Below are 114,769 nucleotides of genomic sequence, written 5' to 3'. Positions count from 1 at the left end.
CTGCCCTCTCGTTCAAAAAAAGATGTCTGTCCACTTCTAACATACAGTCTATGTTTCATATGCATGCTAATGTTGCTCTGTGTCCGCTGGTTGCGTAAATATTTGCTAACCAGTAGCCAGTACAACTTTGAGTTATGTGTGTAATATGTCAATTTTGTGTTTACAGCTCGTTCTGCTGCTGCAAAATCACTTAATACTGTTATAACATTACTAGCAGCAGATTTTAAAGACATTTGGGGGAAATAAATAGTAATCAAACAAGTTAGTTTTCATGCTGTTTGATAGCCTCTATTGCTAGTAAAACCCCTAATAACATGAAAGACCTCACTGGAGGCCACACAGTTGTATTATAAAGGAGAGCAAAGAGCCCTGATATTAAGGGAAAACATCACAGATGATCACTCTAGATAAGATGTTCATAATCCACTGGAGGTATACAATACAGTGAGATTATATCATCATGTGCATTTAAATTACAGTCTTGTAAATATGTGAGTATATAATACCCATTTTGCCGATTAGCACACCTTTAATGTTTAATTTGTTTAATTTGGATGTTCTAAATAGAGCACAGTGCATGCAGTTCTATTATTTACTTATTTATTTTGTTTATTTCTATATTTTCAGGAAGCACAAGAAATGATTATGTAGTTTGTTTGCAGATAGACTGTGTGAAATAAATGACTTGGATTGCTGGCTCTGCAAGAAATATTGTGTGAACAAAGCAGAATTGTATCTTTGCAGCGACCTTGCATGTTCACATTCCTCTCTGTTGACTTGTGATTATGTGTCTAAATGCACAATAAGCATTATGCTGATATCGTGTCTTTGCTTATTGTGTCGTGTTATACAGTACAATGGGTGGCTGGAGTCAAACAGTCTCAGTGTCCAAAAACAAATTGTTACTTGGGTCTACTCTTGGAAAATATGAGTCTTGTGTGGTCATCTTTTTATATAGAGATTCCTTTGAAAATATTCACTGTTTTTTGATTGCTGCTCCGTCAAAAAACTAATGATTTACTGAATTTTCCATCTCTACAAATTTTGGATTGAATCTGCTTTTATTTTCTTTCTTTTTTTTTTTAAAGGAAAAGTGTATGAATATCTAAAATGTAAAACAAGACTAGGCTTGCACAGCAGCTCTAGCGTCTCTGTAATAATTGATTTGATGTTTAGCATCTTAGTTTAGCGTGTTTGCGTGCTTATATTTGCTAGCACTAAACACAAATTCCAGCTGAGGCAGATGTGAACGGCATTAGTTTGCAGGTAAGGTCATAAACTAAACTACTGAAAAATGTACGAGATCACCAACATTCCACTCACTCCTCTCACATTTCCCTGACAATTGCTCTGCACTCATTCGTATCTGAGACTTCAATATCCAGACAAAAGTTTATACAAGCACTAAGCTCTAACTCTCTTTTAGCCTTTGAGTTTTTTAAGGTCATCTAGTTCTTGTTCCTTTTGAGTTTGAATGCACTTAATGTAAGACACTTTAGACAAAAATAATGTAATGAATGTCTGCATCAGGGGCTGCACGGTGGTGTAGTGGTTAGCACTGTCGCCTCACAGCAAGAGGGGCCTGGGTTCAATTCCCGGGCCAGACAACCTTCTGTGTGGTTCTCCGGCTTCCTCCCACAGTCCAAAGACATGCAGCTTAGGTTAATTGATGACTCTGAAATTGCCCATAGGTGTGAATGTGAGTGTGAATGGTTGTTTGTCTCTATATGTCAGCCCTGTGATAGGCTGGCGACCTGTCCAGGGTGAACCCTGCCTTCGCCCATTGACAGCTGGGATCGGCTCCAGCACCCCCGCGACCCTTAACTGGATAAGCGGTTACAGAAGATGGATGGATGGATGTCTGCATCACATTTCATGGCAATCCATCCGATATCTGCAGAGATATGTCACTCAAAAGCACAAATGTGAACCTCAGTGTGCTTAAGGAAAAGTCAGGGCATCACCAGAATGATTAGGAATCCATTTCACGCTAATCAACTGGGTAGATGTAACACTGATGTGGTGGGGGAGATGGCTGCCATGATTTTCTGTACATTATTACATTATTACATGGCAATCCATCCAGTAGACACTGCCATCTCCAAAGCCACACGGCTAACGTGGCTTAAAATAAAGATATTTGGAAAAAGCTGCAGTCTTTGTGAACCAAGCTCTATATAAACTGTAAACTAACAGTACAATACAAAATGTAAAACCGCAGTCTGTTTGCGCTCCTCTGTCAACAGCGTTAATAGCCTGGGGATGATTGATATCATGGGTGTAGTGCTTCATGTACCAACGGCATTGGATACATTTGGATATGTTTTTTCTTGGAACAAAAAACTCTTCCCATGACGTGAGAATAAAGAATAAAAAAAACACCATTTAAAGTAATAGTAGCCATTATAGAGCAGAGTGCTAGAGAGCCCTGAGTGCAGCTACAGGCAGACACCCGGGCCGAACGCTGACAGCCTAATGCAGCGTGGCTCCATGGAAATTATACCAGAAAGGTTGAAGTCTTTTGTTGGAAATCTGTTCCTGTTCACCCCTGTTGCTTAACTCACGTATATTTCTCATTGAAAAGAAAAAGAAACATATACTACTGAATGCATGCACACTGCCTAAGCGTCTATACAGCTGACAGATTCTATTAAAAAGCCTATGAATAATACAAGAAAATGCAGTGATACAAATTCAAGCACTAAAATTCTGATGTATCTTTTAATCCTTTCATCATAATTATGTAAACAAACACTGGCATATGTTTGAGATTTTAGCACAGAACACACTTTGAGATTTTAGCACGGAATAAAAATCTACTTGAACCTTGTCAAAAAACACTTTTTCATTCAGGCATATTCTTAGGAATAATTTACTAATTTACTGGCCCTGGTTGCCATTGGGACTCAGGTGATAAATTTCCCTGTTGGGACAATAAAGTATGTCGTTTCGCACCATAATGTACCGTACTGTACCGTATCGTACTGTACCTCAGTGTACCAAATTCCTACAGTACCATATCGTACCGTATGTTCCATAACTATAATGTTAACATCCATCAAAGCATTGCAGACTCAGCAGATATACTTATATTAATACACATATAGTGTATGGTGTTAAACAGAAATTTGCACACTCAGGGTCAAAATTATGAATGTATAATGACTATTTAACTGTTGGATTATTCAACAGAGCCAGGCATGACAAACATAAATAAATAAACATTGCAGTTAAAGCACCAGATTAAGCCAAATGGCCATTTTTTTTAACCTGTAACTCTGGAGATATGTTGCATACAGTACTCCCCCTAAAAGATTATATCAAATAAAAAAAATATTGAAATAGGATATAGGCATATGAAGCAATTACAAAATGGGGATACTTAGATAGCATGTACCAAACATGACATCATTATGCTTTAATATCAGGTACTAATAGAACACAATAGTGCAACACAGACTCAAATGAGACGCAATCACATGACCACAACGTAAGATATGTTTACACCATTTCATTCATTTTGAAATGACTCACTTTCCGGCTCAAACACTGGGGGGCACTGTCACATCTCTAGTCATGGAGGAATAGTGGATACAGCTGAGGTCCAATGATTAAAAAAATATATGAAACCTTTCATATAAAAGACAATGATCTGTGTGCAGAACAACAAGCTTCAATTAGGGATGCATTTTGTTCCATTTACACTTCGTCCAATCAGCTGTCTGTCTGTCTGAGTCCTCTGCCGCTCATGTAAGACCAATGGGTCCACAAACACTATGCTTGGCTGTCCATCTTTACAACTCCTCTCCTATTATTCGTCCCGTCCCAGTTGTCCCACAGTGGGACATTCAGCAGCCTGCGCTTTTGTGTCTGTTTGCACCAGTCACAGAACATTAAACACACCTAATTTGGACCTAAACAATGAAACCGTTGAAGTGAAAGATTGGACGATGACATCATGTAAATGTCAACGTACTATGTGTGCATGATTTTAACTTTTTGGCATGCTTTATTTTAGCTACTGTCTGAAGCTACAGCATGTTGGCAATTACACTGTGGGTGATCATTAGCGTCATTCAAGCCTCAGCCCCAGGACGGCTTCAGCAATTTTTCGGCATCTGTTTAATTTTGCTCTGTTTAAAAGGGCTTGAAAACCAGTCAAGCATCTCCGCCCAACAATAAAAACGTCACTTTCTTTTGTTCTTTCCAACCTCAGGTCCCCCCACGGTTGTTTAAATTATATGATTTGCTGGAACGACCTTTTTCCCTTCCAGCACTGAACCTTTTTTCATGTGAAGGTGGTATAATGCAGAAAAATATGCCCTTCCAAAATCGGACGCACGTTGCCCAGATCTGGATGCACGTTGGCAGTTTCTGCTCAGGAAGGGTGATTAAAGTCTAATGGGGCTCCTGATGTGACAGCAAACAGAGTCTGTAAAAATCTCTTAAAGAGACGTATCATTAATTTGCAGCCCAGAGATTCTCATGGCAACATCTGAGCAACACAATGAAGGGCTCTTCTTGAAAAGGCAGCTACAAACCCTGGCAAATGAGCAAGAGAAACACGCCACAAGGCTAGAAATGACTTTGAGAAGAGCCCAATGTCATGAGCACACTGTGTAAGACCAGTAAGTCTAATCACTGAACGCGGAGCTCTTCATCAGTAATTATGGAAACTCATCAAAAAGCAAGCCCGCCTTTGTCTCTCCTGTTATTCAGCTGTGGTCTCTTCTCGGCTTGTAAATTAGATGTTTTTTGACAAGCATCAGTGTTCAAATTCTGATTTTTTTTTTTTACCACATTCATGTTTGTTAGATTGTTTGCAGGTTATATTAAAAAACAATTATTTACAGAATTTCATAAAATTGTGGTATAAGGCTTTTTTATTGTCATTATAAATGAAAGAACATATGTATCCCATCATTTCTATGTCTATATGTTATGATGTAGAGGATGCAGATTAACAAGACAAGAGACCACAGCCATGCTAGCAGCCTTGTCAGGTTGTTCTTACTGTGTGCATAGCTGTGATGTGAGCTTCATGCTAACGTGCTAACAGTGAAAGTGTATATGCATGCTTGTGTTTAGCAGGTATAATTATTAGCATGTGCTCAATCCTCAGCAGAAGTTCTACTTTCTAGGCTCTGTGCAGATTGGGAATCTTTAGTTAAGCATGTTGGCAAGCTAACATATGCTAATTACCAGTAAACACAGCTGAGGCTGATGGGAATGTGATTAGTTTTAGAAGTATTTGGTCATAAAACAAAATATTGGACAAATGAAAAGTTTGCTTTAAATAATGGAATTAGATGAATATTTGCGGCTTACTAAACCTATTGGGGTTTGCTTGGGATCACAAATGTCTGTACAACAGTTCATGGCAGTCCATTCATTACTTGGACCAAAGTTATGGTCTGGCAGACAGATGCTGTTTGCATGGCTGAAAAATCTGTTATATTTTATGTAAAACATCTGTCTAAACAGAATTGTTTCTCCATGTCTGCCAAGGCCTGATAAAGAAGTCATCATTGTAAAAGATGCTCATTCAGCAACTATTATGAATTACCTAGAACCTTGTGCTGCAATGGAACCAAATTAACTTATCAAAACACGAAAAAACATTGGACGTTTAGACCGCTGTTCGTCTGTGAAACCAGTTGATTTATTTGTCACGCAACTTTAGAGCTGAAAAGGACTGATTTGTTCTCACTATTAGCGAGTCCTTTCTCATACACATCGTCACATGATGCATTTAAAAAAAATTGAGTACATCTGCTTTAAATTACCTTAAAAACAGGAAGAATGAGACATACTGCACAATCAAATCATCAAATTCTGTACAACACAGTCAGCACACCATCCAGGGGTCAAACCGTCTAGTCATTTACCGTATCCCATCAATGGATTTTAAGCATTTGCAGAGAGTTAATGGTACAGACAGACAGTGACGGAAACTTGATGTCAGCAGAGATGCAGATTGCCTCGGGCTAAGGATACTCTGTTGTTGTTCCAGCAGTAGCGGCAGTAGTTGTTGTTGTGGTGGAAATCACAGTTTATGCAACAGAAGTCTGGTGTTTCTCCAGAGCGGTGGTCCTTTATACAAGCTGGCTTAAATAATGAATACAGGGCTATAAGGGGTCCTGACCAGGACGTATTAAATATGCATAGAGGAAGTGAAGTACCCGGGATCACACTCACACCACCCCAAAACCCTATCCAACAAAACCACCATCGTATCCATACCCCTTACCCTTATTTTTTAGTCAAACTTATCATCATCTCCCCAAAACACTTCCCAGAGCGTGCACGTGTGACTGTATGTGCATGTGCATCGACCATGTGGCACAGTGCCCTACCGCTTTCCTTCCACTTCTCTCCATCTCCCTCTCAAACAAACTATCGATTTCGATTTTTGTCCGCCCATCTTTCTTTAGTCCTTCACTCCCTAAACAACACCCCCCACTCCCCCCTCTCTCTCTAACTCTGGTATTTCCCAGCGAAGCCCCCCTCCTCACCTCCCTCTTCCTCTCTCTCCCTCTCCCTCTCCCCTCTCCTCTCCTCTCCTCTCTGCCCCCTCCTCTTCTCCTCAGATGGATTCTTCAGTCAGCCGAGTGGAACCGGTGCGGCTGCTGGAGAGACGGGCAGAGCGGCAGTGAAGGCTGAGCTGAACAGACGCTGGGTCAGAGCGCTCAGTTGCTTCAGACAATCAGGGGGGGGGAGCGAGAGAGAGACACAGGAAAAGAGAGACAGAGAGAGAGACAGAGAGAGAGAGACCACATAGAAAGATAGATTGAAAAGGGAGGGAGAGACAGGGGAGGGAGGTAAATATGTGACAGGATGTGGTTTCCCTGAGCTTGCAGAACATCGGCATACAGGCATACTTTGAGCATGACCTAGACACACTGAGCTTACAAGTGTGTTTGAGCTCCGTTAGGTGGCGAGGGGGGAAGACGAAGCAAACCGCTGGATCTGCCTCTGCTGCTGCTGCTGCTGAGCCTGCAGACGCTCTCTGTTTCTCTTTTACCCGCCTGAGGATTGTGTTTTCCTCTAAGCCAACCGGCCACCCTCAGTGAGCTCGTCAGGACAGGATCTGAACCAGTTCCTCCATCCCCTCTTTCCCAGTAGAATGCTTTTCTCTGCTGGACGCTCTGCCTTCGCCTCCAAGCAGTGAACTTTTCAACGAGATTTCCGCGAAAAAAAACAAAACAGGTACGTTTTGCTTCCTGCTTGTGTGAGAGCTCCTCAACATGTGTGTGCATTTGAACTTCAGGGAACAGATGTGCGAGGAGAGTACACTCGCGCCTGATCTCCTGGATAACAGCCTCTGTGAACTTGGATTGCATGGTGGCGATTGTTTCCCCACAGAGAGTTGATTCATTAGAGGACAGTGCCGCAAGCCACAAGTTTGGCTTCTGAGTGGTGTGTTCAACCACAAGCTCTTAATCCACTGCTACCACACACACATGGGCGCACATTCATAAATGCTCGCAAGCACGCACGCACTCACTCACACTCTGGCCATTCATCATGCACATCAATAGGTCTGCTTGTTTTGAAGTCACATGCGTGATGGATGGTACAGAGCGGCGCTGGGAATGTCAAAAATGTCTACCTGGATCCAATCATGGACCCTGACCGTGATTCAAGATGTGTCCGGCGTACAGTATCACGCTGCTCCCACGAGTGAGGAGAGAGAGAGAGAGAGAGGGGAGTGTGTGATTTGTGAGCTACTGTACTGTACGGATAAAGGTTAAAAGTATGGGTTTCCCTTTATGTGTGGGTATGGGTGTGTGTGTGTGTGTGTGTGTGTGTGTGTGTGCAGCATGCGTGCTTATATATCCGTGTCTGTCTGTACAAGTGGATGTTTACATGCGTAGACTATGTGCTCCGGTATACGAGTTCATCCATGCGTGTGCGTGCGGGAGGAGGTTTAAAGGGAAAAACAAGTTGAGCGATGGCAGGAGGTGAAGGAAGGGCGGAGGGGGTGGGGGGGGGGGGGGGGGGAGATGTCAGGGAGGAGGAAGACGAGGGCATGAGAGAGAGGAAAAGCCGGGGGAAGAGAGGCAAAGTGTGTGTGTGTGTGTGTGTGTGTGTGTGTGTGTGTGTGTAAGAGAGAGAGAAAGTGAGTGAGAGAGCTCCGTCTGACTGAGCTGCTGTTAATTAGTTCCAGCTGGTGAGCTGTGGAGCGTCGGGCTGCGTTAACTCTACAGTGTTGGTGGGTCAGGAGTTGCCTCTGTCTCAGTCTGTCTGTTTCTGACACACACACACACACACACACACACACACACACACACACACACACACACACACACACACACACATCCATGTACTTCTATCTTTGTGAGGACACTCGTTGACATCATGCATTCCCATTACCCTAACCTTAACCATCACAGTTAAATGCCTAACCTCAACCTAACCTTTACTATCCCTGAACCTTAAAACCAATCCCCAACCCTCTGACAGGCCTTTGAAGAAGTGAGGTCCTCACTTTGCAAAAATGTCCTCATTCTAAAGTTCTTAAACTGAAACTGGACCTCACAAAGATACATGTACAAGTCAGAGCAGACACACACATGCATGGATAACATACAGACATCCAGAAGCATCACAAAAAAAATCCCTTGAAAGGCAAACAGCATATGGGCAGCCCCGCAAATACACTGAAACATGATATAGGCTACACAGATTCACACAAACACTCTTGTGCACACAAACAGACACACACACACACACACACACACACACACACACAGACACATTCATGCGCACATGCAGCCACACAAACATACAAAACAAAAATGACATGCAAAATTCCCAAATACAAAAGAAAAACACATTTTTGATTCACCTACAGAAGCACACAGTAAATGCACACATTACACACAGGTGCACACGAAAAAAAAGCCTTTTGCTGAACTCAATGTCGAGTGTGTATATCAAAGGGTAAGTGTGGTGAATATGTTTAACGTGCAATGAACACATGCAGTACCACACGTGAGCGTGCATAAAGGCTGAAAATACACATGACATGATCACATAGGCACACACAGACACACACACTTAAAACACACACACAGAGGAGAGCACTCTAGAAACCCCCATATGGCTGCATCATACGTTGGCCGCTCTTCAGCTCCACTGTTGGAAATGTGGAAGTGATTGTGGTTTGGGGCTTCGCTGCGCTACAATGTCACGTTGAAATGGGAATGATTACATCTGGCAAAAGGTGAACAGAACAATAACTTACAGAAAATGATCTCACTTATCCCTAGTTATACGTCGCCCTACAGACAGTTTTGATTATTTTTGCTCATGTTTGAGATATTTGTGTCAGAGGTTTCTGCTGCCAACCAACACACTGGGAGTGAATAGAATTTGACTTGTGGTACTTGTACTTATTAGATAAGGCAGCCTTTATAATGAATTCTACCCTCATGTATTACTGCTTTTATATAGAGCTAAAGGTCATGAATAAAAAACACCACATTTCCTTTCTTTGTCATTTTAGCTAGCTCCTTAGCTCAGAAGTAAGACCCCTCTAATTGACAAGTCGTGGCATCAGGACAAAAAAATCAGTTATTAACCTTTACAACTGCAGACTTAATGTACTATGGTAAGAGCTTTTTGTATAATAACGTATTAACATTTATAACTAAAAATGACTTACTAATGTTTGATGAAGGTGTACTAGAAAGTGCTAAAGTCATAACTCTTCATTCATGACGTTACCAACATTTATAACTGCAGACTTGATGTCTTATTAGAAAGTGAGAAACACATGTCTCTTTATCAATAACACAATAGCATTTATAGGGACACTACACTGATTTAATACTGAGCTTCTAATAAGCTGGAGGACCTGCAAGATCCTATACTTCCCAGGATGCAACTCAACGGCATTTGAGTTTCTTACTGAATATTAAATAATCATTTCTTTCAACATCGCCACCAAACAGCAGTTTGTTATGGTTAAAGTGATAATCATGAATATTTTGACCAATATTGAGATTGCAAATATTTATCATGAATATTTATTGATTTAACATATTTTTAATGCTTTTTTATTTTTAGATAAACAGAATAAATAAACTTCTATGTTGTGCTATGTTAATGATAATGTAGAAACTTTGCATCAAAATAAGACTGGTCCTCATCCAGAGACTAAAATAAAATTGTACAAAAACTTTGTACCCAAAATGTAATCAACTAAGCACTGCTTTCACTTTCATGTTGCGCTATATTCCTGCTAATTAAGGAATCATTTCATTATATTAAGATGTAAAGTAAGGTTTTCCTTCACCTGAATTTAGTGCATTTATGTTTTGCCCATCTACTCTACAGTATATTACTCTTCTACTCTGGACTTCAGACCAATATTCAAGAAACTTTATTTTCACGCTGCTTTTATTCTTCCCAAAAGTTTAGCCAAAACATCTCCATCGCCCCCTGGTCGCTGGCTGTTAGTTTAGGAAGCATTAGATTTGATATGCAGTGGAGTTTTCTATGAGCATTTCAAACGTCAATATCACAGTTGATCATTTTCATTAATTGTGCAGCCCCAAGGATTCCATACAAGCAAACCTTGTGAGGATTAAGCTCAACTTCAAAGAGGAATCTTAAAACTTGGGCACGTAAAGCCAAAATTTACAGCTTAACACGATTTAAGTAGGCGAGAAAATATTATTTTTGGAATTTTGATGCAGCAACCTTTTAAATGTATTTACAACATACATTAGCAGTCATGATTCAGAGTTTTAGTCATTTACTTTATGAATCACTTCCTTCCTCCATCAGTTTATGCGTTTCCTGAGCCTGTGTTTACTTTCTTTCTCTGCAGTCTTTTAGCAAACATGTATTTTAATCAACTTATGTTTGCTATCTGATCCGGGCACAGTGAATCCCCCTGTGAGGTGGGAAATTTGATTAAGGTAATTGGCAAACGTTGGCTGGTGAGAACCAGAATGGGTACTCCTCTCCACTCCGTATGTATAGACAAACACCCACAGACAGACACAACAAGATACGAGAACATTTTATACTCTGGTATAAATGTAGGGTATCTAATTGAAAGGTGGTTATTTTTAAACCATCTTAATATCATTCTACTCTCATTTCACGCTGCGCATGTTTGATGCCAGAGACTCGAACAAGCTTCACATTTGGGACATGATGAAATATAAACACATTAAGGATTTAATTCCTAAAAGAAAAGTTGCCGGAAGGTGACTTTTACTCTTGCAAAATCAAAAATGAGTAAAAGAATTCGATAATGACAACATATAAGTATTTGGTTGGCAGAGGTATCTGTGTTTTAGAGATGTTCAGTGTTTAATTCCAGGATGTTGTATGGTTTGGTGTAATTTGTTCGAATTTGGCAGTAATATAAACATTAGGCAGTAAACATGGCTGAACGGCACACTGCTAGATAGTTTTGCAGTTGTCCTGACAGGGTGTCATCTTCATTAAAGCCTCCGCTGCAAGTCGCACATCTTTTCCTTATGAAATGCTCAGTTACAAGATCTCGGGCATAGATTATTTTCCCCTCACTCCCTTGTTAGGTGACAGTGATCGTGCTTTTGAAGATACTAAGTTATTCAAGCCTCTGGCATTGCCCTAGACCTGAGACGGCATCCTAGGATGAATCCTCCAGGCAAGACGGAAGACGAAAGAGCCAACATTAAGCCGGTTGTGTGGTAGCTTAGCTCAAAGCAGAGACAAAAGAAAAAGAAAAAAACATCCCCCTTGATATTTCTATAAGGCAAATTGACTCCTGTTGTAATGGGTGGTCAAGAAAATTGCAGCAGTATTGATTGGCTAATGTTCAACACGGACGTATCGATAGTATGTCTGAAAACCTAAGAACTTGGCTTCGGCTGGCTTTAATAAAAAATGACCTGCCTGGAGCAAGTTCACAGAAAGCAATGAGTCACTCACAGAGAATCTCTTCAAACTCCTCAGTGTTTTGGAGAGAAAATACAAAGAGGGCAACTGAATCATTTTTCTATTTTTAACCGAGTCTTTCTTTCTCTCTTTCTCTCTCTTTCTTGAAATGGCAGACAATCCTTCTTTCACCGTGTTTCTCCGGCTGCAGCTTGAAAACATCCAACGTTGTGTTTGTGCGGGTTGAGTCGAGATAATGTTTTGCTTTTCACTTGTGAGAACTGAACAAATCCCTGCGTGGATAGATTATGCATAACAAATCAAACTCATGACTGTCAAAGACATGCAGAGCAGAGAGGAAAAGAGGAGAGGAGGGGAACAGGAGGACGCCAGTGTTTGCTCCTGCACATGGAGGAGTGGGAAAAAAAGAGGAGGGGGAGGAAAGAAGGAGCTGCTCCTGGTGATGAGGAGGGGCGTGGGCTTATGGCGGCCAGAAAAGGAGGAAAAAAATGAGAGGAACTGACAATGAAAGAGGAAGAGGTTGAGAAAGATTGGTGCCTATTATTCTCCTAAGAAGGGAATAGTCATAGAGGGGTTGGTTCCCATGGCAATAGCTCTCTCGATGCATGTGTGTGTGTGTGTGTGTGTGTGTGTGTGTGTGTGTGTGTGTGTGTGTGTGTGTGTGTGTGTGTGTGTGGACTGCAACCGGGCCTTGAGACTGTACGGAGACGAGGTTGCTCGAGGCCATGGTGAACCACGGAGCCACCCGGAGCTTCAAAAACGGTGGAGAATCTCAGACAGACACTATTGTTACTACTACTCGCCCGTTCTCTCTCCGTCTCACTCATCAGAACCTTGTGTTCCTTTTTTTTTTTCCTCTCTCGCTTTTCCTGTATGCATTGCCGTTATGCGTTGTCCTTGAGCATTCAAAGCAAATATAACAAATTCAGCGAGTTGAAATAAAAAGCAATTACTCCGTCGGCACCCATGGCCTCCTTGTCGGGGAGGTGCGTAATTGTTTAGATGTGGAGACGTCCTCCCCGAAAAAACTACATGTAAGCTTTTCTGTGGGATCTTCAATGTAGAACGGTTTTCATGCATATAATGCATTCACTCACAAAAAACAAAGCTTTGAGGGATTTTGAATTTTTGACTGGTGTGCAAAGCCGAGAGCATGTGACACACCTTTCCTCCTTACAACAACTATCTCTTCTCTTCTCACACTGGATATTACACTATCATGATATTATAGTGATTAATTATTCTTCAAGAGGACAAACAGAACAGAAACATAAATTATTTGTTTTTGAGTGAACCCGCTTATGCTGCAAAGCTCATTTTTTCACTTCTGTTTTAAACAAAATCATATTCGTTCTTCCGGTTTAGCGTTCAAGCGTTTGTGTTTTGCAAAACACAAAGTTAATGTTTACTGCTAGGTAGCTAGGTTACCTTTTAAGTCTGACGTGCACTAGAAGCATCAGCCAGCTCACTGTTATTTAGCCACAGTTCAAGCCTACAGGCATATTGTATTCAAACCTTACAGTAGGTTTTTAGTGGATTATAACAGTTTGAATAAAAGGGTCTTGTAAATGACATGTACAGTACATTTAGCTACACACTGCAGGTCCCTCTCTTAAAGGACTGTAATCACTAAAGGTTACAGCATTAACATCCTGCCTCAGTGTCCATTGTTTCTCTCTCTCTCTTGAGCCCCTCTTTTTTTCCATCCTCTCTGTCCCACTTAGGTGAGGATTCAAGGTGGTAAAGACCAAAGGAAGGAAGAAAGGGAAGAGTGGGGGGTTTCCAAAGGGTGCGTGTTCACATTTCCAGCTGACGCTGTCACCCGAAGCAGCAGAGATTGAGGCTGAAGCTCAGGGGGCGTTTGAAGGATATTTTGACCGGACATCAGACTACTGGACCCATCGGCTGTGTGTCCTGTGACCTTTTGTCAAAATAGGTTGCTCTAAGTGCTTGTTCCAGAAAAACAACCCACATGGGCATTTCCGTCTTTGCCAGCAGGGGTTTCCAAACCTTTTCGGCAGGGCCCCCCTTTAGTAGATGAAATATTTCCAAGCCCCCCCCTAGGCCACAGAAGAACATGCATAGATTTAGACTCGCTGCACACCCACTTGTATAACTCCGGGCCTCTGTGGTTCAGTACAATCAAAATCTGTACTAACACATGACAGCTAATTGATGAAAGCCGTCATCAATCAAAGCAGACCAAACACAGGAATTTATGACAGTAGAAGTGTGATTTGAGCACAAATTCACTGCCGTTAAAATTCATCTGCTGATGGTGAACTGTTAAGAAACTGATCTCCTGATCCGTGGGACTGTAAGTGATGTGTAGCCTATATTTATGCAAGGTAATTTGGTAACCATGGTAACTCCCACGCAAATCAGCATATCAGTGCAGGGGTTTTCCCCCAAACACAGAAAAGTAGAAATACTTGAAGAAGTGTGTTGTGCGTGTGTTCTTCTTGTCTAACTCAGCAGTTCCCCAATAAAGAGTGAGTTAAACAAGGCGACCAAACATGCATTCGTCACTATTTATACACAATATGATATATGAGGTCCGGTTATAGTATTGACTAATAATGCTTATTATCAATAAAAAAAATAACAATTGTGAGCTAGAAAGAACAGTGTATATTTTCATGGACTGGAATAAAATGAACTACAGATGTGAAAGAAACATGACTGCTGGTTGGAGACAGAATGTGAAACAAAGTCTCTGGGGCGAATTCGATGATTGAGCAGCTTTTGCATCCACTAAACCTGCACAAATGAAACAAACCAGAGGGAACCGTGTAAGTCTCAAAGTACCCGCGAAAGGTTTAATGCATCATCTAATCACTGCAATACCAAGGAAATAGCATCTTGGTGCTCTTGTGCCATTTGTGCATATTTAAATTCGGCAGTACGCATACATTTGGACATGCAGTTTCAGTACAATTATTAAGCATCTTCAGAGAGTTGGTGGTAACTGAAGCTGTGGCTCTCGCTGGACTTTCATAAGCCTGAGCAATCATTTCATTTGGCCAGAATGAAAGTGTACTGCTGTTAGTTTCTCAAGATTACCAACCCTGCCTTTAAACTCCAGTTGCTGTTGTTGTCTACAGCAAATTCAAGAGTCAAGAGTCATGGTCCTGATTCACACAGTCTGCTCTGGATTTCTCAATGTCTCACAGTATCAGATTACAAAGTAGTTTTGGGCGGAAAGTTAAGTGTCAGCTATCTTACAACTAGTTTGCAGTTCTAGTAGTGGACATTATTTACATGATGATACCTGTTATTAAGTTATTAACATTATATTCTTCACAAAGACTCACTAAACCAGAGGACTTTTGCTTTGGTTGTCCAGAATCTTATTATCAACATGAACTATTTGGGATTATGAAATTTATTATCCAAAATAAATCCAAATCATGGCAGTTTGGACTGTGTGCAATAATGTGAAAACTGTTGTCATATTGTTAAAAACACATACTAAAATACAATTGCCAACTGAACAGTCACCATTACTGGCAGTACATGACCATCTGATCAGAGCACTTCCTCCTTGCTGTAACACATAAGGTGAATACACCCAGACTTCTTCCCTTTTTTTGCAGCAGTGTGACAACTTACTTCAGGCTTTGTTTTTTGACCACTTGAATGCCATTTTCAGAAAATGACCAGCAACCTCTAAGGAGGTTGCTGGTCATAAAAACACACTGTGATTCGAAGCATTTCAACCAACAACCGCTGCGGTTGTTCTTTCCTGCGAGGTCAGTCTTGCCCTCCGCTTTACGTGATGGTCTCTCTAACCACTCCGCCTTGGAGAGCCCTTGACTCTTCTGCTCGCAATAAACCACAAATGATACTGAAACAGCAGTATCCACCGCCGAACGCAGCCTCGCTAGCGCTCCACTTCACTTGTCGGCTTAAAAAGATCAAAAGTCAGAAAAAGGCAAAGAGGGGCGAGGGAGATAAAGCGTGAGAGAGGGAGGGAGGAGAGAGAGAGAGAGAGAGGAAGAGAGTGGGTTTAAAAGGGAGACTACATGGGGAAGAACACAAGAACACAGTGTCCTAATTAATGTCCTCCTCCAATAATCCACTCTGAAGCTTCCCATGCTGCTAGGTTTGATCTCAGCAATGCTGCTATCAAAGCTTTGTAACGTGGTCTTGTAATACAGGGAGATCTCAGTCATACAGCATTAAAATCACTCAGGGCAGTTGCTTCTTGTTGCTGTGATGTCTGTAAGTGGAGATATGAGGTGGCGAATTGTACCATCATCTTCTACAGTCATGTAAAAATCTCTAAAGTTCCAATTCCTCATTATAATGATCTAAAGCTCTATTTCTAAGTATTTCAGATCAAATGACTACATAATGGGAATGCTATTGCTTGTATTAACAAATAATTATTATCCAAGTCTGCAGCTCTGCAAGGCTTTTTAGCGTCTTTTGGCTCATTATTTTGGTTATAAACGGCCGTCAACACCAAGAACAATAACTCTATAACGATGTGAGCATCCATACTGATGAACTATAACGTTCTGTAAACAGTGACGCCAAGCTGTGTCAGATCTGGCCTGGATTATTCATTGATTATTGATCATAAGGAGGCGACAAGACAGTTGTCATAAAGCCACCTGAGGTAATGCTAGTTAGCCGACCAGCTAGCGTTAGCTATTCATAATCGGCCCCTCATCATGGTTTAAAATAATAACCAAACATTTACCACTGACTCCGAGGGTTGAGCCTGATTGCTTCCCAAATGTTCTTCTTCTTGATAGCGTATTTTTAAAACCTGTTTGTTTGATCAAATAGGGTTTTTTTTTTAAACGGAACGTCATGCCCTGTAAATTTTGGATGGATTTTAATTGGCTGTCAGTTTTCTATCTTTCATCAAATCACTCTGAAAGTGATCCCAGTGATATCCCTCTCCAATGTTGGGATTGGATACGTTTTTAGAACAATATAGTTCTCGTTAAAGTTATTGTTTTTGGTGTGGATTGCCCTAAAGGTGTTTAGATTCTGCTCTCAGCCCAAAAAGCTCCAACTGTATGCTACCAACTGAGCACCAAACTAGAGACGGACAAGATTAGCGACTAGCTTTAGCAGCTAGACCGAGATTTATTCCTTAAGAGTAAAAACAGTGTGTCACAATTTGTATGTTTATCGCTTTCGCCAGTAACATGGGAACGTGGTTCCAGCAAAAATAAGCTCAGATAAACCCACAGTACGCTACCTGCCTAGCACAAAACAAACTAAGCTAGCGGATAGCTAGTAAAGACAGTGGAGCATTTAGCATATTAAGAGTCTAGCATTTCCCTCAGGAGCTGATGGAGACCAAAACAGAGCTAAAAGGAGAGTGAATATTAGACCTAAATTTGTTAGATTGACAGAAAACAGCACTGAATGATTTCTAACGTCGCATCATCTTCTGGATTTTCATAATAACAACTTCATAAGGTGATGATATGTTGATTTTCAGCTTGCAGTAGTTGTATTTCAGCCTTAAAATGGTCAAAAATGATTTATTTCAGCTTTAATACTGTGCTGTACCCCCAGAGAAGCAACAGGTGATGCAGAGAAGACAGAGTAAACCTAGAACTAACAAATTGTTTTTGACTGACAGATAGAAAACACAACAGTGAAAGACAATACCTTCCCTGATGTTACCCTCTGGGTTCAACACAATACAGAGTGCTGCAGGATGTTTTGTTTGTAAGGGCCAAAGTTAAGTGCCTCTGAGCTACAACAAAGCATCTGAACGTCGATCTCGGGCTCACGGAGAGAGAATCCTATCGAATGAAACCTCTTATCAAATAAAACCTCAATATGCCATTAGCAAGAGACAAAAAGAAGGAACAAAATGGCATGAGGATCGTTGCTAATTCAGCAAAAAGGGAAATCAATGGCTCCCTTCCTGTTATTTCTTTTTATTCCTTTCTGTAGCTACCCAGAGTCTGTCTACCCTCTCAAGCATCCCCAACTTCCCGGCCTGCCAATCTTCCCCCCCAAAGAAACCAGGGTGTAGAGGAGCTGAGGGGCTTTCACTCCCACCTCAGAGGAGAGGGTTTCGAGGCAAGAAACAGTGACGCAAAAAAAAAAATCATAAACATCTCACATCTCCTCCGTCAGTTCAGCTCTAAAAATACTCCCGTTCGCCTTCGCCTCACATCTCCTCCTCCCCGGTCTCAAGGAGCTATGCAAATACAAACACCTCCATTTTTTTTTCTCCTCGTCCCACTTTGTTTTCCTTCCAGCCACCCCCCCCCCCCCCCACACACACACACACACACACACACACCTCCCCCTTATCCTATTGTTCTGAGCACCTCTTCTCCAGCTCTTGTAGACTACATGACAGAGCCTCGCCTTCCCTCTTGTTGTTCCTACTCTCTCCAGGGTAAGGGGGGAGAAATGATAAAAGCTATTTACAAGTAACTGTAGGCAAAATTCTATCTTCTTCTTTTTTTTTTTCTTACCCTGTTTTCTTTGATGGCAGAGCCATTTGTGAAGCTGCACGGTGAACTGCAGCACAGTGCAGCGCAGTCCTGAGTGACAATTTAAGGGACTGAAGCGCTTTTAGGGACTTTGACTATGCCAGCTTCTGCAGATTGTGTTTGGGCTTTTTTGGGTGTTCTTGGAAACGGAAGCAAGACGTCAGTCTTTTGCGTGCAGAGAGCCAAAGACTCAACTCCACAGAACATCTCAGTCGCATGCAAACCCTTAAGAAGGCTTTTTGAAGTTTCAAACAGAGAGAGGCTTGCAGCGACTGCAGGACTGTGAATTTCCGGTATTAATCACAAGTCCATCAAGTCCTGTGGTCGGTTTCAGGGGGAGCCGTTATGAGGCTAGTAGAGATATGATTGTGACACACGTTGCGATTCATAAAGCCCAACAAAGACGTTGAATGTAAGTGCCACTGGAAACACTGGCTCTCACGAGAACCGTAATGAATCTCCTGCCTCATCTTTCCCTCTGCCGTCTCCCGCTCTGTGTGTTGATGATCACCCCTTTTCAACCGACTCTAATTGTCTTTTTTTCTCCCTTCAGACTCTACTTGCCATGCATTGCCCCCCCCCCCCCTTTCCCTTTTTCTGACTAACAATCTGCAACCCGGCCACCCCCATTTCCTCTCTCTCCCTTGATTGATTCTCACCTTTCCCATTCTTGCCGTTCACCTCATTAACGGAGCCCCCGTCTGCTCGTTTCCTATTTCGTCTCCCACTCCTTTCCTGCATTCCCGACCCCCCACCCCCGCCCCTCCTCACTTCCTGTCCTGTCTCTGAAGCGACGGCCGGCCTGGTTTTTCTGCCAAGGCCGTGCAACGTTCTGTAATTAGTAGTGAGCATAATAGAGAGGGTTCCTCATCAGCTGAGGTGGGAGGGGAGGGGAGGGCACCTACGCCATCCATCCATCCATCCATCCATCCATCCATCCATCCATCCATCCATCCTTCAGTTTAATCAGCGGCACACAATGGGATGTCACCTGCTCCCAGACGCAGCCGCTGGAGAGTGGCGGTGATGCTGTCACAAACCATTTGTGGGGTGAAGCGGCGTCCATGGCGCCGGCTCTTTAAGGGCTCCTCTTCTTCCACGGTTGTCGCTGCTAATTTGGTCTCCCTGGGAACGAGGGAGAGAGGGAACCCGTGAAAAATCAAGCTCATTTAGTCGTGTTTATTTATTTATTTATTTTTACAGACGCTCAATCCAGCATGTTCGGCTTTATTGGTTTTTCCTTCTGACATCCCTGAGGAATCACGGATATCAGAGTGCATGAATGTTTGCTTTCATATGTGTGTGTGTGTGTGTGAATCTGACCCTCAATCAGTCATACCCAGTGGAGGGAGGGAAATAAGTAGGCCTACAGATACACAAATACTGTAAATCTTTTCCCATTTTGTATTACTCTCTATACTTTTATTGTATTTATTGTTCCTTTTACTTCACTACATATATTTCATAGTTACTACATACGTTGATGATTAAGATTTTACATAAAAGACTCGTGATCAATTGATGAATTATTGCACAATCTCTACGCATTCCAGACATTAGCTTTCATTTGTTTCAAAAACATGACGGCATTTCTAAAAATAGATCCAACAGCGCAACAAACACGCTTGTTCAGAGAACTATGCCATGGTTTAGGATTTGTAAAAGCTCTATAATTGTTGTGAGGTAAGGATTATTAGATAAAGTATGATTATTATGCTATTAAACTTGCCATATTAACATTCAATATAATGTAATGCAAAATTGCTGTGAAGAATTACACATCTCAAGCAGGTTTCAAGAGTCTGCTAATTGAATTTCATAACATATGGATATGAATGGAAACCTTAGGTCACCTTGGATGGTAGAAAAACAAACAAAAAGCATTTGAAAATATGCTGGTTCACATGATTTATGGTTAAAGAGTTAACATACTTAAATGATACCATTTGCAGGAATGAACTGTACATTGAGGTGTTCAAATGAATGATCTGAGCACTTCTTTCACAACAGGTTAACACCACACTGACACAATCATTAATTTGCACTTTTACTCGCTGGCTACAAACACAGATAAACAGGTGAAAATGAAACACTGGCTCATTCTGTTTTGTTCTTGTTGGCAGAGGTCCGCTCACAGAGAGACAGACACGCTGTGGAGCCATGGGCTGCGGGCTGCGTAAGATGAAGCCGTTGTCGGAGGAGAACAGTCCGGGGAAGATTTACTCCACCCTGAAGAGACCACAGGTGGAGACCAAAGTGGGCGTGGCCTACACCTACCGCTACCTGGACTTCCTCATCGGCAAAGACGGTGAGTCTTTGATGTCTATTAATCTGCTTAGAAGGCAGCGTTGGATAACCAGTGACCTTCACTCCATGTTTTTGGCAGAACGTCCAATCCTTTTAGTTTTAATAGTAGTTTTTATTCCAAATATAGTATAATTGGGGATGCACCATTCTGACTTTTTCAGTCCTGATAACAATACCTTGGCTTTATTTATATTGTACTACAGTATATTTATTGAATTGTTATTAATTGATAGTCTAATAAAGCAAACATGAACAAATTGGTGAAATAAAAACTTTCAACAAAACATTAAATTACTATTCAAGTGTAAAATGTATATAATAATAGAATATAATTGAACAGATTGGCCCCATTTGTACCACTATATGACCCAGCTATCTGAGTATGTATCAACCAGATATCAGTATTGATGCATCCCTAAATATTACCCACCAAGTAAAGCAGTAAAAGCATGAAATATCAGAATAGCAGTAGTGGCTAGTGATCAATAATCCCCACAGCTCCCTTCTTTTGTGGATATGTTATGGTCATTTTGTGCTGCCGGGTCGTAAAAATCTAAATTATTGCCCCTTGCACATGCACAGTTGAAATGATATGAATAGCTCACGGCCTTAGGCGTTTTGGTGCATCATACCTCAGCGTGGTAAGAAAGCAGAATGCCTCACAGGTTTTGCAAAGGGGGCCGATCTGCACTGCAATCCACAACTCTTTGTGCTGCGTGTAGTATATTACTGAATAATGCCACCTCCATCTTGATTAATCTGTCTACTCCCCCTCTGAAAATGTCATTATACCTGCGTGTCTCCAGTATAAAAGCATTAAGGGTTCAGAAGCAGAAGAAATCCATCACTCATGTGTTTGAAATTACAGCACCCTGGCTGTAATTTTCATAAGGATTTTCTTGTAATGATTGAGTGTTAATTAGCGCCTGCTCCCCGTACAGCCGCCACTGTTCTAATTTATTTTCTCACAATTAGTCAGTCATGCTTTCACGTTTTGCTAATGATATAGAATTTTCCAGCCCAATCCACGCCACACATCCTGCTGGTGGCAATCAATTATGAGTGGCACCGAATCCAACCATTAAGCGGGGGATACAAACAAAGTAAAAGGTGGCCTGCTGAGTAATGAAACTATTTTGTTCAAAGTCACAGGTTTGATTCTTGCAAAAGCTTGTAGTTTCAGCTAGTTTTGGTTTGTTTCAGTTGGGGAGATGCCTGACTGGCTTTGCGCTCACACTAGCCTGCTGAGCTGTAAACATGTAAATAAGTTAACTATGAAGATGTTGCTGACAGTCAAACTGAATCCGAGGCTCCCTGTTCTGTGCACGAAAATATGGAAATGGAATTATACAAACAGAAACTGCGGGGATAACCCCCTCCTCTGCTTCCTTTCCTCAGTCTGAGGTGTTTATCAGATGGCAGGTGGGAGTTGCTTCCTGAGATGCCGTAACCTAATGCAACGGCTTGTGGTCTTTGTTGTGTCGGTGTTAATGTGTATTGAGGAGAATTCCTTTGTGTTTGTGTTGTTATGATCTAAACTTAGATAGTCTCGTTATTTTAGGTTCAATGATTTGAGAAACTTTGGCACAAACAGAATTTGTCACTCTTTTAAAATCTTAGTCTAGAAACTTTATTTAAAGTGGCTATAATCAAAAGAAAATTCTGTATATCAAATTTTGTATCCATGAACCATCTTGGCTTTTTGCAACCAGTGAACGGAAGTAACAATATTTGGACTGCGTACCCTTGCTTTACACTCTATTTTACTCAAAAAGGAACCATAATTGACTAAATGAACATCATGCTGTATTAAAGAAGACTTGAAATGACTGAGACCATAAACTCATGTTTACAATATTTATTGAGGTAATAAGTCAAGTGAGAAGTAGGGTCATTTACTCAGACTTCTACACAATCAGACCTCTTTTTGCAACCGGAGGAGTCTCCCCTGCTGGTCAGTAGAGAGAATGCAAGTTTAAGACACTTCTGCATTGGTTTCACTGGTCAGAACCGGAGTTTGCGGCCTGGTTGTATCATATGATAATGTGAAAACATTGTGATAATGTGAAAGGGGTTGTTAGTCGGCGTTTTTGTTCGTTAATATGCATACAGTCACTTTTTAAAATAAACTTCTCACATAAGCTTTCTTAACCTTTAAGTTTACTTATGGTAAGGTTTAGGAGAAACTCATGGGTGGAGTAAAATTACTAAGTTTGCTACATAACTGGTGTTAGTAAAGTAAGGTAGTTATGTAACAAAACTATGGTAAAATAAGTCAATGTGAACCTGGTTTCACTAACAGTTGTCCTGAGTGAAAGCACTGTGTTTGTTTGACCCGTCCAATCTCCCCTCCCACCCATCCTACGACTGTCCTGCTCTTGTCACGGGCAATAATGAAGCAGATGTGTCTACTTTGGAGTTAGTTGAAAGGCTGGTTTGTCTCATCCAGATGCTAAAAGGTGCGTTTCTGCAACTTTACATTTTCTTTCACTCTCGCAACTTTCCTGGCATAACTTTGGGCCGCAGTAGGCAGCAGTTTTCTCTGACAGAGCTCTAAACAGCAGTCAGAGTTAGTTATGTTGTTCTACCGTTGCTGGATGTGTATACAAGCAACTGTCTGCCAACGAGCTCCTACCGCCCCTAAGAGGCCAGAAAATTCATTTATTGTAGGTTTAAGAAGTGTGATTTAGAGACAAAAGAAAAAGAAAAGAATGATTGTCGGCATTTGTGGGACATCTGGAACTCTGTTTATATGTTGACTCCCAAAGCATTTCAAACAAATTGGCTCAGCTTCATGCTGATACATATATGATATGTTCTGCTTGTCTGATGAGACACAGTCAATATGTTTCCTTGCATACAAATAGGTTGTTTGCCTTGAATATCCAGATTAAGTGTGTTTTACTAATGAACTCACAAAGCACTTAAACACATCCACTATTCCTGATGATAGTCGTAACAGAACAAAGCCATTCTGCTAATCCCCCCATGAAGTAGACCCACTTCGTCTTCCTCCACTGCTGGGCCTACCACTCATTTTTCAGACACACTGCTGTGCTTCCAGTTTACACCCATGACATTTTGCAGCTTGAACGCAGAACCAAAACAAAGAAAGAGACCAGACTAAAGCATATGGATATCATTATTAAACTATTGGTAAAATAAGATTGTGTTTAAATGACAGTTGGAATAATCAAGTATTGTTTTTACACTGATTATAATGAAACTATTAGACCGCCCATAAACATACCGAGTCACTTCCTTCTGCCGGGAGAAGAAAGCTGTCAAATATATTGATTTAAAAAGTAAAGGGTAATGTCATCTGCAAACTTTTGCAGAATCTTTGAGCAGCCGATATCTGCTCAGATGGCAGACATCCGCTCAGATGACAGACATCCGCACTGGGGTTGAGGTCAAGATAAATTTAGGAGTGGGTGTAGAATTAGGATTAGATTAAGGTTGAATATATAACGGGGGTCATTGAGGTGAGCAAATGGGAAATTAATGTGTTCAGGGACGTGTTTTGTGTGCGCTGTAGGCAGGGGGGAGGAGTCAGGGTGCTATATATAGCCATCACTCTGTTATTTCTGCTCATGACAGTTATAGCTGAAATGATGGTGGGGAGGAGGGGAGTTCGGTGGGGGTGGGAGGGCGATGTGGTGGGGGAGCGGAGGGGGAGGTGGTACGGGAAGCCGGGAGATGTAGTGCGCGGCGTGTTCGCCCTGACAGTTGATTAGTCTCCATTAGTTTGTCAGGCTGACTAGACTGGATGGATGGAGGAGACGGGGAACGTGGGCGTCTCGGGGGCCAGGCGAGCTTTCCCGCCCCCACCCATCATATGGGACCTGACATGAGGGCGGGGCTGGAAGAGGAGGACGGAGGTGGACGGGTGCCACCCTTTTGTTAAACTGTGTTTGTGTGTATGTGTGTGTCTTTGGCTCATGGCCACATTGTTATCTTCAAGCATACCCTGTAATGGTGGGGGCTACTACTTACTGTAATCAGTTTCCTCTTACTCTGTCTCTCTGTCACTGTCAGTGCGCCTCTGTCTATGTTTCTCTGTTGTTCATCTCTTGAAATATGTCTGTGCATAAGTGTGTGTGTGTGTGTGTGTGTGTGTGTGTGTGTGTGTGTGTGTGTGTGTGTGTGTGTGTGTGTGTGTGTGTGTGTGTGTGTGTGTGTGTGTGTGTGTGTGTGTGTGAGTTTCCCAGAGGAGCACATTAAGTTTGAGAAATCAGAGTGTCTGTGCTGCCCAACTGGCTGAATCATTTCACTGCATCAGCAGGTTTTTTCGGGGTTGAAGGGTTAGCGTGTTGTAATTACTTTTGTACCAGGTATGTAAGTGCAGGTAATGATTCATGTGTCGGGCCTTTTTTCTACAGGAAACCTGTTAAATATTTAAGACACAGTCAAAGATTATGAATATGAAAGTATTCTCTCTGGTAGAGCTGGAGGGCGTGCACATACATTCTGATACTTAGAGTTACAGACAATTGGCTCACAGCTGACGTGTAAAGAAAGGGAATTGTGTTATTAGAAAATGAACTAGTTCCTTTACTCGTTCTTAAATGTATTCACCTAAACACATTGCACTGTTTGTATTTCCTCACCTCATAAAACCCTTGCAATGCGAACATAAAAGAAAAAATGGAAACCTCTATTGGTTACAGCCGGGACTGGAATTTAATCATTTTTGAGGCAAGGCCACTTGACTTTTGTGTCGAGGGCACAACCAGGGCAGCAAGAACATCAAATAAATCTATTACTTTACAGAAAAAAAATATAAATTTAACTAAGAATCATTTAATTTACAATACATAATAATACTATTAGTCTGCTGTTTATGTGAAAACTGTTTTTAATGGTATGAGAAATGATCCATATTTGTTGTAAATTGTTGTTATCCGCTACTTTGTTGTGCTGAAGCCTACAGACAAAGTTAATACCATTAAAAGTCCTGTAATGAACTACGTGAATTAAAGAAGTGTGACTATGGTTAAGTTGTTAAAAATGCATGTTAGCAGGAGGAGAACGCCAGCATTTGTTTACCTACTTGAAAGAAGGAACCGCTTTTGTGTGCATCCCCTCAACCAGCAAAAGAGACTGTGCAGTGCATGGGAGCTCCATCAAAAATAGACTAGGCGTATATTTTTAGCACCACTGGTGGAATAAAAGGCATTGTCTAGAGCGGCCGTGATCAGCTCCAGAGGCCGCGGCTCAGCTGGGTCCGCTGTCATCTATTGTCATAAATAGGTTGGAATTCAGCGGTTCATAACAGACTCCAAATTTAACCCTCCTCTGGTTATGTGTGCAGCTTTTCACTTGATGAAGCTCAATAAGAATTCAGAATCTCAACAAAAGACACTGATGTCTAAAAACCGTATAGCCAGAAAAGAGACAGAGGAGAAAATGGCAAAGTGCTGCCCGGGCATTCAAGGCAAAAGATTTTAAGAATGGCATCAAGGCCAGACAGAGGGGCTGCTGGTGAAATTCCTGCCCTGGTTACATCTATGTTTGCTAACTAGCAGTCTTCTTCTTCTCCGCACTTTTGACAGCACATCACTTCTTCTCTTGTTGTGTTACCAAAGCCTGTTGACCAGTGAAATAGACCATTTCAAACCATTGAAAGGAATGCGTACAAGATGCAAATAAAAGTGGACATTGTCATAAAAATGTTGCACCACACCTTTAAGACAAGACTATGTATCTTATGAAAAAAAAAAGGTAGAATAAGTACTAATAAAACCTACTCTTGCTCAACTCAGCAATCTAATAAATAAAGCTAATGGTGGCTAATGATAGATTATCTTAAAAACAATATCAGTTAGCTCATTTAATGACTCTTCTCTATATGGTGCGAATACGCAAAGTTTGAAGGGAAATTAAATGTGCCGTTATCCTGTTAATGCCGTCTCATTTTAACTTTTTGGTTACACTTTAAAATGATCATGCAGCTTGTATTCTTTTTGATTATAAAATAACTTTGAAGTACACTTAAAAATTCAGATGTAAAGTCAGGCCCTGCAGGGCATCGGATATTCCTGTCATGTCTTGAGGATCAGACGAGGACTGAGGAATCCTCATATCATAACTTATCTTGTGCAATTGAAACAGCAATGTCATATTTCATTACGTTACAGGAACAAGTTATACAATTCCATTATTATTTACTTTGTAGTCGTGTTGTGACACGCACAAAAAAAGATCTGCGTTTATTGTAGCAGCATCAAAACAATTCCATTGTCATACGAAGAAAAACAGAAACAACTGTGAAAGGGAAATGTTTTTCTCGTTAACTTATAATCCTGGCATCATTATCGCTGTCACTGTCTAATTTTGCATAAAAGAAACCTCTCTTTAAAAAAAGTTAATGTACCAGAAACTGCAGAAAAACGTTCTGCGTCAGCATTTCTAGCTGGAGACAAAATTAAGTCTGACTTCTTGCTTCCCCTCCACCTCCGTCTTCTCCCAGATAATATGCCCTCATGACGTTAAGTTCACTTCACTGGAACTACTGCACCGTGAATAATGTTTGCAATAATTTCTTGCCACAGTGGTAGATCATAGCTTTTATGCAACTGCCACCACAATGGCCCCGCAGGCTAGTAACCAGCCACCAAATGTAACATCACTGCAGAAAACAGTGATGAAAGGGAGAGTAAAGTGGTGGAAAGATGTGGGTAATAAACCTCCTCTGCACGGAATATCAGCGTCAGCCCACCAATGAGCTGTTGCCTCCAGGTTGCTGTATCATTGTGGATCACGCATTCAGCTTCACGGTCACTCTGCCACCATTCATTCGCGCTCTGATAGAGCTGCGGTAAAAAACAAAACGGAGAGCCTGTTTGATATTGAGATCATGACCCTGCAGGGAGCTGAGAAAGCGCCTTGCTGTTGCTGTGTTAGATGGTGTGGAAAAAAAGCCATTTCATCGCAAACACGAGCGCAACAGACGGGATGAGTCCCATTTCCTCCCGAAATTTGATTTTTGAAAATGTTTAAAAAAAGAAAAAAGCATCGGGAGAAATGAAAAATCTGCTTGGTTGGGAATACTGGAAATATAAAGATATCGCCCTTGACATCAAAGCCGGCGGGCAAACATGTGAGGCCTGCACACACACACACACACACACACACACACACACACACACACACACACACACACACACACACACACACACACACACACACACACACACACACACACACAGCACACACAGCGTTTGATATCATCTCAGGAGCGAGACACATCATTTATATGCAAAACCCCCAGAGCCCCGAGTCCCCTTGTTAATATGAGCTGTAGCAGTGGCGGCAGGTGAGTGACATGCCGAAAGCAACCCTCCCCCCCCCAACCCCCACCAAACTCCACCGCCGCTCCTTTCTGATACAAGACCGAGCTGCAGGAGAGGTCAGCAGGAACGCCGCACGCCGGAGTGGCTTTCGGAGGGGAGATTAGTCCTTGGATGGCGGCGTAGCTGGGATTTATCCCCTGGCTCCTCCGCTTGAGAGGTGGAATTGAATCGCAGTTATTGAAGGGGAGAATGACATTGAGGCCCCTGAATTCACGGTCATCTGCTTTTTTTTTACATTATATTTCCATTATATTCCTGCTGCCCAGGGTGTGGCTGCGCAGCTCGAATCACAACATGATTGTGAATTAGATGCAGGCAGAGGCGAGCTGAGCGTGTTTCTGGCGGTGTGAGAAATCAAAAAATATGAGGGCAAGTGGTGAATGCGTATTGGATATTACTGAATTAATAATCTGGGACCTTCTTTTGGAAGAGGCCGCTCTCTTTGCACACCGAGCGCCCCCTGATGAATGCGTTCAGTGTGATTACCGGTCAATTGTGGAATCTCTTTGAAATGTGCATGAAATATGCATGAAATATGCATCGGCCCAGCAACACTGCTTCTTGTTTTTTCTGTCCGTCCGTCCACAGTCCACAGTCAGCGGCGCGCTACAGTAAGTGGGTGCTGCTTGTTGTATTGTTTCGAGCCTGTCAGGCAGCAAAATGCCAAGCCATCGTTTGCTGAGACAAAGATGTCAGAGCGGCGTTTTAAGGCGTGTGACAGAGCCAGAGCTCAGCAGGTTCCATTCAGCGAGCTTCAAACGGCTGCAACTGCTGACAAAGTTTTCAGCAACAGGAAACGCAGATTTCTGCTCGGTTCCTTCCTCCCTCCCACCACCCCCCCCCCCCCCCCCCACCCCACCCTCGTCTCCTCCCTCCCTGTCTCTCGCTCAGCAGTATGTTTAAGATTAGCTCTCCTTGTAATGCTTCGTATTCTGTGCAGACTATTTCCTGTGTCTGAAGGCTTTGGTATTGCAGTTAACCGAACTCAGTTTCCAGTATGCGGTGTGAATGTGTATGTGTGTGTGTCTGTGGGTGTGTGTGTGTGTGTGTCTTTGTATGTGTGTGTACTGTGTTGTTGCGGAAAGAATTCAATTTCCCTCGCTCACGAGAAATATTCTCGTCATGATTTGATTCGGGCTGTCCAGGCCTGCAGGATGAGTGTTAGAGGGAACAGGAATATGTAAGACGGAGGGGTCAGAGGGTCAGGGAATAAAAGGAAAAACAAACAAAAAAGAAAGCAGACGTCTAACACCAAGTTGGATCGTTGGATTCAGAGACTTTTTGAAACTTGCTAAATCATTGCGGGCGCATGGATTCAAATCGAATCCTTTGAGATTTTCTCAGATCCCAGTCATGGCTGCAACTGTCCCAGTGCTTCACCAAAACAACACATCCTGAGGCTCTCTGGGTTTTATTTGTTGAGATACCAATTCTGCATGTGGGTGGGGAACCGGCGTGTGCGTCATTAGAGGAGTAAGTGAGCGTCTTGAAGAGAGAGGAAATGAGGGGAGAAACCAAGATAGAGACTATGTGTGTGGTGTGTGTACGTCTTGTATGTGAATATGTACACATGTAGTTGGCTGAACATGTCTTTTTTAGTCTTGGAACCTCCATGTCTGGCTCTGCGTTGGTTTGTCTTTGTGTTTGTACACTGCTGTGTTGTATCCAGCCTGCCTACTTATTGCCTTTTGTAACGTGGCCTCTGCTGTTTTCCTGCCGACCTGACAGACAATACGCTCGAGCTCCCCCTCCAAGCTTTATTGGCTCTTATTGCCATCCCACTCAGATCCAATATGCCAGTATTGATTGTGTTGAAATGCAATCAGGGTCTCCACAGCAGAGGGGGGCAAACAATCTAAATTTAACAAAACACCTCCGCCGGCCTTCAGCCCGGCCCCGATAGCACGTCCCAAAAGGGGAACAAATGTATTTATGTGTGTGGAGAGAAAACAGAGGCTCCTCCACGCCGTCGCTGCTATTGTTAGACGCTCTCTCTCTCTCTCTCTCTCTCTCTCTCTCTCTCAAGAAGCCTGTGAGGCCGCACAAGCAGAATGTGCAGGAAGTGACCTCAGCCTTGACCTCACTTCCTGCCGAGTGGGCGTTTACAGCGTGTTGTCAAAGCAAAATATGTTTTTGGGGGGTTTTAAAACGTCAGATGTCAGAAGTCAGTTAGCGGACAAACTTTTAGGTGAAAAAAAAATCATTTGTGCAATCACTGACATTCCTACTGCTTGGTGACCTCACGATGGCTTGGTTTGAGATTTAGGAAAATGCATACTTGGCATTCCTTCAGGGGTTGTGAAATTAGCTTTTTTTTGAGCTCAAGAGGTCAAACAATTTTCTCAACTCACAGAAGAACAACGTGATCTCTCAGCTGAAGTGAAAACAAACGAATATCGAAACTCGAGTTATGAGTTTTCTGCGTTTCTCCCCAACGCTCAAAGTTACAAAAGTATACATTATTGCACCTCCAGAAAAACTCTGTGTCCTTTTTTCAAATCAATTTGCACACAGGAAGAAGAGGCTACAGTGTTTAATAATAATGTGTTAGATATTTGTTTTTAAAATGCAATGAATTCATTTCAGGGAGCATGTCGCTGCCTGAAATTCAGCACTTAACAAAAAAACAAACAACAACCAATCTTTCTGTCCTCGAACAGCTTTGTAAGCAACAATGACTTATAACATTAATATTGCTTTTCTTTTTTTTTTTTTTAGCTGCCATCAATCATTTTGTTAGAATAGGTGTCATTTTTCAATCATCTGAATGTGAAATGAAAGTCTTCACTTTTCCTTTAAAATATACTTTGACAACAAAACAAAGGTTTGCGTTGATGAGGTTTAGTGTGCAGGAGCTTTTTCATTAACACTTGAGACAACACAACACTGTTTATGTGTCGAATTGGCTTTGCAGGCTGCAAAACAACATATTTGATAGAGAAGTGGGCAACACTTTCTAGGACGCTCATGTCTATAATGCATTAACGTTTATGTCTATAATGAATTATAAACACTTAGAATCTGCTTATAGCACTGTATAATTATGATTATAAGACGCCTAACTAGTCATTATGCTTTAAAACAATAATTATTACCCATTATGCAGAATTCTATAATCACACATTTCTTGTTGAAAGGGTCAAAGTGTATTATAAAGAGTTGTAATATATTATATTTTTATAATGCATTATTATCAATGTTGTTATGCATTATAATGTGGTTATAAGTTACTCTAAGTGGTCATTGATTTTCACTAACAAAAAATGACCACTTGGAGTAACTTATAATCACAATATAATGCATTATAACTGTGACTGTAATGCATTATTATATATTACATAATTATGGGAAATAATATACATTACTGCAAAAAAAAAGGCAATTATTGAACATCAATTAGGAACTAAAGTGAGACCTCATAAGTCTTTACAAAATGCTTTACAATATGTTGTAATTATCAATATCTATGAGTGTTTATAACTACAATTATATATTGCTATAGGCAGGTTAGTATGTTTATAATGCATTATAGACAAGGACGTAATAGAAAGTGTTATCGAGGAGTGCAATAAAACTGCAATTAAGAAGTTTTGCTTTTAGCCTCTGCATCTATAAAATTGGCACTAAAAATTAAAAAAAATACATCCAATCAATAAATAATTGTTCCAATGATCCAAGATCTGAGGCAGAATTCTCGTCCTCTTTTGCTAAATGATCTTGTTTTCCCCTCAACGCTTTGGGCAAGTCAGTTTCTGTGAGCGTTGGATCTCCTGCATAGATGAGAGACCATGAAACTGTGATTCAGAGATTTCCAAACAGTCATTTTGCAGACATTTTCGGTTTACTTTCTCCTTGTGCCAAATCCATTCCCACTCCCATGAACCGGCTCCAGCTGAGACTTACAGAGCTTCTGAAGTTATGTGAACCCCTCCCACCACTCTGGACGCGTTAGAGAGTTGGAAACCGGGCATTTTTCAAAGGCGTATTTGAAGAAATGTTAGTATGAAATGGCAGAAGCAGTGTGTCTCTTTGTGCTCGCCAGACCTTTCTTACTCAGAAAGTCGCTCTCCAGTGAGGCCTAACGAAACTCACAACACCAATAAGTGGGGAAGAAAGCAGCTGTTTTATTTAAGTGTATTGGACAAATCGGGTGAGAAACTCATGGAAAACGTGTGTTGAGCAAAGCTGAATTGAGCAGCATCTTTAGAGTCACGCTTCAGCTAGCTGCGTATACACCGTGGCCTCGCAGTCCTTTAATGTGATTTCATTCTTGCGAGCGTGAACTAACAATTTGCCCCGAGGCCATTGTCAAACGGGAACGGAGACGCTTCGAACCTGCTCGTGTTTTCAACCCATCACATCGAAGGGTGGCATTCAAAAACATAGCGAGCTGATTGGGGGCAATTTGTGTGCACGTTACAGTTTGATTGCACTTGCGCCCACGTGGGATGCAGAGAGCGGTTCGTCGGTGTGATGAATCTGCAGTCGCGGGAGAGAGATGAGGGAAAAGTAATCAGAGTTCACGTCCCCAGCTGCAACATAGACGTATAATTCTCTGTTTTTTCTCTGATGACTTGTGTGATAGCACCGTGATCGGTAGAGTTTATACCGCGTGATGATATGTGTAAACATACTGTGCAGACGCTCTCACCTGCTGTGGAATTAAAGTGCACTGCTCACTGGGGATGTTTCTAACGACTAATTTCCCTGACGTTTAACAGATGCTTATAATAGTCGTTTAGTATAAAAGAACGATAACGTTCAGAAAACATTCAAAATTCAGCACAGTTTCATTTGTAAGATTAAACATGATCCAAGAAGTTACCGTTTATAATACATTAGTCATTTTAAATTGTTAACCACAATTTTAAACTGCAAGGGGAGTCAATCACAAGGTAGCCCCTTCCTAAAGCATTCTCTGCTTTATGGTCTATTCTACTCTAAATGGGACTATAATTTGCTAAATGAACATCATGTTGTATTGAAGGAAACTGTAAACTAGCAATTGAGACCATAAACTCATGTTTACAATGTTTACTGAGTTAATAAATTAGTCATTTTTGCAGTTGTACCAGCAGTATTTTGTGTTTACAGATTGTCACCATAGACATTTGCCTCAATTTTGCAATAAGCACAACTGAGTTATTTTTATTTAAATCTTGTCAGTTTAATAAAAAATAAGCTTTTTGTACCCATTTTATTTTCCCAGAATTTTCAGACATAAATAAAATAAAAATACTTCTAAGTTTGCTTCATAAACCAGTGTTGACATATTTTTTGCTTTGATTCACTGTTTCCAAATGATGACTTTCTGAACTATGAAAATATTTGAGGCAGCCCTTTGTGTGCAACAACTGAAGCTCTTTTTCAGTCTATTGTTATGATCATAGACAAGAGACAGAGACAGGTGTCACAGCAGGTAGCTAATTATGAAATGGGTACCGCACACGTGTACTCGTTCCGTCATGATTACACAACTGTCTCATATTTCACTCGGTTGTCTGGCTGTCTTTGGGTCCACCTTTGTTGCCAAGGAGTCAAATAACAGTGGTGGGATGCGGGTTTTGTATGAAGAGAAGGCCACCTGTTGCTCAGCAGGGTCTCCATCTGCTGGGAGATTAAGGTGCGGGTGCGGGAGGCTGTCTATAATTTGACTTAATTATTTCTAGAGAGACCAGGTGATGGATTAGCACTGTGTTTCTATTAGCATACGCTCGGTATCTGGTTCCATTGGCCCTCCAGTGTAACTCTCAATTGTCTTAAATCATCTATCCATATTCCCCTTCATCTCAAAGTCTGATTAGATGATATGTTGTTTTGCTTGTTTGTGAGGAAATTAATGTGCTTTTAGCGGCACTAGCAGAAATATCTCAACAACAGGTGGATGGAAACCCTGAAATTTTGGGATGAATGTAGGTTGAAACTTTAGTCATCCTTTAATGTGCAATATATGGGACTCAGCATTACTTTAGCAGCAAACAACTATTTGCTATGTTACGCTTAGTCCTGACTGACACCCACACTCTGGTTCGCCCACAGGTAAAAACGCTGTTAGCTTTGTCAGCACGTTTGCAGTATTTTGCGACATTAGCGATGTTAGCGCTGTTAGCACTGGTAACTGTGAGCAGCCTTCTCAGCCTTCGTCTTGTTCAGAGGAGTCGCTTCAGCCAATGTTAGCATGCTCGCACTAAACTAAGTCTTCACCAAAAATTCTACCTGTTAAGCATATGCATCATCATGAGCGTGTTAGCATGCTGATGTTTGCGTTTAGCTTCAGAGCTAATTTTACATAGTGGCCAAATGGTGGGATTATAACTTCCAGGTCCGCCATTTGAAGCCAAGGGGCTCAAAAGACTTTCCATAGACTTACATTGAAAAAAGTAGTCTGTAACACAGCGGATATTATTTATTTTCGAGGTAAATCAATTCCCCAGACCTACAGCGCTGTGTCCAGTTCTCTATATACATCCATGCTACAGAGCTGCTATAGGTGTCTGTTGACTCTGTTGAAATATCTTGTATATGTTCAGTCTAAATCTTTAAATGCCTACAGGGTCCCAAGGTTGCCACTGCACGGGAGTCCATGAGATTAAAGAGTCTCTAACTCTAAAAGAATTTAATCAGCTTTGGTTTCATAATGAAGAGGTTTTTGTTTCATTTGAAGGTTAAAGTGGGAATATGTGACATTAGAAGGAACAAACCAAAACACAATCTTTCTCTTACAAATGAAAATTGAATTCAAAGGCAATGAAGCCCAGCCTTGTTCAATCCGAAAGGGATTTGGTGCGAGAGCCTTTTTTTTGGCCCTGAAGCTTATGGTGCTGACTTTTCAAGGACTTTATTCATTCTAAGCATTAACACCTGGTCTGAGTCTGTACAATGTAAATGATTTGATTTCAGTGCGCTGAAATACGGCAGGTGTTACATTTCATTTAGCATAAAACATCGGATAGATAAGTGGATTTGTTAATTGCTATAGCTCATTATAAACAACAGCACAAATAATCGATTTACATTACAATGACATGCTTTAGCAGTAAATACTTAGTAATGAGCAACAGCCATTTTATTAGTTGGCATATCAACTGACCATCTGTCGAAACCATCCAACTGATTTCTACGTCACACACTCCCCCTCCTCTGCAGCACAAAACAGGAGCATTTGGCTTGTGTGTTTGTGGAACACAAATTAAATAGGATTAGAGGTAGCCTGAATAACAGGAAAACCCTTGTTACTTCATGTTCTGGAAGCTTGAAGATGTGGAATAAAAGGAGAAGGTAATCCTGGGACTCCAGGCCCAGATACCAAATGTTAACTGCTCCGCTCTACAAAAAACAAAAAAGGTCACCAGAGCGCTTGTACAGTTTCACAGTCAAGAGCAATTTGCAAGCCTGAAACCATTTCACACCTTGTTGTTATTTTCAGCCCGACTCTTTATCCTGTAAGTGTGAAACAGGCTGGTAAACAGCCGGTTGGTGAAGTCTTTAAAGGAGAAACATATTTTGTGTTACATTGAGGGTTACGTGCGCCTTTGATCTGAACTTCAGTGGCACATTTAGTAGATATTGATTGATCTATGCACATTAACTTATAGACATTTTGCTCTCTGTCCCAAAGTAGTCTAATAACGGTTGTTTTTACTGTTCTTAATTCATCTGTGCAGGGTTGGCATTTTCTTCTGTTGCTGCAAACAACATTTTGTACTATTCAGGTGTCTTCTCATTAAAGAGCACTTTACTTGGGACATTAACTTTGACATAAATGAAACAGAAACAATTTTGCATCATCTTAGTCCACATTCTCAACAGAAAAGCATCTCCTGTAGAAAGTATCCGATGTATAACCCTATATTGTAAAAGTCTCAGGTGTCATTGGTAAGAGGGGAATGTGACAAGTGAGCTCCGACATGTACCACATTCCCAGATGTTTCCTTGAATCTAGATCACAACACACCCAGCAGTGAATCGTGATGTCCCAAAGCTACCTTTGACACTCCCGATCACACCCACGTCTGCCCGCATTCACTTCCCCCAGCAGGTAGTTTGGACAAGCTTTTCCTGCCAGCAGAGTATCAGAAGTGACATGTCGGCTTCTTCTCCTGTCTGGGCTCCGGTAGTAATTGAACAGGCAAGCACCGCTCTCACTTCAGACATTTCAACGGGTGAACTGGAGGAATGTCAAGGGCTTGTGGCCGACTGGAAGAGTGTTTTCTAAGTGTCGAGTCTGCATTGCTTCGTCTTTGTCCAATGCCTGTGTTGACTTTAACAACACATGTTTTTCTGGATAGCGATAAGGTCACTTACACAACTACATAACGGAGCATCTACACTCTGCAACAGAGCACACACAGTAAACTCTCCTCTCTCTCGCTAACGGACGCAGATGCACAAACTCTAACAGACACACATACCTTGGCTCGGCTTCGTTATCATTGTCGTCCTGGAAAAGGAGAGACGATGTCCTCTTTTAATCCAGGTTCTTACGAAAGGCACTGGATCAAATTTGTCTAAAGGGGGTCCGGTTAAGTCCACAAATAGATATGAAGACAGGCTCTCTTCGCGCAACCTGTTGCAGCTCTGGCTGACTGTGTCATTTACGGCGGGAAATCAACTCTGGCATTCATATTTGTGAATACATGTTTGCAGTTTGAATAATGAAAGCTGCAGGGCATTAGTAAGCATTTTAGTCACAATAGCAACCCCCAAAGTTTTGCTTTTGGGGCTTTCAGGGGGTCTCAAGTGTCAACCAAGGGGTCTCAGACACTGCATGCACACCTTGATATTATGCACATGATTACATCTCTGCACACCAACAGTGATGATGACAGTTAATAAGAACAATACAGATCTGAGATGCTTGAACGTTATACCTCTTCTCCACAACATACTTTCAGACAGCGGGAGGTTTTCACAGTGCAAACAAACAAGGTAGACAGCAGCGCCAACGATGTAGAGGGTGGCTGCCGCTCTCATGAATGTGCGCAGCTAATTGTTTCTGCTTGCGAGTTGATAATTGTAACTTTAATATTTAAGCTGCAGCCATGAAGAAAAAACAATTCAGGTGCTAATTTTAAGTTTAATTTTAGTTTGATTATAGGCCAGAACTATTTAGGATGTTGCTTTTTGATTCTTGTTACATTGCTAAGCATTTCCTTTATTTTAAGCCACTATTTGGCAATGTGATGTTGAGATTAGAGCAGGATAGCTCCGTCAGTAGGACTGGATATAGCCAGTAGCCAATGCTGACGACATTTAAATTACACTACAAGGACATTGCTGTAGAGCAGACACAGTGGTAAGTGCTTAATGTCTAAAAGCACCTTAATGTAAAAAAAAAAAAGATTTTTACATTTTGGTTTGCCACTTTAGTAAAGGGCCTGAATACTTCTTGTATAACTGCCAGCACTTAAGATAATCATCTGAAGCGTTCCACAGTAAAAGTCCTTATTATATTTTAGAATTCATAAAACCCTCATGAACTCAAGATTTGTTTTCCTGTCTGACACAGAATATCATTTTTTTTGTGCTGAAAGGTAACAACAATAACAACACCGGTTCTTTGCTCTGGTTGCAGTCTTCAGAGTAGGGAGCAAAATATGCACCACAATCAGCGGCACAAAACATCTAATGGCAGACCCACGGTGCCACCAAAACACCCCGAGCCTGTCAGAGAACTTAATCATCGCAGAACCCCATGCTTTAAAATTCTAATTTGCACTCTTTTGCAATGCTAATGGCAGAAACCCCCCCCCAATCAAGCTGGCACGTCTCGGCAGAAAACGCTTCAAATGTGATTTTCGACAGGCGGTTAATGTCAGAGTGTACTGTACGATGGAACAAAAAACAAAAAACAAAAAGAAACGCAACTTGTAGTTAGCAGAGAACAGGAAGTCGAAGCGGTGAACGGGGCTCTGCTGAAAACGCAGCAGTGGAGCCGTTGTGGGCTTTGATCAACAACCTGCTCATTTACCACAGCTTGTCTTTCAAGCGGCGTCTCCAGGCAACTGAGGGCTGTCAGCGGAGGAGGTGGCGTCGAGCGGACAAAACGCACTCTGGAGGCCTCCTGTCAGCCTGAAGACTGGTGATGGAGGCACAATTTAATCCCCCAGAGAAAGGGAGAGAGACAGAGAGAGAGAGGATGAAACGGAGGGGAAAAGATATGGTCCCTTATTTATTTCTATATATAAACCTTTTTACTGGCTGAACAAATTACAGATAGTTTTCCCCCCATCAAAACGTCCAGCGCCTTTTCATTTAGCAGTGGGCCTTCAAAATACACTGTTCCAGTCATCTAGCAAGGGAAGATGAATTTGGCTTGCTTTTTTTTCTCCCCATCTCCAGTAAAAGCTTCCGCCGGAGCTCTGGACACAGATTGGGAGATGCATATGTATTTAGAAATTTGCCCAGGCAGCCTTAAATGCTCTGTCTAGACAAAGAGAAGGCAATTGCATTAGCATTTTTCCGGCCATCCAGTCTATTTGTTTTTCTTCTCAATTTACCCAGAAAAGCTCTGCTGTGTGCTCTAATTCAGCATTGCCCTTCACAGTCGCTCAGTTACAGACATTAAGGCCTGGGAGCTGCCCAGTACAACCACAGTCTGGTGCCAGTCAGCTCCATCTGAGCAGTCTGCTGCTAAGCACCTTGCTCAAGGGCGTCTTAACGGGAGTTGTTGAAGGAGCAAAGAAGCGTGTCTCATTCGCTTCCCCGTGTCCAGATTTTCCAACGCTCCTCCGGTCACGAGTTGGCTTTTTGAATTTTTTTGCCTCAGGGCAGATGCTCCACCAATTTACCACTTCCCATTTCCCTCCTGTTTTTTTAATTTTTATTTCCACTCTAAACCCATCCTTTGGTGCACATCACATAAGCTGGCAATGTGAATGTTCACGTTGTCAACATCACAAACGGCAGAAGTGGGGATTTGAAGGAGGGAAAACAAACAAACTTTGCTGCAGTCTGGACACATTTGTGAAATAAAGTTTATGACATTTTTTACAAGACTGTAAATGGTAGAAATGTATGGTAGAAATGAATGGCCTTAAGTCTAAAAAATGTATATCCATCAATTAGAAAAACACATTAAGTGTGTTCATTAATAGAAATGGTCAAAAAAAAGCTGCTAATCTCAAAATATACTCATAACTTAATCTTGATTCTGGTTAAAATTTTGTTAAATCACGTGTCTATTTCTTGAATAACTTCAGACTGATATGAGCGATATGAAAGACATATCTACTCAGAAAACATCCATTTTGGTTGTTTTTTTTAGTATAACGTTCATGGTTGAGCCTGTATAATTAAAGCACTTCGTGGCCGTTGGATTCAACCCCTGGCAGCCGCTCAGTCCGACATTATTAGCGCAGCAAGTGTCATTATGTCCGCTCGCAGCATCTGGGAAGTGAACAGGAGCAGACTGTTCTGCTCTACATGCAGGTGTGATCCCATCGGTCTGAGTGTGACTGTGTGAATCCGTGGTGGGAGAGCGCAGGAGGTGTGAAGGCACAGAGAGAGAGAGAGAGAGTTTCTGTGTGTGTCTGTGCAGGAAATGTGCTCTATGGTGATATATAGTTTCATTTGAAAAACTGGACTCCAATGTACAGTATTTTTTATGTGGATATGGTTCATCATCCGGTTGCTTCTCTACATGCGATCTGAAGCAAGAGAGAGATTGAGAGAGAGATTAAGCTAGATATAAAAAGAAAGCAAAGGAGGTTGAGTGATCACCAGGAGGCAACAGCTAGTTCTCAAACCTGCATTCTCTCTAATGGCCATCAGGGGGCGACTCGTCTGATTGTAAAAAGAAGTAATATATCTCAATAGCTAGTTTCTAATTCTTCTTCAATTCAGCATGATGTTCATTCAGTAAATTATTGTCCCATTTAGAGAACAATAGACCATAAAGCAGAGTATGCTTGAGGGCGTGGCTACATTGGGTTTAAAAGATTGCTAACACGGCGTTGTGCCGTCTGGGATTTGTCTGTGTTTTTGTCTCACTTTCACAGTGTGTTTTAAGTTCTTGAACTTTAATTGTAACATTTTGATGCCTAAGAATCAGCATTTGGTTGTACTTAGCTCCACCCTCTCGTGTCACTTAACCAAGATGGCCAAAATCCCAAACTCAAAGGCTGCAAAACAATAGACTCAAATATTATTAAGACTATTGTTGTCTATATTAATATTATTTAGAGGAAGGACTTTACATCGATGGAAAGTTATCACAGCGACAGTTGTATCTTTTGTTGCAGTGATAGCGGAGTAAACAGCAGAAATGCTCTGTTACACATTAGCTTTCAACTTTTTCGCAGGGCTTACTTACTGATTTCTGTTGGAACATGACCTGAGCGAGTAAGTGTGACCACATCCACTCTCATGACTCGTCTGCACAGGATTTTTTATTTTATTTTATTCTTCTGTCTGAAGCACGTCCGGCGGAACAGATTCTATTTTAATCAATCCAGCTCTCTACAGAGGCTGCTTGATAGCTACTGTTTTCGCTCAACCTATAACAAATTTAAAAAAAATGTCAGTAAAGTCTATCAATTGATGCTGGTTATGATTTTAAACTGTTTTCCTGGTAGCATCTGTTAGCTATAATCAAATTGCTTTTTGATGCTTGTTCCGCTGTCCGACAACAAGAGAAATAGAAAAATACGTGTGAGAACAATTACACTGGATGTTTTAAAACACTGTTTGTGCTCACAGAAACAGCATAATGGAGAGAGAACAAGAGGTTTATCCAGCTGAGACTGACTGTCCAGCTTCATTTCATATGTTGTTTGTCATGCACATGGTTGTTGTTGTTTGCCAAACGAAACAAGAGGAAGAAGAAAAGCTTTTGCCACGGTAACCGTAAAAGTGTTTCAGTGTGGATGGAGATCTTTGGACCCTATGGATGTCTCCGTTTCACACTTTAAAAAACATCTTTGGCAGATTTAGCCGGCTTAGTGTGGATGTCTGATGGATCAAAAAAAACAAGCAAGTGAGCAAGCCAAAGAATACATGTATATGTTTGTGTGTGCTTTAATCAGAGAGAGAGAGAGAGAGAGAGAGAGAGAGAGAGAGTGAGTAAGTGAGCGAATAAGTGAGTGAGTGAGTACAACTGAAGTCATTAGGTGGATGGGGCAAGTGTGTGAATGAGTAATTAGCATATAAGTCAAAGGGAATGAAGTGAATACAGTAAGTATGTGTGTGAGAGAGAGAGAAAAGAGAGGGAGGGAGGCACCAATAAACCCAGTGACTTTCCCAGTGACTCATTAGGTGGGTAATTAAGGCACAAAGCTTCGGCCCCAGGGCTCCACCGAGCTGCACTCTGAGCCCCGACTGCTAATGACGCCGTCCTGGACCTCAGAGGGATGGACAGAGGGAGGGAGGGAGGGGGAGAGGGAGAGAAACAAAGATATAAGCAGAGGGACATAGATTAGTCCGCACAGTAGGTGCCCCGACTGCTCCTCACACAGAGACTTGAAAAGACGGAGGGGTCGATACTGTTCACATCCTGCTGGGAAATAATGGACAGTAAACCAAACTAAAGAATACTGTTGAGTTCCCTCACATTTCTAACCGATAAACAAGATTCAAGGTTGAAAAATAAGTAAAAGCTACTTGTTGGATTCTAAATACCGAGGACGTTACGTCATGTGCCAGGCGGCAAGCTCCGGGTCTGAAAAGTGAAGCCAATGCGAAAGTGCTTTCATCTTGCATTCTTTCTAATGTCCTTCAGGGGGCGACTCCTCTGGTTGCAAAAAGAAGTCAGATTGTATGGAAGTCTATGAGAAAATGACTCTACTTCTCTCTTGATTTATTCCCTCAGTAAACATTGTAAACATGAGTTTAGGGTCTCAATCTCTAGTTTCAAGTCTTCTTCAATACAGCATGATGATTTAGTAAAATATGGTCCATTTAGAGTCAAATAGAGCATAAAGCAGGGTATGATTTAGGGCGTGGCTACCTTGTTTTTGACAGGTTGCTACCACGACTTTGTCCAGTCTAGGAGTTGTTCTAATTAGCAAATCTTAGCATGCTAAAATTATAAAATAATAAAGTAAACCTCATACCTGCTAAACAAGACCATGTTAAAATTGTCGTTGTGAGCGTGTTAGCGTGCTGATGTTAGCCTTTAGTTAAAAGCGTCACCTTGTCAAAGTACGGATTGTGTGTACAGATTGGGATGTATTTTTGCTGGAGAAGTGTTGTTACTGCACGGCACAAGAGACAGTACTATATTTTATTAACAGGAACTGAATAACCAGAATTGTTTTGAAAATGTTTGACCAGCTAGGGATTTTGACTCAATCAATTTTTTCTTCATACCTTGCCCTGGGATGCTCCACTGTCTTGACACTGAGGAAAAGAGATGACAGGAAAATACAGAGAAATGTACTCTCAGATGTAGAGGCAGAAAAAGAGGTTAAGAGAAAGAGAGACCCTTCAAAGATTTCGCTCTACTCTTCACAGTGTAGGGAATAGATGGAGGGGGTTTTGGGGAGGGTAAGGGGGGGGGGGGGGGGGGGGGGGGGGGGTAGCAGAAAAGCAGTAGTGGTAAAAGCGAGACAGAGAGAGAGAAGGAGAGTTGAAGAGAGATGGGCAGATTCCCCGCAGAGAGCAGAGGCGGAAAAAAAATAGGCTAAATGTGCAGGGGAGCCAAGCAGAGAAACTTCCCCCTCATGTGGCAAAGGGGTGAGAGAAACCGGAGCTGAGGGAGAGGAGAGAAAAAATAAAAAGGAGGTGGCGGCGGCAGGGTGGACAGAGGAGTTACAGGCATTTCCATTTTGAGCCTGTATGAAGGCTAATGACTCGCGGCGAGCTGCTGAGGCCGAGCAAGGGTTCTGCAGGTGGTCCTCACAGGGGTGGAGAGCTCCTGAGGAGACTAAGGCCATTTTAATTGGACACTGAATAACGATAAGACTACTTCACAGAGAATAGTCGGGTGGTGCTTTCAGCTCCAAAAGGCCAATTACAGCATATTCATGTTGCATTGCCTTTATCGAGACTTTATGAAGGTGCACAGGTTCGTCTTGGGTTTATTCCTGATGGGTTTTATGACCCAATTCTGCTCGGGGGGACATAACTTGTGGCATTGCAGCAACAACAATTAGAGGGCAAATAAGATTATAAATTGTCGTCACGGAGGGGGGATTTTTGACTACTGTAGAAGGTCTTTAGTCTGTTTTCATGTGTTGTTTGTACCTAAATACAGATCAGACAGGCACCTCTGCCACAGCATTACTCAACAAAAGCTGTGGCGTGTGTAGGTGCTATATGTTTTTAGGTATGTGTGTATGAATGAGGATGTATTTGATGTCTTTCATGTTGTTTTGTTGTGGTGTATAATGCATGTATTCATGTAAGGCTCTGTGCAGACTGTGGCAACAAAGTTCCTTGGTAAAGGACAATAAAGAATCTATATATCTTCCTTTCTAACTACTTGCATGAGGATTAGGAAGTACGTGCACAAGCACACAAGTGACAAAATGCACAATGCAATGCAAGGTTTTTTGTAGTGAACAGAAGTATTAGAGATACACAAATCAGTTATTATATAGTAAAAATGTGTAATGTGACAAAAAGTGACAGTGAAGTCACTGACTGCAATTTCCCTCAGCTGCCAGTCTTCCAGCTCATCTTTTTGGTCTAACGGCCTCAACTTTACTGTGTTGGTTCACCCTCATCGCTCTCATCGACCTCATTTGCAGCCACAGAAGGCAGATGTTATCAGCCAAGCAGCACTGATTAACCCGGTAGAAGCAACCGTCTGAGAATCAAAGTTAGCAGTAGCTGGTGAAGAGCTAAAGAGCCAGATATGTCCTTCAAGAGGTGGTAGAGACCAAAAACGGAGCAACAAGTCCGTGAATCTCAAACTCAAAAATTCTACCTCCAGAGGGTCGGACTCATTCTTCCTTGTGTACAGTCCAATGCATTTTAAAATCTGTCTTAGTGTACTAATACTGATCACATCATCCACCGTGCTCATTAACAGCAAAATCACACATCCCAATCATGAAGAACTTAATTAAATCGCATGAATTAGCCATATCCCTCACATTATCTGTCACAAAGTTAATAGAATGTGCCTAACGTGATTAGTTTGTATGTCGTAATAACATGTTATGACATTCAAAACATCTCATTACCATAATTAACTTTTCATGTTGAAATTGGATACTGATTCAATGTGTCTAAATCTAACAATCAATGGAGGTATAGGAATTATAAATCAATCTATTCATTAAAATACCTCTGCACTGGGCACCTTTTACCGCTTCTGAAATCGCTTCAAATGACACCAGCAACATCTGTAAGAGAAGAGCGCCCTGTTGGTTGCCATGAAACAAAAACACTCCAAATAAACGCTAATGTTGCTCCAAGCAAAAAGGGAAAAGAATTTGAGCAATATTAGCTTTCATTTTGCTTGCCCAATATTCATCTATTTTAGCTCCATTTTGGTCTCAACCTACTCCTGAGAAAAATATCTGGCTCTTTAGCTGATAGATGCTCCACTATGTCCCCCAGCTAGTTGCTAACTGTTTCTCTCTGCTGTTTGGTGCTGAGCAGGTTCAGTTTACAGAGGTTTTCTGAGAGCTTTTTGAAGAGAAACCTTCTACGGGCCAAAATGCAAAACAATAAGCTGAAAGGGAAGATGGGAACTGCAGTGTCGGGGAATAAGAGTCAGTGGGTTTATCACCAAAATCAATCCCTTTCACAAATAAACATCATTGTTAAAATAGAAATAATGATTATACGTACATTGATGTATTTCAAAATTGTACTTAAGTGCATGACCATGCTATATCTGCTTGTTTCATCCGTGTTTTTCGTACCAGAAATAAATCCCTCCTGTCTCCAGAGGCACAGTAGCATTTCTCTCAACTTCTTTTCATCTGAGAGAAAGCAAAAACACTCTGTCCTCTAAGATGCTGTGCACCGGTATGAACACGTCAGCGGCTAATTGAGCCATTACTATTAGCAGAAACAAACAATTCTCTAATCACGATAAGGCGAGGCAATATCACCGAATGAGAGATGTGGCGGATAGGAGCAGCACGATCAGAAATCAGTTGCAGCGGGTGGATAATATATGCCGGGCTATTTTCACCCAGATGCAAATGTGGTCGAACCATTTCTCCCAGAGGCGGTGCGTGGCACGTGTGTGTGTGCAGAGCCTGGGCGCTTCAATCTTTCAGCTTATTAATTTCATATTTACTCATTTATTTTTAAATGTGTTGAGTGATGGAAATGCGGCAGTCTGCAGCTCAGAGGTGCTTACAAGGCAGATGGGTTTAAAAGGGGAAGTGAGCCAGTGTCAGAGGCAAGATTTCAATTCAAAGTTGAGGGAATTTTTTTTTCTTCTCTTTTATTATTCATGGTTAGAATGAATTATCCACTGAAAGTTGACTGAGGATACATGGCGTCCTACTGTGCTCCTTGTTCGATACAAAAAGATACACTTTGTCGGTTTGGGCTCAAATGTCCTGATCAAAGGCCCACTGACAACATCTTTTGAGATGGGGAAAATGTGTATCTTCTTCTCTGCCTTTGAAGGATCTAAACCGGCAGCTTTACCACAGCAAAGCCTTTATCGTGCCTCTATTTACTGCATGCAACCAAAGAGCGTTTGGAGACAATCAGATTGCTTAACGTTGAATGTTGTGTTCTTTCTGAGCAGCATACCCCTCACCGGTGCAAATGGCGACTTGCAGTCATGACCAGGCGATTAAGTAGGGCCTATCTTGATTTAAGGTGCTTAAACTAATTTATTCCAAGTCACTTCCTGTGCCTTGGGCAGATCACGTAGCTGTCCAATATCAAAAAAGACAATGAAGCTAGTCTGTTGACACATTATGGGAATCAATACAAAGGGCCACAGCAAAAAATATGAACCTTGCAGAACTTTCTCCTGTAATGCGATGACACACTTTCCAGCAAGGCGCTGTGGTGGCCAATCAAAAGAGTGCCAGGGCTCATTCCTGGTTAATGACTTTGTAAAGTGAACTCTGGATTTCCCCCATCTACCGCATGATTGTTGCCACATTAGTTCTAATAAATGGTCAAAAATGCCATGTTAACTTTACAGAGATGCAAAATCCTGTGCAGTGTTTTTGCTTCCGATAAGCCTTCAGACTCTGGATCTGTTTCTAGCTGGACATCTCGGATTGTATTTCATCGTCTCGCTGGTGCCTGAAGCAACACGGACTCTTGCATTCTTTCTTTCTTTTTTTGGTCTGAACGTTCAATAAATACCAGTTTCATTGTTTCATGCCGCATTGTGAAGAAGGTTACTTCACATCTGTGTGGAGGGATGAGGAGATGTTTTAATCTGACGCTATTCTGGTGTATTCAGGGCAGTGGAAGCTATAACGGACTTTGAAGTCACATGGTTCATTTACGTCATCATTTATTCACTAAATCTGTTTCTATTGCACTTTGTCGCATTGTGCTTTTATTCCAACTATTCTACCCTGTCCACATTTCTGGTAATCCAAGATTTTCGTCAATTCCACTCAGGTTTTGGACTGAAACGCAGTTCAAGTCAGTTGTTTAATGTTTTAGTACAAGTCATCAAGAAATGTAAGGCGACCTCTTTAAGTTCCTGTCGTTACTTCTTCTCCATCTCCTCTTCCCTTCTGCTTTATCTACATTGTTCTCCTCCTTCTTCTTGTTCCCTTCCTTCTCCTAGTACGTCTACTCCCCAGCTTTCTTATTCTTCTATATAGATAATAATAATTTCTTCATCTCCTGCTCTCTATGTGTATGAAATGTGTCCAGATATGAGAAACATTAAATCAGCTGCTAAATCCAGTGATGAGTCAGTTAAATATGTGTGGCCATGTGTGCAAGGTCAGCATCAGAGAAGCAAACCGAACGGGTGTTTATTATTTATTCTGCTCCTGAGATGAACTCTCTCATGAATGCATATTCAAACTGTATGTTTATATCAAGGCTTGTTCCCACATACTCCCCACCTCCCTCGTCTCTTTTTGAACACACACAACAAGAACTTGTCAGTACTGAAGTCTTTCTTCAGCTCTGTCGCTAGGAAAAGATGTTGGCATACATTTCTGAAAACCACGAGAAATGTAGATGTTTTTACATTTGGTCAGAGCAGGTGACATAGTAAAACAAGTGATGCAACCATTGTTGAAGTTACGTTGTATATTAACGAGCAACAAAGTCCACTAAGGATGGGTTGGAGGTTTGGTCAAACAAACGCAGGACTTTAACCCAGGAGACCGTTGTTTGTGTCTCGTGTGACGGTAAACGTTGACTTTACTCTTTAATGCAACGTTGTAACGCTTTTTACGCTTGTTACGAGAGATACTTTGCTGTTTTATTAACATAGTTTAACATAAACCATGATCTTTTTTTAATGTAGTTTTGTTGTCTTAACTTAATTAATTGATTCTCAACATTAACCATTGTGCGTTTTTGGCTGATAAACTTTTTTGGTGTCTTAAATGTCCATATGAAACGTATTCTGTGGTTTGCAGAAACGGACAATGCCCCAAAAATTATTCTGGCCGGCTGTGTTGCTTCCCCCACAGAATATTAAGATGATTTTAATTCCCTTCCCTCCTTTAATTGTGTTATTTTTCAAATAAATGACATGTCATCCTTTAATACTCTCTCAGTTAATGTTGGGATTTACTCAACCACATTCTTGATGACGTTTTCACATTTTTGAGATTTGATAATAGAGTGCTTCAATCCGATTGTTGTTAAGACAATCTTAGCACAGCTTCATCTAGTAGCTGGTCTGCAGATTTGATCATATCTCAATGTCTTCATCAGCCAATGGAGTTTACACTTCAAGAACCTCTAATCCATTTTGGCTTAAGGGCCAGTTCACTAGCGTTATTTGCGCCTTCAAATCCATGTTGTCAATGTTGCCGCGTCCAAGCCGTCACTACGTCCGGTTGGAAAGTCAGCCGTACTGACAACAGACAAAACCGAGCAGTGGATCTACTTTGAGGGATTCAGGGTGCTGGGAATCCATTTATCTTTCTATGGTTTAGTCAATGAGGATGCTAAATTACCGTCATCGCAGAGCAATCAGTGCCTCAATCTAAATGTTGATTTGATGAATAAATTGCCAAAGAAACACACCGTGGATGTTTTTAAAGTCAAGAGGACGCTCTTGACTTTATTTCATCTGTGGGAGCTGCATCACCCATTTTTTTTCTACTATTGATACTCTACTATTGATACTCAGAGAAGCATTACAGTTATTCTGACCTCTGACCTGTCATCCAACATGTACAGTGAGCTGATCTTTCCATTAGCCTGAAGCCACTCCCTCTTCACACATCCATGCAGACACACACACACTTGTGTTTCCTGGTCTGCGTTTAATGGCAGAGCGTCTGTTTGACGGCTCTGCGCTAACACAATTTTCCAGAAAAACCAATTTGTTGGTTGTCAGCCAGAAGCTCCCTTTTTTTCCCCTCATTATTTGTCAAGAAGCGATTTGTTTCTGTGGGTTTAGGGCTCCTCTCTGTTGATATCAGAGAGAATTTTCTTCCAGGGTAAACAAAAGGACTGAGTGGAGTAATTGGCTGCCAGTTTGCCATGTAAGGTTTACCAGATTGCCTGTGTGATCGACCACAGACTCCTTCAAAGGCCTAAATATTCGCAGTATGAGACATCAACACTGACACTTGCGTACAGCGGTTATACGGCAGCTAATTTGCTCTCATCCACGCGCACAAAGAGATTCTCCTTGGATAACACGATTTCAGGGCATAGTAAACATCCTTACAACAGGAACTTCGCACTGGCCCACACTTTGCTCTGGGGACAGCAGGATAAAAAATTTTTACTCTGATAAATAAATGTAGAGCCTGTGTGTTTAAAGGCCTCTGGATGAGATTATTATCAGCTCACACAGCGATTAAAACCAACTTAAGAAGTCGCCAGCGGCTGTGTTACCACTGCCTAATTGAAACCATTTCTTATTTACTCATCTCAACTAAGGGGATCAGGGAGCAAGCAAAGACGGTTTCATTTTCCATTTAATATCCACCGCCTCGTGAACCGTGCCCGTACGCAAGAAGCGTCCCTCTGGGGAAAGGACAGGGTGTTCACTTCGCACCGAAATGATGGGGGAAGAAAACAAAAATCACAGATCACAGAAGGATTAATTCCATTTCTAAAGGCAGCCAGCGGTGGAGAAAGGGGGGAGAAAGGGGGGGGGAAAGGGGGAGGAGGAGCAGAGGACGGGGTGGAGGGGGGTTTGCGATGGCGGCCTATTTCTTTGTGTTAATTCCTCCACGCCTTTTTACTTCCAAAGCTCCTGCATTGTGGCGCAGTAGGACAGAGTGTGATTGAGAAATTTGGAGGAGTATTTTTAGTCAAAGCACTGGCTTACCCGGAGGGGACAGCATATGATATGATTTTTTCTTCCTCCACTTCCTCCTCTCCTGCATGTTTCGCGGTTTCACAATGAACCTCTGGATTTGTGCCCGGGAGGAAGAGGTGGGATCCGAACTGAATCAGCTCACTCTACCTACATCACAGGAGCTGCCTCCTGATTGGCGCTACCAGGCTTGTTCCAGAAACTCCTTCTCTATTGCAGGCCTGACTATGTATGATAGCACGCTGTCGGCACGCCACGTCATTGTGTTACACAACCTGCACGAAATGGTTAAACTCACACATATGTGAGCTTTAGTTTAATTTGTCTTCCAGAGGATGTCAGTTTGACTAGATGTAAAGGGACAGACTTCAGGCAAAAGGATTATGATGATCTCATTCTGAGGGAATTACAGTTGTAATCAATGACAGATATTCAAAAGACAGAAATCCGATAAGAGATGCAACCTGATGTTTACTTTTTTAAAACAGCTCAAAAGACATTGAAGTAAAAGTCTTGGAAACTGAACTGGTAGCATTGATGAAGTTGTCGTGTTGATTTAAGATTCAACGTGCAATCGACACAGATTGTATATAGGAAGTGGATGTAATTGTCATGACATCATCCAGTCGTTTTGTAGACTGTCGTTTTGAAGCCTTCAGTTTGGTGTTTTGGCTGTCACCATCTTGGATTATGACCGTCCCCTTCTTGTTTAGTTTTTTGCAATTAGAGTGTGACCAAATAAGAACTACTAAGGAGTGACGTAGAGACGCCTTATACGGCTCTTGCGGGGGCCTGTCAACAACAAAGTAGCCAGCCTTAAAAGCATCCCCTGCTTTATGGTCTATTTGACTCTAAATGGATCATCATTTACTAAATGAACATCATGCTGTATTGAAGAAGACTTGAAACTAGAGATTGAGACCATAAACTCATGTTTACAATGTTTACTGAGGTAATAAATCAAGTGAGAAGTATTGTAATTTTCTCATAGACTTCTATACAACCAGACTTGTTCAGGAGTTGCCCCCTGCTGGCCATTAGAGATAATACACGTTTAAGACACTTCTGCCTTGGCTTCACTGTTCAGACTCTGAGGTTTGCCGCCTGGTGACAGATCTGGCATCTCCTTATCTCTGTTTTTTCATGACTTGGAATAATAAAGTGTTGGATTAATGAAATTTTGTACCTCAAGCTGAACATTTCTACCTTTGCTTGGATGCATCTGTGCCCAGGGTTTTGCATCGGCTTGTGTGCAGACACGTGTCAGCATTGACTTTATATATGATCATGCCACCTCTGATATTTGTTTTTTAATAAGTCTTAACACACTAAGAAAGCGTTGGACATAAAAAAACATCCAAAACATTATGTATCTTAATATATTGGACTATCAATATACTCTGTCTGATGTTGGCTTCCAGCAGCCTGTAAGTGATGTGCATACAATTACACTTCCAAGACAGCAAATTCAAATTCATATTGCACATCCACAATCATACCAAGTGCATGTCCAATAAAACACTTGGATGGCTCCTTAGATAAATAATGCATGAAATGCCACTGCGAATGTAAAGACATGCATAACAATCGACAATGGAAAAGCATGTCGAATTATACATTAGCAGCACTTTATGTGCAGTTCAATAAATCACTCACTGCGATATGTAGAGCCACACGTTACCGTCACAGGGAGGCAGGCGATTGTCAGCTTTGTTTGCGCCGGCCAAATGCAATAAATGACGCGGATGTTGTGCAGAGCCGCTTCGCACACATTAACAAGAATTGACCATCAAACAAGCAACAACACTCGGCACGAGTGAGAGCCTGCAGTTTGGTGTCAGGAGTTTAAAAATGTGACGACTGATTGACCTCCGTGTGGCCCCTGAGGCCCTCGTGTTTGTATGGTGGGAAAAGTAACTGCGTGTGTGTGTGTGTGTGTGTGTGTGTGTGTGTGTGTGTGTGTGTGTGTGTGTGTGTGTGTGTGTGTGTGTGTGTGTGTGTGTGTGGCATATAAACCGTTTTCCACAGCTCATTACGTTTGTTTATTTATTTATACAAGAGAATTATTCCACATTTCTTTCACATTTCCAATGAGAGAGTAAAAGAGGGAGTCCTTACCAATTACATTCGGGCTTTGCAGATTTTGGAGGCACACCAGAATCAATCAGAAATAGATATTATAATATAGTGCATTGTAGCTACAGTTTATGGGTTTTCAAATATTGAGTAATCTGTATCCAAATACACCGTGGAAGCCGCTTTTTCAGCCCTGTCATACACAATACTGCTGTTATGTTAGCGTTGCTGACTCCACCTGAAACCAAACACACAGAGCGCTGGCTGGCAGCGTCTCACCAGTCCCTCTCTCTGACCTCCCAGTGAACTTCTGTACTTTGACTTTTTTCCCATGAATCTGAACGTTTCCTTCTGTGTAGTCTCATTGACTCTTAATTAGCCATAGCGGCATTTCCCACATCTTGTGGCAGCTTGTGCAGACGACCAGACCTCCCCTCCCTCCCCTCCCCTCCCCTCCCTGGTCTCTCGTTTTGCATCCAGCTCTTTGTGTTGGCGCTCTCCCACGCGCCCCAGCTGTTTGGCCCGCAGTAAATGTCGCCTCGTACGGCACACTGCTGGGATCCCAGCCGTCGTGCATCCGGGGCCAAGCGCCGTCTCGATCATGGTCTCTCAAGCTTTCCCTCTCTTCCTCTCTTTTTTTTTTTAACCTCTCTTCCTCCATCCTTCCTGTCCAGTCTCCTCTCCTTCCTGCTATCAAGCTCTCCATTTTCTAATCTAATTGCTCCCATTCCTGAACCTGAACCAGAACCAATGTCAACCTTCCCGAACTCATTACCATACATCCTGATTGTTGCCTGACAGAAGTTGCGTGGGGCTCGTTGTAACACAGCATGGTTGCTCGCTGAAACAGGAAGACACCAGCGGCTGTCTGCTGCAGGTTTACATCCCTCAGGTGTGGAAGGGGGCTCAGTGTAAATAAAGCTGAGACAGAGCTTTAGCTTTCTTCTTATAAAAACAGCTGGCCGTTCACTGATTGCAGCTCATTAATGTCAGGCCCCTGTCCTCTGTTTGGTGACAGTTAAGTTGAGCTGTTATCAAAGTAAGTGTCAAATTTTAAAGAGCTGTCGTAATACGGAGCCATAGCAATCAGCTCTGATTGGATTTTGAGTCACTCTTATTAACTCCCAGATTGAGGGGATGGAGCGAAAAGCGTGATACTAATTGCCAAAACAAACGGAGATTGACTCTAAAATCAGTGTTGGTATCTGAATTGCAAATCTTCACGTGGTGAGTTTTTTGTTTTTTTTTGTTCTTCAGCTCTGTTGCGCTGTTGGGCACATGTCTATCTGTACCGGAACATTTCTAAAGTAATAGAATCCACACACATAAATTAAAAGGAAGAAATCAAAAAAGAGGCTAACTGCTGTGAAAAAGGTCTGTCATTTACATAATTTGCTTAGTGTGACAGAAATAGTCCAGATACAAATTACTGCAGGGGAACAATTATTTTTTTTGTGTGCTTTCCTTTGATCAGTTTACTTTAGAGTCACCTGAAACTGTAAACGCTGGATATTTCTTGCTGAGCTGCATGAAGTCTGGAACAACAACCGACATTTTTTTAAATGTCAAAAGGGAAGAAAACCAAAATTTAAACACTGAATTAAAAGGGCAGAAGGATATTTAAAAGCAATGAAGCAATGAAGTCCAGTGTGCAGAGAGAAGAAGAGCAGGATCAGGTGATTGGCAGGAGTCAGGAAAGTCTGAGGGCATCTTATGGACAGGTGGGGAATGACCAGGTCTGGAAAGGTCCATGTAAAGGACGGGAGTAAAGGGAGGTAGAGGGAGATAAAGGGGAAGAAAAGCCGACAGGGTGAAGGACATCATGACAGAAAATGTCCATTAAAATACTCACGATTGCCAGTTAAAATTGATTGGTACCGTTTCTACATGTAGATGAAAAATCTTCTGTTGTAACAGGAGTGATTGCTTTGGAGATTTGTCAGTGATTTGTTTGAAATAAACTGAAAAATAATCTTATTATAACCATGAGCATTGACCGTCACCATGGCTGACACTCAAAGAACAAGAAAACTCAGGAAAAGTGTCAAAAATGGCACAAAGCAGCAAAAAAAAGTGTCTAAAGAAAACCAGCAAAAATGCATTTGTGTCATTCTACATACAAATTGTCTCACACATTGTCTCCCTGTTTTGTGTCTCTCAGGCGGGACGTCCACGCTGCGTCTCTCGTCGGTGCGGGAGCTGCCCGGCCAGCTGCAGGAGCTCTACCAGCAGGGCTTCGTCCTGGCGTCCGTTCACCCGTTCATCCACCCCTGTGGTCCAGAGTCCAACAGCCCACAGCACCAGCTCTACCGGGCCATCCTGATCCGACTCAACGACGGGTAAGAGCCACGTGAGAGTGATTTATGACCATTAAATGTGTAATTATCTTACAGGGGAAACAAGGGTCAAAGGGGACCGAACATTAAGTTTCCACCCAGCCTACGCTAATGACATCCACCTACAGCTTCTGCAGACAATTTAGCTGTTAAAGGCTCCAGTGAATTAATGTATGCATGAGCAGTATTAGTATTTCTGTAATGTTACAGTCAAATACAGTAAACTGTAAATACTGGGACCTAACGCTGATTGTTTTTGTCTTTTACAGAAATTTATGAAAACTTTTAAGTAAGAAATAAGTACATTATTTTTTAAGTAAATTTGTGGAAGTGTTAAAAAGTACAGTAAAATATGTGTTGCTTACAACTTCTTTAAGTCCACGATTCCACGAATCGGAACCATCAACAAATAAAGAATCAATTTATATCATATCGTGGCACTAAAAGCCTACAAACAACATGAAAACATACACATAATACATAATATATAGGAGGAATGTCTTCAATCAAAAAACACATAAAGAAGATAATTATAGAAATTATGGAAAGGCTGTAATGCCAAGATCAATACTTTGCTTGTATAGGACAGGATTTTTAGGAGTTTGCATAGGTTTTCTTCTACAGTCTGTCCCTAGAAAAGAAAAGAAAGGAAAGGTCTACGTACCGAAACGTTGTTACTAAAATATATTTATACGCAAGTTTTTTGTTCTATATTGTCTACCTAAGGTATTCTTCTACGCACCTGTCGTAGTCCTACTGGAGTGCAAAAGTTTTGCTCTTTTTACACACATGACCTTTAAAATAAATGTTTTTTTACTCAACATTGGCGGGGGGGCTGGCCCGGAGGAAATCATGTTTCAGGGGCCTCAGACTTTTTAGCTGCACCCCTGAGAATAAGACCTCTTTCATAACAGAATAATGCAGCTATTAGAGTCACTTAAGAAAATATCTTGAGATTGCTAATGCACCTAAATTGGTGTCATTATGCAGAAAAACACTTGATGGGAATCAGATTTTGCTTTATCTTCATGCATGTGTTACATGAAAAATTGGTGTGCTGGCTAGTTGGGAAGTGAAATTAGGGTTTATTTAATGTTTATAGCTACTTTTTTATGTTTCAGAAATATTTATTTATATTAGTAATGTGGGATACATGCAAGCAGACAGATTTCCATGATGGCTATGACCTAAAAAAAAAAACTATTAGAGGTTGGTGTTGCATTTCTTATCAGACGTTCAACCTTTCGGTGTTGCTTCAGAATCGACACCAGAGCTTCACAACATCTGTTTGTGGCTCATCAAGCTGTCCTCGGGTGCAGCCGATTTTGGACGTGAGTCAGCAAAAATCTCAATCCTCCACCTCCAGACCTTTCAGTGCTCCGGCCAGAACCGGCTGCATGGCCCAAAGTCCCCCCACCCCCCCCCCCTCTACACATGCCCTCCGGCCCTGTACCCGAGCCCCTCAGGGAGCTGCTCCAATGGTGGCTGAAGGGCATGTAGAGGGAGTGATGGACGGCGGTGGGCGGAGATAGCTTTTTGTCTGGTCAGAATCCTTAAAAAAAAAAAAAAAAAAAAAAAAAAAAAAGACTTTAGCAGAAAAAACTGGAAAAGCTTTGGTTGAAATCCAACCCTCGGTTTTGAATGGGTCTGACAGCCCCAGGGGTCATGAAACCTGATCATCTTATTCAAGACCACGTACTGTAAAGTCAGTCCAAGTAAAAACATGACAATCAAAAAGATTGAAGCTACGAGGAGAAGTTTTTTCTTCTATTTTTTTTTCTTCCCTGGCAGCAGTGACTTGCAGACGGGCAGCTGAAGCCCCAGTGGCTTCTAAGTCTGGCTCCGAAGTCCAGCAGACATCCAGACCTGTTTACCAAAAACACTGTTCCCTGGCTGCAGGGCATGGATGTGCGTGTGTGTGTGTGTGTGTGTGTGTGTGTGTGTGTGTGTGTGTGTGTGTGTGTGTGTGTGTTTTGCCCCTCTCTGAAGAGGTTAGAGACCCAGTACTTGAACCTTTTTCTATGGAGTATTCAATGAGCTTCATACAGTAACTCTTGTTGCATACGGTGTGTAGCTTTATGTGAATGCATGACACGGTTCAGCATAAATCTCATCACTCTGCCGCTCTCGAGCAGAATCCGCCGTGGATTCCTTGCGGCTCAAAACTCATCCCCGTACGCTGACAAACCATTTCTGTAATTTCCTCACTGCTGAGCGTAAACACAACACTTCTGCTACTGATCTACATTGACATTTCAGTCATTTAGCTAACGCTCTCACCCACAGCGACAGCACAATAACTGCCGAAAAAAACCAAACAATACCCGATATTACAAGCAACCAAGAGTAAGGAGTGTAATAATCAGAGCCGCTGTGCCCCGACAGTTCTGCTGCACCCATAGACTGATCATGTAGGGAAAAAAGAACACAAAATAAAAACTAAGGGGACTTAATGTGCAAGGCTTTTGTTGTTGTTTTTTAGAAAAATTAATGAATAGAAGATCATGGAAGCGATTCATAAGGGAGAAGGAGAATGACCGGGGGAAATCGGTGAAAAGGATGGATTTATAAAATTAGATGAAACTTCTTTAACCTCATAGGAGAGCTAAGTTGAAACAGAAAATGTGAGGATTCAATAATAAAAGAGAGAACTATAATAACAGAAGGCAATATCCCAAAACGTAAAAGATAAGAGTTATACAATAAAAAAGTTATAAATTAGAAAGGAAGCATTTAATTGGTTTGTGCAAAACTCTGCTGATGATAATTGAAATTCTCCTAAAATGTTTCCGAGTTTGTGCCAACTGTCTAACAGGCCTCTGTCCTTTCCCTCGTCCCTGCTGGTGTTTGTTGGAGATATCAGGACTTTTTTCTCTTCCCTTCAGAAAAACAAAAAACATACACTGCTTTTTTCTTTTCGTACAGCGTGAGAAACAACCCTCCCTAGCATGAGATAATTCATCACAGCAAACTTGACAACTTAATTTGGGTTTGTCCAACTTTCTGTTTTATCTTTTTTTGACTGTAATTTCGCCAGAGTGGTGCCGTGTAAGGTGCAACTATATGCCAGGCTTACTGTCAATCACCTGACAGCGACAGGAAGAAACGGAAGTCTCTGAGAGGAAAAAGATTATGTTTAAAAAAACTTGTTGCACAACATCCTTACTCCTCACAACCAGAGCTTTCTTATCTGAGGTGTCTTTGTGTCCCCAACTATGTTTCCATGACATCAAGTCCTTTTATCTAAACCACAAAAACAGACTTATTTTAAGTTCCTTCAAAACAAATAACTGTATTCGTCACCATCACTTCTGTGGTTAAGTTGAAGACACTAAAATGACATTGTTAAGGTTGGGAAACAATTGTGATCGTTGTCAAAAGACGCCCACGTTGATTGCTGAAAGGTGATGAGATCCAAAGTCGAACACAAATTCAGCTTTATCATTACATTTGGGCAAAATATGAGGCAATAATTGCTGAATTTATCCCTAGTTGACCCAGAATATGAACGTGAAAGGATTTAAAATGTTAAATGTTTTTTCAGCTTCGTGGCGCACGTAACAACACAACTGGATGTTTTTTACTGGAAAACTTACTTTTTATTCAAAAACTTGATATTTTATAACTCAGTTGCTTATCATTTATACTGATGATTCAACCAGGAGTGTTTCAAGCCCATCAAAGCCTTGCAACTGCCAGTCACTTACCATTGTCTGTTCATAAAATGAACATGATTAATACTTTTGGAACCCTGGGGGGTGGAAATAACTCAAAATGCCCATAAAAACAGGAAACTTTAGGGCACCTATTGTGGGGTTAGAACATGGCAACGAGCCACGTTTAAGAAGGTCACAGAGTTAAAATGCATGGCACCTTATCTGCCCTGCCTTCCTGCAGATTGAGGCTATTAGTAATCACCTCCCATGCTGTTGTGTAGAACACCTCAGGTTCACTTTCGGCATGTCCAGACATTCAGTTCAGCAGCTCCTCTCTGCTGCAAAACTGGACAACAAGAATATTGATTCTGTATGAAAAGGCTGCAGCTGAATGGTCTGCATCTCTCTTTAAAAAAAGAAAGAAAGAAAGAAAGGAGACATGCTTGCCTTGCTGTGGAGAGAAAAAAACAAAACACCATGACGGGGGGAGAGAGAAAGTAAAAGAAAATCCCAGCTGGAGTGTGAAGAAGTAGAAAGAAGAAGACCGAAGGAGGCTGAATGGGATAACAAAAAAAAGAGAGAGAGAGAGAGAGAGAGAGATTGAGTGAAAAGGGCAGAGGAGTCTACCATCCTTTGATGGCCCCGTACGAAGGCAGGGCCCGAGCTTTATCTCCAGCGTCTGTCACCGTGGAGACAGTTGATCAAATCAGCAGCAGCCCAGGGGAATCCAAACCTCCACTGGGGGAAAGCGAGGGAGGAGGAATAAGAGAAACCCCCCAAAAAAAGCAGAGCATCTTTTCTCCAGTTCCCTTTTGCTGTCAGACCAAAAAGAAGAAGAAGACAGAGGGTGGGGGGGATATGGGGGAATACAGTGAATGGGACTGAAAAAGCATGACAGCGAGCAGCCATTCATCCGCCGCTCCAAAACGAACAGTTTGGGGGTTTTTTTGCGACTGCAACGCCAATAAAGGGAAAGTCACGGTGGAGGGGCTGACTGTTGTACAGCAGCTGTGTAAGCGTCTTTATTTAGCATGCACAGTATGTCTGAGGACACAATCCCAGTCAGGACTCTACAGCATTAGCCCCAGTGTGAAAGGCTCAGCCAACAAGGCATATAACATGATGGAGGTGACGCTGCAGGAACCAAGAGCACAGCCAGGAAGTACACAGAGGCTGTGTACATACAGCGCTGTGTCATCTGTAAATGTTAAGACACTGTCACCTGAATGGCATGTCTGGTTAAGTGGCTTATAACTTTAGGAACCCTGGAAAGCAATTTGTCACCTGCAGCAACAACCCCCCTCCGCTGATACAACCTGCTGTGGGGAAAGAAGAAGAAAAAGAAAACCTGCAATGCAGAAAGAATGGATTGGACCGTTTGGAAATTTAAAATGTCAACTGTCAAATTTCCCAGTGTTCAATTTGATTGCGATGGAATAGGGTTACAGTTCAGCAGGCAATGTCTGATGGGATATATTCATCATTATTGGGTAATTGCAAGGAGCTCCGGCGTGCTCAGGCAGAGAGAGAGCGAGAGAGAGAGGGTGAGAGAGTGAGAGGGAGGGAGGAGAAGGGTGGAAAGCGTGAGAGGGAGATGGAGAAGGAGGAAAAATAAAGAGGTACCTACAAAAAAAAACCATTAGAGGGGATTTGCTCCGGTGAAATTATTCACAAACGCGTGAAAATGTGACATTAGGAGAAGCATGCTCTATTATTAAAGCCTCCACATCCACAGAGTGCTAAACACGGGTTCAGTTGCTCCGACTGTGTCGTCATAGCGATAGATCGGCGCAGTGGGTGATGGAGGTCTGACACGGCTCTGAAGGAGTGAATTCACAATTGTTTTTTTCTCACATTCACTGACTTCGGTGTGAAAGTGGTTTGTTTCTGGAGCGTGAGAGAAGCTTCTGCTGTACAGTAATTGCCATTCGACTCCTCTCAAGCTATTTTCTCAAACAAGTGGCATTTATCTATAAAGCAAGGAATCTCTGCCTGTATGTAAATATAGACAGAGCAGGCAGAGAGGTTGCACTGGGGCCCATGGGGTTGGGGGGTGGAGGCACGAAGCGAAGAGCGAGAAGCGAGAACAAGCACTTTGACAATGTAATGGGTGGGGAAAGATTGACATCTCATAAATACGACTGCGTTCCAAAAAATATTTTACAATAAACTTTAGTGCAATTTGATATCGTCTCAGGCAATGAGGCAGACACATTTTTAGATTTTGAGTGCAATATCTTTGCAACTACTGCATTGATTGCTGTTAAATTGCTGAAAAATATTCAAAAGGTCCCTGAAGGATAAATCTAGAGCCACCACCGGGTCAACGTTTTTACTTATTCATTGAAATACATCTAATATATGGATTGGCAAAACATTTTTTACAGATATTCACAATTTTCCAGGTGATGTATTCAGATAACTTTGGTAATCCCTTTACTTTTCATCCTGCATCATCATCAGGTCAAAATGTTGTTTTTGTTCAGTACTTTGGTTTAGGATCAAATACAAATAAACTGCTAAACGAATGCCATCCCCATGTGCATCAGACTCTTGGCCTTGGTTATTGTTGTCTCACTATCATCCCTGATAGTTGGAAAGAGTGGTGATAGTGACCATGGCTTAGCGGACAAATAAAATAAAGAAAATTCAATTTACCGAAACGCCAAAAAAAGTAGCACTTGTGCTGCAAATGGAGCCAACCGATAATTAAAAAAGAAGGTGAAATCTAGTTCAGTGTTCTGAGAAGGTTTCCATTTTAAACAAACAAAGACTAAACTAGTTGTGGATGGGTTCTTTTTTTACAGTTGGACTTCCTCTGAAAAAAACAATAATATGTCAACACAATCCCTTTTCATACCCCGGTGAACACCGCGTAATTGGAAACCGCACATTAACAAATGATGCAGCCACTACACTGCTAAAAACAAATCCCAAAGCGAGCCATTAACAGGTAATTCGCAATTAGTTACCATGTGAATGTTCGGGTCCGGTGGGAGCGATTAGTCCGACACACAAGATGTTGTGTGGCGAAACAAAGCGCGTGACCCATCTGAAAAGGGAGAGGGAGGGAGAGAGGAGGGGGGGGGTTTAGCAGGTGTGTTCGCCCAGGAGGGGAGCTCTCTGGGTAGGTGGGCGAGCGGGCAGGCAGGCAGGCATTTGACACCCATCTAACCACACGAGACCTCAGAGGCTGACAGCCGGTGCTGCACGCTGCATGAAAAAGTCATGGTTTCACACTGAGAAGATGGACTGCAGGTGATGCAGCTGCTATTTTTAAACCCGAGGCCTCCCTCCAGGACCGAGTGCACCGTTTGAATTGTTGTTCTCACACACACCTCTCTCTTTCTCCCTCCCTCGATGCTCTTCCCATTCAGAATTGGATTCCAAAATGAGTCATTCACCGCTTAAAGAGAAGTGACACCTCGTCGCCGCAACGCATTTCAGAAGCACCGAGTCATTTTGATTTTGCTGATAGATTCTCAATGATTCAAAGTTTTATTTCCTCTCCAAAATATTTTCTTAGCACTATGAAGGGCTTCTCATTCCATCCTTTTAAGCTGCCTCTTAACTTGCAGCATGCCGGGGCACCTTAATACTTCTCAGTGCAGTTCTGCCAAAACATGTTATGTAAGGCCTATAGTGCGGGTATAATGATTCCGAATGTAAGAAAGGAAAAACAGCAAATGGTTTGCACTTAACTACACTCCACTACCGGCTGTCTACATCTCTGTTTCGTTCCCTGAAGTTGCGCCTGGGGCTCCGAGCCGGTTGGTTGTGATCTATGTCGCAACCCCACGGGGGAAACATCTACCTTTTTTCTTGACAGAGCCACCAGGCTTCTGCCGTCGCTGCTTTGGATGTTATGACGCCGCGGAAAAAGAAACCAGAGGCGCCTCTCGGCTCGTCGTAATGAATCTTTCACAGAGCGTGTGAAGTTTGTACTTAACGAGTCAGTCGGCCCAGTTTTCTGCTCCGCTGTGTGCTGCGACAGCGATACAGACGCAAAGCAACGGGTGTCAGTGACAGTGGAGAGGAAGTGTGGTGACTGTGTTTTTCTTGTTTTGTTTTGGGGGGTGGGGGGGATGGATGACATAAGTGAGGGCCATTGGTTGTGCCGTGAAGTCTAACAGAAAGACTTAGGCTGGCGTTTTCAGCGATAACGTGGTGACTCTGATTCATGTGGGAAAAACACACGGGTGCTTTTGCTCTACAAAGCCTATGAAGATTCAGATTAGCAACATTTATACAGACAGGAAAAGGACATGTAAAGTGAAATATAGGCTCTTTTTTTGACAGTGGAGAAAAGGAAAAGCAGGTGAGGCTCATCAAGCAAACGCTTGGAGAAAATAAAGAAGCTTATATTGCTCTCTGGTTTCCTGAGAATATAATAATAGGAGAGTCGTGTATCTTTGTGTATAAAAACATCTGGCAGCTTTAGAACACTTTACAGGGGCCCTCCTCAAACTCTATATGTCAAAGTGAATTTTCTAGTAACAGGTAGTATTATACAGTCTGTGGAAACAGTGTTCTGTTGCTCTGGAAGGAGCTTTGTCACCCAAGTTTTTCAACTTGCGCTTGGAGTCTCTAATGCAAACTGTATTTTACGAAAAATAGGCTATTAAGCTGCATTATGGGAAGTGTAGGATCCAGTGTTTTTGGATCTTGACCCATCCCACTGTAGGGACTAAAAGTCACAGATTTAAACAGTTCCTTTTTAAAACTGTTTTTTGCAAATTCCCTTTCTTTATGCATGTACAATACTAAATAGCTGGCGTGGCCCTTTAATTTGCATTCATTTCATGAAACAACAATAGCATAAGATAAAAGGACAAATACAGTTACATGACAGTGTTTTTTCAGTAAAATCAGATTGTAGGAATAGTAAATAGACTTTTTTATTGCTTTCCTGCTGAGACTTAAATGTGAAGATATACTTACATATCTGTATGCTATAAGTATGAAAATCTGGAGCCAAACAGCTGGTTAGCTTAGCTTAGCATAAAGACTGGAAACAGGGGGTAAAGCTAGCCAATCTCTGCCCACAGGCCATGAGTAACCCAGATGATGACTTACGCTTTTATAACTAGCAGGCTAACGTCGTAAGATTTTCATTTCTGGTCTTCCAAGAAATACAAAAAGTTGCTTCCCAATCTTTGACCAAAAGAAGATCAAATATTATGCTGATTTTAAGATCTTAACACTGGTTATCCTCTTTGTATTGGTTTTAAAGTTAATTTAATTTCCCCCATGGGGATCAATAAAGGAATATAATAATAATAATTAGTTTATAAGGCACTACTTTCTCAAAATGTTTTAGGTATTGAACCAGTACGGCCCCTCAGATCCTCTTCTTCCACAAAGCAGAACAAAAACATTTGTTGACGATGCTTTTAGCCATTATGCACTAATCGTTGAAACAGCCTTCCAATGGATCCGAGAGTAGCTGAAAATATTGATGTTTTTAAAAAGGAACTAAAAACCCATCTATTCAGTCTGGCTTTTTTTTGGAGTGTTATATAATCATTATATTTTTTTACATTATGCTTATTATTTAGTCTGAAATGCATTTTTATGCTATATGGTTTTAGTATTTAAACGTATTTTATTTATTATTCAATTTTCTCTAATTTCACTTTAATAACATTTTGCTTTTATATCATAATGAATTTATTCAGTGTTGTTTATTACTTTTTATATTTCCTCTTCATCTTCTCTCCATTTTCATTTTAAAGCACTTTGAAATACATTTGATCTGCTTGAAAGCTGATATATAAATTAAACTTGACTGATTGTTTGACATCCTCTTTGTTTAATACATACAATAATCAAAATGTAAAGAGGGGAGTTATGCCTTAAACTACATCTTGGGCAGTTACAAGACAGCAAATGAGCATATTTACCATAAACTATCCCTTTAATTTGTTGATTTGCTCCTAATCTCCCAAATGTTATTCATAATTAATACATTAAACAGCTCAATCTGCATGGTGGGAGGGGTGCTGACAGAAAAATCACTGTGACACACACACACAGGCAAAGCCACAAACAACACACACACACACACACAAACACAGTGACATGTATGTGCACTCAGAGGGAGTCTTCACATGTACCAGGAGGCTCTCTAACACACTTACTAGCCTGCACGCATGCATCTCTTACCCTCCCTCACATCAGGTGTCCGTGTAAAGCCAGAGCCCTCACAGAGCACACACAAACACACACACACACACACACACACACACACACACACACACATACTGTACTTGCACAAATACTCTGTATCACGCTGAGTAAAAAAGGGTGTGTGTGGCTTCTTCCCCTTTGTCAACAGGATGAGGAGCAGGGAGGTGGAAGCCGGGGCGTTAGTCTTCTCAGGGCCGGCTCTGGGATTTCCTCCAGAGGACAGAATGGGAAAAATGCAACACCATATAAATAGATTCTCCCCGCTGACAAATACGGCCTCAGCGGGGAGGGATGAAGGCGCGTTAACAAAGCCTCTTGATGCAGCGTAATTTGTTGATGGGAGGGTTATTTTTGTATTATAGATTTGATGCCGGGGCCTGTGAATAGAACCATGTTTGAGGATGTTTTACGGTTGTAATTTTGTATTTTATTAAATTGTTTGTGAATGTCAGGTTTGCATGTGTGTGAGCCCATGGGTACCCTCATGTGTCATGTTGCCCAGCATGCTGGCTGAGAGGCTGACACTCATTGTCCTCTCTCCCCTCTCTCCCCCCCCCACTGTGGTGCTTGCAGGGTGGAGAGGAGCCAGCCTGTCTGCCCATCGTACAAACTGCAGCTGGAAGAGTGTCTGTCTGCCGAGCAGGTGCCCACCCCAGAGCTCATCCAGGGCTACGTCAAGAAGGTAGGGCTGCTTTACAAATGCCAAGCTGAAGGGGGGTTTGACAGTTCATGCCCAGTTGGAGGGAGCGATGCAGGGAGGAAGGGAGGAAGAGATAGGGAGGTCTGACTGCAGAGGAATAGTAGTGGCTTTTATTCCACTTAGATGTCTAGATGCATATTCTAACATCAAATACTGAATCAGAGATCCGAAAGCAGACAAAAATCCATAATCTAAACTGAAATTTCTTCATTCAGCATGTCACCACTGTCTGAACACAATGTCCGTGTGTTTACAACTGTGTTTTAGTGACTCAAACACATTGGCTGAAACTGCCTGCTAGCACGCCGCTGTCAGGCTGAAGGCTCTTTAACTGCAGCCTGTCACAAAATGCCTGGAGGCAGGTGCCAGTGAATTTTTTGTTTTCCTTTACGTAATTGCTGCTTGAAAAGATAACAAAGAAAACACAGTGGTGGCGAATGGGCGGCGACGCGTGTGTACTTCAGGAGCTGTCAGGTATGAATTAGTGGTAACTTTACAACTTTGATTGTGTTGCAAATCGACTTAATTACGAGTCATTTCGACAGGCTTCAACTACTAGAAAAACTATGTGGTAGATTATTATTAACCCTCTGCATTCTGAACAGGCGTCTAAAAACTTTGATAGATAGTTTTGGCAATGCTGCAGTTTTATCCTGAGTGACATTCAGGCAGTATGTATGTAATATACTAAAAGCTGTGGTTCCTTAATGGTTCAAGGCTAAAGCTCATTTGCAAACCAAATAGCTCAACATTTCTGTATTTTCCATAGAGGAGATGAAAGCAGCGAACAGTAGTTTGAGAATCACGTCCGCTGATCTGATAATGAATTGGCTCTGCAGCGCATGTCACTGCTCTGAATGCACTGCTGGGGAAAGCCTGTTTGAAATGGCACTTCAGATGATATATATATATACACCAACACACCCTCCTCTCTTGTGAGCAGGTTTATGCCGCATCATCATGATTCAACCCCCCATAACCCACCCGTCTGCTTAATCTGTATATTACCCAGCGTCATGTCGGCCTTTGAAGCCTCGCTCCTGAACCTTTCTGTACATTTTGCCCTTCGATTAGTCATGCAACCGCAGTCCTGTAGGACCTCATTACTGTTGGTTATCATTTTAATCTACTGAGCTGCTACAGACTTGCTGGAGGAGGAGGAGGAGGAGGAGGAGGCCATGCTAGAAATCTATTAAAAAAGGAAGTGGACATGGGTGAGTGGTGGAGGAGTGAGCAGAGAAGTCCATTCCCTTCAGCCTCTCTCCGTTTCCTCCTGTTTTTCTCTCTCTTAGTCTTCTTTTTTTTTTTTTTACTCCTCTCATTTTCTTTCTCTTTCTTTCTCAATCTCTGTCATTATCCCTCTGCCTCTGTTTCCGTCATCTCTCTACCCCGCTCAATCTCCCTCTCCAGGGTTTTTTTCATCTTGACCTTCAGACACCTCCTCCTGGTGCCACTTTAATAACTTTCGGGGGGAAATAAGAAATGTGTTCTCAAGTCAAAATTGAAATGAGTTTTCCTCTGCAGGCTGTTGGTATTCTGGTGGCAGAATACGGGAAGCTGCTTCCAGACTATTTTTCATCAAGTTTGTGCTCGGCATCATTTCCCTTAATGAAGAGAAATGATGCGATGCAAAGTTTCTTTTCTGACCTCGAAACCTAATTTTCTTGACCTGAGATGGTTCCACCGAACACAGCGCAGTCTGTTCATTTAGATTAGGAAGTTAAGAACAATGCAAATTTTTGATTTTCACCTCCATTTATTTAGTATTACAGTACCGAAGGTCACAATAGTGTATATGAGACATTTTAAAGGCTGCGAATAACAGATACTCTCATATTCAATTAACCACAAACCATCCAGTTTTCACGTTTTGTTTCCATTTAGCTAACAGCTTTAAGTTTATTTAAATTGTCTTATTCCATACTGTCCGACGGTATACTTAAATGTTTTCTGTATTATCTTGTTCCACTTTTAAACTTAAGATATATGAAGAAAATTATCAACGGTATATGAGAAGTAGATGTACTGTGACATCATCCATTGGATTTAAAATTTCCGTTTTGAAGCCTCGAGTTTGGCATTTAAACCGTCGCCATCTTGTTTTTAGGAACCCAAAGTGACATGAAAGGGTGGAGCTAAGTACAACTGAATGTTAAATCAGACATTTTTAAGCGACCAAAATGTTACAATTAACTTGAAGTTGTAAGATGAAAACACAGACAACACCCAGACTGGACAAACTGTGGTAGTGACCTGTCAATCACAAGGTAGCCACGCCCTTAAGCATACGCTGCTTTATGATCTATTTTACATTAGAAAGAATGCAAGTTTAAGGAACTTCCTCATTGGTTTTACTTTACGTAAGCTGGAGTTTGCCGCCTGAAGATATATGCAAACCCAAGAAAAAAATAATAATGAAATGACTGCAACATTACATCTATTATCAATATTTTATCCAGTAAATGATTTCAAAGAAATATTGTCCATTCATTTTCTGTTGGCCAGCTAATCAATGAATCTACTCACACTATTATATTCATCCAGCTAGTTATTTACAGTAATCCACTCTACACTTGACTTTGAACTTACATATGTTGTGCCTAATTCCTATTTTTGCCTGTCGTGTACACTAACAGTGTATTTGTGGTTTATCTGCAGTCTGTCTTATGATATTAGACTGTAGGAATCTGAATGCTAAAAATAAATTAAATCATTATAGCACACTATTCAAATCTACTTTGCAATCAACTGCACCAACATTGAACAGTGAAAGCCATTCATCTCTCTCTTGCTCTCTCTCTCTCTGACTGCCTGCATTACCATTAAATGAGATACAACAGTTCACTTTTATCTCAGCAATTCCATTTCAACATATTGGTATGGGGAATATAATGTGGAAGCACCCAGAGAGCGTTCACTGATATTAAACAATATGGCTGGAAACAATGTGACTGTTTTCCAATTTAATTTCATAGTGAATAACCTGCCATTTGATTTGATTTCTATTCTCCTTCCTCACTGTGGCTCCAGATAGAGACGGGCATGGGGGGGGGGGGGGGGTGTTGATGGAGGGGTGCAGAAATGGAGAATAGCATCATTAACATTCTCTGACAGTTACAGTTTCAATTTCGCTCCGTGGCAGAATCCCAATATTGACATAAAATGCCAGATGACAAAAAGACAGAAAAAAAAGACAGTGGAGCGCTGGATTTGTGATGCGGCCCGTGCCTGACTGGGGTTGTGGCCGCTCCAATCTAATCAACAACTGAGTGATTGGACAAGCTGCTGGGACAAGGAGAAAAAGAAGGGTGGAGAGAAAAAACAAACAGATGCATGCTAATTATTGTGGGAAAAACAATTCCATTTCAAGATAATTGACCTCAAAGTAATTCTGAAAGTTCGGTTTCAGTTTGACATCTCTTGGGAAATAACTTGTTGTGTATGTTCTGCTTCATAGGTTGGTTTTATTTTGCATTCTGAATTTACAATTTAGGCATTTTGCTGAAAAACTAACGGGAGCAACAACAGCAGCTTTACATAACCAGATCTCTGCATGCAATCAAGCCCAAGGCTGCAACTGCAATGATTACTTCTATGATCGATTAGTCTGCCGATCACAATCATTAAATAAGATCATTCATAGATGCATTGATAAGTCAAAAAGATAAAAAAAATGTCAAAACATGCCCATCACACTTTCTCAAAGCTTAAGATGATGTCTTCAAATGGCTGATTTTGTCCAAGCATTAGTCCAGACCCAAAGATAATCAATTTACTATCATAATTGATGAAGAAAACCAGCAAATTCTAACATTTGAGAAGCTGTTTGCCATTTTTCCTTAAAAAAAAAAAAAATTCATCAGTTATCAGAATAGTTAGTCAGTTGACTACTTCAAATTCAGTGAATGCAAAGTAGCAACAGTTGCATCGTTTATATTTGAAGCATTTGTCTTTATCATTCTGACTTTGAGGTTTTTTTCACCCAACAGCAGATCCAGGATGCTGCTGACCAGGGGGTGATGTTCGTGGGATTTGTCCAGGAGCCCTACGGGGCCCCGTGCACCAGGATCCGACAACCAGACACCCCCTCCCTTTCCCTGCACTCCAGCCCCAGCTCTGTGCTCGGTTCCCTGGGCAGCTGCAGCCCCTCGAACCCCTCAAGCCCCAAAAACCAGGCAGCACCTGGAGCTCAAGCGGACGCAGTGGACAAAGATGGGAATGAGGAGGCCTCATGCGACGCCGGGGAAGGAGCGTCGACTGGGGAGAAGAATCAAAGTGGGAACACTGGGAACCATTCAGGGAGCGGGGTGGAGGGCAGTCAGGGCGGAGTCTCGCCCGTGGCTTCTCCAACACCGGAGGGAGATCTGGAGCACAGTGAGGAGCTGACTGAGGAGGTGACGGAGGAGGAGTCGCCGAGTCACAACAACAACAAAGACAACGGCAGAGATGCAAAGGAGAGGCCGAGATACCGCCAGAGGAGGGGCGACGGTGAGTGGTCTCTATGGTTACCGTCATAAACTCAAACTAAAAGGATGTCTAAAGCAAAAAAACATGCACATTAGGACTATAAAGATCTATCTTATAGATATATCTGGGGGGAAAAAGTGGAGACAAAGTTTGCAAAAGTAAGGAATGACATAATGAGGTGCTGACGGATGTTTTGGGACCACGTTTTTTGGAGATGATTCCTGTTCTGGGTAATGGACAGCCATGGAAACATCCCATGTGCTGCAGTTATACTGAATACAATAAATAATAAAAATGAACTTAAAAAATATTAAGAGACAAACATGATAACACCTGCACAGGTTGGTCTCATCCAGCTTCGGTAGCTATATCTACGAAAAATTATGCCGCGTAATTTGTAGGTTTCCCACGAAATTATTTCGTATGTTATCCCATTATCATGAACAAGGACGAATAAAGGTTGCAAAAGGTAGACACAGGGCGGCGAAAGGCCAGGTTGATGGGTCCAACAAGCAGCATTCTTTAGCCAGGAGACCCAAACAACAATCTTTTCCTAGACCTAATAAAGAAGTTTTGTTGCCTTAACCTTTTCCTGTGAAGACAAAAGTTTATTTTGAAAAGACCGTTGAAACATTGTCGAAAATGAGGAGTAACTTTTTGTGAGATATAGTACCGTTGTATGAGGATACGTTGACCTGCACAATGCCGCACAAATGCTGGCATATACATGCATGTGCAAAATCAATAGCAAATATATAAAGTTTTCTTCCTTTCCTGAACAAATTCAGCACCATGACAACAAAGATTATTTCAAAGGCTCCTTCCTCGTTTTGCCCCAATGCAGAAACAAATTTTCACTTTTTTCTAAATGCTGTTTTTTAGTGAGCACCACAAACAAAATTCTTATCACCGCCGTTGTCCTGGGGTGGAGGCAGATATCTCCAAAAGTGGGCATATAAAACTTAAGTATCTGCATGACTAAATATCACTGAGGGGCTGTGAGTAAATGCTAACTTGTTATTTGGGTGGACCGAGCCTTTAAAAGGAAATTACACTAATTGGCCCAACGAGGGGCTCTTTAATTAAATGTCAAACTTTTACAAAACACAAAAGCTTTAAAACTTTGTTAAGTTCAAAAGTCCAAATGCCACGAGAACTGCCACACAGCTATCCTCATAATTTACACAGAAAGAACTAATGTGGAACGACAATTACTAGAATTAAAGGTCAAACTTGAAAGGCTCAGTGTTTCTGTATGGACGTTAGCTGAATGTGGTTCTAACTTAACTTTATCCATTCCAAGGTAATGTTTTTCACACCGGTGAGCTCCTTCATCAAACCTCACTCGACTGCTGGTCCCAGAGCAGCTGAAGCATTCGTGGGTTAAATCCTTCACTCTGGTGCAGCAACTGTTAACTGTATCTTCTTGTCGCACACTCACAGATATTCAAACTGGCAGCTGCTAATCTTTAGCCCAATATCAGTCTAGATATCTTTATAAATCAGCGCTCAGGTTTCATTTGAAGCCGTACCTTTTGGCTGTTTAACTAAAGAACAGCGTGGCGCCGCAGATCCCTCTTGAAACACTTGGCAACGGTGGAGGTTGTCATTTCTTGGTGTTGCCTCGATGTTACACAACAGTGTGCTGCCTCGGGATATAATCCTCTCTCCCCGTTACACAAAGGGAATCGTCTTATAGCATGTGGCGCATACAAATTCACACTCCCGCTTAGCTGATGAAGCCAAGTCTGTGAAATTCACCACCAGGAGTTTTTTCTCGAAAAAAAAAAACATTTCACGGCCCGCTTCTCTGTCTTCCGAGAAAGTGAGGCAAATGTTGCTGAGTTATTCACAGCAGCCCCTTTTTTTTTTTTTTTTTTTTTTTTTTTTTTTTTCAGTGGAAACGCTGTTAAAAATTAGCACAGACATTTATAGTTTGGGCTTTATTTGAGCTGTTCGGATTGACAGATGGAGACTCCCACCAGTATCCCACTCCTACACCCTCTCCTCCTCTCGGGAACCTATTTATGATACGTGTCGGCGCAATGTGCAAACTGTGCATTGGACACACATCCCAGTGGGAGTGTTAACGCCTGTGTGTTTGTGTATATACTGTATATTTGTATGTAAAAGCCATTAAAGGTTCAAAGCATCTAATAACTTGGATGCTGCATAGCGAATGCACGTACTTTGTGCTTTTAGTTTGTGTGTGTCTTTAAGTATATATGTGTGGTGGCACACACTTGGCATCGCAGCAGACCACAGCCCACTGGTCCATCTGCGGCCTCCCTACAGGGCATTTTGCTGCGAGATAATCCCCCACTGCCTCGTCCTCTACCTCCCTCGGCTTCACAGCTCTCTCTCCATCCCCCCATCTTCATCCCCCCCCAATCCCTGCGACAAAACGCCAGCAGCGCCGTCGTAGCAGCCAGCCAGGGTGGCACGGGGAGCCTGCCAAGCTCCCATGTCCCCTCTTTCTACTAATGCCCAGTCTGCCGAGGAGGCCCAAGAGTCTCGGCTACCGCTGGCTTGTCCTCGCTAATCCTCAGATCTCGAGGTGAACGTCGAAGTGTTGGCCGTGGAGCTGGGCGAAAAAGAAAAAAAAAGTCTACGGCTCAAAGCTGATCACCATCTCCCCGAGACCGGAGCTCTGGATAGAAACTGAGCCCGGAAGTTTTAAAGAATCAAATGCTCGGATGGTTTGAAGGAAAAGGGATTCTGGTGATAGGACAAACGGAAAGCATAACATGAAAGAGACAGCTGTACAATTATGTCGGGATAAGACAACCCTGCGTCTGCTTTCAGATACAACTCATTTGCATGAGTGAAAACATTTTGGAGGGGAATTAAATGCCACCTGGGTTATTTTTTTTAACGAAACATGCTGAGGGAACATTTCAATTTTACCATATTTTATCTCTTTTCCAGCCTTATCTCTTTCCAACAACGTCTGCGCATTAAAACAAGGTCATCTTTCATGGATTCCAAAAGCACAAGCTACAAAACAAATCAGCTGCAGATGAATGTATTTTGTCGGGAAGAGTTGGGATAAGAAGTTGAGAGGAAAAACATCAACATTTAACGAGCAAGAGTTTAATTGAGATTCTGCTCCCTTTGACGCATTGATTTAATTTCTTGTCATGATATACGTTTATCAGCTGCACACACACACGTAACGAGCTTTAAACAGGGTGAAATGAAAAAAAAGAGCTTTATCATGAGGAAAATCATCTAAGTCAACGTGCTCAGGGAGTCTTTTCAGCTGCTTGGATTTTACCCCTGAGATCAGAGTTATCTCTGCTCTGATGGGATCACTGTCCAGCGTCTCAGATGTTGAAATGGTGACATGTCAGGCAGAGAAGCCACGTTGCTAAGATCACTTACAGGGTTTACTGACGCCGACCCCGTCACCTGGACAGCCCGGCTGCAGTCAGATAAGCCTTTGAACGACATGCTTTCAAAGTCCTAACACCAATCATGCTCTCATTTACTTCTTGGCTGGACTTCCAGAGTCAGGTTAGCTGCTCAGACTTAATTCTGAAAGGCTTAGCGGTCAAATGTTGATGTAATTAATTTGCTCGATGAGTTACAAAAGAACCCTTTGGTGTGTCCATGTGTGCGTGTGTGATACGAAAGTATGGCTATAAATATCCAATCACCGGGGCATTAGGTAAGATTTTACTGCCCCATAGCACAAAAATGAGCATAATAATTCTCAGAAACAGTAATAAAGTTATTGATCGGCACAGCGTCTGGCTTTCAAATCTTGTTCTGGTAACACGGTCAAAAAGCAAATGACGCTGCACCACTGTATCCTCTCCAGCACATTAATGCTCTGTTTCTATTATTCATACACTCATATATATATATATATATATATATATATTTATAATACGGTAATGTTTGCTTGTGTCATTTAAAGGCCAACGTAGAACAGGGAGACAAGGGGAGCGGAGAGCTCGTTGGCAAGAGACTCGTTTTACAGATTTATGTTGGTCACTAATGGAGTTTTGTAAAGATCAGAGAACCTTAACCTCATGTTTCTCCGAACAATAAAGTATCTGCTCTTCTTACGGGAACTACAGGATGTTTTTGTTGCCTGTCAAGCTTTTAATAGTGAACATGTAAATGGTGGGTCATTGGTCTGAGTCCTGGCTGGTGAAATCACACAGGGAGAAAGTCAATCTGTTTATCATCCGTCTGCCTTTTAATACAATTGTATGAATTTATCAGCCACAATTTTGTTGTATAAATAAATGCCACAAAAGCAATTTCTAATACTTGCGGACATTTAACACATTGCAGACTGGAAATCCAAAATATTAGAAATGCTCCCAATGCAGCTTAACCTTGTGAAGTTCAACCACTTTGACATTTGCGTTGCATTTGCAGCTGAAAAATAGAAAAAAAATCCCTCTACGATTCATTGCATCGATGCAACTAGTCAATCACATCGAGAGTCATATTTCTATATCTGCACTTGAATCATGATTTGTGTAAAATGGTGCGAAAAAAAATGGCAGACAGTGATTTAACTGACAAAATGCGAGTCGACTCAGGTGCTTCTTGACTGATTATTTGAATCATGGATGTTTAGAGGGCCACCCCACAGATTTCTATCAAAATGATTTCTGAAACACTGAGAACGCCAGGCGAAAGCACGGCTCCAGTTTGACGTATTATTATCCTGCAGTCCAGGGTGATGGATATCAGCGGGACAGATTTTTCTATGCCTGCATATAAATATAGGGTAGATCCCATATCTTTTGGTACCCTGCTCTGTTTATGTCCTGCTGCAGATACAATATTGCACAGCTGAAAAGATGTTTACAAAAGTATTTCCCTGAGCACATCAGGGTTAGAAAATTTGCTACCAATCCCTCCATCTGAATAACAGTCGCCCTGGTGCCATAATCATAGCGGTATTAGACAGTATTGAAATATAATGCATGAAAAACATCTGACGTGAGAGAAACAGAGGCAGAGCAGCATGTTTCTTGCTAGTGGCTGTTATTTTGCGTCAAGCTGTTATAAATGAACAGTCCCATCAGCAGCAAAGGAATCATCTGTTTCCAATATGGCGTAATGTTGCTACTTGTCTAATTACGCCACAATTACAGAAAATAAGAGCTGTGACCCAAAGCGTGACACAATTTTTCAAAAGCGGTCTTCTTTTATGACCTGCCCCAAGCTCACTGACACACAGAAAAGGATTCATGGGACAAACTGTAGCGATACATCAACTCAGGATTGTGAACATAAAACCGTAAACCAGTTTATGTGATGTGGATCGCTACAGAATCATTCACAGTGAGGAAACAAGTCGATTTGGCAGGTCGTTGGCATGTTGAATGGGAAGTCATTTCGCTGTTGTGTGTCACCCAAGATTTTGTTTGCCATATTGTCCTCGTTGTAAAATGGGGTGACCATAGGGGAGGGACGAGGGGGAGAGCGGGTGGATGTTCTGATTCTGCTGTGATTCAACTTTTCTCAAGAGTGACAAATGACAAGATTTAGGGAATTTGGTGGCCAGCTGTCACATCAGTCAGACGAGCCAGACAAGAAGCGGTTATAAATGATTCATACTTCCTGAGTGTCTGACGGACGGATGGATGGATGGACGGAGGAACCAAAGCGCCTGAGCCATGACTCCTCTGCCATCAAACCCCCACCATGTCACAGTGTGTGTGGGTGTGTGTGTGGGTGGACGGTTGGGTGGCAGTTCCGCACATTCTGCTCATCCATCTGGTTCACTTGTGGATTGACAGTCAGACATTTGCATTCGAAAGAAAAGGGGGAAAATGTGACCAGACCAGATTCGAACCCCACTATCATCCCACGTTTTCTGTTTTTTCCAAAGAGCCAATATTTCACTCCCTCACATCACAACAAATAAAACTCTTTCCACTTTGATTTAGTATGATGTGAGCGAGGAGTGACGACATACGTACTGTGGGCATACATCCAAGCCCGTTTCGCCCCTCCTGAGGCCCGCTGCATTATGTATATTTCTGCTTGATATAAACAAAAGCTAGCTGGAGAGTCTTTAATACAATTTTCAAGGTTATACTATGAATTAACTCAGTTACAATGAAATGGTTCCTTTCAAGTTCTGCGTCAGCAGAGTAACAAGACTTCTGGAAAAACATTAAAAAGGAAAATGAGGACGTCGTGTAGCATGAATGTGATCATATTGCTTTTGATTCACTTCACGTTTGTTGTTGAAAAATAACTAAGTGAAAAAAGAGGCAGCGGCCTTGAAAAAGATTTTCAGCTTATTTGTGAGTCCAGCTCAGGGCAACACAAACCTAATCTTGTATTACTTTCTCATTTTCTCTCTATTTTGCACCTGCCTGGTGGAGTTATTGCTTATGATATGATAATGATGTTGAGGTTTGTATTAAAGTATCTTGCATACAAATTTGTCCTGCCCCCATGGCCTTACAAGACTCCAGAAATGAGCGTGAAACAGCTTCAGAATGCAGCTTAAATACTTTCAAATTATACAATAAGTCCTATAAATAAAAGTTTCACATGAGTGCTGTGTGATCACAAGCAGTCTCTCGAAGCTTGGGTTGAACGGGTCACACAAACAAAAGACTTTCGCTGTTCAGTTATTTTACTATACTTTACTAATAAGCGTAGTTATTTTACATAACAAAACACATATTTCAGCCCAGACCTCGATCTTGTCCTAAATCTAACCAAGTACTTTTGATGCTGAAACCTAACATAATACTTCTGTTGCGTAATTAAACTTCGGACGTTTATCCTAAGAAGAGAGTGCATGCGTGTAATGGCCGGAAACTTTACATTTCCTATGAACGTAGACGTTTATTTTGAAGAGACACAATGCATGTAACAGGTTGAAACTTGATCGGCTGTCCTTGACAAGTCTAAAACTGATCCTGGAGCGTCTAACCCCCTTAGGAGTCTAAGAAAGAGGAGAGACAATGTCCTGCATTAATCCCGGTTTTCATCAAATGTCTTCAAAAGGGGGTCCAATTAGGTCCACAAACAGACATGAACAGACTGGTTCGCTCCGCGCAACCTGTTGCAGTTCTGGCTGGATGCGTCCTTTACGGCCCAAAAAATATTTGTCAATCAACGGATTGCAGTTTGAATAAAGCACACTGCTGGGCATCGGTAAATCTGTAAAAGACTTAAGTGATTTAAGTGACAACTGCAAGTGAATAATTTTCTTTGGATTTGAGAAAACCCTTAAATTTTGCAATTGGAGCTTCCAGACAACCAATTTCTTGAGCTCAGCTTTCCGATCTGTTTCCAAGGACTCACACAAACTGTCCACTTTACTGAGCTGTTTTTTATAATCATCAATCTTTTTTTGGAGAAATTTCCATCTCATGCAGTAACACATTTTTAACAGGACAAAAAAATATTTTGGAAAATAAGAAAGAACACAAATTTTTATTTGCTGTTGACTACCAAGAACACTGTGGCCAACTTGTTCTTGGCCAAGAAGCTTTTTGACTGTCCTAACGTTGGCCGAGTTTCCTTGTTTGCTTATCTAATAGGAAATAAATGTCCTTCCAATTGGTTTTTGCCACATTACTCACAGTGTAGTTGTGTGGTTAGTGATGTAAAAGGAAAGTAAGTATAATAAAGTCTTAAGATTATAAAGAAGTGGATCATAACTTAATACTGCAGTTGCAGTTGTTTGCATTGCCACAGAAGTTGCTGCTGTCTCTCCGCCAACCGTTTATCGGGCCATTTCTTATAACTTCTGGCAGCTGAAGAGGAAAAGTGCTCCTACAGACGTTGCCAAATTGCACTTTGGATTGTGGCCAATGTACAGCAGTAGTTCAATAATCATGCAGTAAAACGTGGGACTACCACAGAGGCTACATCTGTATTGTCACAACCCATATGGAGTTAAATCAATGCAGTTTATTTTTTTGTTCTATATCTTTTCTCAACAGGCGTGGAACTGCTGGCTTTGTACAACCACCCGCCGGTCCGAGAGGGTCAGATGAAGTACTACACTGTCAAGGTGCCACTGCGGGTTCAAAACTGTGATGAGGGGGTCAAAGGCGTTGAGGCCAACTGGCTGGACCACATGACTCAGCATTTCAACAATGGAGCCTCACTGGTCGATGGATACTTCCATCTGGGCAACGGGAACGGTAAGACAGCAAGACTCGTTTTCACTGCAGAACACTGATTTTTAGCAGCCAAAAAAGATGTGGGATGACATCTCTCATAAGGAATAAAACTCAATTTTATTGCTAACAAATGCTGTTTTCAGGGTACATCTCACACACAATGAGAAAACATTCAAAACTAAACAAAACTCCAAAAGCTGCAAAAGACACTTCAAGCACAACGAGCTGCAGCCGTCTGGTTTCTGCAGCCAAATTAAATCTAAGGGATGGTTTAACTTTTGGCGGTGACTTGCAGACAGAGAATACCCACAGCCAATCAGAGTCCTGTGACTCCTGAGACATGTTGGCCTATGTTGGGGGAAAAAATTATTCCTCCCTGAAACACATGAGGACATCTTCCGGTAGCAGGAAATGTAACTATTGCACTTTGCCGTTGCTAGGTTCGTTTCAGTAAAAGTACGCCTAAGGTAACATCCAATACATGGCCAACATCAGACGTTGGTCAAAGTCTTCCACAAATTCTTCACTGTCTGCACAGACTAAAATGTAAGAACTCTAAATTACCAGAATAGGTTGACCGTATTTTCTCTCCCCACAAACCATTATGCGTACCACACGTTCATGCATGCCCTTACGCACCCACCATTGGCATTGTAATTAATTAGGATGGGGGACAATTATTTCAGGTCCTGGCACACCCACTGAGGGCATTTTTCAACACCATGGACAGCAGACAAAAAATGATGCTTTGTCTCCAAAAAATGTGTTTATATAATTAATAGTTCATTTGAAAAGTCTATAATAAAACTAGTAAACACAAAACACAGAATTGCAAAGGTTAAATATAATTATAGATTGTCGGACACCTTTTCAAACTAAAATGAAACTTGTCAGTGCGCAGGCTTAGGGCTAAATGGCCGACTGTGACTCATTCTCTGCCAGCTATTGTATACTGTTATCTGACTGTTTTAACACAATCTTTTGTATCTGCATTTCCACAGTGCACGACCTAAAATTGACTCTAGGAAAGTGTCCATAATGAAGCATTTTCATTGATGGGTACTTTACGATGGAAGGACTACGCTTCCTGGAGCTCTTTAGAAAGGACCAACTTTCTCTGCAGTATAAAAGCTAACCGTTAGCATACTGATGACAAGTGTCATAGCGACAGCCTTGACAATGACACCTTGAAAGATCGACAAATGTAGTGCATTATGTAAATGAGTGGGACAGAACATGAAACATCTATGTTAGCGCTGAAAACAAGTATATTAATATATTTTTATTATTCAAATGTGGTGAAAACTGCGACAATTTGGTAGTGACTGTTGTAAACTAGGACATTTTAAAGATATTTCTCAGGACTCGGGCCATGTAGCTTGAAACTTGGACAATCCCCGACAAATTGGGACGTCTGTTCACTGTATGTTAGAGGTTTTAAGGGAAGCTGAGACACGTCTATGGTATCTTACAAACCATAGAAGGATGGAGTCTGTTATCACCAGTGGAGGATGTTTTAGAAGCTAGAGTTCATGGAGCTATCTAGTATCCTCTTTTAAACAATTTCCTGTTTGGGTTTTCCTCTTCCATCAGACCCCGGCGGCGCCGCGCTTCACTGTGACACTGGAGAAAAATCAGCCAGCCAGAGTAAATAAGAGTCATAATTCATTAATCTGGGAAAGTGAACGCCTCAGCAACTCTGAAACATAGATAATTAACCTGATAACAAATTAGTGCCTCCCTGCATATTTCATGTCCTGAGAATGGAGTAATGAAGTGTGTTATTATGATTCAATTTTTTTTCTGCTTATTAGGGTCCTCTAACATATTTTGCATTTTTCATGCGCCGCTAAGATATGAGTCTCTTGAACAGTGAAATTACTGGCTAGGATAGAAAGCAGATCGGCTGCATTATGAAACTGTCTCTGCCTTCACAGATGTATAGCAGTGAACTCAGCCCACAGCTTGAGCTTAGCCACTTTAGAAAACAGACAACTTTACAGAGGTGAACGCTGTACTTTGTGGATTTTGGTCTCTTGAGAGCAGCTGGCAGTGTGACTTCAAAGCGGCACCCCGCTTGTTGTCAGCAGCTAATTACATAAAGCAGCCATGAAGCTCGGCTTTAGAATCAGTATTCTTTTCCTGCCGTTTCCATATTTAGCAACTCCTCTTCGAGACGAGTTTCTCAATTTATGAACGCTCGACACGATGCAGGAGACCATCTCAACCTCATAAACATCAAGGACATGTGTGACAGCAAAGCAGCACTTTAAAAGGACATGAACTGACAGCGACAGACGCATGCAGTCGGATGGGTGATCGTAGTGACAGTGATGGCCTTGTTTTGAGGTACAGAACAAACCAGCGTGCTTCAGCTTTCATGTACTGACAGATACACATGCAGTCTAATGAGTGCAATTGTGTGTTTTTTTCGAAGACTGACCTTCCTCAGGCTTTTTTTTTGCTTTTATCCACATATTGTTTTTACACTATTTATCCAAAAGGAAGATGTGTTGCTGAGCCTGCATGCTTTGTATCTGGTCTGTCAGTTAATTGGTCCACCAGACTAAAATACATCTCAACAACAACAACTGCTGGACAAATTGCCATGGAATTTGGTCCAGATATAAATGGTGTCAAGAGGGTAACTCCAAATGAATGTGTTCATCCCCTGACATTTCCTCTTGCACAACCATGAGGTTGACATTTGCTATTTTGAGTGAAATGTCTCCACATCTATTGGATGGAAAGCCATGAAATCCAGTACAGATATTCACGTTACCCTCAAGAGGAATTGGAATATGAGTGGCAATCTTTCCCCTTTTATCTTTTGCCATTATCAGGTCAAATTTGGTTAATCAACTATCTGCAAAACTCATGAGATTCCACAGCTGCAGTTTAACTCCAGTTGAAGAATGCTAACGTGCTAACCAAAGATGGTTAACATAGCAAACGTGCTAGACATCAGCATGTTAGCATTTAGCTCAAACAGCCTCACAGAGCTGCTAGCATGGCTGTAAACATTTATTCCTGTTTAGTGATGTACTGTCAGATATTTATTCTGAAGGGCCTGTGGGCAGGACAGAGTGTTCAATATGAAAGAGCCTGAAGGATGGCAGAGATCAGAGAAATGCTGGTCCTCGTTTGAACCAGAGACTTGAAATCCTGCAAACCGGCCTGATTGTAAAGTTTCAAGCAGTTGTAATGCTATGTAATCTGAGACAGATTATAAAGTCCAATTTGGCAACTTTGTGAGTGCAACAGATTTCCAATCTCCGATGGGTCATCCACCCAAATGCAATGCATTTATATTTTAATGCCAACACTGTTTTAATGTGAGTCAATAGTAACCACTAAAAGTAAACAACACATTAACAATTATTCATAAGTGCATTATTGTTATGAAAGCCCATCATTCAGTAATTGATTGAAATTCCAAAAAGTAACATGATTTATTGTCAACTTGACAGCACTTAAAGAGCTGCATACTTTATTTAGGAGGGTGAAGGGGGAATGGACAAGGTGACTGAATGGACAATATCCAATATTAATAAATATCAGCAGAGTGATCAGTGTATGACCCTCATATGAAGTGGTTTATTCTCCTAAATTGTTTGCTGCTTCTGTAAAATTCCATCCTACTGGTCTGTATGCTCTTACCCTGCTTAATTGGAATAATTAGGACAATTCAGAGGATTTATTCACCATATTGAAGACTTTTTGTACTTTAAAAACATTTTTAGACTAAAAAATCTCATTTCATTTATAACAAAGAGCATGAAACTGATAAAAAAAAAATGATTTAAGTCACTACAAGGAACTTTAATTTTGTATTGATTCAGCGGTCCCTGCATGTTGACAAAAGCGGTGGTATTTTCGGGCACCTGATTCCATTTAAAAAACCTCTCATTTTACTTCAGCAGGCTCTGACAGTCGTCTCTTTTAAGTCCTGGTTCTAGCTCCCTTTTCCTCCAGCGGGCCCAGTAATACGGCCTGGGTCTCCAACAGCATGGCGTCAGTGTTAGAGTTCATGATAAGCTGTCTTTTGTTTTAGCATTTGCATCACTGAACATGTTCCTGCAGTCAGTCTGTGACTCTGGTCTTCTCCTAAAAACTGTGCTACCTTTCTATCGTCTCTGACAGTCGGCTGTGGCATGGTCCAGAGGGATGCACATTTACACATAAAAAAAATGTGTGTTGGTCCCTGTGCTCCTTCTAACGATGGGTTTCCATGGTGAAGCTGGATAAGAAAGCGTTTAGGGGGCATTGTTTGCATTCATGTGTGTATTTGTGTGCGGATCGCTCAGATGATGTAAGTCCTGTCTGGTGTGGCAGGATAATTTGCAGTGAGTGGAGAACTCGCCTGAGCCACAGGGTAGGATATTATAGCAATATTGAATTTACAGATCCTCAGCTGCACGCAGGCCGCTCCACTGTCATAACACACGCATTAAAGATTCATACAAACTGTGGCACTGCCTGCAAACAAACACACACACGTACACAGTATGTCTACATGCATCCACATGTACCTTCAGAGACACACAGCCATTAAAACACACAAAATACACATAAGTTCACACCATCTCCCTGACTTGGGAGCAAGGTGGGAGGTGAGTTTATTTACTGGAGTACTGACAGTAATGGTGTTGGCAGGGAGTTTGCCTGTGTTGCTTGTATAGCTTAAGCTATCTCCGGAGCCACGATGAGGATTTGTAGCCCGGTTGTGAGAAATTGAGCTATTCTTATGCATGACAGTCAGTCCTCACTGGTTTCTAAATTTGGGCAAAGCCAACAGGGGGTAGAGAAAAAAAAAGAGGGAGAGAGATAAAGCAAGAGAGACACGGGGAATATGAAATTACAATAAGTTTTTTTTCATTATTATTCTTGAAGGAAATCCAGAGAGGGGAAACCATGTGCAAGCATTATTCTGAGACAAAAGATGACAAGAGGTGAAATTAGAACTGCAATGTTTGTGCATGTGTGTATACACTTATGTGCACCCAGCGTGCACACGTGGGTTTCTATGTGGTTGTAGCTATGTGAACACAGCTTTATAAGCATGTGTCCTGAGTTGCTCTGTGTTCATAAAGCACTGGAATTTAAACCAAGCAGTTCAGTGTATTTGGGCGTATCAGGGAAATGGCAAATGCACTCAGGTGGTTAAAGATAAACCTCTCATAATCTAAGAAAAACATTTTTTGGAGTAAGAGTGCCAGCCAAATCACCTGCAGGAATCACTGTGCATTAGCAACACGTTCTTACAGCTTGGTCAGTGGACCTACCCTTTGCATGTGCAACAGTTTGGCACCTTTTTTGTCTTTTACAAAGTAAACGTACATCTTCACAGGAAGAAACCTGGTTAGTTTCAGGAAACAAAACTACTTGGTTCAGTTGGAGAAAAGGTCGGGTTTTGGTTAAAATAAGAACACTTGTTTCGTAGTTAAGTAAGCAGCGTAGTAACGTTACGTTACTTAAATACGTTCACATCAAACTTTTGGTTTCACTCAGGACACAAACAACGGTCTGGGTTTCTGCACAGACTTTATACCACGTAGCCTTACTTCCTCCTTTACTAACCCAATAACTACAACCACGTAGAGCTTCATAGTTAACCGCGTACGGCCACTGACGAAGCTGCCAACATTTGATGATTTTGAGAACGGGCATAAACTGTGCTCAACACGAGCACCCACTATTATCACACAAAGAAAGTTAGGTCCTGTTCCTTATAGTATTGCTTTAAAAGAGGGACTGTAAAGATAAGAGGTGCCATTTATTTATTGAGATTCTCATGAGCACTGTGATAATCTTTATAAATCAGTACTTCAGCAACAAAAGGGTTTTGAAAGCGTTGGCAATGATCCACAAATGTTAATGATGCTATTTAGTTTTCTGTTTTTAAACTGAAAGCCTGTTCTCAGTGTCTAGTGGAGGAGCTTTAACAAAAGCTTTATATAACAAAATCTTTATAACTTTATGAAGTTTTATCATGTTCAAAATGGAAGAACTTCAGTGCGTTATTTCAAGTGCATGCAATTCCAGAGGTGGCTGGAGGATGTATCCCTTCAACAGGCACAAGAAAGCTTATTTCTCACCCTCAACCCCCCGGCTCACTCTGGCCTGTGAACGTGGCATATATATCAGCTGTAATTTAGCGGAAAATGGAAATGAATGAATATTAATGCAGATTATTTATGGGGTTGTCCCAAACAAACAGATAACACATTTGCTAACATCCCCCTGGTATTGAATCCTCTGTTCTCTCTCTACCAGCTGAAGTCTGCCTGGTAACAAACAGGTACCAGCCTGCCAGCTGCTAAACCTTTGGCTCCGCAGGGAAGAGCCACATCCAATCCACACACACATACACACCCCTACCCACACACACTCACAATGGACACCCTGGTCTCTTTTTCTTTTCCCTCTCTCTGGATGTCCACTCATCCTGTTTGAAATATAGATAAGCTGTCAGCAGCCAGTCTCCAGCTCTCTTAGGCAGCGCCTGGCACACATGTTTAAATCATGTCAGCAGACGTGACCTTGGGCAGGGTCACCTTCCGGCTCGGCGGCGGGCAACTGGAGTTGAACGCATATATATATATATATACGCCGATATGTGAAAGCACATGGACTTTTGAGCAGGAAAATGCACACGTTGGGAATGCTTCATTCAATTCCATTAGATTACTCAATAAACATCATGATGATATTCAGGTTCATACTTGTATTTTGCTGCTTTTCATGCTTTAATGTTCAAAACATCTCCTCCCGTCAGTCTGGATAAACCTTTATTCACCCTTTGTCTAAAACACTTTGTTTAAGCACCTGTCTCTTTAAGGCCCACCTTCCAATTAAGCCCAACATGCTCTGATTGGCTTGCAAGTAAGATAAGTTGTACTTTTTTTTCTATATGATCAATTATTATTATTATCATTATTATTATTCTAATACTCAGATGGGAGGCTGCATATTCTGTATTTTAATTTGACTGTAACTTTAACACTGCAAAGGCTCATTTGACTTTGAGGGCATTTAAGGACACAGAACAAATCACCTCGGCTTTTCTCCCCAGTTGTCTGTTGGACACCTGAGTCAGCAGTCTGAGGTGATTTCTGCTCATAGACCTGCCTGTTTACTGGCCACCTGGATCTCTACACAGTCAGACACCAATAAAATGTCTGATATTGCTTTGGGGAGTGTTTTTAGTGTCTTTGAAACATGTTTGTCAGGTCGAAAAATGGAAACCAGATAAACTTTCAGTGTGGCAGTAAATCCATATCTTTCTTTTTATATTTGTGATCGTAATTGCACACATAGTTTGTTAAAAACACCACCTAATGCTACTACTGAACAGTTTAAGGTTTGACATTACATTTATTGGTGTGGACACATACTACAAAAACTATTTCTGTATCCGCCGATTTCTGTTCAGAAACACTGTGTGCTAGAAATCCATGTGCAGCAGCAGGTTTTGTGAACGTGTCCATGAATATGAGGAACAAACTGCTTCCCAACTCACCCGATATGTGCAGCCAAAGACCTCACGTCTACGTTCAAACACACCACAGACTCCTACAAACTTTAACTTTCACTTTCTGTATTCCAGTTTACACACACACACTGGGGTTGTGACCCCCCCCCAACAATCTGTCATTTGGGTGCTGCTATGTGTCACTTTGCTGTCACTCCCGCTATCTGACTCTCCCCTTCCATTCCCCTCTGTGTCTCTCAGTCCCAATGCTGTCACTCCCCGTTTTTTTAGTGCGACTGTATTTGCATGCCTCGCCCTGCGACCTTGAGTGTGTGTGGGGGGGGAGAGCAATTTCACTGAGGGCGCACGCACAGTTTTTTTTTTTTTTTTTTTTTTTTTGCAAGTGTAAACAACTTATTCTCAGTCGGCCCGCCGGCTGCTCGGCTCAGCTCTCAGTCAATGGGCGCGAGATAATGTTTATTCGTGCACGCAACCGGTGCATTCCCCAGACGGACCCGACGCCCCCGGCAACCGACTCCTTCTCATCCACTTCAGCTTCGTTCTCCCTCTTTCTCCCCCCCCCCGCTCAGCCTCTGTCTGCATCATCACCAGAGACATGCTGCTCCCTCTAGAGCAGCGGGACAGAAACCCTCTGTCGATCTCACCCGAGTGATCCCCGTCCGCGGGGGAACCGTTGGTGGGCCTCGGCGCGCCTCGCGTTTCCCCCCAAAAGGCTTCTTTCCAATTATATGTCAATGGCTAAGGAATGAGATGGAGAAGCGTTGGACTGGGGGAGGAAGGAGACGATAGAGGGAGGATGGGGGTGAACGGCGACAATGTCTGTATTTGAGAGATGTCTTCAATTGAGCGTGCGCGGGTCTTAAATAGGATTTCATGGAGGGGGGTAATAATAGAGCCCGTCATCCCTCCGCTCCATCTCTCCTACTGTCTTGCTTGCTCCCTTCTTCCCTTCCCCCCCTCTCCCCCCTTCTCCAGCAGCCTCTCATCCCCCTACTATTAGGGCCCAGTAATGAAATGTGGAGTGTCTCGTATTGGTGCCTAGGCCCCTGCAAACTGCATTAGTGTGTAAATGGTGTGGGAGTAATGAGAAAGCACTCAGGCCAGCCGGGAAGACTGGACCATGGTATTGTGTCCAAGTTTGTGTGTTTGTGTGTGTGTATGTGTGTGTGTGTGTGCCTGCATGTAACGTGCGCATGCATCAAATGAATAACAAGCGACGTCGGGTGGAGAGGGGTCCCGTTTCTGTCTCGGGTGCCAATCCTGCGATTGTTAGCCTCCAACGGGAGAGAGGCTTAGAGAATCTATTTGGTCAGCGGCACACAATCTCAGTCGTGGCCCGAAGCGTCGACGTCTTTATGTGGCTCGCTTAATACAAGTCTTTCTAAAGGTGAATTATGCAGGCTTAGCAAAAGGATTTATGCTTTAAAGCCTGAAGGGCTGACTTCATTAAATCAGTGGCCATCGCTAAAATCTGTCCATCGTTTTTTTTTATAAAGCGTTGTCTCTCAGTCCTGATCATCTGAATCCGATCAGCTAGTGCATCCACCTTGTTTTCCAGCTTGTTAAGCCGTCGAGCCCGAAAACCAGCAGGACTCCGGGTCCCTGAAAACCACGAGCGCATAATGTCTCCTCTTCTTCTTTTTTAACATCCCAGAAGGGGAATACCTGCTCCTTTTCTTTTACGCTGTCTCCCTGCATAATGTATAAGAGCACATTGCTCATACAAATGGCCCACACCACTGGCTATGTAATAAAGGGTTGTGTGTGAATGTGGCTGAGTGATATCATTCCATTTCCTCTGGCCTGGAGGGCCTAAAAAGGAGCCGCGGAGACAAGACAGACACGCTCCATCCAGTAAATACTCTCTTCACGGCTCCATTTTTATTTCTTATTCTTCTTCTTCTCTGCAGATATGCTGCCTAAGTCGGTGGAAAGCGTCTTCATCTTCCAGGAGGCGAGCGAGGGCGAGCCCAACGCGACAACCCCGACGTACGATGCCATCGTAGTGGAGCAGTGGACCGTTATTAACGTGAGTGGAGAGATTTGGGTTTTACCTCGAAGCGTTGCAGGTTTTGTGCTCTTCTCTAAAAAGGGTCGTATGAAAAGATATTGCTGTCCAAGAACAGCTCATAATGCACGGACCTAACCCCCACCACATACCTGAAATCAACATGTGGCTATAAGGACTTCAGATGCTTTCATACGAGGTAAAAGAGCTCACTGAATGGTTTGATGAGAATGAAAATGATGTGAATCATAAGCTGTGGCCTTCGCAGTAAACCACATCTCAACCCAAACAAACAAGAATGGGAAATTCTGAAATGACGTGTCAGACAGGGCTCTCCACCACATCAAAACACAAGAAATGAGGGAATGTTTCTGAGAAAGAATATGGTTTACCCTCCAGTAGAGGTTTAGAGACTGAGATAATGTATAACAACACCTTACTGGGACTCTTTACAGAGCTCCATTTTTAGGGGAACACTGACCATTTTCAAAACTCATACATGTTGTTCTTATGATCTAAGAGACAATTCAAAAGTTGTAGTATGAACAACCCTCTCCCAAATCCATGTATGTCTTCAAGTATAAGGTCTGGAAGTGCTCCATAGACAATGAACTGTCCCAAATGTTCTAGATGACAATGAGAGAACCCAGGGGAACGTTCTGAGATTATGGGTTCATTTTCTGTTTAACACTCGTAACATGCATAATGTCTTTTCAAAAATAAACTTCCTTCTTTAAAAGGAAGTTAGATTTAGGCAACAAAACTACGAAGTCAAGTTTAGGAGATAAGCATTAACTTGACAGACAACTCATGCCACAAAATGTTAGCCTTACTTTTAGATTTGCAGCAGTCTCCTGGACATAAGTCCTGTGTTTGTCTTTTCACATGATATATTGATACCTTCTTATTCAACAATGTATTTAATCCACATTGCTAAGCCTTGTTTAGAGCACAAATCCTCTTAAAATGTCTGGACCTCCTGTATTGAAATCAGTTGTCACTGATATCGTGCCCTTCCAGCCCCATTCCTTACATCCAACCCCCACCCAACCACCCCAAAGGCAAATCTGCCAAAACCTCAATTTATGGGACATGTGTCGTGGTCGCTTGTCTTATCAGGAGCAAACAAGCCCTTATCTGCCCACCGATTACCGTCTCTCCTCGGCACAGGTTCCAAGTTGGAAATTGATTTCTGTCCAGAGTTGAAGGGTTTGCGGCCATTTCATTGCCTTTCATCCCTACGTACGTCTGTGTGTGTGTGTGTGTGTGTGTGTGTGTGTGTGTGTGTGTGTGTGTGTGTGTGTGTGTGTGTGTGTGTGTGTGTGTGTGTGTGTGTGTGTGTGTGTCCGTGTGTATACATGTTTGTGCATGCAGCTGCGTGTGCATGCGTTTGTGCGGATGAGTCTGGTTCGGTGCGTCTCTATGTGTTAGCCGATGCTATCACTGTAATTGAATTTGACTTTTTTTGTGGCCCGTGGCTGTCGACGTGTGAAAAGAGACTTTTGTCCCCCAAAATGTGGCTCTGTGATTGTCCAACCCGGCGCTGATGGCCTCATGTGCCAATAAAAAAAAAAAGGACTCTGGCCGTCCTGCAGCAGCAGTAAAGCCCCCCCCCCCCCCCCTCCTCTGAGATGAATGGTAACACTGTTACAGCTTAATGGATTTCAAGGCTTCCTCAGAAACATCAACAGTGAACGACGCCGAAACCCACAGCCACTGTTCCAGGAGATCCAATCAACTCTTCCACTGGGACTTTATCAAAAAAAAGTGTTTCAACCGAGCAATCTGCAGCATGCCAAATCAGATTGACAGCACACTCCTTCACAAAGGGCGATCAGGGCTTCACATTATCTCCATTCGCTGTGATAACTGCCTGAAATTGATATGCAAAGTATCCTCACAGCTCATTATGGTTTCAGTGCCGGGATAATTACAATGAAAAATAAGGCAGAATATTGATTGTTTGGTTGTTTTTTCTCTCTTCCTCTTTATATATGCCATCTTGTTTTCCCCCCTTAGTGCTTAACAGTTGTACTTATCCAGACGTCAGACAGGTGGTTGGTTGTATGAAGCTCAGAGAAGAAGAGGAAGCCGCTTCACTGAGGGACGGCAATCATTTATATTGTCGTCAAGTGGGAGTGTATCGTCACAGCGACGGTGTCTGTTCATCACTGAAGGAAGAAGAAAGTTGTTTAAAATTGTTCCATTTATAACAGACAACTGATCAGAGGATTTGCATTAGAAGCAGACTTTCTATTGACATCGGATCTACAGGTGTTCGCAGAGCAGCAGAGTTGTGATGAGCTGCAGTACATCAGAATACTACTGAATATGGATGCATAATACTGGTTGTAATAATGATACTGTTGTTCTACTTAACAATGAGATTGATAAAATGAATATAAGTGGAGGCTTTAGAGTTGTTTAAAGGCATCTTTTTACAGAGTTGTAATTTATTTTGCTGTGCATTACTCTTTCAATGAGTAATGAATTTCATCTAGACAGTCTCAAGTTCAAGGTAACATTGCTGTTTTAGTCTATACAATGTATATAGTCACAGTTTCTATGGGGAACTTTCATTTTGTGTTGATGTTGGTAGTCCTTGTCGTCAAAAGCGTTAGTGTTTCCGAGCACCAGAGTCCCTTCATAAAACCACTTATTTTACTGCTACAGTGTCTGAGCCGCGCAGTCCTGGTTCTGGTTCTCTTCCCGTGCCTCCCTTTCCCTTCAGTGGGCCAAGCAATAAAGCCTGGGCCTCCAGCAGCTTGGTGTCGGTGTTGACTTCCAGTGGGGAGTGCAAGTCAAAGGCGGAGGCTTCTGTTGAACCTGCCATGATTTCATCTTATTTCCTTCCTTTGATTTATCTCTATGAAGGCTTTGTGCCACGACTATCGCCCCTAAGTAACTTATGGTGTCATCTATTTTGATATTTACGATGTCTAGCTTTCCAACAGGCAAAGTCACCTGAGTAAAGTTTATCATTATAAATATATCCTTCCATTGCATTGAAGCTATATTGCCTGCCGCCAAGAGACTAATCCGATACACACTGCAGCACCCGGCTAAACAAAACTGACGTCTGCATGTTTGTTTTTGTCGAGCTCGTCCGACCTATCGACAGTATCTAAGGGGAGCAGGACTTGGCTTTGGTTAATTACAGTTACAATAAATATAAAAATAGACTGACCTTGCTGACAAGTAAGACGAGACTAATGAGGCTAAGAGGCTACTATAAAAATTAGAAAAATACAGTCATCTTATCAGGTCATTTAGAGTTTAGTTGTACGATGACAAGGCATCAAAATAATATAAGATAAGATATAATAATAAGAGACAAAAATGTTTGACTTCAAAACTAATCCCATAGAAAAGAAAACTAAATTTAAAAAAATGACAAAATAAATCAGATATGGTAACAGCCTGAAGAAAAACAGCACAAAAACAACAAAATGCATAAATTGAAAAGCGACAGACATGCTCATACTAAGTATATAGTATATAGTCCAGCATGTAAAAGTTCTGGAGAGCTGATAAAGACATTTCTTATAGCTTTATCATGAAAAGCAAAACAACACAGATTTTTTACGGATGTCCTGAATGCCTCTGAAGATGCAGCAGTAGCCTGAACGTGACAATGACCTCAATAGAAAGTACACGGTTGGTGATGAAGTGCTTAAAATGAATAACTCATCGATGGTCTCTGCTAAGAAACCGCAATTAGGACCAGCTTCACATCTCTTGTGTCCGATGGGAAAATCAGTACAGGAGCTGCCTTGACACTAATGTACTGAAAGCCCTCTTTCCTATCACTGAGTTTTAAAGGAGCAACAAACAACCAAACAAAACACGGCCTCCTTCAGACCTCCGTTTGGTCTTAATATATTTGCTCGCCATGAGCTGCAGCAGATTTTTTTCATCAAGAGGGGCCGAGTGCATTAGCAGGAGGGTGTTGTGTTTCAGTCTTTCTGCATCCAGATAAAACAGAAGGAGCATCAGAGTCACAAAAACATCCATGTATCTGTGTTTTTATTAAAAGATGAACTGATTTTCACCTGCACAGCTGACGTCTATGAGGGGTCTGATGTTTTTTTAGAAGCTTCTCATCCTGTCTTTCATAACTTCCTAATATGTTGTTTGGTTACGTTTAGCACCATTAGTCACTTCAACTCTACCAGACGCAGCTTTAGATCCATTATGACAAATGTTTGTTGTGCAACGAGCAGTATTTGAAATTCTCCAGATCCTAATAAAAGCTGACAAATGCATCTAACATGTCATGCTATACTGTAAGGGAACTGTTTATGGGATGCAGAATATTTGCATCTGATCTGATGGTGAAGCCTTAAAAAAAATTCTCATCTCCAGTCTGATCATTTTACTAAATGTAACATCATGTTTCAAAGACCTCTTTGATTTTACCATACCTCTGAAGCCGCTCTACAATACCCGCTAGTAGCATAACACTGCAATGAAGTTGCATTGTGGGTAGTGTAGGTGCCAGAATTTGACTAGGAAGAAGAATGTGTGGAACAAAGGCGACAATATCTCTGCTTCTGTTGCATTGATTTTTATCCTTTTTTTTAAACAGCTCATTGTAATTCTGACAATGTTATTGGAGTGCAATGCAAAATCATTGGAGTACTCTTTTAAATTGGCAGGCCAGCAATTTAGTATTGAATTTCCATCCACACTACTCAAAAAACTAAAAGGAACAGATATTATTGAATGATGATCTTTTATTACTAAAATCGAAAGTGTATTGTTTCATTTGTTAAATTTGAGATGGTATCCAAGAAATAATGAAATAACACAAGACCCTTATTAAAACAGTTCATTCGCCTCAAATGTCATCAACTTCCACAACGTTGCAGTCAGCATATCGCTCACACGCCTACTGTTAGTTGAGACAGTAAACCTGCTCTCCTCTGAGTATCGGCTTCAAGTGATGCAGTTGCTAGTTCTGGTGTTCAAGTGCAAATTCACTTGTGCCTTGTGTGTGTTCTGGGATGAGTAAAAGGGGCTGTTATCTTCGGTCTGGTTAGATAAGTGAGCTCCAGGAGCGCCATGGAAGTTTCCAAGTAATAAAATGTACACATACTCCTGCGATTTAGAAGATAAGGTTTGTTAAAGGAATCCATTGGAGAAGGAGTCATTGGAAGCTGTTTGGAAAGGGCAAGTTTATATATACTGTACCTGGCAGGTGATTGGAAGAACTATCTGTCAATCAAACCTTTGCCGAAGTCCGTTGGGAGACACAACTTCAAACAGTCCCCTCTAGTGATTTCTAGTTATGCAGCTATGTCTTTCCTTAAAACTTTCCTGCATGTTCAGGCCCATGTTTTTCCTCCATGCCCACAGTGTGTAATGCACATTTTCTGTTGCAGAAAATGCAGTTTCAAGCCAAATATAAGATTACTCAAGTTTTCTGAGACTTGACATAGCTCCCCCAAAGCCACAGAGGACATTATACAACATTTTTACAGGTTGTGTATTACTCCCTACAACTAGTAAATCGACATGCAGCCCTGGTGAGGTGCTCCCAAGAGGAAAATCAGGGATAAAGAAGTCAAAAATCAATGTATAGCTACTGTATTCGGCAATGGGTCTCTTCAAGGGTCAAATCAGCCCAAAAAGTTGGGTTCCCATTCTACACGTCCACCCAGTAATACCCATGCACAAGTCAAAATAGAGAGGCTGAATGAATTTTGAGCAGCACAATTCACCTCCATCTCAGTGGCGGCACAAATCTCTAAACTGCAACGCATAAAACAGAAATGATCCTTAGTTTTTTGGTTCTTTCTTTTTGTTACCAACACTTTAAAATGTTCCTTACCAGAGCAATAAAACTGGCATGGGTGTTTATTACACTAATTAGGCACAGCAGAGATGCAGCTTGGCTCTACAACTGAAACGATATTCGCAGTAAAAATATGTATATAAAAAAATAAACCTGCTAGAAAATGATTGCAGTGTTTTATGCATTTCTTAGAAAAATGGTAAGAGCAGATAGCAAGACAGATTGCTCAGTATCTCCCTTGTTACCAGCAGAAAAGCTGTGTTTATGGGTATTATTAGTGCAGCTAGAACATAAAACATAACTGTTGTTTTATAACTTTGGTGTTCACAGAATGATTTACAGCTGAAATAACGGGTTTTTTCTCTGACTTCAGATGGATACAGGATCTAAAAGGTCGATTTAATAAGAAGCTGTGTGTGCTTTACAGTACACACGCATAGTTTTTGATATCCCAGCATGATTGTCGGAAAGTAAAATGTTCTCTCAACCACTTCAAGCGCTGCAGTGTGAGGATGTTGGCAGGCTTGCTCACTCCTTGATCTTGACAACTCGTAACCCAAAAGACAAACCGGGAAAAACTACATGGAGAATTAAGAGAGTTCGTGTGTGTGTGTGTGTTTGTGCGTGTCTTCTCCTGTGAAAAGACACCCCTAAAAGTTAATATCAGTGGAGTTCACATTTAAGAAATGGCAGTCCAAAGTCAAAGCAAGCGAAAGGAGCTTAACAGCGCCGACATTGTTGTCACTCATTCCCAGAATTCACTTGCATCCGCGGCTTTGAAGAGCAGCACTTCACACTCTCAGGAAACTAAAGAAATGGGATTAGGGCCCCACATCACAGAATCGGTGTGGCAGGGAGGACGCTTTGAAGAAATACTTTAGGACATAGACAAGGACACCTCTGTCATATATATATATATAAAATATCAAGTTCACACAAAAGTCAGACAGTATCTTCCTCTGGGTTCACGTTCATGTCGATGCAAAGAACTCATGATGCAGATTAGACATTTTTTTTCTTCCTCTTACATCAAGCCTGGTGCATTAATTATAAACATACAGTGTATTCTTACAATGTTACAATACATTTCTTATGCTCTCCGTTTCTCTGTGTGTGCATGCTTTGGTCTGCATGTTCTGCAGCAGAGCCGGTCGTTAACGTGCATCGGCTGTCGGTGATATCTCTACCCTCTCCGACTTAGGTGAGAGGAGAGGTGACCTAGATAGAAGGGGAGAGTAATTCGCACTGTCCCTGCAAGTGAGAGATCGCGCCCGCTCTGTCAGACAACGTGACGATGATGCTGATAGGTCCGGGGTGGAGGCGGAGGTTTTGGTTAGTAGGTGGTGTCGTTGTTGTTTATCAGGTTTATAAGAAACAACGTGACAGGACAGTAACTGAGTACATTTACATAAGTAAAGGTGTTTACCATTTTATGCTACTTTATACTTCTACTCCACTGCACTTCAGAGGGATATATTACACTACATTTATAAACCGATTTTGTCTTTTTTTTCAGATAAAAAATGTGATGATTTAATACTGTGCAAGGAGTAATGTCTAGTTTGGCAGTTGCTATAAGTTATAAGCAGTGCACCCAATATAAATGTATTCTCTAAATGTCTTTGGTTTCATTGATTTAGACAACTGTACAAGGCCAAAGAGGTCAAATGTATCTAAATGTATCTATTTTTACAAAAAAAAGCGCAAAGATTATTGACAAAGTCAAAAACAAATTTGAAACAAAATAAAAATGATGAATCTGAGGACCCCCAGATTTATCTTGTGACCACGAGGAGGTTGGTAACCTAACCTGACTGTATATAAAGTATTTTAAATAGCTCCACCTTGAGTAGTTACTGCATTAGAATACTGCTTATGCACCAGTAACAAAATAATAATGCAATCCAACATATTGAGTGGAGTGATGAGCAAAAGTGAACTGTCTAAGAAGGCTGATTTGAGTCAAAATTGAGTTTAACTTGACACAGAAACTGACATGTCTTTATCTCTTGTGCCCCTCTTCACAAAACTAGGTTGTGGTTAAAAGAATCAGATCAGTTAACCTGGTTTCTTACCTAATTTAACAAAGCAGTAAAGAGAGACACAGTGAGGACCTCTGTGGGCTCAACTGTCACAATTTGGCTCTGGGCCCTCTCTCTTTATTAAATAAAATAATTAGGACTTTTGCTTTTAAGCTGATGATTTGTCTGTTGATCTGTCTCAGAACCCACATTTCAGTCAGCGGTTTCAAACATCAAATACTAATATTGTTCTTCCCCCAAAAGTACATGATAACATCTTTCACTGAGAGCAGAGGAGGAACAGTGAACTCCATGCACTGACTCATCTTATCAGGCTGCATAGTTTAGTCTTGACTCAACGGTATACTCATAAAACCTAAAAGTCTAAAGTTTGGATGAACTTTGTAGGTATTTTATTACTTTTGCATCAGTGCAAATTTAGACTATAAACAAAGGTGCATATGTCTTATCAAAATATTGGACCTGAAGATGGATATTTAAAAAGGTCGAGGGATCAACATTTTTTGTATCTGGGCACCATGGATGTCCAGATTTTATTGCAATTCATCAGATATTTATTGAAACATTACACTCTGAAATGTCAACTTCATGGTGGCGCTAGAGGAAAATTCAGTCAGTAATTGACAGCTGACTGACATTGCCATCCATAGAGCCATGCTGTCTTAAAACATGAAAAAGAAAAAAAATAGCTATGACTAAAATCTTGATAAATAAAAATAAATGTGTTTCTATTTCTAGAGATTCATTTATAATGCATGTCATCGAAGCCACAGGGTCAGATTCTACACAAAACAGGGCCAAATCGTGCATGAAAAGCTCAGGTGGTGCAGACGCCTAGGTTGCACAATTTCAGCCAGGGCAACTGTGTGCAGAGGGCCACAAATGCATGGAATACTTCTGGCGAATGAGCTGATATATCATCTAAGCACAGAACTGATCACCATCATATCATCATGTAAAAGTGAGGAAAATAGGTTTAAAAAAAAAAAAAAAAAGCACAAACATTGCACTGCTCTAAAACATGGTAGATGCTGAATTTCGTGTTGCTGTGCCAACGCTCTATCAGGAACACTATCTGAATGCCCTTTTTTAAAGCTATTTGCTTCATCATTACTGGACTGTGTCTGCAAACCTGTTGACCCTATTTGTCTGCAGAATTACAGCCACATTCAGAGCTGGTACAAAACAGAATTATGGTTTGTTATGTCTGCCTTGCCGAGTCGGTGGAGGGGTTTAAAGAAAAACAATATGCTGTTTTCTGTTGAGCTAATACTCTTAACCTCCAGTTGACCTGCAGCTGCCCGCTCCCCTGCCATATGGCTGAAAATTACTTTATCTAAGGTCCAAGATCCCAAATACTGGATAATATATCTCCATACTATCTCGGAATATGATTGACTGGAGGTTAAGCATCAAAAACTTTAAAGCGGCCCTATTATGCTTTTCTACTTTTTCCCTCTTCTTTAGTGTGTTATATATCTTTTTGTACATGTAAAAAGGTTCGTAGAGTGTAAAACCTGAAGTCTACGCCTAAAAGGAGTTACCCTCCCCCTCAGAAGCTCCTGAAACAGCTCCATTGAATTATCTCCTTCACTTCTGTAACTTTATGAGGTCATAATGTAACTTTATGAGGTCACAATGTTACAGAAGTGACGTAAAACTCCTTCCGGCTAGTTTGGCCCTCAAACAACAAAAAAGAGAGACGGAGCTGAAGCTCCGAAGGAAGAGTTTTTTGAAATGTGAAACGTTGACCGATCACAACAGAGCGGGCTAGCTGACCAATCAGGGCAGACTTTGCTTTCTGGAGGGAGGAGCAAGCGCCACAACGGAGCATTTCAGAGAGAGGGAGAGAAGAGGTGCTGCAGGATAGCCATGATGAGAAAAACAAGGAGGATTACGAGCATTAACGCATGTAAACATGTTGTAACTGTAACTTGAGATAAAAATATGCACCCGGAAAATAGCATAATAAGGCCTGTTTAAGATTAAATGTGGGTTATTGCCTTATAGCAGTTGTTGCTTTAGATTCCATCATCAGCAGGGAGAACTCTGACAGTGAAACTCACTGACATATTCTGCTCTTCATGCTGAGATGCCCTTCAGCGATGTGGTTGGAGCCAGACGCTCCGAGGTACAAATGTGTTCCTGTGTGACGAAATGATCTCAGGAAGAAAAAAATAAAAACGGGATTAAATTTAAAGTAGCTTCAACTGAGGTTGTTGAACTACAGCTTCCTCTCTCCTCTCTCCTCTCACCGTGCGGTCCTTTTTTTTTATAGTCACACAGATAACATCAGAGACAAAGATGGCGGCGTGATTGCTTTGTTTTTTAGGCTCGGATGTTGGTGCCAGAGTGCTGATGCAGCGAGGTGGCCCTGTATAATAAGTCAGGGAGGAGAAGGGGAGCCAGACTCCGGGGACTGTGATTAACTCTCACCTACTCCAAAAGAACAGCAAGCCATTACAGAAAAATTATTTCTCAATTTACTTTCCCGGGCAAGGCTTTGAAAGAGAGCCTGTTTTCTGGGAGTGGTTCCAACGTAAACCTCCGAAAAAATGTAGATTTGCCTGCTCCCTGCAGGGAACTGAGAAAGTAATGCTTGTGTAAATAATGTCTGGAGTGGTGTCTTGTGTTTTAACGATTAGCTCCTCGCAACCTACGACGTGATATGTGACTGCTTTAGGTCTGTTTGTGCATGTTATGTCATCCTGGTCAATAGGAATCTGTGGAAGAAAGATGAGGCGATGTGCGGTGGAGTGGGTTTAAGTGTTTGGACTTGACGTCTGTCTCATGAGCGCTGCATGCTGATCAGTCTCTCTCTCTCTCTCTCTCTCGCTTTATTCTTTCTTCTCTCTGTGTGACCAAAAACTGGACCCTGATGCAGAATGAGTAGAGGCAATAGTAGAAGGAAAGTACTGTAGTCTTGGTAGTAATCATACTTGTAGTAGTAGTGTCAATAGAAGTAGTAGTTACAGCTAGAAGGATAGCAGCTGTAGTTGTACTACTTGGCTATTTGTAGCAGTTTCTGTGATAGTAATTCAAATGGTAGCAGTAGTTGTTGTAATGATACTACTGCTATAGATGGATTATACATCATTAGTAGTATTTGTAATCAGAGATTGTTTTGATAGAGGAAGTAGTACAAGAGGTTTCAACAGCAGTAGATCAGTAAAAAATAAATACTAATAGTAGAAACAGTAGTGGTTTCAGTTGTGATAATAGTGGTAGTTGTTACCAAGTCAAGTAGATTTAGTTATATACGGTACATTCAGTAAGATAAACACTGATATAAATAGTATTAGTTGTGCTTCAATGGTAGTACCTGTTATTGTTGTTGAAGCAGATGTTGTGATAGTTTAGTAGTAGAAGTTGTGGTGAGCGGTTTTTAATAGTATTACAGTATGGCAGTAGTTTAGCCCACATGATCAACATCATTGATTACTTCCCTTCTCAAAAAATGTGTAATTATATCACATGTGATTTGAGAGAACTGGCCCTTTAAAGTGTTATTTCCAAGAATGTTAATTCTGTAAAAGTACAGTAAAATATGTTGAAGAAAATTATTATGTGGTTAACGGAGCATGAAGAAGTTTATGTGAAAGTGTTAGTGATATTAATGAGTAGTAAGAGCAGAAAACACGTCCAGATTGCTCACTAGCACTCTGGTAAGACCTACCACAATAAAAGCTTTTCTGATCAGTGATCATTTCTACAAAAAGACAGAAAAGAGAGGAAATCAAAAAGGTGATGGGTCCTACTTTGCATTTCTATTTAACTCTGAAGTTGTTAATGTGTCACCAGATCTCTTTCATGAATCTCCTTCAGGGACAAAAGGGGACACTTTTCTAATGCAGCTTCTCTGTGGTTCAGGCTAATGAAAGCAGTTGTACAGTATATTCACACGGAAACCTCGGCTGGTGCAGCTTTAATTAGACAAGATTTTCACAGTTCACAGTACAGAGAAGGCTAATGTAGCGTGTGTAGGTGTGATGTATTCTCAAGTCTCGGCTCTCGTACAGTTGATCGGCGCACTATGAATAGACTCTGTGAAGTTCGCTGTTCATGTGCACCGCCTCCCTGACTCATATCAGTGCCCATGCTGCACATCCGGGTGTAACCGTCTGGAATTTATGCAAAAAAAAGAAAAAAAAAAAAGAATGGGTAACGGCCTGAATACTGAAACTTTTATTTTTACTATTATGTTTCAAATTATTTTTATTTTGCAGTCCATAACTTCATGCATCCTTTTGGAGAATATGGAGCCAAACCGCTGTGTGTGTGTGTGTGTGTGTGTGTGTGTGTGTGTGTGTGTGTGTGTGTGTGTGTGTGTGTGTGTGTGTGTGTGTGTGTGTGTGTGTGTGTGTGTGTGTGTGTGTATATGCATGCATAAATTGTTGTTGGTTTTGAGCAATCTCAACTGACACGCGTTGTGGTTTCGCATTTTCGGCAGGTGCCTACATAACATGACAAGAATGGCAAACCACACACACGCTTCCTCTCCCAACAGGGTGTGTGTGTGTGTGTGTGTGTGTGTGTGTGTGTGTGTGTGTGTGTGTGTGTGTGTGTGTGTGTGTGTGTGTGTGTGTGTTGTGAAAGTACATTGGGTAATCTGTGTGCGTTACCAACAGACTCCTTGTCCCCAAAGTCAAATGATCATTTAAATGTATTTTTTTTTTGTCCTTTCTTGGTTTAAATCTGTCATTGAGACAATAGCTCATTAGACGGTATTCTATAGCACAAACACAGGTAAATGTATACCACAAAGTGAGCAGTTTCATCTGAGCAGTCTATTTGTTTAAGGACTTACTGTGCTGACAAATGCTTGTCATGAATAGAGATGGTTGCCATGTTGACTCATGGCAACCACGGAGTTTGTGCAGCAGTTTATATCTGAGTTTTTTTTAATCTTTGCTGTGTACATTGCTCTGTAAACAAGCTCCACGGCTGCACAGGTTCATTGTATTAAAGCCACCATGTGTGAGAGGAAGGGGTAGTTTTGTTAACCGAGATTTGAAGTGATGCTGACAGCGCTCTTGATTGCATCTCGTACCTTGATGCTTCACATCTGTAATCAGAGCAGCGAACGCGCTCTGCTACATAATATGCATGCACACGGTGTGTGTGTGTGTGTGTGTTTGAGGGGGAGAAGGACGGGGATTGTGTGCAGCTTTGATTTTGTTTGGGCTGATTGTAGGTTGTAATGGACGACTTGTTTTCTCCACAGGGTTTGCAGGTGAAGGCAGATTATGTTCCCCTGCTGCAGTCCTTGGCTACGTATGGATGGAGGCTCACCTGTGTGCTGCCAACTCCTGTAATCAAGACTAACAGGTAATGACCCTCATCTGACTATTAAAAGGGACATTAAGTTATATATGACCTCCAACGACCCCTGATGGCCACCAGAAGGAATTGCAAAAGCTTCAACTAGAAGCCTCTCTGTTACTTTTTAATTATTAACAAGTAATAAGTATTCAGAACACCCAGCGGATCATGTGACTTATTAAACCAATTAGCTGCACCATTGATAATGCATGTGTCGACTATGACCTAAGGGGTGAACACTTAGAAACACTTCTACTTTGCATTTTTAACTAATTTAGAAGATTACTTTTATAAATAAATAGGATTTTTAAAATAATTAAATGAAAATTGAAGAAAAAAACGTGCTAAAATGGAATAAAACAGAATGTGCAGTGAGTCATCTGAATACATATCCCTACCTCAAGGTTTTACTAGATTAGTAAATCTACTTTATTATTATGTTCCAGCACTGCTCCTGAATCATTTAAAAAAAACACATTTTCCCAAAAGTGCATTGACGAGGAGTTTGAAACAAAACTCTTTTTCTCAGTTCATAAAAAAGTTGACATTTGGGATTTTTCTCAAGATGACAATGAAGTAGCTTTTTATTAGTAACAGCTTTGTGTCACTGCAGTGTTTACAAAGAATACACGTACTTTGTTTTTTCTGTGAATATAAAATAGAAAATGTCACTAGAGCCATCTTTTAGTTTTTGTTGCTGGGAGGCAACTCTGAAGTTACAAAAACCTACAAAGTTTTTCTTAAGAAATGTGAAGCTGCTAAAAAAAAAAGTTATGGTACAACTTTAAATCCAAAGACATTATAAACTTGTAGCAGGGACCACCAACTGTACATGCCACAATATTCCTGTGACGACTGTTTAAGTTATAGCACGCACACCTTATCTTCTCAAGTCATTGTTCAAAGAAATAAGACGGCTTTTAGCAGAAATTGACCTAAATCTGTGCCAGTTTAGGCTGAGCTTCGTGTCGAGAAGCAGCAGCAGCTGTGAAAGTGTAAAACAGCAGCAGCTCTGACTGTTGGTGGAAAATCTCCTCACTGAAATGCAACGGTTCCTCAGCTAAGCCTGTGCTGACTCATCACTCATGGCTTCTATATGAGTGCACATCCGCTTATGGTCAAAGGCCTCGCATGTTCTTCACGCACCCTGAGGAGCTTCAATTCAAGACACAATTTCTGCTTCAACATGCTGATGACTAAACCCCTCATACCAAAGGCATTTAATAAAATAGTACACACACAAAAAACAGAGGAAAAGGCCTTCACTGTCCAACAGGGCTGCTCTTTGATTGAAATGGAGTCAGATAATGTTTTACACAAGGTTGGAGACAGCAGTTGGCCTTTGAAGTCTTTAATTGAAGCAAATGTTGAACTTTGAAAGCAGTATTGGACAACAAATTCAATGATTGTCATTACAAATCAGAACTGGGATTAAAGCCTGGGCCAAGCAGTCACGTTGCTGTTTACTGACCTTTGACCACCAAAATCTAATCAATTCATCCTTGAGTCAAAGTGGACAATTCTGTGCCAGAATTAAAGGAACTCCCTCGATGCGTTCCTAAATGTTGCGTTCACTAGAACAGGACGGATGGACGACCCGAAAACATTATGATTATGGCCACGTCTGTAGCCGGCGCAGATGCAGAAAATGAGATAACATAAACAAGAGTTAAACAATATGTATTATATCAATAAATTTGTACAGTAAAGAGACCTTATTTGCTAAGTATAGCATATGAACAGAACATATGAAGTAGTTCTACAAAGTTCACAAGGTCAAAGGCAACAGTAATTAGTTGTATTTGCAAACTTTTAGCCACAGACAGCTAATAGCTAGCTTAGTTCGCAGTTAACATATTTAAAACTACTACATTTTACCGCTAACATAACATTCCATTCCAACAAAGGCATTTTGGGATTATGTTACAGACTTGTTTGGTCACAGATTTGACAAAATGGTGGATGTAACAATGTCAGTTAAAATTTAACCGCTATGGAAATGTGCGAGTAATGGTTGCTACTAGCAACAGACTGTTCAACGGTTGGTGGTGGAATATCAAAAGATTAAAAAAAAGAGATCATTGCAAGTTTAGTTTAAATACTTACTCAAAAAACATGTAGTGCAGTGCTGTTCTTAGTATGTACCTTACAAAAATGTAAATACATTATTTTGACTTAAAAGACAGGTTCACATTTTTCTCATTCAATACTCACATGCACATATGTACTTTGAAAGGATAATTGGTCGCTGCAAATGTTCCCGCTGTTCATACTTAACACAAAGTACAGTAAAAGCAATTTCAGTGTACATTGACGGGAGAGAACATCCAGTGTTGTTGTTCAGAGAATGACTGCTAAAGTTCAGCTAGATCGGTCACGTTAGTGTAATATATCCACTTTTAGCCCCTCTGCTGCAGCAAGGAAATAATGTCCAGAAAAACACGAGAGTGAATAAAATACAAAAAAAAGATTTAACTTTGGAAGATCTACAACCGATTTGTCAAACGCAGACTGAAACTTTACAAAGAACGAGGACTTTAAAAAGGATCTTTGCTGCCATATCGGGCGGAAAGAATGATCTCAGCAACAAATAACAATTTTTAATCGACATTAAAAGGCATGTTAGCAGCATTTCGAGATAGACTTGAAAAATCTAAAGCTGTTCTTTACATAGCGCCGTGTCGTACTGATGAAGTGTACATGCAGTATTTCCATCAGTGCATTGACCGATTGTTTGCTCGGCCCCCACCTCGGCTGGTCACGTTTACTGCTCTTTCGGAGCATAGCTGATTAATTACCTCTCTATTTTCATGCTTTGTTTTTCCCCCCCCTCTCTCGTCTCTCTCAAAATGCCACAACACAACAGCACAACATGGCTAATTAATCAGAGTCGGCCTAGATACAGTACAAGACGGAGCTCATTTCTCTCCCTGCCTTGAAAACATTTTGCGCGGCGATATAATGGTTGATGATCTATTTCAGATTAGCAATACTCATTACACTTGTTTTTGTACTGTTGACTCCTCCATTTTTTTTTTAAACACGGCAAATTTGCAAATGCGCGCTTTTTTTTGTAGTCTGAGGGTTTCCAGACTGCACTTCATCTGGAGGGGTCGGATAAGTGTCAGCGATCTCAGCCGCGTCTGAAATTAATGCTAACTGGTGCTTAGCGGCTTCTCCACACAACATTAATTCATGTAGTTGTCTCAGAGCATGCGTTCCTGTTCGCCCACATTCAATTAATGTGGATGGTAATTACATTTTAGAGCCATTAACTACAGTAGATGTGAATTTCTCAACATTAACTGTGGAACAAGAGAACATACAACAGGGGAACAACAAGGTTCATACAAATTAGTTCATTATTGCAGGTATCCAACTTGGCTGGAGACTAGTGATATTTTAGAGTCTTAATCCTAATCTTTTTGGAGCAAAGATCTGTGCAGCATTTGTTTTGTCAGGTGTTTTTACAAATGGCAGTTTGCAGCAGAGGTGGGCAGTAGACTATTTCCCCTAAAGATGAAGCCGCCATCAGCTACATTCACCCATGAATAGACACAGGTCATTGCTGTTCTGTATGGCCTCAAGTTATAGTAGTGCAGCTGACAGCCGAGAAGACGGTTCAGTAAAGGCCTGTAATTTTCTAAGCCATCCACTCCTCTCTGGCTTAATGGGCTGGGGCTTTTTGCTGGGAACTCCGGTTAGTCTTTGATTCACCCAGGAAGCCGTCCAGCATTCTTGACAGCCTCGAAAATAGCTTACGGATAAATGGTGGGAGGAAGAAGGTAATGGAAAAAAAAAATGAAGTTGTGGTGGGCTTTGGATGGTTTAGATAGTAAGCCTTCTGCTGGAGGAGTCTCAAGTCCATTTGATGTTGAGAAAGGGGAGATTTGTAGCAGGCTTTTAGGGTTCTGCAGTGATCATAAACCTGCCATCTTTCCTCATGTGCAAAGTTGAGCTGGCGGCTTAACATTAGACAGCACCAAACCTGTGTGTGGGTGTTATTGAACCTGTGTCAGATAGCGGCACAGGACAACATATCTGCTTTTTAAGCTGTGTCCAATAATACCAAGAGATAAACAGAAGGAATAAAGCAAAAAACAATAAAACTGAAGAAAAAAAATGAGTCTGTCACGGGAGATAAAAGCAGAGTGCTAAAAGTAAGCAGGCAGCTAGTTGGAGAAAGAGCACCAAAAACGGATGTGAGTTGATGAAGAAGAGCAGACGGAGGAGTGAGAGTGAGACAAGGAAGCCCACTCAGAAATGAATCTGCATTTCCTGCCCACGATTAATCTGTCAGCGTGAGTACTTGTGTGCAGATTATCCTTCTCGTGACACAGGAGTGTGACTTGTGCACGGGACGGAGGATTATGTTTGGTGGAATTGAAAGAAAAGAGAAGAACCACACATGTTCTGAGAAGTTGAAGATGTTCAGGCGGATTGTGTGAAATATTGGTTTCCTTGCGAGACTCAAACATGAGGGGGGAAAATGACGATGACGGATGACAGCGGTGAAGAGGCTGGGCCACAAGCCTTTATCCTTGAACTGTCAGATAAGAGTGTGAAGCTTGAGCAGTGGCCAGCAATCATTTGACTATCTTGATGGAAGGTCACAAACAGTGTGGATCAATTTGTGTTAGCTCAGGATTTAACACAAATTAATTATACATATTTATCTTAGAGTTCTGCTGCAATTTTTCAAGCAAATAATCATCTGTCAGTTATCGTAACTAAATGTTGAAAAGCAAGTGGGAAAAATTTGCTCTAACCCACCTCTCATTTCTAAATAAATAAGTGTCATTTTTTGATGAATTAACTTGTTGCATTTCCATTTTTCCCCTCTGTCTCTCTCTTTTTAGTGATGGAAGTCTGTCCACCAAACAGATCGTTTTCCTGCAGAGACCCATCTTGGGCCGGAAGAAGAGGGAATCCAAGGTACACGACCTCACATTCCTCTCTGTCTCGCTTGGCTGATGTGGATGTCGGCTCTCCCACCAGTCACCTGCTTATTCCACAGCTGTTTTTTTTGTACACACACACACACACACACACACACACACACACACACACACACACACACACACACACACACACACACACACACACACACACACACACACACACACACACACACACACACACACACACACACACACACACACACACACACACACACACACACACACACACACGAAACAGACGAATGTGTTGTTTGGAGAAGCAGGGTTGGTAAAGCTTTCTTGGTGACCCTGAATAGCGGCGATAACCTCCAAAGCTAACCTTTGTCCGCAGTGGAATGAATCCATGTTGACGCTTTCTGTGACCTGAATTTAAACTGCCATCACAACAACAACAACAAATGTATTAGGCCTTAAGACTCAGGGAATTGTTAGCGTTAACAAGATTGTCTTGGCCGTTTCTTTGAAGTCTGTCTCAGTTCTCTATTTCCCTGCAGTGAGTTGAACCCTGCAGAAGTTGTTCAAGTAATTGACAACATATTGGATTAAAATTTTCCCCGTTTGTTTTGTCAGACTGCGAACCTGGAGGCCACCAATAACTCCCCTCAAAGCGGCCTCAATTTCCTTCCCGGCGTCAATGAGACTCATTTGAATTAGCTCGTTATCCGGGTGCAATATTAGATCCGCTGTGATCCATTCTTAATTAAGTCTGCGCACACTGCTTTGTGCCCAAAAGCATATTTAAAGAGTCACAATGCTTTCCACTAACATGCTAATGCAAGCTTTGAATGTTTCAGAAATTGATCTTCAAGCCCCGGAGCAAGTCCAACAAGAACTGCATCAAAGACACAGCCAAGAACAAGAAGAAGAAGAAAACAAAGACCGAGAAGGATGCAGACGATCCCAAGATTCTTGACGAAAGAGAAAAGGTTGAGAAAGAGGAAGACAATAGTACGGATGAGAGGGTGCACGCAACAGATATAGAGGCAGCAACAGAAAGTCAGACATCCAAAGAAAGGGAGGTGAGGTGTGAGGAAGAAAGAATGATTGATGATGGGATTGAAATCAGCATTGAAAAGAAAGATGGAGGAGCAGAGACGGAGGACAAAGGAGCAGAAAATGGCACAGTGGAAGAGGGAGGAGCAAAGATAGCACTGGACGGAGTGGGATCAAAAGAGAACGGCGAGCCTTTAGAGAACAGGGAGATCCAGGAAGTGACGGAAATCATCGCGACCGTCGAAACACAGAGCGAGACCAAAGAGAAAGAAGACGAGGCCGTGGCAGAAGCTGTGATCGAAAACGGGGTGGAGACGGATGAGGAGAAAGACGAGGGCGAAGAGACCGCCATCAAACGCAAGGCAGGAGAGCCAGCAGGCGTGGAGGTCATCGCCAAGGAGATAGCGCCAGACTCACAGGCCACACCGACTATCGAAAGCCAAGAGAAGGAAGAGTAGCCCCAAGTAGTCCAAGTCAAGGTTTTTTTCCCCACCCTACCTCTAAAAATCCCCCATCGTAAGAACTGGTTCAAAGTCCCTGATCCAAATTAAAAGGGGTTCTGATCCCCATCGCTGCAGCATTCTCCAAGCCTACCACGTTTCTTAGACAATTCACCCGCAGCCTGCCGTAGTGTAGCCACAGAGAGATTTCATGCGACCGCAGATATCAACCCTAATGTATAATCACACATACTGAATGTATATATCTACAACAGATGTTCAAAGTGGACACACTGGAATAAAAAAAAGGATGAGGATGGACAGGGGGTTGAAAATCTGGAATGATGCCAAGATCAGATTGGGCGCATTTTCCTTTTGTTTAAGAAGAATGTGAAACAGTTTAGAGGCGTGGTCACACCAGCATCTAAAAACGGCAAAATTAATTTCCTTTTAATGGAATTGCAGAGATGATTTCGTTTGTTTGGGATGAAGTTATCTTTTAGTAAGCCAACCTGACAGTGTTAAACTTTGAGGTAACTGAGACTCGGAGAGCCAAAATGAAGGAAGCTATCGTAGCTTAATTTAGCTTAGCTGTATTGTGCCATCCACTTTTAATTCACCTCTTATGTCAAAGTATAAACCGCTACACAAAAGTGATAGTTATGAGACAGTATTGGATGCTTCAAATAAGTACTAAACTGTGAGACCTTCTTGTTCCGATAGCAACCGAGATAAGCAGCTAAGTGACAGTTAGCATTTCATTATTAGATGAATACAATCCTGAGAACAGAATGTGAGAGGGCAGTGAAAGGCCCCTTGAAAAACATAGAAAAATAAGATTGGAGAGATATTGAGACTGACTTATGCTAGAATGTTACATTATCAAGCCTCTAAATTATACTGTGCCATATTCTGGTGTGACCAGGCCTTTAAGGGAGTGAGGAACGATACATGTGTAGAAATAGAAGAGGAGTAGAACAGACATTCCAATTGAAATCAACGCAGCAGGAAGGCCATTTTTATGTGGACCGTTGGCATTGTGAAGTGGGCTACTTCGGTTTAAACTTCCACATGAACCGACATGAGGAAAGTCGCTGACAAAAAAAGCCTTTGAGTCTAGTGTGCGTGCTTTCATGTAGTCCTTCCATGCCGTCTGTCCCTTTTACACATTGGCTGACGTGTGTCGTCACCATGACAACCAACTACTTAATGCCATCTTCTTCTGAGCTAATCAAATGACACAGGCAAACAGCTCAATGTCCGTTCTACTCCTATTCTGTTATTACCGTTACATGATTCTCAATTACAGGGGTTTATTACAAAAACTGAGAGAAAAGCAGCGATCGAGGATCGGAGAAAACTCTCTGGTTGCTTTTGAGAAACACAAATCTAATAGGTATACCTCAGTATATCACCTGTTACAAGAGGTACTTATACTGGGAGCAGTTCTTTTCAGTTTGTTAGGCAGTAGGAAATACGAGTAACCTCAAAAATCCAGGAGACAGAATCGTGACAGGTCACAGTCCTCACCCACACCACTGACAATTTAAGGACAGGCATGTTTGTGTGATCACAGACTGCATCACCATTTCCCGTTCTGTGCGTCAGAGTCAGTTTGGGATGCGGAGGGGGAACTTTTGAGGAGGGCGCTGGTAGAGGTGATGGGAAAGGCGTTTGTTGCGACAGGCAATCCAAAGTAGGGTGAAGAGATAATTGTTTACGCTGAGCTCTAAGCCGTCAAGTGCTTCAAAGAGAGCCGATAATCACTCTTTGGCGTGGTGTGCTGAGCTCACCTTGCATACAGAATGTTCCATATTCAGAGCCGAGTCAGATAAGGATGTGAAACTCAGCTGAATGTTTGCAGCTCGGGGGGGGATCCACCTAGTTAGCTCTCACATGCAGGAGTGAGGCTTTATTTCTGGGTTTTTTTTCATTACATTTCCAGTCAACGGCCACAAACAAAAGCCCTCATCAGTGCAGGGACAAGGTTAAGCTGTGTGGTCCGGACCGAGGCCTTGTTGTTTACAGGGAGACCAAAGCTGAAGATCGAGAGACAGAGAGAGAAATTGAGACATAGAAAGAGAGCGTACGAGAGAAAAGGACCGCAGAGGATAAGGGAGTCAAATAAAAGAAATGAAAAGGCTCATTTAAAGTAACGGCCACTCACGCTCGGCTTTTCCCCCCGTTGAGATTTCCTTCATTATTTTACCTCCAGCTCTTTAAGCACCTCTTTCCCCGACATCATTTCTTACAATAACCGAGTCATAATGTGCCGTTTCATGGCATCGTGTAGCTTTCCATTTTAAAAACGAGGGGATGGGGGGTATTAAAGGTGGGGGGAGGGGGGTGACGACGTTCACGTTGCGGAGCTCTCATTAGCCCACTAATGGGTTTTGTCAGTGGGGTATCTGTCAGGAATCATGCATTTATAATGCGGGTCACTTATTGGGGCGTGTATTGACAGCAAACCACCTCAACATGTCCTGCAAACAGCCTTCAGATTTAACGCCGATGTCATGGGGAATCATTATTACTGAGGAGGAAGAGAGTGTGTGTGTGTTCAAAATTTTGCAAAAAGAAATTACCCACACTTCATCATACAATATGTCCGAAAGCCTATTTATTAAAATGTTAATGTTAATCAAGAACGTAAACTACCTGCTGTCCTGCTCCACACAGAGTACAATTCGTCATAATTTGGATTTTTTGTTTTGTTTTATGAGAATAGATGATACTTTATTCAAGAAAAAGTAAGTAAGATCGATTATGCTGAACAAGTGCTCTCCTTAATGAATCCGCCCGCCGCTGAGATTTTCAATGTAAAATGGCAAGTGATTTTGTGTAGAGTAGTATATAAAAACTGTGACCAGCTTAGCCTTATTACTATACTGTAAATGCCCCACGATCTGCTTTTTAGAAATGTCTTTTAGAGGCACAAGTGATTTAAGTGTTCTATGTTTGTTATAGTCGAACAGGAAAGATTTGCTACAGTCCGTGTTGGTATTTTTGAAGCTGTTGTTCCTTGTTTTATTACTGGAATTCAGAGTGAGGGGGATAACAAGTGTTTGTCTATATGAAGGTGATAGGAGTTATTTTTAAAATGTTTTGAATTTTTTTTACTATCATTATTGTGAATGTTTTTTTGGAGTCCAGAGATTTCACTGTGGGCTTTGTGTTGCCTCTGCTGTTCCGCTAAAGCTTGCTAAAGATGTATTTCTGGCGCTTCGAGCTACCTCCAGAGGGCTGTTGTTGGTTTTAAACCGAGGGGGGTCACCGTGCGCGTGAACCCCCCCCACAAACATATGCTCCTTGTCCTCTCGCCCTCCACCATGACGGAGTCATCCTAATGGCAGACAAAGGTCAAAGGTCATATTTGAGCCAGAATGGATTTCCCACAGCTGTACACAGGAGTTTGTAGGAGCATGTGACAAATAACCACTCTGATAATATTGATTTAGGATATGAAGTCATATCATAATATTCTCTGTGGTGTTTTTCTTTTCCTTTTTTTTTTTTTTTTTTATAAACTTCATTCTCTCAGCTGCTTTTAGCTAAAGGCTGTTTGAGCTTTAATAAGCACTTATTGTATTCAAGGAATATTTGATGCATCCCTTTTGCATCAGAGCTGCTGGGGGAGCAAATGAGACTCAGCTGTCACTTTCACGGTGTTTGTCAGGATGTGACAAAAATATGAATTATGAAAAGGCAATACCGAAAGACGCCTTTTGATAGCTGACGAGATCGTTGTGAATATTTTGACAAATGTCCGCACTGGATCCTGATCAACTTATTTCGTCAGATTTAATCAATTTCTTCATTTTCCCCCTGACGTCGAGATAAACATTTTAACTGTCATCTACTGTAACTGCTTTATGAATGTGTTTCAGTATTCCTGCCTTTGTCTTTTTTTTGTTGTGTTTTTCTAAATCTGAAACTGTGACATTTATTCCCCTTTGGCATCCGGTGAAAACAAACAGATCATATTCCATTTTATCTAGAAAAGCAGAGTTTGAGAAATCAGTTAAGCGGAGAGGTGATGTCATGTGACATGACGGTGTTTTCGACTCCTACTATGTTCCAGTTGGACATCCCAAAAAACAAGGATGGTCGTAACCTTGACAAGAGTTACAAACGGCCCTGCATCCGCCTGTCCTACCTGATAAGGGCTGATTGGTGGCGGTGCAGTCTAACCTCTTACATGAGTACACTTCAGGGACTGTGGGTAATTTAGATTTCCTTTTTTTTTCCTGGTAAAAGAAAAACACAGACAGGGAGAGAAAAGCGAGGCAGTATCTCACACTTCATCAGTTAAATGATGCTGAACCATGTCCGTGAAAAAGGAGGAGACCTTTGATTAATGTTAGACTTAAATATACATTTGCAGCTCTCTGCCCATTTGTGTGCAAAAAAAAATAAAAAAATAAGGTTATATACAGTTTCCTGTCTTCTATCAGCATAAGTATCTGAGCCTGGTGCAATCGTTCTTGGTGACGCTGTAAAGAAAAATAAAAAAAACGCAATGGTTCATTTCCTGTGTGCTACTATGATGTGAAATGGGCAGAGTAGAAATGACAGAACATGATACAATAGGATGCCGTCATTTGGTTTTTTTTCTTTCTGCGTTGTCACTTTAGCTTGCGCACAGCCTCTGGAAAATGTATTCTTAGGTTTTTTTCTGTCTCTGATGTTTTTTTATCACCTCGGCTGCCATCTTGAATGTTGAGTATCTTTGATCATGTGCTGTTGTCACTTGCATAGCAGTGTTTGCTATCAAGGAAGGAAAAAAAAAAAAAGTACTCTTTATCTTTGCTATCCTGAGTATGTCCACATTCCTATTGTTCATGACATCTGTACAATTTGTATATTATAAAATGATTTATATTTAATGTGTACAGGTGTCCTTGCTTATTTTGTGTCAGAGGAAATGCAGAATCTGTTTGTTGAGGCTGCTGCTGTTAAAAGTAACTGAGGGGCTCAAGCACAAAGCTTTTTCAGGAATTAGAGTTTGGCTCCTGATTTGGCTCATGAACTCATTAATGCCGTTTGATTTTTTTCCAGTTGGGGGGAAAGAATGTACAAAAATGAAAATACCTCCAGCAAGTAAAAAATAAAACCAGGGTCCATTTAATATTCTTTATACTGTTGTCCTAATTTGTTCATTATGAGAGACAACTGGAATATCACTTCAATCAATCAGCAGTATAAATAGGCTGGCAGAACTTAACTGTGTAAGTAAGTGTTTTCTCACTTTTTTGCAAAAACTACACCTCTAGAATGAGGTTGCTACATAGCAAAGTCATACTGTGGACAACAAGAATACAAGACAGAGATTATTTTAAGAAAAAAAAACATCAAGAGAAGACAGAGCGGATTTGAGCAACACAGCTTTACCTTCTCAAAACCTTGAGAGGCAGCAGACACAATGGATAATGGTGCGACCTCTGTGCCATTAACCTGGGAAAAAACATTCTTAAAAATGTTATGTTCTGGTGGGATAGTCCACACTGCCCTGCAGAAAAAAGAAAAAAAAGAAACTGGAAAAAAGTGAAAGATGAAATGCCAACTTCAGTCCACTGAACACAGTGAAGATACTAAGAGAAGCAGAATTTGAGAACTTGTTTTTGTTTTTTTGAATCTGCTCCATCTGGTTATTACCTTCATTACTGCAGAGACCTTAGAATAGATCAACTTTATAGTTATTACACCTTCACCCAAACAGCACAACACAGCAATGCCATTCATCTCGCCCTTACATCAAAACAATGCAATTCTGCCCCAAAAACTGTCCCTCATGCGTCAATATTTCACATAAAAGCCGAGGACGGCAGCCGTGATAATAACCCTACGGTGTTTTATGAACAGAGTATATTTACAGTTGAGTCCACACAGCCGGTGTGTGATCTATAAGTCATGAGCTGGGAGCCCAGGGGAGCTTAAGGTCATTAAGAGGAGGGCTTTGCCTTGGACTAAAACCACCAACGCCACATCCATCCTGTTCACTACAGGAGGCGTTAATTGCTCTGGAGGCAGATTGGGGGCCGCTGGCGAACCACTAAGCTGGTCTGAAACACACTGAGGCTGAGGTTTGGACATTAGACGTGTGACCCGGGGCGTTACAGCCTTTTTGTTCCACATTATGGCCCAGAGGCAGCGCTACACAAGAACTTGCTGAGGTTGCAGCATATGTTTGAATAATGAAGTTCCTCTTGAGAGTCGAAGAAATGTTGTTCTCATGATTGTGGTAGATGATGTCATAACAGCGTTCAGGCCGGGTTTGATGTTGATTCAATGCAGGTTTTTAGGCCGTTGTGCCCAGAGGGCCTCCGTGGTTCACTAAGAGGGGGAGCTATGCGGCTGTGCCAGGTGTTCAACGCGGAATTGATTGATCCGGAATTCATTACACCCGTGAAATCAATCTGAAATGTTTGTATTGGATGTGTCCTGTCATAAATGTCTGTCGGTTCAAGTTCCCCTTGACGCTGCACTGCCATCTAGTGGCCGTCCGAGGCCTTGTGTGCAGTGAAATAAACAGGACTTATATTCGTGCATAATCTTTAATTTATCAAATAAAAAAGACAAAGTTTCAGCTCCTCCAGTGAGACAATTTGCAACTTTCCTCAATCACTTGGGTTTTTTAAGGCTTCATATCCAAGTTTGAGCTTTTATTCCACTTAAAGGGAGCTCCAGCTCGGCCTAGTTTACGCATGCAGTAAAGGCAGGGATATAAAAACTGTCAGAATATTGTACAAAAGTAAAACCACAATCAACCCACTTTTAATGAAAATGTACTCATACTAAAAGTTAAAGTACATAAGTAAAAATGTACTTCGATAAGAGTAAAAACTAAGTCAACTGAAATGCCCTTATGACCAAACACAACAATAAATCCAATTTCCATTCAAATTATGTCCAATTTTAAATATACAGACCAAGCAAATAAGGCTAAATAGTGCATAAATGAACTTCCACTTCAACAGTAGAATAGAACATCAACAAAGCAAACAACACAGAGATATTTAAACAATATTAACTCCACAGACGCTGCAGCCATAAACATAGATTAAATTAAAGGAGAATTGACACAGATTTTGCTCAAGATGTAATTCAATATAACCACAGAATGCTACGTTTCTAGGCAACGCAGTAGATGTTAAAGTCGTCCTCTGTACAGTGAAGTTGCAACATTAGTTTGCTGTTGTACTCAAGTGTCTGAACGTCATTCTGCAAAGTCCTCCACAATCTGCTCCAGTTGAAGTCTTAACCTCTTTCACTCTTAATCCAGAACCAGTCCATTTGGCTTCTGTTTCCCAGTATAACCAGTCCACTCAGCCTCTCTGTCTTTGTGTTAGTGCAAACATTAGAAAGGTCTCACACACCTCACTGAAGGTAAAAGTTCTCTATGAAGTCACCTGGAGTCTTAACCACCAGCATGTTAGCATTTAGCATGTTAGCCACACCCAGCATGCACCTGTGTCCAGGTGAATTAAACCAGTGATTAATTAAGGTAGATGCAACTTTTTTAAAAACCTAAACACGATGTTAAATGATGTGACCTAAATATTTATTATGTTATATTGCTCCACTCTAATACAGTTTATCATGAGTACGTCATGTGACTTTTTGTTGCAAGCCTACTCTGGATGTGACTTGAAAGTAGGCTACAATACTAGTTATAAATAATAGTTAAGTAAAAGTCAAATTACAATTTTTTAATAATACTTAAAAAAGTACAAATACACAAAAAAGATGTGTTCCAGTAATCATAATAGTGTTTAATATAAGAAGGTTTTCACAAGGAATTTGCTATGGTGCATACAATTAACATAGCAGAAGGAAATGAAAATAAAAGCAAAGTACTGCAAAAGTCATAGTGATCATCAGGATTATATTGAATTAGTCTTGAGGCTGAGCTCTAACCAACAGTTATATAACTTATATAAATATAGTTAATATACGGGGTAAAGTTTGGAAGATAAGGGCATTTAGGTGGCGAAGTTCTAATGAAAAACGTTGTTGGGGTGCATTGTGGGAAATGTAGGATCCAGCATTTTTTAATCTTGACCCATCCTGAAAGGAAGGATATCTGTTTTTTTGCTGTTTCGATTTTTCACAATTTTTTTCATCTATCACATTTTCCTCCAACTTTATGGAAGGGGAATACCCCTTTAAGTAGAATAAGGTTATTGAAAATCATCTTATTCTTATCTTACAGTATCATTTATTTAGTGTATCAGCTTGTTCCAATCTAGACTATATAAATGATGTCTATATATCTCTCCCCTGACTCCATATTTTTATGTTTTTTAGTGGATGAACTCAAGATTCCTTGTGCATTATTTCATACTCATTTCCCTCAAATTCAGCCTGACATTTCACGTATTTTTGGTGACACCAGTGAACAATAAATGATGGATAGAACTAGAAAGACACCTGTTTTTCTTGTCTCCAACCCCATATCCGTCTTTTCAAGCAGACCAAACGTGTGCACCTGAGCATCTCACTCCAATAAGCACTCTTTGAACTTAAGATATGAGGTCAGTTTGAGTGTATTCATTACCATAATAGAGAAACGCTCTGTAGAAGCGTGTTAAAAACTATAATCACTTTGCCTTGACTTGCAAAATCTTCTGACAAGCATTGCGGCAGTGTTTGATAACGTCCTCCAGTTCCCTCCCCAACCCTCCGCACACACACTCTGTGTGAGCAGATTAACTACCCGCCGATTAATTAACACAATTACCTCTGTGTGTCTTATCAACCTTTGTCAGGCCTT

The 114,769-nt window shown here is 41.5% G+C and overlaps 1 protein-coding gene across 1 annotated transcript; it reads left to right on the top strand.

The window, feature by feature from the left end:
- Positions 1-6,810: 6,810 nt before the first annotated feature.
- Positions 6,811-110,470, top strand: LOC129109941 (raftlin-like). Its single transcript, XM_054622089.1, has 10 exons — positions 6,811-7,209; positions 20,507-20,691; positions 53,629-53,806; positions 64,222-64,330; positions 68,338-68,836; positions 76,756-76,959; positions 86,344-86,462; positions 99,505-99,608; positions 104,462-104,537; positions 105,358-110,470. Exons 2-10 carry the CDS (start codon positions 20,544-20,546, stop codon positions 106,012-106,014), a joined length of 2,094 nt encoding a protein of 697 aa, XP_054478064.1. The 5' UTR covers positions 6,811-7,209; positions 20,507-20,543; the 3' UTR covers positions 106,015-110,470.
- Positions 110,471-114,769: the final 4,299 nt, after the last annotated feature.

This window comes from Anoplopoma fimbria, chromosome 20, assembly GCF_027596085.1.
Source record: "Anoplopoma fimbria isolate UVic2021 breed Golden Eagle Sablefish chromosome 20, Afim_UVic_2022, whole genome shotgun sequence".
NCBI lineage: Eukaryota > Metazoa > Chordata > Actinopteri > Perciformes > Anoplopomatidae > Anoplopoma > Anoplopoma fimbria.
The sequence above is the reverse complement of the archived record's forward strand: the minus strand, read 5'-3'. Positions and strand labels throughout refer to the sequence as shown.

Coding starts and splice junctions, on each gene's coding strand:
- LOC129109941 (XM_054622089.1), top strand. CDS start 20,544: ATGGGCTGCGGGCTGCGTAAGATGAAGCCGTTGTCGGAGGAGAACAGT. Junction 76,960..86,343: donor CCATCTGGGCAACGGGAACG/GTAAGACAGCAA, acceptor TCTTCTCTGCAG/ATATGCTGCCTAAGTCGGTG. Junction 99,609..104,461: donor CCTGTAATCAAGACTAACAG/GTAATGACCCTC, acceptor CTCTCTTTTTAG/TGATGGAAGTCTGTCCACCA.